We start from the raw sequence: 142,270 nt of genomic DNA, 5'->3' as shown, positions 1-142,270 counted from the left end.
ACCTTAAGTTATGGCACTTCAAGTGGCTCTCTCCGGCCCTTTTCTTCTTTCTTCTTGTTCTGCTCATAGGCTCAATCCTCTTCTCTTCTCCCAACGGCGTCGTTGCATTCCTTTCTCCCACTGGCGTTTCACTCGTATCAAATCCCGATGTTTCGCTGGTAAGTTTCATGACTCCGTTTCCTAGAAAAGAAATGCCGTTTATTTGGCGTGCTACGTTATCTAGTATCTAAAACGTAAAATTCTCAGCAACCAAACAGTGACTTAAACTCAACGCGAATTTTCTGTTTGTCTAGTTTCTTTTCCGTTGTTTGATTAATGATTGTTAAGGAAACAGAGAGAGAATTTGAGACAAGCAGAATCTTTTTTCGTTTTCTCTAAATTGTTTTATGTTTATACTGCAAAAATGTAAGAAGCCCAGCATTTATATGAGTTCATTTGATGAGGTACCAATTTTAATTTCCTTGATTTTGTTAGTCTTTTGTTTATTTATTTTTTGAATTAAGCAGCTAACCTGTTTACTTTTTAGAGTGAACTGGATTCGTTGGAGCTATAATTTGGTTCTATGATTTAAGATTGTGTATGGTAGCATTTTTAGCGTTTCCTTTTGCAATTCCAGTTGCTGCATCAGAGAATGGTGTATTTACATCTCCAGAGGTTGCAAAGTCGTTCGATTTTTCTTCAGAGGAACGGATATACAATTGGTACTCTGTTTTATGATCATACCAGTTCAATAATTTTTCCTGTCCCCCTATTTTTATATTTGTTGTGCAACTTTTGTTCTTACATTATCTTGAAGTTGTCTGTAAAATAAAGAACAATAAGAATGAAGAGAAAAGATGCTGTGAAACTGGGTGTGTGTTAAGAATAATGAATTGATAGAACTAATGAATATAGTAGATATCTAGTAGTCTTTTTATCCATCAGTCTGCAGGAATGCATTATGATTAAGCAATATGTTCAACAAAAAGTTTGTGTGCCATGCATATATTCATTTGGATCTCTTTATGGCCCCAAAGATAATGCATTTCTAAATGTTGAATATCAAATTGCTCCATTCATGTTTTCTCTAAGTATGTATTTGTTTCTGTTAAGTATGTATTTGTTTCTGTTTCCATATCTAATGGCATGCTTTCTGGTTCTGGTGTTGCTTCTTAATCTATGTTCTATAATATGATATTTTCATGTGATTTGTGGATGTTAGGTGGGAGTCCCAAGGGTATTTTAAGCCAAATTTTGAGCGGGGAAGTGATCCTTTTGTGATATCCATGCCACCTCCTAATGTTACTGGTTCACTGCATATGGGGCATGCCATGTTTGTAACTCTTGAGGTTGTGGAAATGAATTTAAGACACTAGATTCATTACTTGATTTTCATTTTATTTTTCCTGTGCCTTCTCTCTAGGCCACTTTTGTTAATGGTATACACATTGTACTGCACTAGATGTGTCATGATCACACCCTTGCCGGCACATCTTCTGTTGATTTATTAATCAAAGGTTAAGTGAGTCTGGTACTGCTATTTGCTCTTAGCACTTCTTCTCATTTTTGCCAACTTCTATTACTCCAAATAAAATATGAATGATCCTTCTTATTCTTGTTTAATTTTAATTATCTCTTCCTTCTACTTCATTTCCTTCTTTTCAGAAGAGATTTGAGCATGCAATGATACATCATCACAAAGGTTTTAGTAAATTCTTATAATGAATATGGCAGGTTTTGATTAATAGGGTAAATTACTTTTTAGTCCTTGTGTTCCACCATTTATTAACACTTTCGTCCCTCTGTTTTAGAAAAATACATTAAAACATACCTGAAGTTGCTGGTTTCAATGAGGGTATTTTGGTCTTTTCTTGAAGCATTACGGCTAAATGAACTAAAAATATATATAATGGCTAAAGTTTTTTTTTTTTTTTATGGAACTGAACCTTAGTTTTAATCTAGGTTCTTTGCATGTCAATTTAGCGAACTATTTTGGATGATTGTTAGATTATATTGATGGTTATATATCATGAATGCTTTATAATTTTATTGGCAGTTAGCATTGCAGTTTTCTGTTTCATGTTTTAAAGTTGTTGATTTATCTTCCTTCTAATTCCATGATCTTTTTTGTAGGATATCATGGTAAGATACAATCGAATGAAGGGAAGGCCAACACTGTGGCTTCCTGGGACTGACCATGCTGGTATTGCAACGCAGGTTTGCCTGCAGACTGAGAGGCTATATATTTGATGATGTTTATTGTTCAATGTGCCTTTTGGTCTAACATCGTTGCAAAATATCCATTTTTCACTGTGTGTCATCTTATTAATTTTCATTGACATCTCATAATATTATATATATTTAAAATTATTATTTAATTATTTCAGTTTTTTGCATTGTCTTTCTTGTAATAGACGATGTCAGACATTAGTGTATGATGAGCATTACATTGTTATTTTTTCATGCTTTTAAATCTTTATTGAATACAAGTTTCATCTGAAAAAATGCAAATAATTTCCTCATGCCTTTCTTTTCCCAGTTAGTTGTAGAAAAAATGCTTGCATCTGAAGGGATAAAAAGGACTGAACTGGGCAGAGAAGAGTTCATAAAACGAGTTTGGGAGTGGAAAGAGAAGTATGTATCCAACATTACTCACATAATTTCCTTTATGTAATCTTTTTCCCCACCTGAATGTGCATCACATTGCATTCTGCTCTTAATAATATCTGTGTTTGTGTAGGTTTGCTTCTTCTTCTTCTTCTTCTTCTTCTTCTTCTTCTTCTTCTTCTTCTTTTAACGCTTATGTTGTTTTTGTCTGTTGGCAATTAGGTGTTTATATTTTGTTTTTATTAAATTTGTATACCTGTCCATTTTGTCTATATGGTAGTTATGCTGTTAAGAATTAAAGAAACAAAACCTAGAGTTGATGATATTTAACTGATGAGCAGGACGTAGATCATCATATTTGCTTTATCATTTAATTACAGGGAAAACAGATCATTAAAATAAACTTAATTGGATAATGATGCATTCAGTATTAGGCTATCAGTTTACTAATATTCAAAGCTAAAATGTAGATGTTATTCCTAACAAACAAACAAATGAAGAATCTTGAAAGTTAACTTGCATCATGCTTTTTGGAAATCAAGATGCATTAAGACATGTAAACAGGTAAAAGATTTGAAAATGTCTTTATATGTCATTTGCTGAAGTCATGGTTGATCTCTTCTTATCATTTTTATTAGTTTTCTTTATTTCTTTCCCTCTCTGATGCAGCGAATGCCAAAAACATAGTGAACCTTAACTTCATTATCTTTGTAGAGAGAGTTTTGATAGTACAGAGTTGCAGTAAATGCTCCAAAACATGATTTCTTATAGTTGGGACTAGTATGTTGTTACTTATTTACTTCACCATTGCCTAGCTTAGTTTATTCTTGCTTCTTTATGTATTTTTTCCCATCCTTTGCTTGTTTATTTTTACTTTACTGAATATCTCCCCTTCTCTCTCCCCATTCTTAGGGTTATCTTATATAATAATGTTGATTCAATGTAAGTATGAGCTTCCATAATCAGAAAACCTCGTTTGTCAACCTGGTATTGTATTGGTCAATGTTCATTCCACTTCCCATATTTCTTGGTTTTTAGATCTTTTGTTATACATGTTTATTTGACCTTTTATTTCTTCAATTTGTCTTTTTTCTTTTTTTTTTTTCTTTCCTTTCTTTATTTCCTTTGGGAAGAAAAGGTAGAATTATAGAACTTTGAGTTGGAAGATTGTATAATTGCTCTTGCTTATGACTGATCTACTTTTGTTAGCATGTCCCATCACTACTTTTTATCCTTTTATGGTGTGTCTATGGATCTCTTACTTGGTTTGTCATTTCTTCAGATATGGTGGAACGATTACAAATCAGATTAAGAGACTTGGTGCTTCCTGTGATTGGACAAGAGAGCACTTTACCCTTGATGAGCAGCTAAGTCGTAAGGCAGTTTTCTAACTAGTAGAAATACAAGATTGACCAGTCTAGAAACTGTCTGTGACTGGGAGTCTTTATGATTCAAGCATTGAAATGCTAAGGGTGTTATCATTTTTTTTTCTTTATCCCTCTCCCTCACTATCTCTCTAACTTTTCCTTGTACTTGTGGCAGAAGGTCTTATATTAATCTTCATTGTCTTCCAAAATCATCTTATGAATTTGCCATTTATGTGATGTATTCTGAGACCATACCTTCAACCTTTTTCAGGAGCGGTAATTGAGGCCTTTATCAGGCTTCATGAGAAAGGTTTAATCTATCAAGGTACTGGTCTAAGTTACATTTGAACTTTTATGTAATTAGCTTATAAGGAACATTGTCCATAGCTTCAACCATTATTATTATTATTATTATTATTATTATTATTATTATTATTATTATTATTATTTATAAATACAATTATTCCAATCATCTAGTCTGAAAACTGTCATGACATATTTGCCTCTCTCTCTTTCTCACGTTTCTTCTTTATTACCTTTAGGTTCGGTAGGGATGTTGGTTTCATTGTTAATGCTAAGCAGTTGCATTCCTTTTCTTGTCTTCTGTTTCTAGGTTTTCCTGTCATTTTGTTTGATGATGCCATATGTATATTACTATGTAGGGCATTAAGAAGTTATTTTGTGATGATTAATGTTTTAGTAAATTATACTTTCTTTCAGGGTCTTACTTGGTTAATTGGTCCCCTAATCTGCAGACTGCAGTTTCAGACTTGGTATGCTATTTTTGGATTCATGAAGCTAGCAAGTGAATCTATTTTTATTACAAATAATGGAAATTAACATAAATATCCTTCATTATTTCTGCATAGGAAGTAGAATATTCTGAAGAACCCGGCACTCTATATTATATCAAGTACCGTGTAGCTGGAGGTTCAAGGTACTCATAGCAAAGTGACATGCCTTTTTTTTTTTTTTAATTTTCTAATATGTAATGTTTTCTTTAACATTAAGATGGTATTCTGTGGGCGGTGGCTTATACTTAACAGGAAATTGTTAATTAAGTTTTTCAATTGGTGGCCATAGTTACTAATTATTTAAAACGATTTTTTTTTTTTGCCTTCTTGCTTTTTGTTGCATAATTCTTTTTATTCTTTGCAGAACGTAATTATTGGCATACAATTCTAACTCTGAAGTCTTAACACTTAATCAGAATACTCAAAAGGGTGTTACAAATGTCAGCATCTCTAAAAGGAAATAGAAGTAGCAGACATAAATATTCTGAGCTTTTTCCTTAGATAGCTGAGGGCTTGTTTGTGCCAATCAAAAAGGTGATCATAGAATGGAGATGGATGAATCATTGAGGAACCAATGATATGCTGAGTAAAGACCAAAAGAAGTTTTTTTAATGTCTAATTTTTGAATTCTTCAATTTTCTACCTGGGATGTGTTTTTATCTTGGCTCTAGCCAAAATGCTTTGATTTTTGTTTTCTAGTTATTCAAATAAAGGATAGATTTATATCCATCCGTAGAATTATGTCCACCCTCTCTAGGATTTATGAATTTCACATAATATTAGAGTAAATGATGTGTAAGGTTATTACTAATTGAAAGTAAAATAAAATAACGAGGAGAAAGAAAGATACAGTAAATTATAACCTTTTGCACCATATCATGCTAAAATTGTGCAAGTAAAGAAGGAAGATGAGAGTGTTTACCTTAAGAGTACTGGCCCATTTTAAGAATGTTGAATGTATCTTCTCAGGTAGTGCATGATGCATAATAAATCAATTTGATTGTACTCAACTCAAGCAATGTTTAATTTCAATCTAGTTGGGATCAGCAATATCAATAATAGATCACAGTAGTGCTATACTTCTCAATATGCTTGGGTGACATATTTTTAACTATTTAATCAGATTTTTTTTTTTGAAAAATTTTAGTCAGAAATTAATCCTTACCCCTTATGTTGCACCAAGCTGCCAGGAATTACTCAAGCATGCACAATGATCTTTGATATTCTTATGTAGGAGTGACTTTTTGACAGTAGCAACAACTCGCCCTGAGACATTATTTGGTGATGTAGCCATTGCAGTTCATCCTAAGGTCGTCAACTTTTTATAGCATCAGCATAATAGTGCCTTAATACTTCCATAAATTTCAATTCTGTATCGTTTATGAAATGCTTCTGACTCATTTAGAATTCTTAGCATTTTGAATTGGCTGTGCAAAGTGTTTGTATTCTTTGTGATTTTCATTTTGAAAAACTCTATATACAATGGTTTAGGAAAGACATTCGCAATATCCCATCCAACATGGCAAAGTATTGAAATCCTTTTTCCCTTGGACTTATTGATGACTTTAAAATTTCTTTCCACTTACTGTAGTCTTCTCAATCATCTTTTGACAAGGGAAAAAAAAAACTGTAGTCTTCTCATCTGTGTTCCTTGTAGGAAATAAGGATTTTGAATCTAGTTAATTCAGGGTTATTTGGATGATTTTTTTTTTTTTTTTTATTATATATATATTTGGTGGTTGGGGGGAGATCCAAATGGAGATTTTTTCTTCTCTTCAACTGGGCCCATTTAGGTATGTTGCGTTTCATTTCTGTTGGCAATTTCAGCCTTTTGTGTCCAACACTTCCCTGTGTGCTATTGACCCTGTAGCATGCTTATCCGAAGGCTTTTGCTTCTTCTCTTCTGAAAACTGATTTTATTGAAATGAAGGTATGAAAATTTTGAAGGCATGTCTGCAGAGCCTTAATCACAATTAATCTAGCTCTTCTATTTGGAGTAAAGGATGAAAGGAATGTGCTATGTTTTCCTTCCTTATGGAAAAAGGAAAACACTGGTGCACTGTCTTTACAGTTTGGAAATTGGAAGTGGTTCAGATGTCACCAACATTGCCTGTGATTCAGTTGTTTGAGTGTGCACATATCTAATATATTATTTTATTTATAATGGTTATATGAGATCAATGGAAACTTATTTGGGATTTAAGTTTTGAAAACACAATGTTTTGGATGATATGCAGGATGATCGTTATTCTATGTATATTGGAAGGATGGCAATTGTACCTATGACATATGGTCGTCTTGTTCCTATTATATCTGACAGGGTAAAACCATCCATCTACTTTTTAACATTTGTTGCATTTAACATAATTGTTTAATATTAGTTCAGTGCCAACTTTTTTTGAACTGCATGTGTTGCATTGCATTGATACCAAAAGTAGACAATTTGACATTTGGAATAACAAAATTAAACAAGATGGTAATGAATGAAGCATGAAGCAAACGTTGAAGATGAAAATTGTAGCTAGCATGAACTCTACTCAACTCGACTAAGTCTTAATCCTAAAGTAGTTCAAGTTTTGCTATCATGAAAAGAAGGATTACTTTAGTATTCAACTTGCTCTCTTTTTTTTTTTTCAATAAATAAATAAAATTTCATTCAAAGAAAGAGAAGAACTGGTACAAGGAGGATAAAAATTCCTTCAAAAAAAAAAATGAGAAGGCAAATAAAAGCTGAATTTTTTTTGAGAACAAGGCATGCCAACTGAAAAACTTCTCGAAAAGAAATGCATACCTTGTCTTTCATTAAGCTGTTGTGTCCAATGTGCATTGTGTGTGCATGTGTCATGTTGTGTTGATGTAGTCACTTCAAGGGAAGTAGTTTCATTCATGCATTATGTGTTACATATTGCCTTAGAAAGCTTTTGCATTTATTGCATTCCTTCAAAATAACCCTAGTCAATTTTGACTTGACCATCAAACTGCAGAATGAATGTATTCTGTTGTCTATATCACTCATTAGGTACAAGAATACACTTCTACCTAAGCCTTTGAAACTCTTTAAACACATCTTTGTTAGTTTTTCTGTCTGTGTATCATTTCATTTCCCATAATCCATTTGAAATAATTTGAGGAAAAATAACCAGATGGCTGTTTTGGCAGAATGTTGATAAAGACTTTGGGACTGGTGTCTTGAAGATAAGCCCCGGACATGATCATAATGATTACTTTCTTGCTAGGAAGCTTGGTCTTCCAATACTTAATGTGATGAATAAAGATGGGACCCTTAATGAGGTTGCTGGATTGTACTGGTAAGTGTATAAAATAATATTATTAATTTGTTGAAGAATTATTGCTTAAGAGAAAATATTTATAAATGTGTAACATATGGCATCAACTCTTGGAATTTTAGTGGTCTGGATCGATTTGAGGCACGGAAGAAACTGTGGTCAGAACTTGAGGAGACAGGTTTGGCTGTGAAAAAGGAGCCTCACACTTTACGAGTTCCCAGATCACAGCGTGGTGGAGAAGTGCGTAAATGTTGCCTTTCATCTCATGTGTGCCATTCCGTAGTATTGAGTATTAAATTTTTGGGAATGAATGCCTCTTCCTTCACCAGGGATGTGATGGTTTTTCACCCTGCTTTTAGGTAATAGAACCATTGGTGAGTAAGCAGTGGTTTGTAGCCATGGAGCCTTTGGCTGAGAAGGCACTTTGTGCAGTTGAAAAAGGAGAATTAACCATTCTGCCTGACAGATTTTTGAAGGTATGTGAGATTAAAGAGAACGCTTTATTACTTTGTGCATTTGACTCCTAAGTATGCAAGTTGACTTTCTTCGCCGTGTTCTTGTTTCACTTTTTATTGACACTTCACATTTCTCTGAGCCATATATCTTTATAACTTCAAACTTGTGAGGTGGCTTCATACTTTTGAATATTGCTTCATTTTGGCCATTATTCATGCCAATGCAGATTGATTTTGAACGCCAAACAATATAACCTGAGCAACTTCATGATATTTGTTTCTGCCAACCCACCTTGATTGTTTTCTTTGGAACAAAAGATACTATTTTGTCATTCTTGGTATTAAGTGCTTTGCTTACATCTTTCTTTTGATGACAGATTTATAATCACTGGCTATCAAACATTAAGGATTGGTGTATAAGCAGACAACTATGGTGGGGACACCGCATACCTGTTTGGTACATTGAGGGAAAGAACTGTGAAGAAGATTATATAGTTGCTAGGAATGCTGATGAAGCCCTTGAGAAGGCTCATAAGAAGTATGGAAAAGATGTAGTAATATATCAAGATACAGATGTTCTTGACACATGGTTTTCAAGGTATGTTTCTCCAATCATTACCAATCATTAGCCTCTTTCCATTATGCTTTAGTTTTAGAGAAAAGATGGAAGATTTGGGCAACAACTTGTGCTCCTATGCAAATGCCTACAGGATTAGCAGCAATAATTCATGATCAGGTTCAAGATAAGTAGCTAAAAGAAAGAGGCCAATGATTGGTATCTTCTGTGTATATTCTCCTTAATCTCATAAAATTGAATGCATGTTAAGAGAGAAGTTAGAATCTTCTATCACTTTTACAGTATATAATTTTGTAGCTCATGGTTGATTCCACTAGGTAAATTGCTTAAACAATGAAATCACTACTTGGAAATGAAGTGATCTTCCCATTTTCTTAGCCTCATATTATTTAACTTCTCTGCTCAGTGCCTTGTGGCCTTTTAGTACTCTTGGGTGGCCGGATGTATCATCAGAGGATTTTAAGAAGTTTTATCCAACAACAATGCTTGAAACTGGGTATGTGCTTCCCCTGCTGGCTCCTGAGTCCTGCCACATTCAATTGTTGATTTGTTTTCTATCATATGGATATGCCATTACTGTGGAATCATTTAATGTGGAAGTGAGTCACATTTAAGATATTGTAATGGCACTGATGCCTTTTATCTCAGCTGGGTTATGGATAGTTTTAGTATAAATGATGGGTATTTGGTTTTGAGAATGTTGGACGGTGACTTCCCATCCTTTATCTTGATTATTTAAGAATTTAAATTTAAATTTACATTCAAGCAGCTGATATGATAGGCAATTTTATTTCTTTAATTGTAGAAAGTTTGCAAATCAATGTAGCAAGGGTTGTCCACGCAACATTGATCAGTTATTCTAAGGTGGCTCTCACTGTTTCGTCTTCTTTCTCTCAGCATTCTTGATCCATGTGGGGACTGAACATATAAAAAGCTATGCATCTGACTTTTTTGTTGATGGTTTGCATCTTTATATATAATAATAATTAATGGTAAATATGAGCATCTCGAGAATAAATGGTAAAAAATGGAACACAGAGGAATTTGGAAGTTGCATCATTCATTATAGGATATATTATTGTCCTCAATTTTTTTGTCTTAATCAGTGTATTGTTTGTGCCCTAAAATTATATGACTAAAGGATGTATATCAAATAGTAAAACTGCTGACCTGGCTTCTGGTCTCACTAACAAGATGACTGCCTTTTATGTACAAGACAGAATTTTCAATGCTATGAAATTCTCAAAGTTTTTATTGATGCTTAAATGTATACCTTTACTTTCCTCAGCTTCCTTTCATTTATTTTGTTATTCCATAATTACTGGCATTGATGCTTCTGTGTTTGGACAGGCATGACATTTTGTTCTTCTGGGTGGCAAGGATGGTCATGATGGGAATTGAGTTCACTGGGACTGTGCCATTTTCATATGTTTATCTTCATGGACTTATCCGGGACTCACAAGTGAGCGCTACTCTAAATTTGTCTACATGCATCTACAATCCTAAATATCCTTATAAAACTATGTACAAACAGTTCATGCACAGTGAGGGTAAATATTTATATGCAAATTTATGGCTTACAGTTATACTGAATCCTGTGTTATATCTTCAGGGACGAAAAATGTCTAAAACGCTGGGGAATGTAATAGATCCCCTTGATACAATCAGGGATTTTGGCACTGATGCTTTACGATTTACTCTTGCTTTAGGAACTGCTGGGCAGGTTTGTTTTCTTTTCTTATGAGCTAAAAACTGCTGCCTCAAGACTACATGGCAACATCTTAATGAGGGACTGAAGCTGCTAAGTGCCTTTTGCATGTAGAATTGTAGATGGTTTCTAGCTTAGAAAAGATGTATTGAGTAATGTAGATGCTCTTTTTATCCAGGACCTTAACTTGTCTACTGAGAGATTGACTGCCAACAAAGCCTTCACTAACAAACTATGGAATGCTGGCAAGTTTGTGTTGCAAAATTTCCCTAGTCAAGCTGATACATATGCTTGGGAAACTATGCTGGCTTATAAGGTTTGTTTATCAGTCCTCACCATTTAGATAGGATATGCCTGTGCTTAAGGTACATATTCCTTTGTTCCTTGAACTAAAGAAACTTATTTCCCTTTTAGTTTGACAAAGAGGAGTCCTTGCTCCAGCTACCTTTACCTGAATGCTGGGTGGTAAGAATATAGTTTCATTCATTTTCTGCATTGCCAGTTCATGATATATCCCTGTAGTTATTCAAACAACCATTCTTTACTTTTTAGGTCTCAAAACTTCATATACTTATCGACGAAGTCACTACAAGCTATGATAAGTTCTTCTTTGGAGATGTTGGAAGAGAAACCTATGATTTCTTCTGGAGTGATTTTGCCGATTGGTTTGTTATTTCTTTTTACTGCATATGAGTTCCATGTATCTTTCTGCAGATTTTAATTTTCTGATCACAAATATGATGCTTTTATTCTTACAAGGATATTACCTTCTGGATTTTCTTTTTTTTTTTTTCCGCATTTCATCCATAGAATTCCCCTTTGTGGAAAGGGAGTCTAGCAGAAGTGAACAGTTAATATATTAACGTTATGGTTGGAAGAGGAGAAAATGGAGAAAAGAAATAAGAGGGAAATTATAAGAGAATGCAACTTTTCCCTATTTGGGAAGTAGAGACAAAGTAAGGGAAAGTGAACCAAAATTCGTTCCCCCCATTTCTTTTCCCCTACCCTTTACATTTTGGTAATAACAGCAAGTGTAAGGGCATTGTCAATGAGAGCCACTTTACTGACAGGTTCTTTAACCAAAAGGCTTGAGGTTCAGTGATTAATGATAATTTTTTGAATGTGTTATGACTAAGTAGTTAGTGAATGATATAAATAGCCCTTTGCATTGTTATCAACAGGGACTCAATCCAATTTATCCACGGTGGGTACTTTCTCTTTCTCCTTTACGAATGTAATCATGAAAGATCTCAAATCCTCCCTCAATGCATTGTTATCAGCAGAAAATCAGTCCAATTTACCTTTCAGCACATTAAATCTTTCCTCTATTGAATTAAATTTCCCATCCACATTCTCCTGCATAACCCTAATTCTTTCTTCCAATTCAGCAACCCTAAACAACTCGGAACTAACCACCATAGACCCCCTAGATTAGTCTTTATTGAGATAGTAAGGCAGTAAAACCCAAGAACTTCAAGAACGGGGTTTTAGTATGATATGGAGTTTCAAGAATTTCAAGAAACAAAGAAATCAAGAAAGAACATAGATCTAATTCTCGGAAAGCAGAAATTTTAAGGAAGAAAGAAGATTTCAAGAAATTGAAGAAAATATGAATTCCCACCAAAACCCTAACTTTAGTGTTTGTACCTTAAAGAAAAGAACTGACAGGAATAATAAAGAAGGAAGAAGAAATAAAGGGAAGAAAGGGAAGAAATTTTAGGGAAGGAGGAAGAAGAAATAGAGGAAGAAGAAGGAGAAGAAGAAGAAGAAGAATAGAAAGAAGACAAAGATCTCAGAGAAGAAGAAGGAGAATTGGAGGAAAGAAGAGAGGAAGAGAGAAGAATAGAAGGAACCTGGTATTTGGGAAGAGTAATCTGCCATAAATGTTGTCCATTGATCTAACAGCTCTAATACCAGTTTGTTACATAGCAAAATCTCAGAACACCATAACACCAGAATTAGAAGAAGAAGAAGAAGAAGAAGAAGAAGAGAGAGAGAGAGAGAGAGAGAGAGAGAGAGAACAATTAGAGAGAGGAAATAACTGTTGTATTGTTGATTTGATGATGATTCCTATCAATTACAATGCAAATGGCTATTTATATCATTCACTAACTACTTAGTCATAACATTTCCATGTTAAATTCGGAGAGAGTGTCGGTCAAATTATAATTTAATTCATTTTTAATTTGAGCTTATATTAGTGATTAGATTACTTTATACATCAAAATGACTAGTCGATTTAATGTTGCAACTCAACCACTTATATATTACCCTTTTACTTCATATCTTTTTGATGTGGGATTCCTAACACTCCCCCCTCAAGTGCAATCACATAATTATTACTTGACAATTAGTTAGTATTTTAACCCAATACGGGTCCAATTATACAGCTTTATGGGCGGCTAAAACCCACAATTCAGTCCGGACTCTGACACCAGTTTGTTACATAGCAAAATCTCAAAACACCATAACACCAGAAGAAGAGAGAGAGAGAGAGGGAACAATTAGAGAGAGGAAATAACTGTTGTATTGTTGATTTGATTATGATTCCTATCAATTACAATGCAAAGGGCTATTTATATCATTCACTAACTACTTAGTCATAACAGAATGCTGGATTGTAGCCACCATCATTTGAGTTGAAATATTGCAACTTTTTCAACCAAACGTTATTAGGTGGCTGTAGTGCTAAAGAGCTGCCACTATTCTCCAGTTGCCCAACTAAACAAGCACTGCATAATATGCTTTCTGAATTGAGCTTTCCACCTGTCTTAAATGTTTTGCATTATTGGTTTAGAATCTTTTAGGTGTTACTATGGTCTCATGCTTTCAATTTTGCCAGGTACATAGAAGCCAGTAAAGCTCGACTCTACCACTCTGGACCTGGAGGTGATTTAGTTGCACCAGTGGCACAGGCAGTTCTATTATATGTTTTTGAAAATGTATTGAAGTTGCTGCATCCATTTATGCCATTTGTTACTGAAGAATTGTGGCAGGTAATTGTTTCCTACTATTTACATATTGCAAGTCCTATTGATTGTGGCCTAATCTTTTTATCAAAGTTTTCTTGGAGCATTTCTGCTCATACATTTCCTATTGCAATAAGATTGTACTCATCTTTTGGTTGCCCCAGCCCACCTTGCCATGGCTCTCTCTCTTTCTCTCTCTTGCCCTCTATGCTTTCTTAGCATAGTCATATTATAGATTTAGATTTTAGGTAACTTAATTATTGTTTTGCATTCAATTTTTTTTTTCTTTCAAGTTTTTTTATGTTAAATGGAAACTTCATTCTATGACATGATATTAAATTTGTGCAGGAAATGCTTTAATAAAAAAAAAAACTTGGTTTACATACTTCCTTGTACATATCTATAATGGGTCCGTTTTCTTCTAGATGTGTGGATAAACTGTTCTTTTTTTTTTTTTAATTGTTTTCAACTTCTTATAATTGTCTCCCCTCTGCTTACCCTTATTTGCCCTCCATCAGAACTTGTTCTCAAGTAATTGCCAGCAACTCTTCTTCCCATGTGGCCCGACCGTCCACACTTGGGCAGAATACAAAAGGGTTGCTTTCTTTAATCTATTGAATTCCTGGGATCTTCTATTATTGAATGAAGGGCTCTAGTTCAAAATTACATTGTGCTACATTGCTACTCGACAAATTTTGTACATGTCTTTTATTTGATGCAGATATATGGATTCTTAAGACTGATCAATTTATAAACAGGCACTCCCCAAAAGGAAAGAAGCTCTTATGGTATCCTCTTGGCCTAAGATATCACTTCCACAAAACGCCAACTCAATAAAAAAGTTCGAAAATTTCCAAGCATTGGTGAGTTCACAACCTTGCTTTGTTTCCTTCCTGACAGCTTTACAATCCACATGCACCCTATCATATTTTGATATTATAGTTATCATTTCTTTTTTCTTCTTTAATCAATGAATTCCTTTTCATTTGCTAATCAGACTAGAGCAATCCGGAATGCTCGAGCGGAATACTCTGTTGAGCCAGCTAAACGCATATCTGCATCTATAGTTGCAAGTGAAGATGTCATCCAGTATATATCTGTAAGTTTGTTAATTTTCATTGTGTCCCATTATGGGTGAATGCAAGTAATTCTATGCTAGCCAGAACTCTAAGCTGAATAGTATATCATAAATGTAAATACAATTGCTTGATTGGTGATGTATATTGAGCAAGTGAGGAAAATCTGTATTATTCATCATGAAGCATCAGTAGAGTGTAAACAGAACAAAAACTTTAAAGTGAGACTCCTAAACGGTGTCGATGAGTGCAGCAACAGCTGATTCTCTTTGAAACTGCTGGATGAGCACCACCGCAAGGAAGCTTGCAAATTAAGTTCCTTGACCTTCCTTTGTTTACTCACTTACCTCAAATCCTAACATTCCAATAAAGGATTTTCATAAGAAAATCTAATTCCTCCTAGTCTCTTGCCTGTTTCAGCTATATTACACATGATTTTGTAATTTAGATTAAATCAAGCTTTTATGGACTGAGCCTAACTTAGCCAAGCTCAACCAAATGTTAATTGGACCCCATTTTCTTGACAAAACTCAATCCCATCAATAGGCTCACATAAAGCTCAGCCAAAAGTTTTCAGGCTGAACAAATCAAGTTTTGGATTAGCTCAACCCTATTAACAGTCCTAAAAGAACCGACCAGGCAAGAAAACATGTATTTGATAGTACATTATGATCTTTGTGTACACCCTTTACCTTTGACCTTTCTTCATTATTGGTTATATACCTATGTTACTTCATGTTTACGCTGCTTCAAACAGATATCAAGTCAAGGTGATTGAATGGCAGACTTGTTCACTAGATAGCATCTCAATTTGTTGAACTTGTGAATGTGTACTTTAATTATGTTCGTAAGTCCAACCTTTGTTGGTGCAGAAAGAGAAGGAAGTTTTAGCTCTTCTATCCCGTCTAGATCTGCAAAATGTTCATTTCACAGATTCTCCTCCAGGTATGTTTACTTCCAAATCACTTTTGCCTCTCTTTGTTCTTTTCTTTTTTTTTTTTTTATGGTTTTTGATTTCTTTGGGAAATGCTCTAGAGACATTGACATTCTTTTGATGTTTTGGCTTGTGTTCATTGCTATTTGTCACATCTCTTATTTGTGGGCTGTCAAACTCTTTATTCTGGTGGATCTAATTGGACTCACACATCAGGGGATGCCAACCAATCAGTCCATCTTGTTGCCAGTGAGGGACTAGAGGCATATCTTCCCCTTGCTGATATGGTTGATATATCAGCTGAAGTTGACCGCCTTTCCAAGCGCCTTTCCAAGATGCAAAGAGAGTATGAAGGGCTTGTAGCTCGCCTCAATTCTCCAAAAGTAAACTTCTACTCCTACCTATACTTGAATTTTATGTTTCCATGAAAGTGTTATTTATGATCACGAATTCCAACTGTCAGCATTAGCAAGTTTTGGCAACATTATATTCTGATGTACCAAATAAACTAAAAAGGTAGGAGATTATGATTTATACAAGTCTTAAATTTTCAGAATACATAAATGTAGACCTGTCAGTTGGGCCAGTTAAGATTAGTCTGTAGGGGGTTAATTTAAATTTTTACCAACAATCGACCTGGATGTTATTGCATACATGCACCATACAGATTTCATAAAGTAGAATGAGGACCAAAATATGATGTTGCTGCACTTCTAGATTGTGGAACTTTCTAAGGAGGCTTAACATATTGTGGAACTTTCTAAGGAGGCTTAACATATTGAAGTTCTGTTGCTGGTCCTTGATTTGGATTTGTCTAGTGTTTATGTCATTATTGGAAAAGTATTAGAGAAAATGTAGGAGTGGTGCCAATTGAAGATAAGTTGAGAGAAGGGAGATTAAGGTGGTTTGGTCATGTGAAGCGTAGACATACGGAGGCTCCAGTTAGACAAGTAAAGCACATTAGGTTAGAGGATAGAAAGAAAAAAAGGGGTAGACCTAAATTGACTTGGAGGAGAGTAATACAACATGACTTAGAAGTATTACACATTTCTGAGGATTTAACCCAAAATCGTTCAGAGTGGAAAAAGCGAATTCATATAGCCGACCCTAAATTTTTGGGATAAAGGCTTAGTTGAGTTGAGTTGAGTTGAGTTTTTATGTCATTATTGGAGTCAATTTAGCAGAAGAGTTATTTGACTGAGGTTGCACTACTAAAGCCAAACAATGGATGTCTTAGCGATCCTTTTATACAATTTAAGTTTCATAATATTCACACTATCGAGTGTGTGCTAAATAAACATTGGAGATAGTGAAGATCTTGAAGCTGCATCTCTTTCTCAAAAAGAAGGGATTGCTGAGACTTATTTATATAGATTTTGTGTGGTTCAGCATTAAATTCTTCACATCTTCATTCTTGATGTTATATATAAAGTAGGAACTGGTGAATTCCCATTCTATTTTACATGTTATGGCTCTTTATGCATGCTCTTGTGCATATGTAAACGATCTGTCTCCCTCTGCAGTTTGTAGAGAAAGCTCCTGAGGATGTTGTTTGTGGGGTTCAAGAAAAAGCTGCAGAAGCAGAAGAGAAGATAAACCTCACGAAGAACCGTTTGTCTTTCCTCAAATCTTCAGTCTCGGTATCTCAATAGCATTTAATAGTGCTGGGCTGCATTTTGTTCTAAAAGTATTGAACAAATTCCTTTGAGTCTCTCATTGTGGAATCCATACATTCCACTCAATAACAATGGCGATCATTATCTTTGTGGCTACTAATGACCATTTGGAGAAAATGCAGGAGACCAGGGCATTCCTATATTAATGAAAGAGTTGCATCATAAAGAAAATTAGCATGCCTCTGATTCCTGTCATGCCATGTACAGTTTTAATCGGCAGCATTTTTCTTGTAATCTTTGTCTTCCTTTATTGTGCAACTTTGTATACCAGTTTATAATAACAGTAGTTAAGAGGCAGCCAAGTCGGATGTACATGCTAGTTGGTGGGGTCAATTCACCCCACTCATGACTCAACTTAAACAAAAAAAAAAACAAAACTCCTTAATATATATTGAATTACCCATGTTTGGCCGCAAATCCTTATTTGATAATGATGCATAGTGGTAATTCAAATAAAAGGACTTCAAGTACAATAAAAAGACTTCACATTTATGTGGGCAAATTAAGAGGGGAACAAAGATGAAAAAGAAACAACTGTACAATTCTTGAGAAGAAACATTTTTATAATCTTCACAAATTTTGGGCCTTACCACTAATGTGTTGGCAGTTAGTACCATACTTAGTAGCATATCTTTGACCCATATTTGAAAGTAGCATCTCTAAGAGATCGGGTGGATCAAGGGCGACTTGGCGAATAAAATCATATCTAATAGCATGCCTTTGACAGGTGGCAGAATCAGTGAAGAAACAAAAACAATGCAGAAAGGCAGTGAAAGGGGCAAAATGGGGAGAATAAGGGCTGAACCGCTAAAGCACTGTAAAAAAATTGGGTGCTGCTATTTTTGCACCCGACATGACGCTCATGAAGTGGTGATGAATTTCTTATTTTAAAAAATAAAGGAAGAAGACTAGGGTTAGAATGGTCAATTTATAAACATTAACAAACTCCTTGTGTCTTGGTAGAATTCATGTCCAGTTTGAAAACAAACACTCCACTAATTTGTTTCATGCAAAACCCTAACACCACTTCTACTATATAAGTCTTCATTCCATTCTATTTCACGATCTCAATATAAACACCTTCCGTATTCTGTCTCCTCTCACAAAGCAAAAAGGTACGGTTCTTCCACCACAATTTAGATGATTCATGTGGGAGCTTTATGATAATTTCTTATTAAAATTTTCATTTGGAGAAATGCATGTGCATGAGCATACCCTTGTTGGTGTTGTCGATGATGCCTATTATTATAGTCATATCCTGCTTGGATTCAATATATTTTTACATATTTGTATTCAGTTTCGATGTAATTTTCACACCACGAGAATGAAAAAATCGGTATTTAGATATATACCACCACCTAATCATATCGAAATTCCTTTTTTGGTTGTTTAATGCTTTGTTTTTTTATAGAAAAGAAATCAACGAAAATATTGTCATGGTTAGTTTTGCAGTTAAAAATGGATTCAGGAGTCAAGAATGCAACAGTGATAAAGGTGATTGGAAGGACAGGATCAAGAGGGCAGGTGACTCAGGTAAGAGTTGAATTTATGGATCAGTCTAAGCGTCAAATTACAAGAAATGTTAAGGGTCCTGTCAGAGTTGGCGATGTCCTTACCCTGCTCGAGTCTGAAAGGGAGGCTAGGAGGCTTCGCTGATAGATGTTGCTTCCTCTCCTCATTGGTCTTCTCTTCTGCCTCTTATCAATAAAATAATCTGATTTAGTTTTTGCTTATGCAAATTCTAACTTCTAAAACATATTCCTATCAGTTTTATGTGGTTGTTTTATTCTTTGCCCACTTTTTTTATCATTCAATGGAATTTTGGCTCAGAATAATACGAATTATTCTATCATTTATGATTGATGGCATAACTTAATTATTTCATGTGTTTTTATTTATTTAATATTTATTCTAAGTGTTTACTTTAGGAGTTTAGAACAATCCATACTCATATCCCAAATTGAAAGACATGACATCACAAACTATCCGTTCTAATTTAATTAGTCCATTCCACCTTCAAGGTCACAGGCTATCAACAGTTTTGAAAATAGTTTCCGTCATAGGACATTTTCTCTTCTTGTAGTTTGTTCACCAATAAATGCTATCGCTACAAGATCCTGGCTAAAATCAACAAAACATAGTGCTGGCATCAAAATCATACGAGCAGCAAGGCTTCAATTCTTTAGAAATCATCTCATTGTAAAGGTGAAAAGCTCTTGTCTTATCACCGTTCTCAAAGTGGCCAATGATCAGTGCCTCGTAGATCTCCTCATTTGGGTCTAGCCATCAAGGGAACCAACTTTCATAATTCTCAAGTACTTTTCCGCTTGATCTAGGAGCAACTCCTCTCTCCATCATCTTTTCACAGTAACTCGGTCATCTTCTCTAAATCATCTTCAAACCCATGTTTTCCATTTCCTCAAACAAATGATTTGCTTCTTCAAGTTTTTCTCCATTATAATAAGCACCTACAGATGAAGTATACACAAATGAATTTGCACTGAAACCTCGCTTAAGCATTTTCTCGTAGACCTCCATTGCTGAGTCCAAATTTCCAAGCCTCACTTCAGCATAAACAATAAAAGAGTAAGCAATGGCATCAAGAATCATATTCTTCTGTAGCATCAAATTCAATAAGGCCTTTAGCAACTTCAATTTTTTCCTTCCTCTAAAATACTAAAGACCAGACAAGCATTAACATTCACTAAAGGGGGGCATCTCTTTCCATGGACTTATCCAATATGTCCACATATGTCTGTCACTTCCCATAAAGCATTGGTCATGATTCTGATTGTAGCTTCATTTGGATAAATTATTCTCTGAATCATATGCTCATAAATCTTCCAGACCAAGGGGCTTTTTTAAGATTTTTGAACCGCATGAATCAAAACGTTTAAACTTGTTAGGCACACAGAGAGCCTATGCTCTTCCAAGTAGCAGCAAACTTCAAAGCCAACCTCAAACAGTCTTAATTTAGCAAAAGCCTGAACCAACAAGTTAAATACCAGTGGACTTGAGATGGTGATCTTATATCTACTAAGGAATCCACAACTAAAAATTTTGAAAAATCTCCTACACTTTTCTTCAAAACTGATTCAAGCAATGCTTGAGCATCCATAAACAGTTGCGCTCGAATTAATATATTACCTTGAGGCAGTAAGTTTGAACCTCATGGACAAAGTTCTTCCTCCAAGCTGACCAGTGGAAGAAACCTAGTGCCTTTTTTGCATCATTTGGTTCCTTCAATTCCAGCAATACATTTCCAACAAGCAAGCCATTAAAGCTCAACAGAATCAAAATTTTTACTCAAGTGTCCCAGCTATTGCCTCTCCTTAATGAATCACCTATGGCACTACAATTGCATTTGCATTATTAGTAAGCAATCGATTTACCAGTAACCGAGGAGTATATAGACAAGAATTGCCAGAATTCTTGACCGACCTTGAGAGCTAGATGGAACAATTTGATGCAATAAAGCCATGATCCTCGCATAGTTTGACCTATTGAATCAGAACAAAAGTTTGGATAGTGCAAGAATGAGACAAATATTAGGATAATACATCTCAGCATTATGTTGTTACAGTTGCTTAAAAATTTCGAGTACGAGCTGGTAACACTACCTTGAGAAAACATTACAAAAGCTGCAGCATTCTGTCACTGTAACTAACATATAAACAGAAACATCATAGTTCAGCATCCAGCTAGACAAAACTGCAATAGTAAGATCAAGTGCAACCCACATAGCATTTCTCTTTCCTTAACTATTATGCTACACACCAGCCTAAATAACATAACCAAACAGTTGATTTCAATATCAGTACAATATCAGTTAAATTTATAAAAGCATTCACTGGATGATAAAAGTGATCAATGGTTAGTACATCAGTAAATTGGATTATTGGGTAAACAAACATTCCCATAAGAAACCAAAATTCTATGGTTCGCAAATTTGGAGATAGGCAACAAAGTAGCCATGCTCATAACTGTACAAGCACCAAGAGAGATAAAGAGGGAGAGTACCGCGTAAGCAAGCACTGTGAATGTTTGATTTGTGCCTCATTACCCAGTTTCTAATTTGAGACTTGCTAAAACAGGATGGAGAGCATGAAAGATTGAAGGCAAATGGCATTCTTTAGTTCCTAAAACTTTTTATTTTTTAAATTGAGTTTTCATAATTTTATTAATCTTTCCTAAGTTTTTTTAAAATTTTTTTATTCAGCCTTCAGGAAAAAAATATAATTTTATGTTGAGTTGCTAGATTTTTATTATTTTTTAATAAAATTTAATGAAAAATATCTTCAACAAAATTTTAAAAAAATAATAATAATAAATAAAAATATTTTTTTCTTCGCCTTTCTTTATACGCTACAATAATTTTTCTCCATCGTCTCTCTCCTTGATCTTATAACGGCATCTTTTTTTATTAAGGATGAAAATTATTCTCGAATTTCATTCAACTCATTTCACATTTAATTAATTTTTAAAATCTCATCTTAATTTTATATTATATGAAGTGAAAATAGAGAAAAGATATCTCGCCTTAATAATAATATATTACTTTTTATTAAACAATAATTTAATTTTATATATTTAAATATTATATATATATATATGGTTTAAAATTTATATTTTTAATTTATAATTTATTTTTAATAAATAAATTTATATTATATAATAATAAATTAAAATAAAAAAAAAATTATCTATAAAACTGCTTCCTGACAAGAAAGTCCCGTTCCAACCCTAATCTCTTGTGGGACAAAAATAGATGAAGCTACCCATTCCTTTGCCATTTTTACTCTTTACAATATCAATATCTCAACATACTCTCTTACTCTGCAAACACATTATCTCTTTCCCTCAACAACATAAATAATAAACTCAAAATCGAATCTAAAAAATTTAAGATCAAATTAAAAAAAAAAAAAAAAAAACGAGGTAAATCATAAATAAACCAGCACAAATAATAAAATTAAATGGATTACCAACCCCTTTTTTTTTTAAATCTGTCAAGCCGGTCCATATTTGAACATTAAAAGTGAGAGAGAGATGGATGATGAGAATTTGTCATATGGAGGAAGGGGGAAAAAGGAGAAGACGCAATCTGTTGTCTCTATTTTAGAGGTTTATTATTATTATTATTATTAGTTCGCGCTCCCAACTTCTTTCATAAAAGAATTAAATTTAAAAGAAATAAAAATTTAAGAGTGTAATATAATAAAATAAAATAATAGAAACGTAATGAAAAAAAAAGGGGGAATTTAAAGGTGCATTTTGCCAAAAATTAAATTATATATGACATAATTAATTTTATTTAATCTATATATTAAATTTTAAAGTTATTATATTCTCTAAAATAAAGTTATTTTATGATGAATTTTTTTGTTAAGGGGTATTTAATTCTGTTATTGGATGCAACTTGTAATAATCCAAATTTTTTAAAATATAAATTTCATATTTTGATACATAATATTTTAATATTATTTCAATATTATCTAACTAAATTATAATTTTTGTAAAATTTTCATTTTATATGTTTTTAATGTTATCTTCAAACATATTTTATAACTCATTTAATAGTCCAATTTTAATTGGAAATAGTTAGTTTTATAGATTAATATTAAATCAATTATCAAAATATACATCCTTTCATTTCTTTCAATCTTGATTTTAAGGTTTGATTAAATTGTATCAATTATATTATTATTATTATTATTATTATTATTATTATTATTATTATTATTATTATTATTATTATTATTATTATTATTATTGTTTAATTATACACCCATTGGTATTTGGGATTCAATTGAAAAAGAAATTTTGGACTTAATTGAATAAACATGAAAAGTTTGAGGAGCAGAAGTGTAATTAAAAGTTAAAGAAAAAAAGAAGATAGAAAACCCAAAACACAGTGCAGGACCTCTCCCCCCCTCCCCCCCCACAACAATTCTTCTTTTCTATCCCCGACTCCATCTTTCTCCCTCCCTTTTTCCTTCATTTCCGACCACCACCCACGTTAACCATCGCTGGCCAACGTTCCAACTGCTTCCCTCAGCTGCTTCAGCACTGACCGACCATTCCCCAGCTGTTATGAACGCTGGCATAGCCTTCCATCGCCGCGGGAAAGAAGGAAGAGAGAGGTGGGCTCTTGTTTGAGGCTGCCACTTCCAAGCTCCACCTCGACGTCGTCCGGTAGTTGTTTTCGGCAAGACAGAGTTCATTCAACTCCTGGCACAGCAAGCTTCAAGACCTGACTAGCCTTGCCTCCAATGGTGGTCAGAAAGAGAAGATCCTGCGAGGGAAAGTTGAGAGAAAATCAAATGGGTTTCGCCGATTTTCGGTCACTTTTCCGGCAATCCGACCGTTGGATCGGAAATCTGAGACCACTGATGGACTCAGGGCGACGAAATCTTCAAGATGGGACTTGCCCCGTTCCGATTGGACACTGTTGGAAAAAGGCGATCATCGGACGGTCCATATCGCTTGGTGAGATTTTTAAACTTTTTTAATTGTCAAAAATAAAAAATAATTTTATAATAATTATTAATAATTTTTAGGTGTAATTTAGGTGTGATCAGATCGATGGTAGCTCACCGGCACCGGGACCGCATTTACGCCAGATCCGGCTATTCGGTGGCCCGTCTCGGAACGTGATCGATATTATAGTCAATCCTAGCATTTTTAGACATTCTGGATGCATTCCAGGTGTCAGATTTGGCATAGGTAAATCCAAACTCTAAATTATTAAATTTTTGCCTCATACTAGGTTTAGAATAAAATTCATAAAATAGTCATGGATGATCAGAAAATTATGATTCTTTTTGCAATAGCCTTATAATATTATTAAGGACTGCGGGGTAGGTTTATAAAATTTTTAAAGTTAGATTGGATAGTTCTTGAAAAATATTAGTTTTAAGCCTTATAATTGAATTGTCTGATGTTGTGATTATTGTCTGTTTAGAGGGCCCAGGAGGGGCCATATGATATTGATGAGATATAGATTGAGTTTAGAAGTGTTATTTGAACCATTTTGCCAGTTTGATAGGTCCTAGGTATAGGAAAAACTCTATGAAATTTTTAGCATGAATTAGGCCGTTTATTGTCTCTTTGGAATCTTATTTTGAATTAGTACTAATAAATTTATAATATAATTAATTAGGTGATCGAGGTCAGCTATTTTCCTCCACCTAATAGCCACAATAATCTTCGATGTACTGTGAATAGATATTGATTTTATTTATAATTTCAATATTATTATTTATTCAAGGCATGCTCATACATCACTTATACATATATGTATGTAGTTAAATGTTAGGCACACCTTTTATTGCATTTGTACTTGTTGACATTGCTGTTGTTCTTATTTTATGGCTATCTGGAATTGTATGTGTGAGTTGATGTGTATGTGAATATGGGTAGGACGGGTAGACGTGGCTGAAACTTAACTTGTTGGGACCCGATCCTTATTATGGATAAATTGGGGTGGGCACGGCTTTAAGTTGATCTCGCTGGCCCCCGTATTTAAATATTAAGAGAAAGTCCGACTTTGATCTATAACACCCCTATATGCATAGCCTGGTATATTTCACTATTCCAGTGACTGGTGTCGGTCCAGACAATTAAGAAGATTAGAATCACATCTAAGACACCTAGATAAGCCCTGAATACAAATAATTAGTAATTGCTAGATAATTAAGTGTAAATAAGAAAAATAGAACACAAAAGGTTAAATGAGCCGGGAGTCACAGTGATTGGTGACCTTCCCGGGAAGTGACTACGAGGTCAGTCTTAACCTGAATTTTGAATAGGAAAATGTGACGCCGCGGTCCTAAGAACCATTGCGAACACAGTGGAAAAGAGAAAATCACAGAAAAGAATTGTTAAGCAGGTCAAATAATTAGGTCACAGATCCGAAAGAAATATTGAATTACTTGCAAACCGGATCGAACTGACGAGGGGCAATTTAGTCAGTTTACCCCTAGAGCTGACTCCCAACCTAATTGTCCAATAAAATCGAATTAAATTAAAGAACTATGAAAAAATAAAGGAAAAAGAAAAAAGAAAAAGGAAAGGATTTATGACCTCATTGTGGTGACATCATACATGATGTCAAAAATCAATTTAATTTCTTTAATTTTTGACTAAGTCAAAAAGCTAGATTATTATGCAAAATCAAATGAAAAAAAAAAAAGAGAAAAAGTGTGTCTTCCTCACCCATTTTCCGTCCCTCATCCCTCTCTCTCATCTCTCTCATATTTTCACCATGGAAGCTTGATTTTCAAGCTCTCTAAACCTCCAAATTAGCCATAAATTCCCCAAAATCTCTACTAAAACCTTGTTATTAGAAGTAGACAAGAAGATTGAAGAAGAAAAAGAAAGGAGAAATTGAAAGAATTTGTGAATTATAAATCAAAGAATTGAGGTTAATGTTCTCTCTTCACTCTCTCTTTGAATTTATGTTAAGTAGCTAAGTTACACTTGGAATTAACAAATAATTGAAACAAATCAAGTGTGTGGGATTCTTTTGAATTTTGGCTAGCATATAGGAGGAGTGCAATTTCTTGAATTTGATGAAGTTGAAGGGTTAAGTGAGTTGAATTAAGTATATAGATTAAAAATATACACTTTGATTTCATTAAGTGAGTGAAATTAGTAAATTAGGGTTCTTGAGCTTTAGAAATTGGGAGAAAAATTTGAAAAATGGTCAATTGGTGCAAATGACCCTAATTGAAGTGAGAAATGGTCATTTGGGACCAATTGTGGTATGTTTGATTTGGTAGAAACTAAGTGAAATTCGGATTGGTTAGGGTCACTATTCTGGTAGGTTGACCGAGGTCTCTTTCAGGGACTAAAACTGAAAATTTATGTAACACCCCAAAATTTTAAACTTTATTATTTTATGAGTATTATGGATATTTTAATTTTATTAAATTTTAAGAAAACTATTTGAGATTTTTCAAATTTTATAAATCGGGTTCGATTTTCCGACAATATAAACTTTGATGATTTGTAAAAATTAATTTAAAGACCACGTGACAAAACTAAAAATATATTTGGAGTCTACGAATTTTTCTGAGTTTTCTGAAATTTTTTCGAAATTTTTGGACCTCGTTTTTGGTCCCGATGCAGAGTAAAAATTTAAAATTTTGTATTACGAATCGAACCGGCCAAATCGAACCGAACCGGATCGGACCTATCGAATCGGACCGGCTCCCTCCCCTTCTTTTTTTTCTCCCGCGCGCGTCCCCTCCTCCTTCTCTCTTTCTCCCGTTTTCTCTCTCCTCCCGCCCCAGCCCGCCGGCCAGCTACCTCCCTCGCCACCCCAGCTCACCGGCGCGCCGCCCCACCTCTTTCCCCCGGCCGGCCGCCGCTCCAAATGGCCGAAAAATGCGCGCGAACGCCCCTCCCTTGCTCGTGCGACCGTTCGTCTTCCCGGCCAAAATCTGGCCGATCTGGCCACCAATCGGACCTGGTCTTGTGTCTAAACTCATCTACTCGTCGAGAGCTTTCCATAGACACCAAGAACACCGAAATCCATCGAGTGGTTTGTCCAATTTTTGCCCGGGAAGTTTTAGCCTATTTTGACTTTTGGGCTAGATTTCTCACAAACCGTGAACCCCACGACAAAATCGAGAGTACCAGAGCGCTCCACTCGTCGAGAGCTTCGCGGGGATATAAATTTCAAAATTTTCCGACACCGTTTTTCGATGGGTCCCACGGAACTTCGCAGTGTTTTTCCGAGCATTAAATGAGCTTAGAAAATTTTGAAAAATTTATGTACTAACCCCCGTGTTGTGGGCTTCGTGTAGGTATCCTCAATTCGTAGAAATTCGCGATTGTCAGTGCTGTGAATTTTCGACTGCATGACCGCTCTGGAAAAGTCTCCGAACTGGATCGAGGTTTTGGCTACCCCCCCATTGTCAGATATCCCGAGCGCGTCCCCAGAGTCAGAATCGGCAAAGGCAAACCCGAACCTTGCTTTTTCATAATTTTCTAGTGCTTAAATAGGATTAAAAATCCATAAAATATTCGTGGTAGCTCAGAAAATTATGATTCTTTTTGCAATAGCCTAGTAATATTGCTAAGGACCGCGGGGCAAAGTTTTAGAATTTTTAGAGCTTGTTTGGGTAGTTTTTGCAAAAATGATCAATTATAAGGACTAAATTGAAATTTTATATATTGTGATGGATGACTGATTTGATGGGCCCAGGAGGGGCTGTGTGATGTGATTGAGTTGTGGATATATGGAATGTGAATATAGAAGTGTGTTTTGAGCCATTTTGCAGGTTGGGTAGGTCCTAGGTATAGGGGAGACTCTGCCGGATTTTCGGCACGACTTAGGACGTACTTGGTCTTTTCTTGATTTGTATTGAGTCATTTGTATTAAATAATTATAATGTAATTGTCAGGTGAGCCGGGACAGCCTTCTTCCTCCGCCCAGCCGCCACAGTGACCGTTGTCAAGTCTGTGAGTAAAATATTAATTTTAATTGTAATTTCACTATTATTATATGTTCAAGCATGTTCATGCATCACTTATATGTATGTATCTATGTAGATAAACTCTAGGCACGTTTTATGTTGCATTTATAACTGTTAAAGTGCCATGGATGTTGTTGTGGTAATTTGGAGCAGTGTGCGTGCGTTGGTGTGCGTGTGATGTGGTGTGGACTATGGATAGGACGGGTAGACACGGCTTGAGATCTTCGCTGGGACCCGGTCCTTCGGGGTAGTCACGGCTTGAGTTCTTCGCTGGGACCCCGATTTGGTTTATTAATTTGGTTTATTAAGCGAAAGTCCGGCTTGAGTTCTTCGCTGGCACCAGGTTGGATTTAAGAGAGCTGCATAGGGGATCAGCTCCCATATATTATGATTGATATTACTGGGTATGTGAGTGCTCCAAATTACCTTTTTGCTGTTATGATGTGAATTGTTGCTGATGTTGCATTTCACTCCACAGGGTGCATTAGTTTTAGATAGTTATAGAGATTATGGTTAAAATTGATATTTTACTCTCTGAGTCGAACGCTCACTCCTGTTTAATATTTTTCCAGGCCACAGGAGGATATTTTTGAGGTTAACCTGCTTTCTTCCTCGCAGGTCGATTATTAATGTTTGTATAAACTTGTTAAATCTCAGAATTTCCGCATGTGTTAGGAATGTTTATTTGATATGGGTCTGTAAACTAAATTATTATTTTGGACCTGTAAACTTAATATTCTATGCATGTTTGATGGATTGGATGAGGGAGCTGAGCTCCCATTTATTTTTATGCTGATGAGTATGTGGAGGGTGAGCTGAGCTCCCCAATTGAGTATTTATTGTGTTTATAGGTCGGGTGAGTCAAAAACTCCCCGTTGGTAGGTCCATTTTATGGCCGGACTCTGTCCGGTTGATTTCTTGAAATTAGGCCCAAATGGGCCTTAGAGTTGGGTTAAGTGAATAGTTAGGCTTACTACGGGCCTCGGGGGCTTTAGGCTGGCCCAGGTCCTAGTGCCGGTCCGGCCCATAGGTTGGGTCGTGACAAATTACCAACCCAATTGGTGTGAGGCCAATTGGGAATGAAAATAGACACATAATGGCACATTTTTCATTCAGGAACCATGCCCAGAAAATGACATTAGGATAGTGAACAATTAGGTCAAACCCGGGTGTAATGCACTGCCACTGTACCAAAATGACCAAATGATTTGTTCATTTGGCCATAACTTGGGCTATACAGGTCCAAATGACCTGATTTTTGTGGCATTTGAAAGGTATGACATAACACTACAATTTTCATGAGAACACCAACCCAAATTCTGCCCATAACCCAGTCATTGTGCCACCTAAATTAGAGATCCAAAACTGCCAGAACCAAAGTAGGTGCCCAGAAATCTGGGTTAATCCAATCCGGCCAGTCATGTTCATATGGCTATATCTTGGGCTACAAAACTCCAAATGGAGTGATTCAAAAATGGAATTAAAGATTCGACAATAAGGAACAACTTTTATGAAGAACACTTTATCAAATTTCCACAGCAACTTGATCAATAGGATAATGCAAAATAGGACACCAAATCTGAAAATTTAAAAATGCAATTAGGAGACCTAAAAATTGAAAGGGCAACTAAAACCAATGAATTTGGTACCCAAAATGTGGTATGTGGGTGTAATTAAATTTTCCATACCTATTAAGCATAAGAAAGTCAACATTTTGACTTAAATAGTATCATAAATAATAACCCCGAAATGAAAATTTTCAAGAGAGTTAGTTTACGCATATTAGGACTAGAATTGAGTATACATGAATTTAATTATTGGATTTATTGTGAGATAAGGTACTGAAACACTGTCAATTATGTGTTTCAGCTGAAAAAGACTCAGAAGGGACAAAGAACTGAGTCAAGACCTAGAGACGACTCATATTAGGTCTGTGCACAATAATTCTTGTTTAAATATTTTATTCTTGAAAATTTGACTTCTGTGTTAATTATGAATTGTATTGCCATTTTATGATCGCAAATATGACTTTAGGAATTGATTAGATTTCTCACAAATTACTTAAGTAAATTATTTTAAATTGATTTTGTGTTCACACTTAGCATGACAGTGCCACATAATTTCTCCTCCATTTATGGGGTTGAGATCATTTATTTTCCTCCCTCTCTGGCTTACCAATTGAGGTCGAGATCGGATGAGTACTTATTAGCTAGCTTGCTACCTCCCTCATTGATTTTGATTGGTGAGGTTGTAGATTGCTTTATCGTGGTGTGCAACACGGCATTGATCGGAAATTTTGTGTCATGGTTTAAGTTGTGTATGGATTGGCAACACTGTGTTTATTAAATTGTTTGACCAAAATTGTGCTAAAAGACGCTTTAAAAAAAATTATGGAATATGATTGTGAAATTTTTGAACTGTGAATTGTTCATAAATATTTTATATTATGCATTTACATTTTAATGTGCACCACTGAGTATTTTTATACTCAGCGATAACTTTTTTTGCTGTCGCAGATATCGGTAAGGAAAAAGCAGCAAAGTGAGCTACTGATTGTGAGGACTACCTGAAGACTTTTGTATGGGTATTTGATTATACTCTTGTAATTTCTAGATGTAAATAATTTTGTAGTCATATGTACTTTTGTAACTGAGAAGTTATACAGTCATATGTAATCATATTGTCTTTTGGCTTTTTATGTCTGTAAACTAAATTGTGAATGCAAACAAATATTTTAAATGCATGGTGTATAACTTATTTTGGAAAAATTTAGGATGACAATCTTATTTTGAATTGTGGAGATTGGATGGATTTGTGTTGATTGAGTAATTTGGTGGTTGAGATTTGATGAAGTGCTATTATTGGAAGTGTTTTTCCACAGGTAAATTTTTAGTTTTTCTCAATTACGGCCGGTACTCTGCAGAAATTTTTCTAGAATTTGCGAAAAAATAAAATTGATCAAAAATTTTACATAGCTTTTCAACTTCAATTAAATGTTTTTAGTTCCTACCAAAAATGCTCACCACTTTCAAAAAGTAAGAAAATGGTTTTAAAATCCCTTGTAGTGTACTTAATGAGTTATCGATAAGTGAAGTTCAGTAAGTCATTAGGTATACTACGGGATCATGTTATGCCTTACAGAGGGGTAAGGTGTGACATATTTTAGTGGTATCAGAGCATGGTTTTAAAATGAATTTTGATTGTGCATGTGCATATTTCCTTTGATAAGTACAACTACTCAAGTGTCCTAAATTGATACATATGACATATTTACATCATGAATATGCACTAATGTAGGTCAACCGTCTTGTGTTTGATCTCAGGAAGTAGAAATTTCTGAAAATGGAATGGAAGAGGGAGATCATTCCGTAGAGCAATCTGTTGGGGTTGAGGCCCAAGGGGAAGCCCTAGCACTCCAGAACGTGAGTGGGTCAGCCACTCCAGCTCCTCTTCAAGCACTGCAGTTTTCTATTCAGTTTGCACAGCAAATGGCTACTTTTTTTCAACAAATGGTGGGAAATGTGCCACCACAAGCTCAGATGAAAGCACCAGCGGCACAACCACAACCCCCGGCTTAGCAATATGAAAAATTAATGAAATTTGGGGCTACTGAGTTCAAGGGCACCGTGGATCCACTGGAAGCAGAACAGTAGTTAGAATGGATGGAAAGGGTATTCAGAAAGCTGCAATGTGCCGAGGAATTAAAATTTGAATACTCAGTATCTCTTCTGGAAGGGGATGTGTATGAATGGTGGAAGACTATCCCCCACAGCCTGGTTGAGCCACCTGTTCTTACATGGGCAGATTTCTTGAGGGAGTTCAGACAGAAATCGGTCCCCAATACCTATATTTACATGAAATTGCAAGAATTCTTAAAACTGAAACAAGGTGATAAGACCATAGCAGAATATGAGTGGGACTTTTCAAGACTAAGCCACTATGCTGGAAGCTTGGTCTCTACCCCCAGAGACAGATGTAAGAGTTTTGAGGCGGGTTAAGGCCTACATTGAGAATGCAAGTAGTGGGTTTTCGACACCAGAATTTTTCTAAATTGATATCACAAGCCTTGGAATGTGAGAGGATAGAAATGGAAGGGTTAGTGAAGAAGAATACCCAAGAGAAAGTGAAAACCGAGAAAGCTACTGGCCAACCTACTGAGAGCAGTTCTGGGAAGTGAAAACAATCTGGGGGATCCAACTCCCGCCGATCTGGTAGAGGCAGATTCTCTGGCCAAAGACCACCCTAGTCTGGTCGACAAACTCAGCAGGCATCTCGGGGAGCATTATCAGTCCGGCAATGTGAGACTTATGGTAGAACACACGGTGGGGTGTGTTTCAAGGTCACCGGTGCATGCTTTAACTATAGAGGGATTGGACATTTCGCTAAGGATTGTACTAGTCCACGCCGATCTGGACCTCCTGCCACATCTAAGGGATTAGCCAAAGTCTCTACTCCAAAAGGGTCACAGCCATCTGGTAGAGGTAGAGGCAAAGGTAGGGGTAGTACCCCAAGAAGTCAAAGCACTGTTAACCAGCCAGAATCCAGTGGCTCACCAGTCAGAGTGTATACAATGCGTCAGCTAGAGGAGGCTAAAACATCAGATGTAGTAGCTAGTATTTTCTCTATCCTTGACCAAGACGTATATGTGTTATTTGATCCTGGCTCCACACATTCGTATGTCAATGCTAGTGTAATTTGTTCTACTGCTATTCCGTGTGTAAGAATGGACTATGATGTGCTAGTAACTAGTCCATTAATCCAGGAGGTCAGGGTAAATAGAATATATAGGGATTGTCCTTTGGTGATTCAAGAACACACTTTTCTATTCGACCTGATTGAAATGCCCTTTAGAGATTTTGATATCATCCTAGGCATAGATTGGTTAGCCAGGCATCACGCTATGATTGATTGTAGGCTGAAGACAGTCAGTTTTGGTCTTTCCCGGTATGGTGATGTAATAATACATAGGGAGAGGCAGTTATTTCCATCAAATATCATTTCAGCTACACTGGCCAGAAAGATGATCAAAAAAGGGTGTGAAGCATACTTGGCATATGTGATGGACACCCGAGTGGAGAGTCCAGTGTTAAGGGACATCCCTACTGTATGTGATTATCCGGACGTGTTTCCTGATGAGTTGCTAGGATTACCTCCGAAGAGAGAGATGCAGTTTGAGATTGATGTTATGCCTGGTGTGGACCCAATCTCCATAACACTATATAGAATGGCACCAGCAGAACTGAAAGAATTAAAAGTACAGTTACAAGAGTTGCTAGACAAGGGCTTTATCTGCCCTAGTGTGTCACCTTGGGGAGCGCCAATGCTATTTGTTAAGAAGAAAGATGGCACTCTCCACTTATGTATTGACTACCGACAGTTGAATAAGATGACAATAAAGAATAGATATCCATTACCGCACATTGATGATTTGTTTGATCAGTTGAGGGATGCAGCTGTGTTCTCCAAAATTGACCTGAGATCGGGTTATTATCAGCTGAAGGTGCAAGAACAGAGTATCCCTAAAACTGCTTTTAGAACCCACTACGGCCATTATGAGTTCCTGGTCATGCCATTCTGGTTAACTAATGCTCCAGCTGTTTTATGGATTTGATGAACACTATCTTCAAACCATACCTCGACCAGTTTGTAGTGGTATTCATAGATGATATATTGGTCTACTTGAGGAGTGCAGAGGAGCATGATAGACATTTGTGGATTGTACTGCAGACTTTAAGGGAGAAACAGCTATATGCAAAACTATCAAAATGTGAATTTTGACTGAAAGAAATATCCTTCTTGGGGCATATAGTATCTACTAAGGCCATTAAGGTAGATCCAAGTAAGATAGAAGCTGTCCTTAATTGGAAGCCACCCAGAAATGTCACAGAGATTTGCAGTTTTTTGGGTTTAGCTGGATACTATCACCGATTTGTGAAGGGTTTCTCTATGTTAGCTTCTCTACTGACCAAGTTGCTTCGAAAAGATGTGAAATTTCAGTGGATGGACAAATGCTAGCGGAGCTTTGATGAGTTAAAGAGGTGTTTGACTGAAGCTCCAATTCTTACTTTACCTACCCCGGGTAAAGAATACATAGTTTACAGTGATGCTTCTCACAATGGGTTAGGCTGTGTACTTATGCAAGATCGAAATTTTATTGCATATGCATCACGATAGCTAAAACCGCATGAGAGGAACTATCCGACACATGACTTGGAGCTAGCAGCTATTATTTTTGCCCTTAAGATCTGGAGACACTATTTGTATGGGGAGAAGTGTTACATTTACACAGATCATAAGAGTTTGGAGTATTTGGGTACTCAGAAAGAGTTGAATTTGAGACAAAAGAGATGGTTAGAGTTGATAAAAGACTATGATTGTCTGATAGACTATCAGCTAGGGAAAGCTAATGTGGTGGCTGATGCCTTAAGTCGTAAGACTATGAAAAGTCTGAGAGTTTCTCCTTTGTCTATGGTACATGAGTTGAGAGCATTGCATGCCAGCTTAAAGATTAATGATGAGACACAGACAGTAGTTGCATGGCATGTAAAGCCAGTGTTGATTGATCATATCAGAATGACTACATAGAATGATGAGAAATATTAGAAGAATTCCAGCAGGGTAAGAAACTAGAATTCTCAGTGAGAGATGACAGCTTACTGCTACACCAGGGTAGGATGTGCATTCCTAATGATGTTGATTTGAGGCAGATCATTATGAAGGAAGCACATGAGTCTCCTTTTACTATGCACCCTGGTGGCACTAAAATGTACAGAGGACTGAAAGAGCACTACTGGTGAATAGGTATGAAAAGAGATGTAGTTGAATTTGTATTCAAATGCCTAACTTGTCAACAAGTGAAGGTAGAGCATCAAGTACCAACTGGTTTGTTACATCCACTACCAGTACCGGAGTGGAAATGAGAGAGAATAACTATGGATTTTGTGATGGGACTTCCGTAGACACAAAAGAGTCATGATGTAATGTGGGTCATTGTTGACAGACTAACCAAGTCTGCTCACTTTCTGCCTGTCCGAACAGACTATAGTTTGGAAAGATTGGCCAAGTTGTACATAGATGAGATTGTGATACTGCATGGAGTGCCAGTATCCATTTTATCAGACAGAGATCCTAGGTTTACTTCTAGATTCTAGGGTAGTCTTCAGAGAGCCCTAGGAACTAGATTGAACTTCAGTACGGCATTCCACCCACAGACAAATGGGCAGTCTGAGAGGGTAATTCAGATCTTGGAGAACATGCTACGGGCTTGTGTGATTGAGTTTGAGGGCAGTTGGGACACACACTTGCCTCTGATTGAGTTTGCTTATAACAACAACTACCAATCAAGCATTGGGATGCCTCCATATGAAGCTTTGTATGGCAGGAAGTGCAGAACTCCCATGTGTTGGGATGAAGTGGGTGAAAGAAAGATGATTGGGCCCGAAATTGTTCAACAGACTGAGAAAAAAATCAGATTGATTAGAGATTGACTCAGAGCTACAACAGACTATCAGAAGTCCTATATTGATCTGAAGAGAAGGGATATTGAGTATACAGTGGGTGAGAAAGTATTCCTCAAGGTTTTCCCTTGGAAAAAAATTATGAGATTTGGCAAATAGGGGAAACTGAGTCCTCGTTTCATCGGGCCATATGAGGTTTTGGAAAGAGCGGGTCTTTTGGCATACCGTTTAGCATTACCTCCAGAGTTAGAAAAGATACATAACATCTTTCATGTGTCTATGTTGAGGAGGTACAGATCTAACCCATCTCATTTGTTACCAGTGGAAGAAATTGAAGTAAATCCAAACCTCACATATGAAGAAGAACCCATGGAGATTCTGGCTTATGAGGTGAAACAGCTACGGAACAAGCAAATACCATTGGTAAAAGTGCTGTGGAACCATCATTCGGACCAAGAAGCTACTTGGGAACGTGAGGAGGACATAAGGAGGCAGCACCCACAGATGTTCAGAGACTAATACCAGGTAAAAATTTCGAGACGAAATTTATTTTAAGGGGGGGAGAATTGTAATACCCTTATATGCATAGCCTGGTATATTTCACTGTTCTGGTGACTGGTGTCGGTCCGGACAATTAAGGAGATTAGAATCACATCTAAGACACGTAGATAAGTCCTGAATACAAATAATTAGTAATTGCTAGATAATTAAGTATAAATAAGAAAAACAGAACACAAAAGGTTAAATGAGCTGGGAGTCACAGCGATGGGTGACCTTCTCGGGAAGTGACTACGAGGTCAGTCTTAACCCGAATTTTGAACCAAAAAATGTGACGTTGCGGTCTTAAGAACCATTGCAAACACAGTGGAAAAGAGAAAATCACAGAAAAGAATTGTTAAGCAGGTCAAATAATTAGTTCAGGAATCCGAAAGAAATATTGAATTACTTGCAAACTGGATCGAACCGGCGAAAGGCAATTTGGTTAATTTACCCCTAGAGCTGACTCCCGACCTAACTGTCCAATAAAATCGAAGAAATGAAAATTTCAAAATATAGAATTAAATTAAAAAACTATGAAAAAATAAAGGAAAAAGGAAAAAAAAAAAGAAAAGGATTTATGACCTCATTGTGGTGACATCATACATGATGTCAAAAATCAATTTAATTTCTTTAATTTTTTACTAAGTCTCAAAGCTAGATAATTATGAAAAATCAAATGAAAAAAAAAAGAGAGAAAAAGTGTGTCTTCCTCACCCATTTGCCATCCCTCATCCCTCTCTCTCATCTCTCTCATATTTTCACCATGGAAGCTTGATTTTCAAGCTCTTTAACCCCCAAATTAGCCATAAATCCCCCAAAATCTCCATTAAAACCTTGTTATTAGAAGTAGACAAGAAGATTGAAGAAGAAAAAGAAAGGAGAAATTGAAAGAATTGATGAATTATAAATCAAAGATTTGAGGTTAGTGTTCTCTCTTCACTCTCTCTTTGAATTTATGTTAAGTAGCTAAGTTACACTTGGAATTAACAAATAATTGAAACAAATCAAGTGTGTGGGATTCTTCTAAATTTTGGCCAGCATATAGGAGGAGTGAAATTTCTTGAATTTGATGAAATTGAAGGGTTAAGTGAGTTGAATTAAGTATATAGATTAAAATATACACTTTGACTTCATTAAGTGAGTGAAATTACTAAATTAGGGTTCTTGAGCTTTAGAAATTGGGAGAAAATTTTAGAAAATGGTCAATTGGTGCAAATTACCCTAATTGAAGTGAGAAATGGTCATTTGGGACCAATTGTGGTATGTTTGATTTGGTAGAAACCAAGTGCAATTCGGATTGGTTAGGGTCACTATTCTGGCAGTTTGACCTAGGTCTGTTTCAGGGATTAAAACTGAAAATTTACCAACCCAGTTGGTGTGAGGCTAATTGGGAATGAAAATAGACACATAATGGCACATTTTTCATTCAAGAACCATGCCCAGAAAATGACATTAGGATAGTGAACAATTAGGTCAATCCCGGGTGTAGTGCACTGCCACTGTACCAAAATGATCAAATGAACAATGTTTGTTCATTTGGCCATAACTTGGGCTATACAGGTCCAAATGATCTGATTTTTGTGGCATTGGAAAGGTATGACATAGCACTACAACTTTCATGAAGAACACCAACCCAAATTCTGCCCATAACCCAGTCATTGTGCCACCTAAATTTAAAGATCCAAAACTGCCAGAACCAAAGTAGGTGCCCAGAAATCTGAGTTAGACCAATCCGGCCAGCCATGTTCAAATGGCTATATCTTGGGCTACAAAACTCCAAATGGAGTGATTCAAAAAGAGAATTAAAGATAAGACAATAAAAAATAAGTTTTATGGAGAATACTTTGTCAAATTTCCACAGCAACTTGATCAATGGAATAGTGTAAAATAGGACACTAAATCTGAAAATTTGAAAATGCAATTAGGAGACTTAAAAATTGAAAGGGCAACTAAAACTAATAAATTTGGTATCCAAAATGTGGTATGTGGGTGTAATTAAATTTCCCATACCTATTAAGTATAAGAAAGTCAATATTTTGACTTAAATAGTATCATGAATAGTAATCCCGAAATGAAAATTTTTAAGAGAGTTAGTTTACACATATTAGGACTAGAATTGAGTATACATGAATTTAATTATTAGATTTATTGTGAGATAAGGTACTGAAACTCTGTCAATTGTATGTTTCAGCTGAAAAAGACTTGAAAGGGACAAAGAACTGAGTCAAGGCCTAGAGGCGACTCATATCAGGTCTGTGCATAATAATTCTTATTTAAATATTTTATTCTTGAAAATTTGTCTTCTGTGTTAATTATAAATTGTGTTGCCATTTTATGATCGCAAATATGACTTTGGGAATTGATCAGATTTCTCACAAATTATTTGAGTAAATTATTTTGAATTGATTTTGTGTTCACACTTAGCATGGTACCACATTATTTCTCCTCCATTTATGGGGTTGAGATCGTTTATTTTCCTCCCTCTCTGGCTTACCAATTGAGGTCGAGATCGGATGAGTACTCATTAGCTAGCTACCCATCTCTCTCATTGATTTCGATTGGTGAGGTTGTAAATTGCTTTGTCGTGGTGTACAACACGACATTGATCGAAAATTTTGTGTCATGGTTTAAGTTGTGTATAGATTGGCAACACTGTGTTTATTAAATTGTTTGACCAAAATTGTGCTAAAAGACGCTTTAAAAAAAATTGTGAAATATGATTGTGAAATTTTTGAACTGTGAATTGTTCATAAATATTTTATATTATGCCTTTATATTTTATTGTGCACCACTGAGTATTTTTATACTCAGTAATAGCTTCTTTTGCTGTCGCAGATAGAGGCAAGGAAAAAGTAGCAGAGTGAGCTACTGATTGTGGGGACTACCCAAAGACTTTTGTACGGGTATTTGATTATACCCTTGTAATTTCTTGATGTAAATAATTTTGTAGTCATGTAGTTTTGTAACTGAGCAGTTGTAGAGTCATATGTAATCATATTGTCTTTTGACTTTTTATGTCTGTGAACTAAATTGTGAATGTAATCAAATATTTTAAATGTGTGATGTATAACTTATTTTGGAAAAATTTGGGATGACAAATTTATTTTGAATTGTGGAGATTGGATGGATTTGTGTTGATTGAGTTATTTGGTGGTTGAGATTTGATGAAGTGCTATTATTAGAAGTATTTTTCCACAGGTAAATTTTTTGTTTTTCTCAATTACTGTCGGCACTCTGACGAAATTTTTCAGAATTTGTGGGAAAATAAAATTGGTCAAAAATTTTACATAGTTTTTTAACTTCAATTAAATGTTTTTAGTTCCTACAAAAAATACTCACCACTTTCAAAAAGTAAGAAAATGTTTTTAAAATCCCTTGTAGTGTACTTAATGGGTTATCGATAGGTGAAATTCGGTAAGTCATTAGGTATACTACAGAATCATGTTATGCCTTACAGAGGGGTAAGGTGTAACAATCTCGCTGACAGAGTTTGGAACTAAGAGAGCTGACTAGGGGGATTAGCTCCCCATATATGTATGTGTGAGTACTCCATATTGTTTTGAGTGCGATTTGACTTATTTTGCTTGGTTTGTATTAAGATGATACATTTCATTTCTAAAGACGTATTAGAATTAGATAGTTATAGAAATTGTATGTAAAATCAATATCTTACTCTATGAGTTGAACGCTCACTCCAGTTCACCCTATTTTTTCAGGCTACAAGAGGAGTCTTTTTTCAGAGTAATTTGCTTTCTTCCTCGCAATTTAACACCAATCATTTATTTGTTTTATTATTTTCTAAATTTGAAATCTAAAACTCTGCATGTATTAGTAGTAACATGGGCTTTGTTGGAAACTATGTTAATTTAAGTTTTCAATATCAACAAATGAAAATTTTTATGATATTTATATTGTTTATAATTGATATATCAGGATTGCACTAGTCTTCTCTGGCTTTAGATTTTGATAGTTATTGGGTTGAGTTGACTGGAACAAAAGTATAATATAATATTTTATTTACATGTTGGGCCTCAGTTTTTTGGCATTGGTTATAGATTTGAGAACAGTAAGAATTTCTACGGGCCTCGGAGACTTTATACTGGCCCAGGTCCTAATATCAGTCCGACTTATGAGTTCGAGTTGCGACACAATTGAAAGCGAATAGATATTCAAACAGTTAAACTACATTATTTAGCAATTCCTTGAAAAAGGCGGTTGATAGTTGATAGAACACCCATCAACTATCTTTTTTATTAGCTCTACAATATGAGTTATTTATGAACTATAATACTTTTTGATTGTTTTGACAAAAATACCTATAAACACCTTTTTTTTTTCTCGAAAACAATAATATTATAGGATCACGCTCTTTTATATATATATATATATATATATATATATATAATAGAATTCATTTTTTCTTTTTTTAATTTATCACTTTAATTTCATTTTCTTAACATTTATTTTTTTTTATCTCTTCTTAATTTAATAAACTACCCTTTTTAATTATTTTTTTATTTATTTATTTTAATAATAAAATAAATAACATAGTATAATAAATTAATAATTATATATTTATTTTAATAAAAAAATTATAAAATATTCCCTTATCAATCATTTTACATACCAACATTAATATCCACCATATATAGTTTACCAAACATTTACATTTAATACAAATCAATTACATTCAACTATCAATTATAACAATTATCAATTATTAATAACATCTAACAGTTAAATCAAACAGTTCCAATAGATTTTTTCTTTAAAAAAATAATAAAAAAAAAATTAGACTTCTAGAATTTTACACAAACCATGATGGGAAAATTTTCCGTTATATTTAACTTTATTTTAGCAGCTAAATCCATTAATCATAACATAAGAATTAAGTTATTAATTTTGGGTCTTTTCCAATAAAAAAAAAGAGTTATTAATTTAAAAAAAAAGAAATAAAAATATAAATTGAATCAAATTTCATGAATTGTTGAACAATGAATATCTAAAAAATTATCTTCAAAGTTTTACATCCTGATTTCTACTAATATTAGAGTGGAGAATCATAAAAGAGTACAATACTATACGTCTTAGTGATGAAGGTTATTTATAAAGTGATGAATGCCGTGCATCTCTCCAGTTTGATTTAAGAAAAAGAAACTATACAACAAAGAAATATTTTCTTTTCTTTCCCCTGTTATCAATTGTTTGTCCCTGAAAATACAAGGATGTTTACAACTGTGTAAATATGTAACATGTTAGATACCATACCAATTGTGCTGACGAGGTGATGGGGAATAAAAAACATCAAAGCATCAATAACAGGAGGCCAATCCCATTACAAGGCCAAGAGCAAGACAAACAAAAACATCAGACCTGGAATAACTGGGAACAGCAGCCATTTACAGCTTTACAGTTAAAACTAACCAATATATATAGGGGAGAAAAGGGAAAGATATGCATAAAGCAAGAAACCCAGAATAAAAAAATCCAACTCCTGAATCTTCATCAAGCATCAAGTCGTCTTTCTGCATCTCAGTAAAGCTGAAATGCCTTTGAAGTTGAGGAAATCTGCAGCAAATAAGCAACTTGCATATTCTAGTAACTAAATGTAGCTCATGTATCATTGCTTTGCACCTTTTCGCATTGAACTAGACATTTTGTGAATTCTACACCACTTACTATTTTATGCTGCACTGATATGAAAAGGTACAGAGCCAAGGAATTTGCTTCCAGACGGCAGCAAAATTTAATTCAGGAAAACACATCCTCATATCCGAAATTTAGAGACATGGCATCATAAACCATCCTGCGCTAATTTAATTAGTCCATTCTAGCTCCAAAGACCTTCCCCAGCCTTGAACTAACAGTTTCAGAGCCAGTGGCAGTCTTCAAGCTTCCATTATCAGACATGTAGAAATAGTTGTAATTAATTCTAGTCACCAGATCAGCCAAATGAGGGAATTGCCCCACATTGAGTTTGAAAGACAAGACCTGCATGGTCAGGACAAGACAATTATTTCCCTATAACAATTATGTATTGTATGTGAAGACGCACACCTACTGGTTCATAAGCTTGAGTACATCATACTTGTACTCATACCTAACTAAGCTTATCAATTGATCATGCAAAGAAAAAATCCAATATTGAGAAGCACAGAATGATGACTAAAAATGTGTGTGTGTGTGTGTGTGTGAGAGAGAGAGAGAGAGAGAAGAGGAGGGGAAGGAGAAGAAGAAGAAGAAGTGGAATACTCTGAGAAGAAAGGCAATGCAATCATCAAAACGTTTCTCGATTCTATCCACTTCCATTTCACATCTGGCCTTCATTGCAGAAGTTGCACTGCCACTACTTAATGTCTGTTGAATGGAGTAGAAGTCCAAAGCTAATCCAAGGATCATGTTGATTCGACTTGCAATCAAGGCCCACTGATTCAATAAAAATAAATAAATAAATAAGCAACACAGTTCCTCTACAAAATGACAACAGGCTGAAAAGACTATTCAACCACTTGAAAAGACTGCTAATTTCAAAAGAGAGGCAATTTAATCACCAGCTTATCTGGAACCACAAAGCATTGCCGCTGAATTGATAATAAGTAGGCCTCATGTACTTCAATGACTTCATCCAGAGATCCAGCTGTTGCCATACCTTCAAAAAGTTCATGCCATGCACTGTGATATACCTGCTCACAAAATGTGCCACAAAGAACCCATCACTGAAATGCATCATATAAATCTTTCCATCTTAACATTAAGTTATAATCATGTATAAAGAGTAGGACAAAAGCACTCTGGAGATCTGAAATAAACAGAGAATGCAGGTTTTTTGAGAGTTACAAGTTCCAACTCATACAAACTTGAACCTAGTAAATAATGTTTTTTTCTTATTCCCCCTATGTCCAGGTGTTTTTCTAGATTAAATTCAGTGGAAGAAGAAAAATTCTGGAACCATTCTCATTTAATCAATACCAAAAAGGCCAATTTCAGCTCAACTATGGACTTTAGGCATCTGTGCAGAATGAACAAAAATATAAAGAGTCAAATGCATTAAGCAAAAGATAAAGACCTACATATGTATGTAATTATAGCCATGAATAAATACTAGGACAAGATAATAGAGACAACAATGCAATTTTTATCCCAAAAATAGAAAGAAAGAAATGAAAATAGAGGCATGTCTTGAAAATATGCTCATCACTAAAGATGGTTCACAAAACCACCAAATTGCAGGCAGAAAATTTTCAAAACAGAAGGACCAGTGCCAGTTGTTGCCCCAGCATGGTGAATCCCAAAAAAGAAACTCTGGAGGCAGTTTATACCCTTATCAAATTTGTACGACATCACATAGCTGCCTTCATGCTTCAAATCTAATACCTTGTGAGTAGTTTTTACAGATGCACTAGCCAATGGTCCTCGTGTAGAAAATTTCCAGATATAACAAAAGATATGAGAAAACCATTAAATAAATTCAATAATGTTTCTATGTTTGGAGTTAATAATGTGGTCTTAATATCTGTATCTGTGTCGTCATTGTGACCAGTTTGTCCATGAAAGTAATTTTCACCATATTCTTACCCTATCCATTACATACTGGTGGAAGGCATCCACAAAATGAAGGAGTTTCTGCTCCACTAACCAGTGATGCTTGTGGCTGTTTGTCCCAGCGCCTCTGCCCTGAAAGGGATAATAACAGATATCAAGTTAGAGAAACAATACCATTGTAAAGAGTGGCCCTAAAATAACATATTTCTTTTTCCTTCCAGTGATATGCAACATATTTCCTTCTGTCAAAACACCAGATATATGCTCTAATCAACTAAATAAAAAGCTAAACTAGATTAGCATCACAAGAAGAAAATAAAAAGAACCTTCCACATCCACCTCCGAACTTTGTCAAGTGCATATTTGGCACGCTTGACCTTCAACAAAAACCTCATCACCTACAGCAGAGTACCGACATAGAACAGTCAAAGAACAAGAAAAACTCTATGACAACACCTTCAACACAAAACAAGATACCTGGTTATACTTGTTAATTGCCTCTGCATTAGCAATAAGTTCAAGTGGCCAGGAGACCTGTCACATTTGGAAATGCTTAAGTGAAGACGTGGGTTTTAAAACAAATTCAAGCCTCCTGGACCATATAACAGACCTTGTATGTGAATTTCAAAGAGTCAAGACCATCTATTCCAAAGCTGTGCGTACGACTCTTATGAGTTGTTGAGGCAAGGGTTGGTGAAATAGGTAGCTCATCACCATCAAAACCATGATTCTTGATGATGGACACAAACAATGAATCTGGAGCACTTAGCAGCATGCTATCAGCAGAATTCCTAATGGATTCCTGTTGTACAGGGGGAGACACCACATCATGACATTTTAGGCAACAAATTTTTCTTATTATATTATCTTTTACTTTTAAGTAAATGGACACTAACAGATGGTTCTATGCACTCAGCATGGCAGTCCAACCCTCCTCAAGTAGAATACAATTATAAACTTTCCCAGTGTGAAATAACTTTAGTTTATTCTTCTACTGGGTCAAGGGAGTAGAATTGAGAAGAAAAATTAATTTAGCCATGTGCAAGGCATGATGCTTGAATTAGTTCACTAAATGCACCTGTAGAATCAAGTTTAACTCAAAATTATCATCCCATGTTTCCCCCCTGTCCAGCTTACTGAAAATCACTGTCAAAAAGTGCTGCAGTAGATCACCTGAAGATAGCATTTAATCAACATACATATCAGTGAAAACTTCAGATTAATGACTGACACAGAGCAGAGATCAGATATTCTACATACAAGAATATACCTGAACCTAACAGGTATATGGCACGTAAAACACCAAGCTCATCCGTTAATCTCCAATCCTTCATCAACTTTGACAACATAAGGTGGCCAATATAATCCACCTGTGATGTAAAAGAAGTGAAGAATCTGGACACGTAAACAGCATATTTACCACCACAAAAGAAAATGAAAGCAGCTTTCTTCTATGAAGCACTAATTCCTAGCCTAGGTTGGAGAATTGGCTCTCAATCCATTCAGGTATGGGTGGGACGACAAGTGGAAAAAGTGAAGTTTCATTTAATAGATTTAAGCAATTACCTGCTTCTTAATATAGACAGTTAGGCATTCTTGCATAATAACCAGTGGAAGTGGCATTGTTCTAGGTTCAGTGCCTTGAATCCAGCTGAGAACTCTTGATGCAAGGGTGCTATTCTTCTGGAAAGGCAAGAGCCCTGACATACAGATATCATCCTGTTTCCAAATGACAAGAATTATTCAAAAAAAGTCATCAGAAACCTTTAAGAGCTAGAGATTTATCAAATCTGGTAATACCTGGAAAGAAGGAAGAAGAGTGGGAAAAGGGAACAAGACTTCTAGCAGCTTAATGTCCTCTTGTGAACGAAGATACTCAGATTTACCAAACTGGAAACCAAAAGCATAATTAGTTCCTTCAACTGCAGAAAGCAGCCCACTCTCACGACCAAATACAGACTCCCGTAAGACCTCATCATTTAAAGGGGGTAGATGAAAATTTTTTGGTAAGTTCAATATTTTCCAGAAATCTTTATGCTTATCAAGTAATCTTTGACACACAGTGATAACTGGATTTTCTGGACAGAATGAACTTTGGAGGGGCAACTCATCCACCACACCTGCAGTTATACACCCTTCTTCAGTGTCAGAAAAGCCAATCTCATCCTTATTTTTAGATTCCACATCAAGCACATTTTCATGTGACACTGCCTTGCCGAAGACCTTGCAACAAATATTCTCTGAGCATTTTAAAGTTGGCCAGCTTTCACAATTCCCATTCCCAACCATTTCCCTGGTCATTTCAGAAACCAAAGAATGGACAATCTCATATTTGCATGGGTCATCTTGTAAAAGGTATCTTGAGATGTGATCACCATGGCCTATGAGGCCTGCTACTGAAATACTGAAAATCTCTGGCAAGGCTAACCCTGCTATGCTTTGTTGCTGACTATTTATATCTTTATCATCCTCAGAACCTCCAAAGCCATCAATTTCATTGTCAACACTTTTGCCAGATACCACCGAGTAAAACATAGGAACATGGCGTATCAGCTGCAATGACTTTCCAGCAGAGACAATGGACTTTGCAAGGTTCTTAATAAATAAAGGGCATAACTGAAGTTCCTTCTTGTTCTGTTCCTTGCCCTTCACAGAAATAGACATAGAAACAGAATCTTTTTCACCCATTTCCTTCTTGTTATTTGATAAGGAGTTGGCAGAAGTTAGGGCAGAAAGCCCAACATCAAACTTCTGACCTTGTACTTGTCTCAGTTGATAGCTCTTCTCCCAGAACTCAGACTCATCAACTGAGATTCCTCTGTTATCATAAAAGAACATCTATAGAGAGAAGAAAGATGAAAAGCACCGTGTCAATTTTTATAGACTGTTTAGTTTTCTTATCATTTTAATGAAATTAAACAAGAGATACATAATATTTCATCAAGAGAAAATGCAATGACCTAAAGACGACATAACTACTAAGAATTTCCTAAAATGATTGGAAGTTAAAAAAAAAATGGCAGAAACACAAGAAAGCCAAATTAGTTTGGTAAGCAAAAACTCATTTTATAATCTGAGAATTCTAGAGCATGGGATATGGATACCAACAAGAAAAAACCATTTTTAGAGTTCAGAAACATGAAAGATTAAGACTTAGATTACCTCCTCGAAAGGATCATCAAGTGTTCCTTTGAAAATCCATGAATCAAGTCCCTCAATATATGGTAATAAACTTCCAACAAGAATATGAAGCACCATAAGATATGCTTCCTCCTGAAATTAGCATGAGTTATACTCTTGAATGGTGTAAACCAGAAGAGCCCACAAGAATTGCAAAACAATACTGATGCCAAGGAAATGGTCACAACCTCACCACCTTGCACAAGACACACTTCATCCAATTTCTTGTAAAGGTAGTCTAGGATATGAACAGCCATTTCAGATGCTGGAATAGAAGAATTAGGCTGAAAGTACGCTTGTGGAATAGCTCCATGCACTATTTGCAATAAACATTCAGCACCTGAGCAAAGACTAACATCAATAAAACTTATCAGCAACTTCCATTAAATGAAGAAACAACCATAAATGCAATGGCCGTAACACCAAATAAAAAATAAGAAAAATGTTGTTTAAAAATATGGAATGATGCGTGTCGACAAATGGACACAAAACGGTGAACAACAGGATCGAAGTTCAAGATGCAAAATTATTGCCAATAAACTTCAAGTTGAACTCTAATGCACACAGACCTGGATAAGGAACTTGACAATCCCAAAACGGTGGGAGTGATTCCTATATTAGAGTTGCACATCTTAATTTCTTCCTTTAAAGCAATATCTCTCAACCTCTGCAAAAGTATATTATTAAAAAAAAAAAAACAGAAAAAAAGCAAAACTAATCGACCAAACTAAACACTTCATTAGTAGCATCACATAGTGACAGACCTTAAGCCATTGAGTAACAGCAGATGCAAAAGCCCTTAGAGTAGGCATTCGAGTCTCTAACTCCAATCTATTGACATTAACTTGAACAAGTTGTAAACAAGTAGCAGAATACAGGAACTGATTGAGAAGGTTCTGAAGGCTTGTAAGGGAAAGGTGAGTCACATATATCCCACTTCTGGCAACACAAAAACTCTGCTTAATTTGGTCCCAATAGAAAAGGGAACTCGACAGGCCCTGCATCATTCGCAGGACACCTCGCACCACCTCTACTTCACTTGTCCTCGTCGACGATATTATTGGTGTCGCATAATGTATTCCATCGCCAAGGAATAAAGCACTTTGTGCTTGGGCGGACATGGATGGCTGCAAGAAAGAGCAATCAAAATAACGAAGAAAAGGGCAGGTCCCAAATCAATCAAACATGAGATTACAAACTTACAGTGATAAATCTAGTGAGCAATTTCACAAACAATTCACAAAAATGTCATCTTTGCACTAGATTTGAACTGTGTTCAATTTCATTTCGTGCATTCCATTTCGGCTTTTGCTTTTTGAAATTTGTGTGAACTGTGAAGAGAGTGCGTTAAAAAGGAGGACCCTCCACGGCCGGGCTGGGTATTGCATTTCCCTTCGTCTCCAGGGCTGTTTCTTTGAAGGACCAGGTAAAAGCCCACGGAAGCAATGATTTTTTTCTTTAAATATTAATTTATTTAATTTCTCTATGAGCAAGGTTCCATTTCATCCTCATGTCTCAAGCTTTGACTACTAATCAACTCGATTTTCATAGTAAAAATATTTAAATTTAAATTTTAATATTATTTAAAAAATTTTCTTGACTGTATCTAAATTCTATTGAGTATTTTGATAAAAAATTAATATAAACATATCTAAATAAATTAAATATAATATAAAAATATTTTTCTCCATCACGTAAAAAGAATAATCTCTCTAATATCTTTAATTTCATTTAATTTTTTTTATTTTTAAACATATCAAAGTTTAAATTGTATGTAATCTATGAAATCTAATTAGAGAGACATTGAATATTTTAAATTAAAATTTAAATATTTTTATAATATAAAATAAAGTTGAAGGATTATGATAAAATAATCCTTAAAATAAAAAAAATGGTAAATAAAATAAAATCTACTATTTAATAAAGACATTAAAAAAAAACTCAACATTTAAAAGGATAAAAGATAAATGATTCTAATTAAAATTTAAAAACAATTCAATAATTTTAAATTATAAGTATTTTCAATATTTGAATGACATTATTTTAGTATGATTTTATAATTCTTAATATTTTATTATTATTATTATTATTGTTAAGAATATAGCATGTTTGATGGTTGTGATGTTGTGGATAGCTGTGGTAACGATGACAGTGGCAGTGCTAATTGAGCAGGTAAGTGGTGTCCGTAAGCATACCGGCCAAACCGAATTTCTAACTTATAAAGTAATTGAACTGAACTGATTAAGAAGTGAACCAAACCAAACCAAAAAATTATGGTTCAGTTCAATTCGTTTTAATTTGTCAGTTTGGGCTGCTTTACTGGGCCTTTCCAAATGTATAAATTCCCCTAATTCGAACCTGCTGCCTGCTACTTAAAATAGGAATTGAGTTGTTGAAGCAAGAGCCATGAAATTTCACAGAAGTCCATAGAAGTCCTGTAAAGCAAGTACACGAATCCTGGTCAAATTTTTTTTTTTTTTTTTTTTTTTGAGCAGCAAAAATCAAGTTGCATTACATATGTATATATATTTGGGTAACTAAGTTTCCCCTCTATATATATATATATATATATATATATATATTTCTGAATTTATATGTTTGGCTGTGAATCAACAATAGTCCTCTTCCAAAATATTAAAATTCAAGAGTTAAAATTCATGGAGATGAAAACAGGGACAAATTAATATCTTTTTTTCGTTGGCACTCATCGTGTTGTAAAAAGGTAAGAAGTCTAGCTATTGTATGACAAAACCTCTCACTTGCACAGATACAAATGCAATCATCAGTTGTGTGTGAACTTTAGAAGCCCCTTGTGTTCCCTGTCCCCAAGCTTTAGATTCTTTAAGAACCAACCGCAACCAGGCTGACTTCCTTTTAAGTCTGCAACCTTATCTGCTATCTATTGTCACAAGCACTCTCACGTACAAACAACCCTCCCTAGATTTACCTTCTTCCCCCATAAATAAATATATAATTTTTTATACCCTCCCTAGATTTACCTTCTTCCCCCATAAATAAATATATAATTTTTTATTAATTAAATTTGAGCTGGAGTTTCAACTTGTAACTATTGTCTTGAGTGCACATATAGACATCTAGTTAAATCGTAGCGTAGGGGCGAGGGTTTCAGGGAAATAATTCTCTGTGAGTCCGATATTGGGTTCAGAATAGTATTAAAATATTTTCCTAAAAAATAAATTAATGTTTATTTTTATAACCGTTAGATGGACGTGGATGATGGTAGGGTTTATTTTGTAGGGTGATTGGGAGAGATATTATTCTTTGATGGTCAACACTATAGTGGATACGGATGCGTGTTGTTGGTTAGTGAGATGATGGAAGAAGGTTTAATTTGCCCTATATTAGCTCAATTAGTAAAAATATATAATTATTTAATTATTTTTTAAAATATTAAAATATTATTTTTATATTGTATAATTAATTAATAAAAATAAAAATATTATTTTTATTATTTAATATTATTAATTAAAATAGTAATAATTTATTATATGAAAATATAAAAATATTTTTTTATATTTCCAGTTTAATTAATAATATTAAATAATAAAAATAATTTTTTATTTAATTAATTATATAATATAAAAAATAATATTTTAATATTAAAAAATAATTAAATATTAAATAATTTATTTAAATAAATTATTTAATATATAAACAAATTAATTAATTATATAATATAAAAAATAATATTTTAATATTAAAAAATAATTAAATATTAAATAATTTATTTAAATAAATTATTTAATATATAAAACAAATTAATTAATTAATTATATAATATAAAAAATAATATTTTAATATTAAAAAATAATTAAATATTAAATAATTTATTTAAATAAATTATTTAATATATAAACAAATTAATTAATTAATTATAAAATATAAAAATAATATTTTAATATTAATAAAAGCCATTTTTTAATACTATTTAAATAAAATAATTAAATATTTTATAAATGATATTAAAATATTATTTTTATACTATATAATTTATATAATTAAAATATTAAATAAATTATTTTTATATTATATTTTAATATTAAAAAATAATATTTTTATTAATTAAATTAATTTAAATATAAATTAAAATTTATAAATTAAATTAAATTAAAAATTAAAAATAAACTAAATTAAACTTTTTAATAAGTAAAAAAACAAATTGAACCTTATTTTGTGAGATAATCAAAGAGGATAATGGCGACTATAACTGCTGATTAGTGACTTATGATGACCTCACCTAAAACTGTGTGCTGTGGTGGTCCCACATTTAACAGAAACGAAAAATACTATAAAATATATTTACTTAAAAAAGTTAAATTTTAAATTTATGTATCGAGTATAATTAATTTATAAAATAATAATAATAAAAATAAAGAAAATCCTCGATCTTATTAATTCAAATCGCCTTTATCTACACCCCTCCATGATTGAGAAACGATTTTAATTGATTTTCCAATCAATTAATACATCTTAATGCACTATCTTTCAGTAATTTTTTTCTATGTGCAGATAATTCGATTTGCAGAGTGGAATTAAGTTGTAATTAATGATAATGGCATTTCTGTTATTATACTATTAAACAAGGTGAAAAGCAGAAACAAAATATCCACGTGGAATTTTGACAAAGAGTCCCTTTCTTAGTTTCCTGTACCATGCTCTTCTCACCTCACGCTTTTAAAACCAGACCCACCCTCTTCTCCTGTATTTTTCTCTCTCGCTTGTCGACGTGTAAACATATTACAGTTTCTCTCTGTCGTTTTTGGAGAAAAACTGCCGTTTCTACGAGTCATGGATGAGAACGCAGCTCATGCGGATCGTTTTCTCACAGAAGAAGAACAAATGTACATCCATGATGACTATACAAAGCAAAACGACGGCGAATGGCAAACGGTATCCTATCACAAGCGAAGCAGGAAGCATTCGAAACTCCCACCGCCGGAGAATTCCTCCGGCTTTCATTGCAATGGTATCACCGCCACTAGTCCGGATGTGTTCCGCTCCATTGAGCAATATTCTGAGGATCGCCGACAGAAAATACTCGAGGCGCAGCGAGCCTCCGCCGCTGTCGGTGAATATTCCGTCTCAGGGAACGGATCGAAGGAGCATTCCAATGACGACAGAGACAGCGATGCCGAAGCTCCTGGCGGAGGTGCCAACGGGGAGACTAAGAAGGTGAAGGCAAAGAAACCAAAGAAGCCAAAGGTGACGGTGGCGGAGGCGGCTGCGATGATCGATGCTGGTGAACTTGGCGCGTTTCTTGTTGATATAACCGTAAGAGTTAATAATTTGTGCTGTTGTTTGTGATTTTGAGGAGTTCTCTGTCTTGAGTTTTGTCTGTTGTTAACTATGTGATTTTAAATTTCGGACATGATGTGCTAAAGACAATTTCTACTTCTTCCTGAATAACTTTGTGTTTTGATGACTGTTGCTTTTATAGTCATCATATGAGACGCAGCAGGATATACAGCTAATCCGATTTGCGGATTACTTTGGAAGGGCGTTTGCATCAGTAAGCTCGGCGCAATTCCCTTGGTTGAAGACCTTCAGAGAGGCCTCAGTGTCTAAGTTCGTTGATGTGAGTTTTTAGCTTAAATCTCGCTACTTTTTATTTTTTTTTCTCACTGGCTTTCTCCTGTTTTGAATATTTTGCTGTAAAAAAGCGGATAATTCTTGGGTTCTTTTAGCATCTCAATGTTGGACTCTTTTTTAAATGAAGAAAAAGATGAATCGAGGCAAAAGTTGGTATCTTATGTGCTATATGTCTGTTCTCTCGGGCTCGAATTAAAAAAGGGTGACGGAGTCTGTTCTGATTTTTATATTTTCATAGCAAAATTTTAAGCATTTCCTTTCTGTGGTTAGAGATCACATATCTACTTGTTTGGTTTGCCCCTTTGATCTGAGTGATTTTCCACTTATCATTTAGATGTGTCCTTTATGTTTTTCTATAATTGGTTTACTGGATTTACTGAATTTTATTTTTAATTTTGTTTCCGGTCAGATTCCTCTTTCTCATATATCTGAAGATGTTTACAAGATAGCTGTGGATTGGCTTGGCCAGCGATCTCATGAAGCACTTGGGTCCTTTGTGCTGTGGTCATTGGATAGCATTTTTGAGGACCTTGCTAGTCATCAAGCAGCTGCCAAGGGATCCAAAAAAGTGTCGCAGCAATTACCATCAAAGTCTCAGGTAAATATCGATTTTCATGCAGTTGCATCTATTTGAAGTTTGCTGCATACCTAGTTTCCACTAAATTATAGGAGAAATAATATCTTAAAAGTTTAGGAAAGTTAGATTTGTGAAAAGAGAACATTATTTAACATTCACTTAGATGAAAAAGTGAATTCTGGTGTCGGATTTGACATACATGAGGCATACGACTAGCTGATCCGAGGTTATTATCTGTTGGTTATGTCAATGAATTATAATCATTTACTGCCAATATATGGTGTTTTCTTTTTCCAGAAACAAGGAAATTTCTATAACCATGTGTATTAGTATTGTAAATAGATGAGCATTCTTATTTTCTCTTTTGTTTACTGGTCCCAGAAATAAGGTTTACGCCGGAAAATCTAGATATAGGAGCATCAAGTACAGGAAGGTGTGGGATATTATCATATGATGGATAACTTGGAGAGACACGAACTTGTGGGATTTGGAGAATATATTGGATGACAGGAAATCTCATTCTAGATCTTTTTGATTTTCTAAATTTTGCGAATGGTCTGTTTTGTAGAGATCCTCATTGAGTTTACTTATATTGGCTCAACTTATGGTTTGAAAGATTCTGAGTTGTCAGCAGCTAGGTTATCTTTGCAATATAATTGATAATTTGCAATCACATGTAGATGTACTAATGCTTAAATTTGATCTAATTTGCCCTTGATATATCTAAAGACTTGCTACTGGTTTTTCAAAGGAAAAAACAGAACTAAGACATTCAATATCAGAGTGTAACTAACATCCAATGCTTTTTTTTTTTTTTTATGTCACCGCTTCAAAGATGATTTTAGATTTGAATATTAGGTTTTTTTGGCTTTTAAAGAGCTTGTATATATGTATTTTATATGATTCGCAATCCTCTTTCATGTTGGAAACATTGCAGGAAACTTTGCTTACAATTGAAATTTGTTTATGATTAGCACATCATATTGCCACTACAGGTTTTCACTGGTACACAGTTTTACAAGTTTTCAAGCTGCGGATGATAAGAAATATAGTGCTGATTATGGATTTTGCTTTTCAGCAAACTAATCATTTTCTATCTATACTATGGGAACCTAGGTAGCTATATTTGTTATTTTAGCAATGGCATTACGAAGAAAGCCTGATGTATTGATCAATTTATTACCAATAATAAGAGAAAATCCAAAATATCAAGGACAAGACAAGCTTCCAGTCACAGTGTGGATGATTGCTCAGGTAACTGGACAATTTAATGTTCCCAAATATATGAATTAGTCTCCTTGGGGCATGAATTTTAAATATATGAATGTGGATATTGATATGAAATTGGTCTTAAAATTAACTTAATAGCAAAAAATGATCCATATAATCGACATCAACTGGTTTGGGATTAAAGCTTAATTGTTGGTGGTGGTGTTGTTGTAGGCATCCCTAGGAGATTTGGTAGTGGGGTTGTACATGTGGACGCATGTTCTCTTGCCTATACTGAGTGGTAAATCAAGCAGTAATCCGCAATATAGGGACTTGATCTTGCAGTTGGTTGAGAGGTTAGACACCCTTGAGATTAATGCTTATGTCTTTTGAATCTATGGCATTACTGCATTGTTAAGTATTCCTTGGAGTCCACGTTCCCATTTTTAATTTGATTTTTATGTTCTCTTTTGGTTTATGATTAGAATTTTGTCCTTCCCAAAGGCACGACCAATTTTACTAAATGGTGCCATTAAAAAGGGTGAACGCATAGTGCCCCCATCAGCTTTTGAACTTCTGATGAGAGTGACATTCCCAGCTCCATCAGGTCGAGTTAAGGTGGGTATTTTAATGCAGCATGTGTAAATGGATAAGAGAAACTTGAGATCAGAGGCAATTTTTCATGCTTGTTTTACTATAGGCAACTGAGAGGTTTGAAGCTGTTTATCCAATCTTAAAAGAAATTGCTCTTGCTGGTTCCTCTGGAAGCAAAGCAATGAATCAAGTTACACAGCAGATATTGAACTCTGCATTCAAAGCTGCTGGAGAAGGTGGTGGTAACCTAAATGCATTGCTTGTCAACAGTCGATTCTTTCTGTCTATGACTATGTATCAGCGTTTAATTGGTGATGATGTTTATAGGTGTCCCTGACCTATCAAGAGAAGCTAGTGATGTTTTTATTTGGTGTTTGGCACAAAACTCTGAATTTTACAAGCAATGGGTAAGCATTTGGTGTTATCTATGACCTCCTCTCTCTCTCTGTATTTTATTTAGAACTTGGACTTGTCTATTGACATACGCACAATTGACTTTTGTTGTTTGTATGTGATACTGTTTGGAAATAGGACCTGTTATATCTGGGTAATCTTGAAGCAAGTGTAATTGTTCTGAGAAAGCTGTCTGATGAATGGAACGAGTACTCTGTTAAACATCCTAATCTCGACTCATTGAGGGAAACTTTAAAGAGTTTCATGCAGAAGGTAACATATTTTTCTTAGTCTAGACAGAATATGAGATGTTAGATTAGTGCTGGATGAACACAAACTCAACATTGTTTTTCTTTAACACAGAATATTTCATTTTTGGTGCACTGTAAATAAGTATTTATCACCTGTCAGTGCCAATATTTTCTTAAGCAACCTGGGGATGGCACGTACCTGATATAATCCCTATATGGGAGAAGACATAAGCCCTGTTTGGCATTGAGTTTCAGATGCTAAAACTACTTTTCTAAATAAAAATACCATTTTAGATGCTGTTGAGAAAAACATTTTTAAAAAAGCTGTTTTGTTATTTTAGTATTTTTATGACTAAAACTGATCAAATTTAATTTTTAATTATTTTTTAAAACTCTTTAACTAGTTTATTTTAAAAAGTGATTTTCTCAACAGCAATGTCAAACAAGCCCATAGTTGGCGATGGGGGAAATGGGCTTGGAAGGCAAAAGAACTTCATATACAACGTTGTTGACATTACTATTTGTTGAGTTGGGCATTCCAAAATTTATTTTGATCAATACCATATTCCTTGTCAAAATGATTCCCCACATTTAACTATTTTGATGGTGCACCTGATCTGATTGACATTTTCACCTAGTGCTGTTGATCGTGCGTAGCTGGATGTTGTTAATTTCACAACTGTAGCTAACTTTTTTAATTTTTATGTTTCTGAAGAATGAGAAAGCATTGGCAGAGGTAGAAGATGCTGGCCACCAAGCATCATTAAGAGAAGCTGACAAGTATTGCAAGGTGATTTTGGGACGGCTATCAAAAGGCCATGGCTGCATTAGGACCATGTTATTTTTGTCTATTGCATTGGCTGTGGGTGCTGCTATCGTGTCCCAACGTGCAATCTTGGGATTTGTAGAAATTTTGTTTGCAGTATTCAACGTACCAACTTTATAAGCCCATTCTGGAGATTGGAGAGGATCATCAGCAGCCAATGGCTCTCACGAGTGCCGTTTATCAAAGTATAGCCGGGTTAGTTCAGTTCCTCGAGTAGCTTATTGTGAAGTGGGCAGAGGTGAGGATTATAACCCATAAGAAATCTAAGGAGTAGGAGGAGGAGCAGAAGCAACAATAGTAGCGGCCGAATGGAGCTTCCTAGTGGCGGTAACAGTAGTGGTAGCAGCCCAAGTTAATTGGCTTACGTATTACAGAGTGTTGTGTGTTGTTTAGGGCTTCTAGCTGGGTTAACCTGTTTATCCTCTATGAGTAATTTATAGTGGTTTGTGCGTGTTAAAGTTTTGAACATGAAAACGATTTTTTTTTTTTTTAATGAAATTCGCTGTTATTGCTTTTCTTCACTTCCTTAGGGCTATCCATTAGTCGCTTATCTATCATTTGTCCGTGGGTTTGACATAGTTTTCTAGGAGAGAAATTAAATCAAGCCACGTCAAATTAACTTCATAGTTTGATTTGGCTTATGAGAATATTTGATTTGAACATAATTTATTTTTTTACTTGAAAATTATTGAACCGGATTCACATTGAGACTGCCTATTTACAGTCCTAACAATATCAATTAGGTTAAAACTCCTGCAGTAAAAGAGAATTACGAAAATCTTTACTAGTAGTTTACTGGTCCGTTAATAATAGTCGTAGTCGTTGTCGTAGATAATACCTCTAGTAGCTTCGGCTTTCCTAAAGTAAGGAAATTTCCGATGTTGCCCTTAGGAGATCTTAGATGGCAGATTCGCTTCCCAATTATCGTCAAATTAGCCAAAATAATGAAATTTGAGTAATAATTAATTAATTAAATTGGTACATGAAAAAGTTGGCGATTCAATCAAAATTAATTAATACACCATGTTCTCTCACTTGCCCTGCCCTCAATTACAACAGTACACTCATTCTTTTCTCCATTTTTAACCCAAAAGTGCAACTCTCTTTAAATATTATCCAACAACCACAAGCCACATGGATGGTAAGGATGTAACCGTATAACCACCTCATCCAGAGTAGGGAGAATGAGCTTTCCAAACTAAAATTGACCTATGATTAGTGGAGATAGTGGCAATTAGACATGATAAGTACCAATTCGAAATGAAAAATGAATCGAAACTAATTTAAATTTCTACTGCATGTACATCTAGAAATCCAGTTTTAACTAACTTGAAGACGAAGGTTTTCTTGATCAATTACTTCATCTTCCTGTAGATTTTAAAGGACACAGCTCAATCTAGATTGAAAAGTGCTGCTGATAAGCATTGAAGTGATAAAGCCTTAGAGGTCAGGTACACGACTCCGTTCTATTTCCGTTGTATTTCAGCATTGCTTCTTTTATTGAATGTGATATTGGAGGGAAATGCTGTATATGGAAAGAAAGCAAAAGTGTTAAAACTATTTTGTTCTGTCTCTGCATGTTATGCTGCTTGCGTTTGAGGCTATTCTTCAGGTTTCTTCTACTAGAAATTTAGTTGTTCAAAAGCTCAATCTTAAGATTGAATAAACGATACACATGGATTGGAAGGAGGAAGAATAGCTGTAAAAAAGATTGAATAAACGATATAAAATTCGGTATGGATTAACCACCAGACCTTCGATCATTTTATGGGCCTACTTGATCATAATCACATGTTAACTTTCGGACCTCATCTTCTGGGCCCTGCAAAATGGTGGGTTCCATATTATTTAGTTAGAACATGGAGATAAGGTAAGGGTCCAAGGGTCCAACAAATTCCTTCAATCCCTTAAAAAAAGAGAAGAGCCTAGGGGTAGCCATTTCATTGCAAATTGCTCAGCTGCTCTATGCGCATCAACTTTTGGACTTTTGGTCTGGTATGGTAACCCTTTTCTAAATTTTAATTCGTATAATTAAATGTGAATAATTAATATCATTAACTTCAGTTATCCTTCATTAACATTCTGCGTGTTTCTCCAACCCTGGGATGAACTTTTCAAAAATAAAAAGAAAAAGCAAAGGCATGGATAGGGACCATGATCAGACCACTTTAATTACAGTGGGGCTCCTAGGTCACTGTCAAAGTTCCCCTAATTTGTTCCTCTTTCTTTCTTTTGGATAACTTTTTCCTTCTTTCTTCATCATTCCTCGAGCCTAACTTTGATTTTTTCAAAATAGAATCCCAAGTGTCCCCCTTCTTTATTATTATTATTTTTTTTAGTGCATGAACTTGAATGAATATAATTGATTATGATGATACAACCACAAAATTGTGCATTTGACATCATACCAAAAATTCCCTCATAGCTCCATATTGGTAAGATAGGATAAAAGAAGATGCTAAATTTTTATTAATTTTAATAGTAGATTAAGAGACAAGCAAACCTAGGGTTTTGGGTTGAATTATTCATTTCAATTTATACTGTAATTGGTGCCCAATTTCTGAGTTGCAGACTTGCAGAGGCTAATAGCAAAAATTAAAAACTAATCAAGAAAGATGGGAGCGTCCGTCTGTCTTAACGGTGGTATTGCTGGTGGGCCCTTCCATATTCTATGCAAAGCCTGGCCCACCAATCCACTCCTGAGTCTTGTTCCTGTCCGGGGTGGTGGGCCATCTCCTGGTGCGGCCCCAAATCAATTCAAGTGGGACCCGAAAAGTGTTTGGTGGCAATGATAACCTTATTCTAGTATTCCTCATAAAAATATAACCTTATTCTAGTAGATATTTTGGACTCTAATTCCAAATTCTTATTTTTCAAGTCAAATTAAAAAAAATTCTGCATCTTTCAGTTTAGATCATTCTTTTTGGTCATTCCCACTCTATTAATGTGATGTGTCTATTTGAAAATTATAAAATATTTTCACGTATCAATTTTGTCTATGTTAAATTATCAAATGTATAATTATGGGATAATTATAATCGAGATAAATGCTTAAGAATTGAGAATATAATTAATATTTAAAATTTGGAATTAAAAATGAGCACCTTTCGTTGAGTAACTCATTAATTTTTGCTCAATTTATTAAGCCTTTATAATATAATATAGAAACACCATAAAATTGATAAAAAAATTCAACATTTTAAAGTGGGAATAGAAATTAATATCCACAAAGTTTTGGAAGTTTTAGTTAATGTAAGTATATAACAATAAAAGAATTCTCAGATAAACCAAAATCTCAATCTCAGGTGAAGCATAAACCTGAAGAGTGTTACCTAAATGACACAACTCACAATATAAAATGCGTTTATATAAAATGTGTTTAACATACTGTTTAATGTAAATGAAATAGCAACATTCTGAGGAGAGGCATCTCTGGCTCTTCTTACAACAACAGAAACATTATTCGTTGCTTCTTAACATCTATCTCCCTCTCTTGGTAAATAACAAAAGAAAACCATAGCAGCTAGCAACCATGACTGCCAACAAGTTTGCAACCATGCTTCACAGGAACACCCACAAACTCACTGTAATTCTAGTCTATGCAGTCCTTGAATGGATCTTGATCATTCTCCTTCTCCTCAACTCTTTCTTCACTTACCTTATAACCAAATTTGCCGACTACTTTGGACTTAAACCACCTTGCCTGTGGTGTTCCAGGGTTGATCATGTGTTGGAGAGTGGAAATGATACCAACTCTTATAGAGATCTTGTATGTGAGGCTCATGCCACTGAGATTTCCAAGCTTGGCTACTGCTCAAATCATCGACGGCTGGCTGAAACACAGAATATGTGCATGGACTGCTTGGCCTCTCGGCCAAATCATAATGATGAGTCAATAGGAATCACAAGAAGGATTGCTTTCATTTCTTGGGTGAGCAGGCATTCACTTGAAAATGGTGACAAGATTCTCAGATGTTCTTGCTGCAATGAAAATTTGAACAATCTCTACTCTCCTTCTTTGTTGTTTAAGCCTTCTTGGAAGGCCTTGAGGTGTACCCAGAAAGGAAATTTCATTATAGAAGCAATAGATGATGATGATAATGGAAATGAGTGCAAACTACTAAGAAAACCAGATAGTTTTGCACATTACACAGAATATAGCAATGAGATTGAGAGAAATGATGGAGAAGGACATCAAATGCTTTCCGATGTTGGAAGCTTGGGTGTAAAAGATTCTGCAGAGGAAGAGTGTTCAGGGTCTGAATCAAGCTTAAAATATGATGAAAATGAAGCAAATGAAGATCAGAAAGCACATATTCCTTGCATTAAAGAACAAGAATCCTATGGTATGAATTTTGTTCATCGATCTTTTGACGACAAGATCACCCAGCGCTGTCTTGGAGAAGACTGTTCGCTTGAAATCATCGACCTGCATTTTGACAGAAATCTTGAGTGTGGATTTAATCGCTTAATCCCTATTGAATTGATTGATTCATCGACTTCTGAAAATCATGGATCTTTCATTTTAAAGGAAGAAGATATGGAAAAGCATGATGATGATCAAAATGAAACTTTTGATTATTCTTTACAGAATGAAACTCAAGTCAAGGTACAAGAGAACAAAGAGAAGCCAACTTCTGCAGACGTTGTAAGTGTGGTGATAAATATGGATGATGGACAGAAATCTTCGGTTTTAGAAGAAATCCAAAATGATTTGGCTGGTGAGGCATGTGAACAAATTATAGCCATGCAAGCTGCTCAAACTTTATCCATCAGTAGCAGCATTGTAGAAGTAGCAGACTCGAAAGATCCTAATGACCTTCCAGGTGAAAGAATTATTCATCTATAAAAGTTCATAGTGTTTAATAAATTTTTTTCCCTAGTTTGTCTTCTCTACATTTACTTCATGAACATTTTTTTAATTATCTAACCAACATTGTCCAAATATTTAACTAAAAAGCAGCTCAGGAAGAAAACATGGATGACTTCATCTCGGTTGATCACACCAAATCTAAGTCCATAGAACTGTCTGATCATGCAACCGATCAGCCCCAAGCACAAGAATCAACTCCATTGCCCTGCCTGCAGGAAGATGTCTCTTCCACAAATAGCAATGGTTCAGAAATTCCTAATGCTTCTGAATCATGCATGCACAATGAATTTGGTAAACTTCATTCCACATCTATATCTATTCTGATAATCAATCCCTCAATTTGACACACAACATACAGCAAAGTAAAATAAAAATGGAAATATAACGCAAGTTTGCTTTACTAGGTCCAAGAAACAGAGGAAAGACTTCCATAGAAGAAAAAATGATTTCAGATGACAAGAACCAGGAAGCAATAAGCCAACCTTCATCTATGCGTTCAGAATCTATTGAAGCGGAAGAAGAAAAATTCCCTGAGACACCAACTTCTGTTGACAGTTTTCACTACTTGCACAAGAAACTACTCCTGTTCGAGAAAAGAGAATCAGTAACAGAAGAGTCCTTAGATGGAAGTGTCACAAGTGAGATGGAAGCTGGAGATCCACTTCAAACTGTTGAAAAGCTGAAAACAGCTCTTAAAGCTGAACAAAAGGCTCTGAATTCTTTATATGCAGAACTGGAGGAAGAGAGGAGTGCTTCTGCAATTGCAGCAAACCAGACAATGGCTATGATAAACAGACTACAAGAAGAGAAGGCAGCAATGCAAATGGAAGCACTGCAATACCAGAGGATGATGGAAGAACAATCTGAATATGACCAAGAAGCTTTACAACTTTTTAATGAGCTCATGATCGAGAGAGAAAGAGAGAAGCAAGAACTTGAGAAAGAGTTGGAAGTATATTGTAAGAAGGTTTCGGATTATGAGGCCAAAGAGAAAATAAGAATGATAAGAAGAAGCAGAGATGGAAGTGTGAGGAGTATAAACTCTTGTGCTACTTGTAGCAATGCAGAGGATATTGATGTGCTATCTATTGATCTTAATCGTGAAGCAAGGGATGAAGATGGTAGCTTATATGGAAACCAAGACAGCAGTAACAATAATACTCATGGTGATGAAGTAATAAATTTGGAGGAAATAGCACTAGATTGTGTGCAGCAAATAAGTGCCCTTGATGATTCACTGGCAGAATTTGAGGAAGAGAGGCTATCCATTCTAGATCAGCTCAAGGCATTAGAGGAGAAGATACTTGCTTTGCAGGAAAATGAACACAGTGAGGATGGAAGCTCAATGGAGCATTCCTTAAGGTATAGTGCAAAAGGATATGATGAAAATTATGAATCGAGCACTCCAGAAGAAAATGAGATTTCACATGAGTTATCAAAGGATAAACATTATACTGAGACGAAAACAATGGGTTTCATGGCAAAGAGCCTCCTTCCTCTTTTGGACGCTGCTGATAATGAAACTGAAGAAGGTTTTATATTTCAAGAAAATTTGGCTCCTGAAATTGCTGAAATGGAAAATTATTCAGTTTCCAAATTTGAATTAGAAAACAAGAAACTAGCCCTTGAAGAGGAGGTGGATCATGTTTATGAAAGGCTGCAAGCTCTTGAAGCAGACAGGGAATTTCTAAAGCATTGTATGAGTTCAATAAAGAAGGGAGATAAAGGAATGGATCTTCTCCAAGAGATCTTGCAACATCTGCGTGATCTTCGGGCAGTGGAACTCCGGGTGGGGAACATGGCTGATGATCTTCAGGAGTGAAATTGCACTTGAGAACTAAGATGAAGATAAGGTAACATTTTGTTTCTTCAGTCTTTACCATGTTACTCATCCCAAGCTGAATAAAAAATAGTTTCAAATACTGATATAATTAGTTTGTTTTGAGGATGCAGATCCCTTTCTCATGGGTTAGCAGGGACCTCAAACTAAAATGGAGGAAGTTCGAGGAACTTTTTCTGCAGAAATCCAGGAAAACTCTTGATGGAATGGGGAATTCCTGGGCTGTTTTGTTTGAATTGGTGGATAAAATTCAGGCTATAATACTGAAGTCTGCCCAAGTTCTAAATGATCTCTTTTGGGTTTACTACAAGAAAAGAGTCAAGCCCAAATTTTGCAGTATCTCCTCCAGGGTGCCTTTTTCCAGGCAAAGGACAGAGGAGTGCTATCTACCTGGTTTGAGTGTGTAGGTTTGATCACTTGTAACTAAATAGTTTTCCACATTTTCTTCTTATTCATTTGTTCTTCAGAAGGGAAAGATTTCAAGGCGGAAGGGGAAAGGGAAGAAGGGTAAACTCTTACTTCTCCTAGTTTTTGGGTCATTTATATCATGTGTTGTAGTAATGTATCAATATTTGTGGGTATTAAAGTTTATGTTTGCTCTTACACTTTGCAAAGAAATTGTGAATTCAATAACTTTCCACACTAAATAGCAGAAATTGCAAACATGTGAATTTTGCATTGGACAGTGAAAATTTCTTGATTAACAAACTCCTAGAATCATTTTATTTCTACACATCAGCTTCAAATGATGGAATGTTTCCGTGCCGGGTAAGGGAGTATACGTGATGTACGAAAATCCGCAAGTATACGGGTCGTCTCAAGTAATAAAGTGATGAATCAAGTATCGTTCCCACGAGGATTTGCTGTTTGATTACTAAACTATGAATGAAGCGATTATTTGGGCTAATGATTAATGAATAAATGGTAAATGTAAATGAGCAAGGTAAATTGATTAATCTAATTGAAATGGGTAAAGAGCAAACAAATAAATTCTAATTCTAGTTCGCAATTAAACTAAAATTAACAATGAGTAATTTAAACGAAAGTCTAATTATGGTAAAAGTGATTCCAGAGTTGGAGGTTTATGCATAAATTAATTGGGATTTGTTTTGGGCATTCCAATTTTTAGGGAAAAATAGAATTTGAAGGAAATTGATTCTAAATCCCTTTGATATCTTTTTCAAGCAAATCAAAGTGTATTCTAAAATAACCAAACCTACTTTCGTATGTATTTGATTACTTTAAAACCCATTAAGTTTTGTAACCAATAATTAATTCCTCTTAAAGTCCTAGTTTATTTCTAAATCTAGGTGATTTTAAGTTCCCATCCATGATTACCCATCAATGACTTTCACCTTTCGGTCCTTCAATCAAAGATTAACACAATACCCAATGGGTACCACCATTAGGCAAGTAAATCAAGCACACAAGGAAGGAATCAAAACTCATATTCATATAAAATAAGGAAATACCCAGTCCAAATCCACAAATTAATCTAAAACAGATTTCCCAACTCTGAAATCTAAAGAAATTACTCACTCATGATGGTATTTACAAGAAATATTGATGGAAGAATAAAGAAAAACATGACAAAAGGACTGAAATAGGAAAACCCAGGTGAAAGAACCAAGGTCTCTGGTTTCTGGAGCTCCAAACTCGTGCAGCAGCTCCTCTTCCTAGAGAGAATGGCGTCTTCTCTCCCTCTTTCTATATATTTTCTTTTCTTTTTGTTTTTCCTTCCCTTCCTCTTATGGCAAAAAATAAGGAAATGATGAATTTATATGGTCCCTAAAAGTTGCCCTAAAAGTAAATAAAAGACAAGGAGTGAATAGGAAATGAGGTGTAAAATTATCCAAGTTAGCAGCACTATTCACGTTCTGGGCATTCTGCTTAGGGTTCGGCTTAACCCTAAGCAGCTTCTTAGCAAATTTTAGCCTCTGGTCGCACTGTCTGCTTAAGGTTAAGCAGACCTTCAACAAATCTCGACAGACTTAGAGTAAAATGGATTTTTCTGCTCATGCTTGACTTGTGCTGCACCTTAAGCATTGCCGCTTTACCCTAAGCATGACCTTAAGCAAAGTCTCAAGCAAATTTCGGCTAGTTTGCTCTTTCAAGGCTTGATTTCTTCAACTTTCCTCCATGCTTAAAGAACTTCAAATCTCTTCAAATTATTTCCTATTGCACTCATTGATCTTCGATTTGCCACAAAATCCTATCAAAACAACAAAAATTACGAAAATCAAATATAAAGTATCTAAAATTAACAAATAAGATAAAATAAAGCTAAAAACATAAAATATACTAAAATATGAGGGCAAAATGGATGCAAAACTATCCTAAAATGCCTATATGAAATGAGTGTAACAAATTCCCCCAAACTCAAACCTTTGCTTGTCCTCAAGCAAATTAAAACAATTAATACAATTTGGGGTACCTTACCTTAAATTTATGAAAATTACTTATCCAAACCCTCAAGCTTACCTTTAGCCACCAACAAACCATATACCCACTTTCAAGATGCAAAGAATTCAATCCTTACCAAAATTATCACCGCTTAGCCTTGGGTCAATTATCCATATCATTAAACCCAAACCAATCAATCACAAAGAATAATCATGCCTAAATAGACTATAGGGTAATCCATAAACTAAAGTGTTCCAAATAATGATGGAAGTAAATGAATGTATTAGTGATATCACAATCCCATAGGCAATTCTCCTATTCCAATCTCCACTAATGTAGCAAAACACTATCAAAAGATCAAAAGGACTTTCAAGGGTTGTAATGGGGCTAAGGGGGTGATAATGTGGCTAACAAGAAAAGGATAAAAGTAACAAAATATGAGAATAATCAAATTATTAAAAGATCAAGATACAAAAAATTTTTTATTTTTTATTTTTTTATTTTATTATTATTATTTTTTTTTTTTTTGAATCAAATGGGGGAAGGAACTTTACAACTATTCACCAATGCTAGCATATAATTTTGAAGCTTTTGGAGGGACTACATAGATAACATTGACTTTGAATTATCCCTTTCAATTCACCCCCAAACTCATTTCTTTGTGTACTTGGGTAGTGAATTACTTTACATACCATAATTGAATTTGCTAGCCTCTTTTTTTTTTTACTTTGAATCACTTCTCCCAACTAATTATTATTATTATTATTATTATTATTATTATTATTATTATTATTATTATTATTATTATTATTATTTTAAGTGTATCTATCACTCAAAGAATTATTCTCATGGAGGGTAGGTAAGTGTTTGGGTTTATGGCTAGGCATTGATGTGGGTTCCAAAGGAGTAAGAGAGATAAATGTAGGCTCAAATTGGTTTCAAAGGGAAATTTTGAAGTGAGGTTGGCTAAGGCTAAAATATGGGTTTAAAATTCAAAGAATGCCTATATCATTTCTTTTTCAAGTGTATGCTATAATTTCGCCTTGAAAGGTTTAGAAAGATTGTTCTAGGATTGGTGAGACATCAATTAGCTACTTCTCACCTTAAAGTTTTCTCTAGGCACTCAAAGTCAATGCAATTGATTGGGTGGCCCTTGGCTAAGAAGATATAAACTAAGGCAAGAATCTAATAACTTTGCACCTATCTAGAACTTTCAATCCATCAAACCCTTCTAAAAGTAAGCTCAATTGCTCTTCAAAGCAATTCTCAATCCTCTAAGGAGAAGGTAAAAAATTATTTTTATGATATGCATGATCCTAAAGTGAATGCATAAATTAAATTAAAACTAAGTGTAATCTATATGAAAACTATATGCAAATGTATGTGTATGAGTATAAACATGTGCGTGGTATATGTATAAGTATATGGATTATCTATATATGGATGAATGAAATGCAATAAATGAATGAAAGAAAATTTTAAAAATTTTGCAAAAATTTTGCCCTTACCCCCAAACTCAAATGAAACATTGTCCTCAATGTTTAAAATGAATGCAAAGATGGGCAAAATTGTGTAAACTAATCAATTAATGGAATTTATACAATTGGGGATTAAATCAATATAAGGTCAAGAATTCCAAAATTAGCTCAAAGTGATATTAACAATGAAGCTTTAGAGAGAAAAATGTGAAAAGGTATCCCAAATGTATGAATTGACACCGCTTAAGATGTTGCTTAACCTGCTGCGTAGGGTAAAGCGGAAGCATAAGCATTGGTAACATACCATAAGCTTAAATGGTGTAAGGGAAGCTGTTACCTGCAGCTGATGTGGAACAGGTGTGGCTCAAAGAAAATTTGTGCAACTCATCAATGTTAGCAAAATTAGGATTGAAGAAAAGATAAAGTGCAAAAATAATGTGCAAGAAGATGAAAAAGTATAAAGAAATAAGATCTAACAATTAAATCAAAAATTAAACCAAAAAGCATTCACAGAGTAACTATGTCCATAGCAGAAAATAAAATAAAATAAAGTAAACTAAAGTAAACTAAAGGAAAGAAGTGCAAGTATAATCATAAAAACTAATTACCAAAGTATTACAACTAGTACCAAAGTTCGAAAACTAAAATAAACAGATTACAAAATAAACTTAAAACAGAAATTAAAACTGCTGCTACTGATCAAGCTCTGCTATCAAGTCTTTGTTCTTTGCATCGAGTCCGCCTGAGTTCTGCAGAGGTTCATTGTGATCCAAGCTTGAAGGTTCAAATTTTACGTGAGGTCTTTCTTTTCTTGAAAGATGGCTTGGCCCCAATGATTTACGTTGTTGTAGTTTTGGGCCTGTTTGTTGTAAAGCACCAACATTTGAATTTGGTGTTGCTTCTGTTTCTTTTTAAGAGATAAAAATCTCTTTTTAAGTTTCTTTTCTAGCTTCTTCTTTTGGTTAACCTGCTGCTGACCCATGGTTTCAATTTTGATTTCTAAGTTTTTCAAGGTAGCAAGAATTTACGTGTTGTCGGTGAAGGAGCAGATGGTTGGATGAGTGAAACTTGTTAATTTGGATTCCAAGGATCTTAAAAGGGATAAAATGTCTGCTGAAAACTGTGGGGTAGTGGTTGGTTGTGGTTCTGCTGGTGTAAAGGTAGTGGGGTCTGTAGTACCAGTGGTATCGAGGATCTTTCTTTGTAGCAGTATAGGTATGGCCTATTTTCTCACAAACATCCATATGCGACAACATTGTCTTTGTCTATATATGATTCCCAGTAGCGGCAAGAATTTATATAGACTAGCATCAAAGCTAAATGAGTTTGCTATAGTAGTTATATACCCCCCAAAAACTATACTACCTTTAGTATGCTTTGTGACAATTTGGTGCCAATGAGTGGCTATGAAATGGGCTGTGCTTACTTGTTTTCTCTCCTTCATGCACCACAAGAGAAACAAGTCACCAAAGACCCACAATCATCATATCGTGTCCCCTCCCTAAAACAGTGTAAGAAATGAACCTATGGAGGTATTTCAATACATGGTCAACTATCCTAGAGGCTTTTGCAGTCCTCTGTCTATAATAACCCCCAAAAGGTGCAATATCCTTCCAGAATTGAACAGGGTCATAAACAGTTTGCTGCCACTCAATGTTTTTATATCCTGAATCCTGAAAACCAAAAATTGCATTCATAGCAGCCATGTCTAACTCCCTATCAATTCCAGCACATCGAAAATATATCATATCTTTATGTTCAGGCACTGTTGGTTTGAAACTCAGCCTTAGGGAACTCAAAAATTCCAGGGTTAGATCCTTGTACACTGGTTCCCTAATTTTAGCAAAATCAGTCCAGCTAACAGCATTCAAATAGGCAAATACAGAGTCATAAATGCCTAATTCTTTCAAAATCTGCTCATCCATATACTTGTTTGCCAAAATAGTTTTAGAAACTAATTTCTCATAGGCCTTTTTCATATCCATATCCCTAAAAGCCAAGGTAATGGAGAAATTACCTCCTCGATATTATCTGCAGATGATGCAGGTGCTGGAGAGTGTAAGGGAGACTGAGGTACTAGTGTTTGGACCGCTGGTGCTGTGGTTTGCGAGGAAGACCTGGTCCTTTTGCTAACTGGTTCAGAGGACGGCTGAGGTGGAGAGTTTAGGTCGAAAGGAACAAAGGGTACTCGTTTCCTTTTTCCGACAAGGGTTTCTTTGGGTCTACCTGCGGCCCTTTTTGTTTTGCCTTTTATTTTTGCTTGAGTAGGCGCAGGTTCTGGGGAATGGGTGTCGAGAATTGGTGTTTCATTTTGCGGCTCGGATTGCGGCGAGAGGGGAGTCGGCGGAATGAGAGGTGGTATTTGGCTTGGGGGTAGTGGCAGTGACTGAGGTGGTGGCGATTGTGGTAATGGTAGCGTTTGTGGTGGCGGTGACTGAGGTAATGGCGGACTGGGGCTGGGGTTAGGGTTTGTGGGCAATGAGGATGGAGTACCCATTTTAGGTCGAAATTTGCTGAGTTTGGGTTTGTGGGAAGACCACATTTTAGTTCTTACCATTTTAATGAAAGGAAAGAAACCGTTCGGCTTCCTGTAAAGATTGCCGGAAGAAATGGCGTGGGAAAAGAAGTCGACGAGGTTTATCGGGAGTGTTGGCGAGGCTTTTAGAAAATTTGGCGGACATCTTAGGCTATTTTAAATTGTGGGGCAGACTTGTTGTAAGATGGGCCATGCTTGGGGTTAAGCATAAGGTTCAGCAGAATTTGCTTAAGACTCTGCTTGACAAGCAATGTCATCAGCAAGTTTCAGCAGGTTTTGGGAAAAATTGTGGTTTTGCTTGCCAAAAACAGTCCACAAGCTATGGAATTCTATCATGACCCCCAGCAATTTCCAAATACATACAAACACCATAAAAATTGAGGGATTTAAGTTCATCATCTCTTAGCACTCATCAAACACAATATATTCATTTAGCTTATGCAAGCATTTTTCAATTTAGGCACCAATTGTGACTACCTTTTTGCACATTCAATGAAATGGTCTCCTTTCTAAACTTATACCAAAAACATATTTTCAGCAGCATTTGAGACAAGTTCCAAACATTCAAGAATTGCAGAAAAAACATAGAAATTGACCTTTTTAGCAGCATGAACAGTAGCATGAACAGTAGCAAAAATCTACAGATTGCAAAAAATTAGCAGCAATTCAAACAAAAACATGTAAATTCCTAACAGACTACAAAATTATATATACACTAAAAGGTAAAACCTAACAAACACTATTTTTGCACTTCAATAAAGCTCTCATCAGTCCTAAATATCAAAATTGATCCTCATCCAAGTTGTATATCACAGAATTTACACAAGATACAAAATCAAGCATGTGCTATCAAGTGGATTGCAATATCAGTAATTTAGCATAAGTTTAAAGGTGTTACTGTTCACAAGCACTGGATAAAGTACAGAATGTTGCTTATACTTGCTTCCCTTCAATTCTTTGTTTTTGCCACAAGTGTAAACTTGCCCAATCTTCATGAATGGCCTATAAAAGATAAACAAATGTCACTTTTGAGATTAATGAGGGTGAAAACTGAAAGTGAAATGAAATGGAAAATTAATGAACTATAAAAGGATACGCTTGGGTTGCCTCCCAAGAAGCGCTTGTTTAGGGTCTTAAGCTTGACCTTCCACTCCAATTCTAAGCATCCTTGATTGGGGAACTAAGCCATGAAACCTCTACAACCCTTTGCGTGGGTTCTCCAACAATATAATGCTTTAATCTCTGCCCATTAACTTTGAAAGTCCCTGAGGTTTCATTGCCTATCTCAACAGCTCCATAGGGGTATACCTTTATAACAGTGTAGGGTCCTGACCATCTTGACTTTAATTTTCTCGGAAATAACCTTAACCTAGAGTTGTATAGAAGAACAACATCACCTTCCTGAAATTCTTTCCTCCTAATATGCTTATCATGCCATCTCTTAGTTCTTTCCTTGTAAAGCTTGGCATTTTCATAAGCATCCAGTCTAAGTTCCTCAAGTTCATTTAGTTGCAGCATTCTTTTTTCTCCTGCAGTTTTTAAGTCAAAGTTCAGTGTTCTTATGGCCCAATATGCTCTATGTTCCAACTCCAAAGGTAAATGACAAGCCTTCCCATAAACCAATCTAAATGGGGTAGTTCCAATAGGAGTTTTAAAAGCTGTTCTATAGGCCCAAAGAGCATCATCTAACTTTAGTGACCAATCTTTTCTTGAACTATTCCTTTGTTTTTCAAGAATTCTTTTCAGCTCTCTATTGGAGATCTCCACTTGACCACTAGTTTGTGGATGGTAGGGTGTTGCAATCTTATGCTTCACTCCATATTTTTGCAATAATCTTTCAAATTGATGGTTGCAAAAATGAGAACCTCCATCACTTATAATGGCACGTGGAGTTCCAAATCTTGTAAAAATGAACTTTTTAAGGAATTTAATCACAACTCTTACATCATTAGTTGGAGATGGTATAGCTTCAACCCATTTGCTCACATAATCTACTCCAACTAAAATGTATTTGTGTCCTAAGGACGATGGAAAAGGTCCCATGAAATCAATGCCCCACACATCAAATAATTCCACTTCTAGTATATTTTGGAGGGGCATTTCATCTCTCTTTGAGATATTACCCATCCTTTGACACCTATCACATGCATTTACAAACTTCCTCACATCCTTAAACATGTGTGGCCAAAAGAACCCTGCTTGAAGAACTTTTTCTGCAGTCTTTGTCGCACTCATGTGACCCCCATAAAGTGAAGAATGGCAATCTTTGATAACATTCCCTATCTCCTCATCAGCTAAACATCTTCTAATCAGCCCATCTCCACATTTCTTGAACAAAAATGGCTCCTCCCAATCATAATCCTTCACATCAAAAAGAAATTTCTTCTTTTGCTGCCATGTTAGATCAGGTGGAAGGATTCCACACACTAGATAGTTCACAAAATCTGCATACCAAGGGGTTTTTGCATTCATGATTACTAACAGTTGCTCATCAGGAAAATAATCATCTATTGGGGGTTCTTTTCCCATATTGTCTCCTTGTTCTTGCCTCAATCTAGATAGATGATCCGCTACCACATTTTCTACTCCTTTCTTATCTTTAATTTCCAAGTCAAACTCTTGAAGGAGTAACACCCACCTTATCAATCTAGGTTTAGCCTCTTTTTTCTGAAGGAAATACTTGATAGCTGCATGATCCGTGTATACTATGACCTTAGACCCCACAAGATAGGACCTGAATTTATCTACTGCAAATACTACTGCCAAAAACTCTTTCTCTGTAGTAGAGTAATTTATTTGAGCATCATCTAAGGTCCTACTTGCATAATATATTGCATACACCTTCTTATCTTTCCTTTGTCCCAAAACAGCCCCAATGGCATAATCACTAGCATCGCACATTAACTCAAAAGGTAATGACCAATCGGGTGGCTGCATAATAGGAGCAGATATCAAAGCTTCCTTTATCCTGAGATTTGTTGGAAGAGGTTTCAACTCTACCTTAGGTGCTTCACCTTTTTCAAACTTTGATGATGAAGTCGTTTCTTGCTTCAAGTTCCCAATCTTTTCAATATCAGCCATAGGCAATGGTGGATTTCCTTCCAAAATTGTAGCATATTCTGCAGCTTCCTCAATCTCATCCCCTTTTTTGATGTTATGAACCAAACAAGCTTCTAAGGGATCTTTAGGATGTTGCTTTTTAAGCATTATCTAACCTCTTCATCTATCACATCAACTCTCAAGCATGAGTTTGAATCATCTTTCTTTTTCATTGCTTGAAACAAATTGAATTCTACTTTCTCTTCCCCAACTTCTAATGTAAGCCTCCCATTTTTTACATAAATCACAGCTCCAGCAGTAGCAAGGAAAGGTCTACCAAGAATAATAGGAATGTGTACATCCTCCTCCATCTCCAATACCACAAAATCCACTGGTATGAAAAATTTTCCAACTTTCAGAGGAACATTCTCAACTACCCCAATTGGAAATTTAATAGACCTATCTGCTAACTGTAGTGATATGGTAGTAGGCTTCATTTCTCCAATCTTCATTTTCTCATAGATAGATAATGGCATCAGACTAACACTGGCTCCAAGATCGCATAAAGCCTTATCTATACTGATATCCCCAATGTGACATGGTATGGAGAAACTCCCAGGATCTTTCAGTTTGGGTGGAAGCTTATTTTGCAAAATAGCACTGCTTTCTTCCGTGAGAGCTACAGTCTCAAATTCCTCCAATTTCTTCTTGTTAGATAAAATCTCCTTCAAAAATTTGGCATATGAAGGCATTTGTGCTAAGGCATCAGTGAAAGGAATAGTCACATGCAAAGACTTCAATACCTCCAAAAACTTCCCAAATTGTTTATCCAATTTTGCTTTCTGAAACCTTTGTGAGAATGGTAAAGGTGGCATGTAGGCTTTAGGTGCAACATATTTAGGTTCTTCCTCTTTGCTCTCCCTCTCCTTACTTCCTTTTTCTTCCACTGAATTTTCTTTCTCAGCTTTAATTCTAACTTCAACTTCAGTTTGTTCATCTCCTTCTCTGCTTTTCTTTTCTTCAACTTCCTCTTCAATCTTTTTATCTCCATTCTCCAATATTTTTCCACTTTTCAATGCAATAGCCTTGCAATGCTCCCTTGAATTTTCTGGTTGGCTAGGAAGCTTCCCAAATGCTTTGTTACTTGAAGAGCTAGCTTGTTGAGCTATTTGATTCTCTAACATCTTGTTGTGTGTTGCCATTTGATCCACTTTAGATGCTAATTGAGAAATCATTTCTTGTTGACTTTGATGGCTCACAAGTAGAGTTTCAATCATAGATTCCAATCTAGCTGTCTTGTCTAGTTGTGCTTGTTGTGGTAGAGGTGGAGCAGGTACATTTTGAGGTTTAGAAATTCCAGGAGGGGGACCTCTATTCTGCTGAAAATTCTGATTTTGCCCTTGTCTACCTCCCCATGAGAAATTGGGGTGGCTTCTCCATGCTGGATCATAAGTTGCAGAAAATGGGTTACCACCTGGTCTTTGATTGTAGTTCCCCACATAATCCACTTGCTCACTTGAAAAATCTTGATTTAGTGCAGAAAAATCTGTGCACAATTGACATTTGCAGCTCAACTTCTCTTGAATTACTAGAACCTCCTTTGAAGAATCTACTTTCATGCTTAGCTTGTCCATTTTCCTTGTCAAAGCATCAAACTTAGCATTAATCATATTCATGGCATCAAGCTCAAACATACCAGCTGGTTTCTTGATCTCATTCCTCTCACAACTCCATTGGTAGTTGTTATAAGCAATTTTATCAAGAGCAGAAAAAGCTTCATCTTTAGATTTCTCCATAAGGTCACCTCCAGAAGATGCATCAATCGTACTTCTAATGGCTGGTGAAACTCCATTGTAAAAGTGTTGAACAAGCATCCACTTAGGAATCCCATGATGTGGACATCTCCTTTGCAAATCCTTGTACCTTTCCCATGCTTCATACAAGCTCTCATCATCTCTAGGTTTAAAAGAAGTCAGCTCATTTCTCAGCTTAGCTGTCTTGCTTGGTGGAAAATATTGAGCTAAAAATGCTTGAAAAAGTTCATCCCATGTTGTGATAGAACCCGGTGGCAAAGAATGTAACCACTCTCTAGCTCGGTCCTTCAGAGAAAAAGGAAATAATCTGAGTCGAATTGCATCATCAGAAACTCCATTTATCTTCAACATATCGCTGATCTCAAGAAAGTGTGCTAGATGCACATGTGGACTTTCACTTGGATTTCCTCCAAATTGTGCTTATTGTACCATTTGACAGAGTGCAGGCTTCAGTTCAAAATTATTAGCTTCTACTCTTGGTCTTGTAATACTTGGCATGAAATCTCCAATGTTAGGATAGGCATGATCTTTCACAGAGCGGTTGTTATTGTTGTTGTTGGCCATTTCTTTTTGTAATTGCTCTTGCTCTTGTGCTCTTTCTTGTTGTTGTTGAGTTTTAATTTCAGCTTTTCTCCTCTTAGATTCTGCTCTTAAAGCCTTTGCTGTCTTCTCTATTTCTGGGTCAAAGAATAAATTGATTTCTTCACTTTTTGTCCTTCTCATAAAATAAAGCACCTGAAAAACAAAAATAAACAAATTCTCAAAGTAAAATGGTAAAAAGAAAATAAAATAAAATGCCCAAATTAACCAAACAAAGAATTATTCAATATCAAACAAAAAAAAATCAAATCCCCAGCAACGGCGTCAAAAACTTGATGTACGAAAATCCGCAAGTATACGGGTCGTCTCAAGTAATAAAGTGATGAATCAAGTATCGTTCCCACGAGGATTTGCTGTTTGATTACTAAACTATGAATGAAGCGATTATTTGGGCTAATGATTAATGAATAAATGGTAAATGTAAATGAGCAAGGTAAATTGATTAATCTAATTAAAATGGGTAAAGAGCAAACAAATAAATTCTAATTCTAGTTCGCAATTAAACTAAAATTAACAATGGGTAATTTAAACGAAAGTCTAATTATGGTAAAAGTGATTCTAGAGTTGGGGTTTATGCATAAATTAATTGAGATTTGTCTTGGGCATTCCAATTTTTAGGGAAAAATAGAGTTTGAAGGAAATTGATTCTAAATCCCTTTGATATCTTTTTCAAGCAAATCAAAGTGTATTCTAAAATAACCAAACCTACTTTCGTATGTATTTGATTACTTTAAAACCCATTAAGTTTTGTAACCAATAATTAATTCCTCTTAAAGTCCTAGTTTATTTCTAAATCTATGTGATTTTAAGTTCCCATCCATGATTACCCATCAATGACTTTCACCTTTCGGTCCTTCAATCAAAGATTAACACAATACCCAATGGGTACCAACATTAGGCAAGTAAATCAAGCACACAAGGAAGGAATCAAAACTCATATTCATATAAAATAAGAAAATACCCAGTCCAAATCCACAAATTAATCTAAAACATATTTCCCAACTCTGAAATCTAAAGAAATTACTCACTCATGATGGTATTTACAAGAAATATTGATGGAAGAATAAAGAAAAACATGACAAAAGGACTGAAATAGGAAAACCCAGGTGGAAGAACCAAGGTCTCTGGTTTCTGGAGCTCCAAACTCGTGCAGCAGCTCCTCTTCCTAGAGAGAATGGCGTCTTCTCTCCCTCTTTCTATATATTTTCTTTTCTTTTTGTTTTTCCTTCCCTTCCTCTTATGGCAAAAAATAAGGAAATGATGAATCTATATGGTCCCTAAAAGTTGCCCTAAAAGTAAATAAAAGACAAGGAGTGGATAGGAAATGAGGTGTAAAATTATCCAAGTCAGCAGCACTATTCACGTTCTAGGCATTCTGCTTAGGGTTCGGCTTAACCCTAAGCAGCTTCTTAGCAAATTTTAGCCTCTGATCGCACTGTCTGCTTAAGGTTAAGCAGACCTTCAGCAAATCTCGGCAGACTTAGAGTAAAATGGACTTTTCTGCTCATGCTTGACTTGTGCTGCACCTTAAGCATTGCCGCTTTACCCTAAGCATGACCTTAAGCAAAGTCTCAAGCAAATTTCGGCTAGTTTGCTCTTTCAAGGCTTGATTTCTTTAACTTTCCTCCATGCTTAAAGAACTTCAAATCTCTTCAAATTATTTCCTATTGCACTCATTGATCTTCGATTTGCCACAAAATCCTATCAAAACAACAAAAATTATGAAAATCAAATATAAAGTATCTAAAATTAACAAATAAGATAAAATAAAGCTAAAAACATAAAATATACTAAAATATGAGGACAAAATGGATGTAAAACTATCCTAAAATGCCTATATGAAATGAGTGTAACAATACGCCCAAGCTGGAGCAAGAAAATGTTAGTATAAGACTCAGATGGCAAACTACAAAATCTTCCAATGATGACAAGGCTAAAACATAGAACTATAGCTGCGGAAAGATGTTACAAATTATGATAACTCTTGTTTGGCGTAACTATAATGTTCACAGTAGTAATACACACTAATTAAAAGTTTTTTGTTTGAGAGAGACAATATATGGAATACACAGAAGTGCACTCCACAAATCTCGAGATCCAATTATCCACTAATAAATTGTTGTTTAGAATTCTCTCATATAATCCAACTTAAAATAAAAAAAAGAAAAAAAGAAACTATGGCGACCAAAAAGAAAGCCTCCAGCTCCCAAACCACAAGAAATTAAATCAAATAAAGCCAAAATTACCTCTTTAATTCTAAGTGACGGGATAAAAAATCTGCTTAACTGAAAACTCAAATAGCATTGTGTGTTTGTAGTTTTTTCTCCAGAATGAACAACAATAGAAGGAAAGTTTAGCTGGTTAATGGCATCTGGAAAGCCCTGAGTCTCAAAACATGGACAACCCCACCTTTTCCAGAGACATTATTCAGATAATTCGCAGTGTAGAAATGCACGCCAGGTGCATCTGTCCATGAGTTCAACACTCTATGGCTAGAGGGTCTTTCACTGTAGCTGCATGTTTTAAGCCTGTTTTGTCTTCTCTACAATCAGGGACATTGTTATGGTTATACCCTAAACACTGAACTTCACTGATTGACCTTCCAACTTTCTTCTCTGAAGTGAAGTCAAAAGCTGTGCCTTTAACCGGCAAGAATTCACCAGTTGGAATTGAGTTCTGATCCACAGGCGTTATTTGGGATCCCTATATCTGAACCAAATGCTCCAGCACATTCCCAGAGTTGACCTGCTAAATTCCAATAGGTGTGCTAGGCTAAGTTGATTGGAGTAGACTAACTTTTGGGCACCGCTTCCATATCCAACCGCAATGAATTACTCGAAATTAGTGTACAAGTAGCAGTTACAGTAACTCCTCCAGGATATCCTGGTTTCAGGAACAATTGCATAATTAGTTGCTCTGTGATAAAAATGCAAGTAAAAGCAAGACAATGAATAACACCTTCCTCCCCATCATGACTTTCATACTTGAAGGTAATATATGGTTGTTCTCCACATTTTCTTCCCCAACATCTCACACAACTTTTGTCAAATCCCTTATTACCACCTGAAGAGCAATCCTGAGAAGTTATTAATCATATTGAATTGCTTAAAAAATCAAGGCCTAGACCACCTAAGGACTGAACTATCTTAGTTGCAGAACCTACGAAGCTGCCGGATCCAATTTCTTGTATTCACCAAACCCTCACAGGCAATAGTTTAAAATTCAATAAAGCTACAAATCTTAAATCTTAATGAAGAGAAAAAGTGATTGACACGCACAAACATTTGGTTGATCTATAGATTTATGAAATGAGTGAGAATTTTAACTTTACCATACATGGAGATTGTTTGGCCCATTGTTTACAGCCAAAGAGTAATCGATCCCATTGAGGGTGAATTTCCCCTCCTTGATTCTGTTTGCAACCCGACCCAAAATGCAACCAAAATAAGGTGGATTTCCTTTCTGATAAAAAAAAATTCAATTGATCAAAACAATTACGGTTAGAAATCTTCAATTTTGACAAGATAAATGAAATTTCAGCTGTATCTTTGAAATTCCCAAAAACATAAATCACCACAATATATGTCATTAGAGAACAGGAAACCCGGTTCTCTCAAAAACCAAACAGAACAGGTTTTTGCTTGACTAAAAACTGACCATATTTGCTTCCAGAGTCAAACCCAAGAAAAATATCATCAAGATTGCCTACAGAATAATCCATAAACCGGGAAAAAACAAATTATCTTTTCCTCCAACAAATCACAACAAAATTTAGGGAAAAAAAAAATAGCTTGCTAGACATAAAGATACTGAGAGACAAGAAAGAACCTTGTTTGTCAGGAACGAAGAGGGAAGTAATGGTGGCGCCATAGTTAGTGAGGTGAACAAGAATGGTTCCATTGTTTAGTTCAAAGAGTTGGGTTTTGAGGTGGTTGGTCAGTCATGGTTTTCCTAGTTATGAAAGAAGCGCATCTTAGTATAAATCGTTTCTGCACATACAAAGGGAGATGATGTCTATGAGTCGCGTGGACTGCGAAGTTCTAAGAGGTTTTTTCGGATTTTTGAAAGATTACATAGTAATTAATATCAATAAAAATATAAAAAATTAAAATTAATCTATTTAATCATCCCAGAAAAACTTTTTTTTATCCGTACAAAAGATTTTTATGATAATTAAAGAATTAATTAAAATTAATATATTGAATAACAGTATTCAATTGCTTTAAATGTGGAATTAATTTTGTGTTATGTGTGATGTGTGCGTGTGTTTGTTTTTTCAATAGCTGTAGATTATTGGGTTTTTCCATTTGAGTGGGACTAATGTTTTTGACTTTGGGGAATAGATGCGGCTTAAATCCCAATAGCTAGAGTTGGTCCCCCAACTTTCACTTTTGATTTTTATGCTTTTCTTTTTCTTTTCCTTATCTTACGCTGTTATGCTTTTCTTTTCTTTTTTTTGTCGCAAAAAAAAACACATATACATATAAAAGTACAAGAATTTTTATATTAATAATCATATTTAGATAATTATTAATTGAATAAAATTTTAAAATATGTCTATAAATTTATATACACACATATTCACAATTAATGTAAAAGCTCAAAGACTTATTATTATTATGAATGGACCGATAAAATATAATTGATGTCTCATGTGGGGTGTACCTAAAACTACGCTATTATCCTTTATTTGCTATTAAAACATACTTTCTCATTTTATAAAGTATACTTAATTTCTTTTTTCTATTTGTTATAAAATACTAATAATTTTCTTTTTTTTTTAAATAATATTTTATTATTAATTTATTATTATATCCTTATTTAATATATATTGAAAAATAACATGAATTATTTAATTTTGAGAAATGCTTGTTATCATCACCATTAACAATTAACATCATTTATCTTTTTTTAGTGGCAAGTGGCTAATAATATATTAGTGTTAAAAGAGACTGTTATTAGAGATAGTGGCCAGGGGCTAATATTTATCTTTAATTTTTAATGAATTAATGTTAGTTGAGAATATATTAGAAAAAGAATAAAAGAAATCTATTATTTTAATTATATTAATTATATGCTTTTTAATTTATTTAAAAATATATGTAAACTTATTTTTGTGGGATAGAGAGAGTAAAAAATAATGAATGATTTTTAGCAAGTTATTTATAATTAATGTATAAATAATATCAGTTATATTTGTTCATTATTATTCAGAAAACATTATCAAATAATATACTCTTTAAAAAAATTGACTTTTAACATAAATTTAAATTTTTTTTACATAATATAAGAAAACTTCATTGTTTTAAATTCCTTATATATTATTTTAATTTGGGTTACATAATAAAAGAATTTTTTTTTTATAGTAAACATTAAAATTATTAATAAAAATTAAATTAAAATAGAATGATTTTGTGTTTGCCCTATTCGTTATTGTCCCAAGAAAGCGCCAAGCCAAGACTGATGATAACAAAAACCCACCAAAAACAATGGATAATCTTGTAATTTTGACAAATTTATTTTACTATTCAACGCCTGCCACGTCATTGATCTCAGTGACACCATCGTGACGCAACCTCAGTCATTGGATCATCATCCCTTAAATCATTCCCAGCCGTCCATTTTCTTCCCAAAAGTAAAATATTAAAAAATAAAAAACCATTTCTGCCCATATCCTTTTGTGCAAAATAGATCAAATAAACAGTTCCTTTGCAGAATTTTGAAAGAAAGAAAAGAAATTGGTGTTGGTGTTGTTGGGAGCTGCCCTTGTGGCTGTGGGGACTCACCGAGTTTGGACTTTGAAGAAGTTTATCACTTTCCCTCTCTATCTCTTTCTCTCTCTTGGGAAAATTAATGGCTGCTGAAGAGATTGATAAGCCTTTATCACTCCCTCCTTACCCTGAGGTACGTACACATCACTATTTATTTCCACTCCCTCCAAAAAGAAAATAAAAGAAATTAAAAAACTTGTCCGTTATATTTCTTAATTGGGTTTTTGTTCTAATCGATGTATTCTTGTTCATCCACCATTGATTTTCTTGCTTTTATCATTCCTTCTTTTGTTAAAAGAAAAAGATTTTTGGAGATATTTTCTTGGGTTTCTGGGGAATTACCCAATTTGAGTTTCCAATATTTTGTTGCTACTACACTTAAACTTTCTCAGATTAAGATGGAAAGGATTTGGCATTCTTTTTGAACGTATTTCCGTTCAATCACTCATTATACTATAAATAAAAACCAATTCGTTATTATTATTATTATTATTATTTTTTACTTTTTATTTGGCTTTGGTTTTTGTTGCCTTAGTTTGTGCTACTGCTGTTCAATTTGTGGTGCTCAAATGGAAAATTAGAGTTTTTACTTTTATTTTTTGTAATCCTTAAAAATCTATGTTCTTCCAGAACTTCTCGTCACGGGTGGATCATAAATTTTTTTTTTTCCTGCACAGGCGCAAATTTGCAAATTTTTTTTGTGTTTGGGTGTTATGGACATGATTTTGACGTCTATTTATTAGTGTTAAGTCTGTTGTATATGGGCTTAATTTTTTTGATTATATAAGAAAATAAATAAATTTTGGGAAATATAAGAAAAACTCATTTTCCTGTAATTCTTATTTTGCATTCTCGTTATTATAGGTTGCTTCAATCCATTTAAATTTCTTTAGCTTTAGCTGCTTGTGCTCAGAATCAGAATTAGTATTTTCTTAGCACTAGTAGAAAAGGGTTTGTGTATTACAAAATTTTCTGGCTTGGTTTATGACCAGCCCAAGAAAAAAGGGGTTTGGGAATCTTAATGCAACCTAGTTACCTTCATGCTCTTTTTGCAACTGTTTCCATTAAATAGTCGTCAATGTAGAGTTAATGCAAGCTCTTGATTTTTTCTGATAAGGATATGTCCTACTTTCTGTAAGAGTTACACTGTTGTATTTAGATGATTTTGGCAGCAGTTGAAGCTTTGAATGAGAAAAACGGCTCCAATAAGACATCCATTTCAAAGTATATTGAATCAAAATATGGGGAATTGCCAGCCGCCCACACAACGCTACTCTCACACCACCTCAACAGAATGAAGGATACTGGGGAGTTGGTCTTTTGGAAAAACAACTACATGAAAGCAGAGCCCAATGCACCTCCGAGGCGTGGCCGTGGGAGGCCCCCCAAAGCCAAGGTTCCATTACCACCGGGTTCAGTTGTGGCCCGTGCCAGACCCAGGGGCCGTCCACCAAAGGACCCAAATGCACCCCCAACCCCAAAGCCAGTGAAGCCAAAGGTTGCAGCTACAGGTAGTGGAAAGCCAAGAGGGAGGCCACGCAAGATGGCACGGCCTACAGGAGGAATGAGTGGAACTACTACAACCACAGCTGTGGCAATGGCAACGGGGACTGGGAGGCCAAGGGGTCGGCCCCCAAAGGTGAAGCCTGGTTCTGCGACGGAAGTGAGTGTTCAAAATTAGGCCACCTTCTTCCAGTAGTGATAGTAGTAGTTGGAGTTTGTTGTTTTTATGTGTATGTAGAATTGGGTGGTGTGCGTGTGTTTATCTTTACTTTTTAGTTTGTTAATTTGTCTATGCACATGTATAATTGCTGTAGAATTGGATGATTGTAGTTGATGTTGTTAAGGCGTTGTTGGTTTACTCTAGAGAATAATTTTGTAGTAGTGACGATTTGGGGTTCATTTACCTGTTGTGTTCTATGATTCTGTATGTGTTTCTGTTATGTAGCTTTCCCTTTAACCGGAAAAACCATAATTCTATATTTTTGGAATTTTTATATACTTTTTTCTTTGGGTATTGACTTTTAGATGCTCATTTAGCTGCTCAATTGGTGGAAACCATTTTTCTTGTTATTGTTGTTTCCAAAATTGTTTATTATTGACCAAAACTATTACTCTAATTAGACTGATTAAGCCTCATGGATCATACTGCATTTTACTTGTATTTTATTTGAGAAGCCATATATATCAAAAAAGGTTATCAGAGAGGGACAGGTTGCACTACTCTAGCGGTGGTATTGGACCCAGCATAACTTGCTTCATAAGCTGGAGCCTACTGCTCTTTGAAAACTGGAAGTTCACTTATTACTGCAACTATGCATTTTTCATTTTTAATATTTTTCTGGTTTTGAAAGCAACAGAGCTGGGATATATGGTCTGATCTTTCAGAGTTTCCTTATGATTGATGAGTGATGAGTGAGTGTAATTTCACAAACGGGAATGGAAAGACCCTTCTCGTGCAGGGTCATGTTGATGGACAAGACTTTGACCTTGTTCCGTATGAAAGTAATGGTCTTTTGTTTCATGTTATCTGATCTCATGGTTTGTTTTTGTTCTTGTCCTTGTCCACTTCTGTACATTGATGGCTTTGGTTGGTGTCTTCATGTGGGGTCACTCTTGGTACCATTGGAGGGGGGAGAGAGAGAGAGAGAGAGAGAGAGAGGAGGAGGATCTTGATCGGGTCTAAAAGGATAGGGATGGTTTTGCCAATGTTGGGAGATTTAGCTAAGTCAGGACTCAGGGGTTGAAATTCCATGGTGAAACTGCCACTGCAGCAGCAGAAGCAAGATTTTTGAAACAAGATCTTGTTTTTTAGTTCCCTTATAATTTGCTAAATACATTTATCTGATATTTGAGAGTAAAAAATAGCTAGCAATTACCTAAAAAAATTGATTAACTTGTCTTCAATCTATTATTTGGAAATGGAGTTCTTAGTCCCTCAAATAGTGATATAGCAATACTATAGTGTTCTTAAGTTATAACTAATGAGATTGATTACAATTTGCATGGGAAAGATACATATTATTTACACTTGCTTATTAAACAAAAGTCAAGGATCAATTATAGATGATAATTGCCTTCAAATAACTCTTGGAGAAATGTTTTTGTAATTATTATTAATTTTCATATTTTTTGACATTGACATCAATATAGTTACAAATACTGATATTTGAAACAATATCCTTATAAATTAGAAAATTGAATAAAGTTAAATTTGACCTTTTAAATTGATAACAAGATATAATTAAATATAAAAATTGATTAATTATATTATGAAATTGAGAAATTTGTTCAATTTGGCTTGATTTTTTTACTATCTGATACATGTGCATGTATAAAAGGTTAAATAAAAATTCTGGAATTTATAATTTGGTCCTCAAAATTTATAATGTTGCAATTTGGTCACTCTCTTACCCTCCGCGTCTTTATACTTTGTCTTTTAAAAAATCACGACAATTTAGAGTCTAATAGGATAGGGCCATTGATGGTATGGAGTTGGAAGGACCCTACATGCTTCTCAAAATATATTTGAAAAAACATTTTTTAATTGGGTATATTCTCAACAATGTTGAGGATAGACGAGGGACCATATTTTTCTTTATCTATTTTCTTAAGATATTTTCATAATTTATAAGAACACCAACCAATTCTTTTGCTTTATTCAACAATTAACTTTAAATTAAATTTATATTGAAAATAATCTCCCATCCCCATTGTCGAAATCCCTAATCACCGCCATTGTTAGATTATTGTAAACCAGGAGATAAACAATTTTCAAGGCCATTGTTATTGATGCAATGAGATGCATCATCACCAATCTTGTCAGGAGTAGGCACTGGTGCTGGCAGTTCAGGAGTCCGAGATTCTCATAGCAAAAAAAGGTAGGGAGAGAGTAATTTTGAGGAATGATTTGAATAGTTTAGCATATGCCACGTCATCGATCTGAGATTGAACCATGTTGACAGAAGCTGGGCCGTCAGATGATCAACGACTACAAAGTTATTGGCCGTCCAATTTGATTACCATTTTAAGAATGGAAGACGCTGTTGCCCAAATCAACAGATCGACAACAGTTCCTTAATCCGTTGCTTTTAGTTTTTGTAAGAATTGATTTGGTTTCACTCTCTCTCTCTCTCTCTCTCTCTCTCTCTGCAAATCTTATGGCAGCTGAAGAGCTTAATAAGCTTCTATCACTCCCTCCTTACCCAGAGGTACATTCCCATCATCACCCACGGAAACTCTCTTCTCAGCTTTAGTTTCGCTGTTTCAGAAAAAAATGGGTGATTTTTTTTTTCCCTTTCTATCTGATTATATTTTATTTTATGTTTCTTTTTACCTTTCTTTGGAACCCATTTCCCTTGCAGCCCTTCTCTAATAATTTGTTATACACTTCAATCAAAACGGAATCTTCAATTGATTTGTTCACTTTTTTTCTTCCCTGCTGAGTTTTGGTGTTAAGGTCATTTTCATGGCTATTGAAGCAGTAAGTCTCTGTTGTTTTTTTTCTTTTCAAGAGAAAAAAGATAGAAAAAGATGTTTTCGTGAAATTTGAGAGAAACTTCTTCTCATTTTGCATGTTCATTATGGCTAATTAGCTATTCTCCAATCCATTTAGATTTTACCTGGCAGTGCCCAATATCTGCGTTGTTTTTCAGCAACATAAAAGGTTCGACGTTGGAATGCCTTATATAACTAATTAAATTTCAACTTAAAATGGATTATTTTGCATATTTAGCCTATTCGTGTTTTGAAAAATCCAACTGAAACCCATTTGAATTCAAAATCTCAAAATGAGTCTAATTTTATTTTGAATTGTGGTGTTTTTGTGTAGACGATTTGGCAGCAATCGCAGCACTGGATGAGAGGAATGGCTCCAACAAGACACCTATATCAAAGTACATTGAATCAAAATATAGGGACTTGCCAGCAGGCCACACAACTCTTCTCTCCCACCACCTCAACAGAATGAAGAGTACAGGAGAGCTAGTCTGCTAACAGCTACATGAAAGCAGATCCAAATGCACCTCCAAAGCGTGGCCGAGGCAGGCCTCCTAAGCCTAAGGTTCCATTGCCACCAGGCACTGTTGTTTCCCCTGCCAGAACCAGGGGCCGTCCACCAAAGGACCCAAATGCACCCCCAAAGCCAGTGAAGCCAAAGCCTGCACCTACTGGAAGTGGAAAGCCTAGAGGGAGGCCGGGCTAGACGGCCCAGTCCATGGAGGAAATGAATGGGACTGCCACTACCACTGTACCACAATAGGGGCACAGCAGGGACTGGGAGACCAAGGGGTAGGCGTCCAAAGGTGAAGCCTGCTTCTGTGACTAAAGTGAGTGTTCAAAATGAGGCGACCTTCTTACAGTCGAGATAGTAGTAGTTGCTGGACTGACCTTGTCTTCTAGAATTTCGTGTGTTGTGTTTCATGTGTGAGCGTGCACGGCCTGTAATTTCCTGTGGAATTAGATGATTGTAATAGTTGAGTTGAGGCTAGCTCTGAGTTTATTTTGTAGATAACAATCTTATAGCAGCAATAGTTTCGCGTTTGTTTAGTAAGTTTGCTCTGTTCAATATAATTGTGTAGGTTTCTTTTAAGTTTCTTTACTAATTTTAATGCCATACTGTGGTGGGAATTGCCCTGTTCTATATGATCCATGTTTTTACAGTTGCAGGATAAGAAACTATAGTTCACATTCACATTTTTTGAGGTATTTTCAGTTTCATTAAGTTCAATTGTTATATGGTTTCAAAACATTAGGATTTCTAAAAGTTGATAGAAAAATCTTCATGTATTGCAAAATTACAAAACACAGACATAAAAGGGTAACTGAGTTTGGAATTTGCCTCTTCCATTTTTCCGATCAGGTTTCGATTTCGAACATTGAAAATAAGGAGAGAGGGACAGTCTTTTAAATCGAAAAGTAAAAAAAAATAATAACCATCATTTAATCAAAAGGCATTCACAAGTGGTGCTTCACTCTAGTACGCTGTTGATTTAGAAGACTATATCATGGTGTTGTCTCAATATTTTAGTTTTTAAAAATGCCAAAGATCTACGTTGGTAATAATTGCTTTTTACAATCAAAATTCCATTCCGCTACCAGGCATCATTCATTATTTCTGACAACTTATTTATCTGCAAATTGAACAAATAATCATTATAATTTCCACCAATTCTCTTAAGTGGTTAGATTTATCAACGTGAATGAAACTTAAGAATGAATTTGAAATACCCAAGAAAGTATAGTTTCATTTATACATTATCTGATATTTTGGTTAAAGAATTTCTTTTCTCCATGTCTAAAAGTTCAATTTATTTATATGATTTGAGCTAGGAGGTTGGTTGGAACAAATGAATTCCATAAGAAAGAAAAACCAACCTGAATAAGAGGATCATCACAAGCACCGTCAATTGTTCTGCCCCTAGCAAGTAGACAAAGTAAGTGAACCTTATGCACAAGCTCTGCTAATTCCTGCAGGAGAAGGGAGCGTTAGTGAGAGGAGGAAAAATATAAGCTTTTTATTCCTTCAGAGAAATGCATTTCACCTGTTCTTCAGGGGTAGCTCGATGAACACGTTGTAACTATGCAGCTAAAGATGCTTTACATTATCTTTACGTAAACATATATACACAGGTTGATAGAGTTTGGCTTACAATAGGACTTATCAAACTATTCAATCAATCTAGATAAACTTTATCACCCTCCCTCAATTCTGATCAGGGACTGGTAGAATTGAAAGTTTGGAACCAAGAGCTCATGTCTGTGTAGAAGATACTAAAGTTTTTTGGTTGTAAATTATTTAGCTCAGTTTGCCGTACAGTTAGTTTGTTGAAAATGTTTGCTATAAGTTGCTGACTTGGACCACTAGTTAGCTAGCTGCTGCTGTATACAAACTTTCTTCTTGTATTCATTCATGTGTGGTGAAATTGAGATTCATTTTTCATTTTTCATCTACAATTTTATCATGGTATCAGAGCAGGAAGAGATCTAGGATTTGAAGTGACGGTTACCAAGAAATCACAATCGAAGAATTAGGGAAAAATTAGGGAAAACTTTCTAAGGATGGAAGAAAATCGAGTCCGTGAAATTGCTACGAGAGAAGATGCGAGAGGTCAGGTCAATGGAGTTCAAACTACTGGAGATCCTTTGTATTTGCAAAACTCGAATCATCCAGGTATGGTTCAAGTCTCTACTCCTCTGAATGGAAGAAATTTTTGCTCTTGGAATAGAGCAATGAGAATAGCCCTAGGGGCGAAGCAGAAATTAGGATTTGTTAATGGATCAATTTCAATGCTGCAAGAAGGAACTGAAGGATTTGAGCAGTGGAAACGTTGTGATTATATGGTTACATCATGGATTCTTAATGCCATAACAAAAGATTTGGTTGATGCATTTATCTATACAACTTCAGCAAAAGAATTATGATAGGAAATCTTTGAGAGGTATGATAGGAGTAATAGTGCCTTGATCTATCAATTGCACAGGCAGATATCTTCTATTTTACAGGAGAATGCTACAGTTACTGCGTATTTTACAAAACTTAAAAGGTTGTGGGATGAGTTAGGATCTGTTAAGTGTTGCCTTCGTGCACTTGTGGTGTAGCAAAAGAAATAGCATATCTGATTGACAGAAATAGGTTGATGCAATTTCTGACGGAACTTAATGAAAGCTTTGATTCTGTTAGAAATCAAGTATTGTTAACGGATCCCCTACCATCCATCAATAAAGCGTATTCCACAGTGTTGAAATTTGAGACACAAAAGCAAGTATTGAGTAATTTTCTAAGATGAATGAATCAGTCTCTTTATTCAAAGTCACAAGGTCAGTCTCAAGGATATAAGAAGGAACAAAATAAGTATGACCCTAAAAAAGGCCATTGTAGCTATTGTGACATGGATGGGCACATTAGAAAAAATTGTTTCAAGCTGATTGGATGTCTTGACTGGTTTAAAACTAGAAATAAAGGGCAACAGAATAGTTTTAAGCAGTATAAACAAAATGCTGGACAAGGAAATAAGGTGGCTGCCATAGCAGAAGGCACTTTTGTTTCTGATACTCCGATTGAGATAAATGGAGAAAGTTCAAAAATTGAAGAGTTGAGCAGTATGCTTGGTTCTCTACAGTAGGAAATTCAAAAACTGGTTAAAGGAAAGGGTTTGTCTTCAACCAATACTCCGAATGCTACAAGTGGACAGTATTGCAGTTCCACTTGTTAGAATGCAACGAATTTTGCTGGTAAAATTAACTCTGTTAGTGTCAGTTGTGTAAGAGAATGTGATGATAGTGTTTGGGTCATAGACACAGGAGCCACTGACCACATGACCCTAGTTAAAAAACTTTTCACTTCCTTCCATAACCTTCAAATGCCTGTTACGGTTTCTCTACCAAATGGTACTCTTAATCAAGTCACCAAAGCTGGAACCATTACTTTACATTCAACCATAGTTCTTAAAGACACATTCTATTTGCCATATTTCAAATACAACCTTTTATCAGTAAGTAAGTTGACAAAATCCACAAACACCAAATTAACCTTTTATCCTTCTTGTTGTGTAATACAGGACCTGCAGACCGAGGAAGTACTAGCTGTGGGAAGAGAAGCAGCAGGCCTTTACAAATTAGACAAATTGAGTTTTTCTCCTGGTATCATTCAAAAATGTTTAACACATCTTCATAATTCCTTGTCTTCTTTCTCCTATGTAAATACCATTATCTCTAAAGCTTGTTCTCTCAAAATTGATATTAATAAAGAGAGTGTTTTGTGTTCTACTTCCTCTTCTACCATTGATGTTACTCTCATACATAACAGGCTAGGTCATGCATCTGTAGGAAAATTAAAGCATTTACCTGGTTTCACTATCACAAATGACTTAACCAATTGTCTTATTTGTCCTTTAGTTAAGCAACATAGAGTTCCTTTCAAAACCAGTGAGTCTCTTTCTGCAAACAAGTTTGATCTCATTCACGTTGATTTGTGGGGCACATAAAAATTTGGGTCTATCACAGGGGTAAGATATTTTCTTACAATAGCGAATTATTGTACTAGATGTACATGGACCTTTTTGTTACAGCAAAAATCTCAGTGTGTTCATGATTTGTCTAAATATGTTCTTACGGTAAAAAATCAATTTGGGGTTTCAGTAAAGGAGGTAAGGACAGACAATGGGGCAGAATTTTTAAGTGCTACCTGTAGAAAGTTGTTTGTTGACCATTGTATTATTCATCAACAAACCTGTCCCTATACCCCACAACAAAATGGAATTATTAAGAGGAAACATAGACACTTGCTTGATCTAGCTAGAGCCTTGAGGTTGCAAGCCCATTTACCTAAACAATTTTTGTCTGAGTGTATTTTAGCAGCAACTTACTTGGTTAATAGGTTGCCTGTTAAGAAATTAGCATGGCTAACACCTTATGAAAACTTTATAATCAGGCACCAAATTACAGTCATATGAAAGTTATTGGTTGTTTGTCTTTTGCTACTAATGTCTATTCTCACAAGGATAAATTTTCTAATAGATCTATTCCTGCTGTTTTCCTTGGTTACTCCAGTAATAACAAAGGATACAGATTATACAATTTAAATACTGGAGAAGTGTTTGTGAATAGAGATGTCTTGTTTTATGAAGATAAGTTCCCTTTCAAAGATGATCCTCAGTTTCATAATTCTTTTTCTTCTGATTCTTTAGTTCTTCCTCTACCTATTTCTTTTGTTGACTTTAGTCCTTCCTTTTCACAACTCCAATCCCCCACTTCTGAGTCAGCTTCTTCGTCTTGTCCTGTCCCAAATCCAGATACTTCACCTCAACCTTCTTTAGTTCCTTCTAGAAGGTCTACTAGAAATGTTGTTAAACCAAGTTCGTTAAGAGATTTTGTGGGTATGGCTATTGCTACTTCTTAGAACATAGCTGTTACAAATGCATGTAATTTCCCTCCTCAAATCTTGTTAAGTCCATCTCATTTATCTTACCTAAACTCTGTGTTTGTGATTAAAGAACCTGTCACATATGCTCAAGCTTCAACAGACCCTAACTGGGTTAAGGCTATGCAGCAAATGATACTTGGATTTTGACAACTCTTCCTAAGGGTAAAAAAGCTATAGGGTCAAAATGGGTGTATAAGGTCAAATATAGACCTAATGGAGAGGTAGAAAGGTTTAAGGCTTGTTTAGTAACCAAAGGATATAATCAGATAGAAGGATTGGTTTTAAAGAGAGGTTCTTCCCTATACCTAAGCTGGTTACTGTTAGGTTGTTCATAGCCTTAGCCACAGCTAGGAAATGGCCTATCTACCAGCTGGATATAAACAATGCTTTTTTACATGGTTACTTGGATGAGGAATTCTACATGTTACCACTTCAAGGTTATTTTAAAGCTAAGCCTAATGAAGTTTGTCTTTTGAAAAGGTCCTTGTATGGGCTTAAACAGGCCAGTAGGCAATGGAATGTGGAGTTTACTTCCTTTCTCAAATCATTGGGCTTTGTTCAGTCACAAAATGATTATTGTTTGTTTACACAGTCCACTAGTACTTATTTCTTGGTTCTCTTGATCTATTTGGATGATGTAATCATATCTGGTACTGATGTGAATGCAATTCAAGATGTTAAGACAACCCTGAATGAGAAGTTTACTATCAAAGACCTTGGGTACATGAAATATTTTCTTGGGCTGGAGGTTACCAGGTCTGAACATGGTGCTATTCTTAGTCAAAAGAAGTTTATTAAGGATGTGTTAAACGATTGTGGTATGTCGTCTTGTATACCTGCCACCTTCCCATTACCTAAAGGTCTGCAACTTTCAACAGATACAGGGGAGTTATTGGATTCTCCAGATGCTTATAGAAGATAGGGAGACTTTTATATATCAATTTAACCAGGCCTGACATTAGCCATGCTGTGCAACATTTAAGCCAATTTATGGTAGCACCTAGACAACCCCATTGGAATGTAGCTATGCATGTCTTAAGGTACTTAAAATCTACATCTGCTCATGGGTTGTATTTCCAGTAGCTAATGATTTTCAGTTGACAGCATACTGCGATGCTGATTGGGCTTCATGTAATTTCTCAAGATAGTCTCTCACAGGCTTTAATATATTTCTTGGTAATTCTTTAGTGTCATGGAAGACTAAAAAACAGTCCACTGTCTCTAAATCTTCTGTTGAAGCAGAGTATAGACCCATGGCTTCAACAGTGTGTGAATTGCTTTGGATTTCCTATATTCTTAAGGATTTACAGTTTCCTATTCATTTGCCTATTCATTTAAAGTGTGACAACAAGGTTGCTCTTCATATTGCAGCTAACCTTGTTTTTCATGAGAGAACTAAGCACATTGACATTGATTGTCACATTGTGAGGGACCAATTGCAAAAAAGTTTCATTGCTCCAGTTCATGTTTCTTCTAATTTGCAACTTGCAGATGTCTTTACGAAACCTTTATCTGTAGATCAACACCAATTCTTTGCTTCCAAGTTGAATCTTGTGTCTTTGCCACCCAATCCAACTTGAGGGGGGATGTAGAAGACGCTAAAATTTTTTGGTTGTAAATTATTTAGCTCAGTTTGTCGTACAGTTAGTTTGTTGGAAATGTTTGTTATAAGTTGCTGACTTGGACCACTAGTTAGCTAGCTGCTACTGTATATAAACTTTCTCTTGTATTCATTCATGTGTGGTGAAATAGAGATTCATTTTTCATTTTTCATCTACAATTTTATCAGTCTGCACCTTGACAATGACTTTGTGAGAACGTACCGTACCCGTAGTTCATGTTTTGCAAATTTATCTCTCACAAAATAAAAATCAACCTCAACATCTTTCATTCGTGAATGAAAGATGGGATTAGTTGTGAGATATGCTGCGCCCGCATTATCACACTTTAATGTTGGAGTTTAGCTGGTTGTAGGCCAATGTCATGCCACAGAAACTGAATCTACGTTAATTCAGGTGTGGCAACAGCTATAGCACGATATTCATCCTCAGTAGAGGATTTGGCCACTGTCGATTGCTTCTTAGACAGCCATGAGAAGAGATTAGAATCCATAAATATTGCATAGCCAGTTATCGATTTTCAATCATCAAGATTCGAAGCCTAGTCAGCATCAGTGTAGGCATGAAGCTCAAAATGGGATGCTCTAGAGATGAATAAACCAAATAGTTGCGTAGCTTGTAGGTACCTCAACAGAATTGGTACCTGTGGCCAACCTTTTGAGCTGTTCACGAAGCTGCAAAATTTGGGTGCGACTTCCAGTAGCTAAAAATGACAGCAAGCTTATTCCAAACTTCTTTTACTGTTATCAATCCAATAACCTGAGGGATAATAGTGTTGGATAGTGAGGAGAAGATTAGATAGTGAGCAGAAGATGCCGCTGAGAACTAGCTGATCCTGGCGCTACTAAATCTGATAAGCAGGATTCAGGGTGGTGTTGTGATTAAGTGCTGGAGACGAAGGAACGGTAGTGGTGGAGATGTGTTAGGACAAATTATACCCGTTGAGAAGAGGCAACAATTGTGTCTTCCAAAGGAGATAATTAGAAGAATTAAGTTTGACAGATATGTATTGAGAAGGATTCGACGAGGAAGACGATGGTGGAAATGCAGATATTGGAATAGGTACGATAATGAATTTGCAATGGCATTGGCTCTGATACCATGTAACTTTACAGCTAAAATGCATTGCATTATATATATATATGTACAGGTTGATAGAGTTTGGCTTATAACTTATCAAACTGTTGCAACAATTGACAATGGTTAAAGATTAATGATTACAACAAACTATTCAATCAATCTAAATCACAGGTTTCTGCTTAGTAAGATCAAGAGACTCACTCAATTCAATAGTCACCCTCCTAGTGCCATCATCACCTAGATGATGATTGCTTGCAGATTTCAGAATCGAAGTAGAACCATCTCCCAAATCTATATCATTTGTGTTGGGATCTTTCTAATAATACTTTCTGACACCATTGGTTAAAATTGGAGGATGAAAATGGACTTATATGAAAGAAATTTTTTATTAGTAGAGACTAAACGGTAAGTTTACAACTCAAAAGAAACTCCCGGCACACGTTTATTTTTTCTCTCTCTCATGCCAACACTAGCACACACAAGACTTTCCCTCACTCACCTCACTTGTTCACACGGCACACACACTTGATTGCAAGCTCTCATGTTTACTTTTTCTTACACTCTTGCATTCAACGCCTGCGCGCACAAACACATATTTATAATAGTTCAATGGCGGTGACTAAAGCAATACGGCCCACATGTTAAAAAGGTGATGAAGATTATTGACGCTTCTTTAATGGCGTGTCCTCTCCAAGGTTGATGGTACCAGAATTTAATGGATTCTAGAGTAGATAAAGAAGTCTAGAAAAAGCAATTCTAGAATATGAAAGGCGGTGTTGAATTCTTCAACAATTTGTTGCCTCATCTTTGTTCCTCAGAGAATACTTGAAATATCCCCCATCAATTCACTCCATGCGACCCTCGTATCCACGACTACTTGTTTCCATTTCCTTTTGTCCATGATGATCCACGCCCATTGACACGTCTTACAACTTTGTCTAATGATTCCCTGGAAAAATCAGCGGAACTTCTCTCCACCCATTGTAATTTCCATCCCTGATTTTGCTTTTTCCGCTGCTAATTCCCAGCAATCAAACAGAAAATATAATCGCAATAGCAGTATATAAACAGGAAGAGGGAAAAAAGAAAAAGCTGAAGGTGGAAACATGGAAGGAAAAGAGTGGAAAGGAAGGACCTTCAGATTGTTTATGGGTTCTGCTACACTTTTTCGCAGAGAAAGAAGATGCGCGCGTAAAGCTGTTAGGGGCTGTGTATATAGCAGCGGTGCTACTGTGGGTGCCGCTGCATCACAGCATATTAATTGCTGACGTGTTTAACGTATTATATATAAAAAAAATCATTCCACAAAAAGGTCATTTGTCTTTTTCTCCCCCAAAAATAAAAAATAAAAATTCTAATGGATAACGTTTTTGGGTTGCGAAGAACTGGAAGAGAATTTGCCAGTTTCAGTTTCCAGAACGTGAAGTCTCACCTCAGACATCCCAACTACTAAGCCAACGGTAATTTTTTGCCTCTCTCTGTGTGCTGTGTTTGACGTATGGATTTTTTTTGTTTCCTCTTGGAGCCTTATCTTAATCTTTAGGTGTTGATCTTAAAACTTACAAGATTTATGTTTTATTTGGAGTAAGCAAATTTGCTCGAAGAAACCCAAAAATTAATTTATTATTATTATTATTATTTTGCAGTTAATATTCTATTGGAGCATAAGTAGTGAGATTGTGTTAAAGAGTTGATAAAGAAAGATGGCATTAAGGCCATTAATCTCAAGACAAAATCTACCAACCTTCGTCTGCTACCTAAAATCCTCTTTTCAAGCTAAGGAGAAGCCATTCCCTCCTCAAAAGATCCTCCAAACCAGAATCAGTAGAAGAATAGGATCAATAGCAGCAATGGCTTCAATTCTCTTGGCAAGGGAAGCAGAAATTGCATTTGCGGCAGACTGGAGAATTCTAGCTTCTGAACAAACAATTGAAGAGGCAGAGAGAGAGATCAGAAGTCATGCACAGTCTTTGCTAGATATTAAAGCGTTTTTGGAGTCTGAGTCTTGGCAAGAAGCTCAGAAGGCGCTGCGAAAGAGCTCTTCAAACTTGAAACATGACTTCTATACCATAATCCAAAGCAAACCAGGAAGTGAGAGGCCTTACCTCAGGAAGCTTTATTCTGATCTCTTCAATAATGTTACCAAAGTAAGTAATTGCTAAAACATCATCTTCTATACGGTTATTAGAATGATTCTTGTTCTCTTATAAGTTCACCTCTTAACTCGAAGTAGATTTTTGGCTCCTCAAATTCAGTGATGTTACCAAGTAATGCCAGAACAAAATCATTTGTAGAATGTGGTTGGAAACCTCAAAAGTGCGAGAATTCAATTTATTTTGGATATTTTATCATAAAATAATTTCAATTTTGACACAATTCTAAATGATATGCTAAAGATATGATAATAAACCCTTTTCTTGAACTGTGAAGAACGCGTTTGGCAGCATAGTACCCCAAGAACGAAAACGGAGCTTAACTGAGAAAGCAGCAGGAGAGAAAATCCTCAAAACAATTGTATTTTGTTTCTTAGAGGGTTGTGCACAGCAGCACAAACCCGAGCACCAAACTTCCTTGAAGAAAAAAAAAATAATTAAAATGACAGTAATTTCCAGGTTCACGGTTTTATTAATGCCTTCGACCAAAAAAATAAAAGGAACAAAAGTTTCATTAATGCAAATCTCCTTGCATGTCTGTTTTCCATTGATTATAGTTTTGGATTACTAATCAAATATTAAAGACATAATATCCTATTTTAATGGATTTTGCAGCTAGATTATGCAGCGAGGGACCAAAATGCCTCTCTTGTTTGGCAGTGCTACGGAAATATTGTGGTGGCCCTTGATGACATTTTGGGCAGAATATAAGTTACATCACACTTCCATTCTGGTAAAAACAGTATACTTGTAGTTTTTTGGCCTGTAATGTAATGTTTGACAATTGAAATGATACTAATATCGCCTACATACTTTCAGTAAACTGAGCACTGTTCAAATTGGTTTTTGATAAGAGTAAAATAAGTAAAGAGTCTTTGGGGGGGGGGGGGGGGGGGGTGGGTGGGTGGGTGGGTGGGTGGGGGAACACACACACACACAAACGATCTAAAAATCAAGATATACTCATTTAGAGGGGAGAGAGATATTCTAGCTTAAAACAAATGCTAATGATAAGTAACTTTACAAGAACATCCCAAAGGCCTTGTACAAATTTAAACTGAAACTATGCCCTATTTGCACAAAAAGTCAAAGGGAAAGGAGGGGCAATATCCAAAAATTTTGGAACCATTTTCATATGAGAAGTGAACAATCCAGCAGGCTCTATTGCCATTTGCTCACCAGCTGCAAACCCATCAGCATATTTATCCTCAAGAACAGCAATTCTGCACAAGTGATGAGACTAAGAACCTGTCACCCCTGGGAAGAGTTCTGATATTTTGTTGAAGACATCCATAACCTAAAATGAAAATAGAGCGTCAAATACACATTTTCAGGTGCTTAATGACCTAGTACATTTATGGAAGTTACAATATTAGGCCAAATGGTTACTGGAAACAGAAAACTAAAGATACAAGTCAAAGAACGCAAGAATGCCATCATTCAAGGGGGCAGGAAAAACTCATATAACTTAAAATTTCCAAGTAAATTTTGATCGCCAGCAATCTCTTGAAAATTCATCTCAAGTGTTTCAAATAAATTAAAACCCCGAAAGCATCTATTGAGTAGACTTGAAGAAAATTTTGAAAGTTAGGTACTCGATGGAAAATATAAAATTAATCCAGGGACAATGAACTCTTTGGGAGGGGGGAAAAAAAGATACAGGTAAAAAAAGATTAAATAATAATTATTATGGAAAGTCAATCACTATATTATTTCTCTGTATATTCTGCATTCTGTATTCCTATTTAGGATTTCTTATTTAGGATTTCTTCCTAATTAGTAGAAAACAATTATAGGAATCAATTGTATATATATACCCATGTACATATTAATTGAAATTAAGGAGAATCATCTCTTTCTACACGGTATCAGAGCAGGTCATCTATCTAGAGTGACTATTTGTTCTCAACACCCAGCTCAAGAGAGACCTTAGCTACCGACCGGCCGTTTCGACTCCGATCAACATCGCCGGCGTCGCCTCAACCCCCTCATTCCACCACTGTGCTGTTACCTACCTGATCCAGTACACCATTAAAGGACTTCTTAGGTTTGGCTCTCAGATCCTATTTCGGTATTTGCTTGATTTGTGATTTTGGGTTATTTTGCTGCTGTAAACACTTTGGATTAGCGTTTCGGTTAGTTTTCTTTGTCTCAACAAATGACAGACAATAAGAATATTATTTCTAATATGATTCCGGTGATGACTAAGATCAAGGAACACAAACTTAGTGGTTCGAATTATCTGGAGTGGAGTAAGACTGTTAGGGTCTATTTGCGTAGCACTGATAAGGATGATCACCTTACTAAAGATACCTATTGATGATACACGACAAACTTGGCTAAGGGAGGATGTTCGGTTGTTTTTGCAGCTTCGGAACTCGATTCACAGTGAGGTAATTAGTTTAGTTAATCACTGTGAATTTGTTAAGGAATTGATGGATTACATAGATTTTTTGTATTCTGGTAAAGGGAATATCTCCCGTATTTATAATGTTTGTAAGGCATTCTACCGTACTGAGAAAGAGGATAAGTCTCTCACGGCTTATTTTATGGATTTTAAACGGGTATATGAGGAACTTAATGTATTGTTGCCTTTTAGTCCTTATGTAAAAGTTCAGCGAGCCCAACGGGAGCAACTGGCTGTTATGAGTTTTCTTGCAGGCCTTCCTTCACAGTATGAGACTGCTAAATCTCATATTCTCTCCAGTTCTGAGATTTCCTTTTTGCATGAAACGTTCACATGGGTCCTTCGTACAGAAAGTACCCAATCTTCACAGCCTGCCAGTAGTGCTCTTATTAGCCGTAATCCAAATAGATAACAGGGTAATAGAAGAGGAAGTAGAGGAAGAATTACAGACAACAGAAGTAATCAGCGTAATAGAGAGGCTAGTTCTAATCAGGACTCAAGAGGAGTCATTTGTTATTATTGCCATGAGCCTGGCCATACAAAATATAATTGTCCGCAACTTTAGAGAAAAAATCAACTATCACAGATGGCAAATATGGCAGCAGAGGATTCTACAGTATCTTCCTCTGAGAAAACTATTTTGGTATCTGCAGAGGATTTTGCACAGTTTTCCCAGTATCAGGCATCTCTAAAGCCTACTAGTTCCCCTGTCACTGCGATCGCTGAGTCAGATAAATCAACTACATCCCTTGTGTCTTCCTCATCCAAATGGGTTATTGATTCAAGTGCGACAGATCACATGACAGGTAATTCTAGTCTTTTATCTGCTTTTCAGTCTAATCTCACTTCCTCTACAATTACTTTAGCTGATGGTTCTACTTCTTGTGTCATAGGTTATGGAACTGCGAACCCGACTTCGTCAATTTCTTTGTCATCTGTTTTGTGTCTACCAAAATTCTCTTTTAATCTAATTTCTGTTAGTAAACTTACTCGTACCTTAAATTGTTTTGTTTCCTTTTTTCCTGACCAGTGTTTGTTTAAAGATCTTACGACGAAGCAGATTATTGGTAGAGGACGTGAGTCAGGTGGTCTCTATATTCTGGAAAATCATGTACCGCGGTCGCTTGTTTGCTCCAGTATCTTAACACCTCTTGAAGCTTATTGTAGATTGGGTCATCCTTCTGTCTACCATGAAGAAGCTGTGTCCTCAGTTTCAATCTTTATCAGTACTTGAATGTGAGTCGTGTCAGTTTGCAAAACATCATCGTTTGCCTTCTATGTCTAGAGTCAATAAACGGGCTTCATTCCCTTTTGAGTTAGTTCATTCTGATATTTGGGGTCCTTGTTCTGTTCCTTCTAAAACTGAATTTCGTTATTTTGTTACTTTTGTTAATGATTACTCTCGTGTTACCTGGTTATATTTAATGAAGAATCGTTCTGAATTGTTTTCTATCTTTTGTGCCTTTTGTAATGAAATCAAAACTCAATTTAATATTTCTGTGCGCATATTAAGAAGTGACAATGCCAAAGAATACTTTTCAACACAATTTCAGTCTTATATGACACAAAATAGCATTCTTCATCAGTCTTCCTATGTGGATACCCCATCCCAAAATGGCGTGGCCAAAAGAAAAAAATCGGCACCTTCTTGAGGTAACTCATGCTCTTCTTTTTCATATGACAGTTCCTAAACACTTTTAGGCGGATGCAGTTCCTATGGCATGTTTTTTTATCAATCGTATGCCGTCTTCTGTCCTTAATGGGAATATTCCTTATACTACTTTGTTTCCTACAAAATCTTTGTTTCCTGTTGAACCCCGTATTTTTTGTTGTACCTGTTTTGTGCGTGATGTTCGTCCACAGGTTACTAAATTGGATCCAAAGTCTCTCAAATGTGTCTTCCTTGGGTACTCCCGGCTCCAAAAAGGGTACCGCTGTTTCTCTCCTACTCTTAATCGTTATCTTGTTTCTACAAATGTCACATTTTTTGAGTCCACTCCATTTTTTCCTCCATCATCTGTGTATGAGAGTCAGGGGGAGGAGAATGATCTCTTATATTATATTGTCCAACCAATGTCTAGTCCTCTCCCAAAGCCTGTTCCTTCTGTCTCTAGACCTACTCGACCTCCCGTTGTTCATGTTTATTCTAGGAGATCGGAGATTCTTAACTCAGATCCTCCACCAGCTACTTCGTTGGGAGATCCTATACCTCATACTGATCATGATTCTGATCTAGACTTACCCATTGCTCTTCGTAAAGGTAAACATTCATGTACTTACCCTATCACTTCTTTTGTTTCTTATAATCAATTGTCTTCTTGTTCTTGGTGTTTTGTTACTTCTTTAGACTCTGTTCCTATCTCTAATAATGTTGGTGAGGCAATGTCTCATCATGGCTGGTGTGCTGCTATGAAAGAGAAAATGGAGACTTTAGATGCTAATGGTATATGGGAACTGTTACCTTTGCCCATTGGTAAGAAAGCTATTGGTTGCAAACGGGTATTTACAATAAAGGTAAATCCTGATGGTTCAGTGGCTAGGTTAAAAGCACGCCTTGTAGCAAAAGGATATGCTCAGACATATGGGGTTGACTAATCTGACACTTTTTCTCCTGTAGCTAAACTTACTTCTGTTTGCTTGTTTATCTCTTTAGCAGCTACATATAATTGGCCCCTGCACCAATTAGATATCATGAATACTTTCCTTCATGGTGATCTTCAGGAGGAGGTGTATATGTAGCAACCACCTGAGTTTATTACTCAGGGGGAGTTAGTTAAAGTTTGTAGGCTTCGAAAGTCTCTTTATGGCTTGAAACAAAGTCCTAGGGCCTGGTTTGGGAAATTCAGTGAAGCAATACAGGAATTTGGTATGCAAAAGAGTAAGTGTAATCACTCAGTATTTTATAGGCAATTTGAGGCTGGTCTAATTCTCCTGGTAGTCTATATGGATGATATTGTCATCACTGGGAGTGACTCTGCAGGTATTTCATCTCTTAAAACCTTCCTCCAAACCCAGTTTCAGACCAAAGACTTGGAATTGTTAAAGTATTTCTTGGGTATTGAAGTTATGAGAAGTAAGAAGGATATTTTCTTGTCTCAAAGAAAATATGTCCTCGATTTATTAACAGAGACAGGAAAATTAGGTGCTAAGCCTTGTAGTGCACCGATGACTCCAAATTTACAACTGTTAGCAGGGGATAGTGAGTAGTTTGAAGATCCAGAAAGATACAGGAAATTGGTAGGAAAATTGAACTACCTCACTCGTCCTGACATTGCTTATGCCGTTAGTGTGGTAAGTCAGTTTATGTCTTCCCCAACTGTTACTCATTGGGAAGCCTTGGGACAAATCTTGTGTTATCTGAAGGGCGCTCCAAGAAGAGATTTATTATATGGTAATCATGGGCATTTGACTGTTGAATGTTTTTCAGATGCCGACTGAGCTGGATCTAAGGTTGACAGGAGGTCAACTACTGGATATTGCATTTTTGTTGGAGGAAATTTGGTGTCTTGGAGAAGCAAGAAGCAGAGTGTAGTTTCTCAATCTAGTGCTGAATCCGAATACAGAGCCATGGCACAATCAGTATGTGAAGTAATGTGGATACTTCAATTACCAGATGAGACAGGTTTTAAGACCTCCCTGCTTGCGAAATTGTGGTGTGATAATCAATCTGCTCTCCATATTGCTTCTAATCCGGTGTTTCATGAACGGACCAAACATATTGAGATTGATTGTCACTTTATTCATGAAAAGATTCAACAACAGATCATCTCAACAGGACACATCAAAACTGGAGAGCAATTAGGAGATATTTTCACAAAAGCTCTGAATAGAGCTAGGATTGACTACATTTGTAACAAGTTGGGCATGATTAACATCTATGCTCCAACTTAAGGGGGAGTGTTATGGAAAGTCAATCACTATATTATTTCTCTGTATATTCTGTATTCTGTATTCTTATTTAGAATTTCTTATTTAGAATTCCTTCCTAATTAGTAAAACACAATTATAGGAATCAATTGCATATATATACCCATGTACATATTAATTGAAATTAAGGAAAATCACCTCTTTCTATAATAATAATAATAATAATAATAATAATAATAATAATAATAATTTTGAATGATACAGTATGTCTTAGAATAGAAGAGTTTGGCTATACCTCCTTGTCATTCTGATATTTGGCTATGCTAAGCGGGTTCTGTGAACACTGCAAAACTAACAAACGTTAACAAAGTCATTTTTAAGGTTAACCTCATTTATAATTGATCTAGGACATACATCCATAATGGCTTGTTGAACTCTAGGATTTTGAAATGCCAAGGCAACATCGGGGTTAGCCATGATTTTTGAGATTACTTCTTCAGGGGTAAGGCCAATTTGATCTGCAAAATGTAAATGCAAAGGAAAAAAAAAAATAGTGAAATACACATCAAAACTAAATTAACATAGGTTCCATTTGAATACAGAATTTGAAATCCAAATATTTGAATCCAGGCTTTTAGTTAAAATTAATAATAAAGACTTCAATTTATAAAGTGGGGAAATATCTATAACTAATGCTCAGCAAGTGTATATGAAACTGTCATCTTAGTAGGTATTTTAATTTCATGCTTCAACAAGTTTTTATCACCGTTCATGAATAGATCTCCATTTGATAAGTCTAATCAGCATTAAAAGGAAAAAGGAACCAAGTCATAGGAAAATGCTGACAGAGGAGAGAAAATTAGTAATAGAATTCGTAGGAAAAAGCCAACAACAACATTAATTATGTTACAGCAGAATGCTTAAAATTGAATAAATAATTCACTATAAAATGCAATGAGATCAAGTTAGCACGTTGAGCCCAAAGATTCAGGAGATTGAACTGCAAAATTTAAACTAAGTTTTATACACACTATATAAACATGAGGACATGGAGATATAGAGACGAAAAAAAAAAAAAGTGAAGATGAGAGAGAAAGGTATAAAAAAAGAAAGGAAAAAAAAAACAGCAATGTAAATATGACTGATCTGTCAAATTTCAATACTTATCATTCAGACGATAACTTAGGGGAGCCCAAAACTCACCAAATTGCTGCTTGACCTCAGGACTGCTGAGATCAAAATTTTTCAAGGATTCCATCATCCGGTTGTCCCATTCACCGCTTCCACTCATATTATTCCTGAAACAAACATGAAGAGCAAAGAACTCCATTTATCTGAATAAGAAAACATATTAGCATGATAGGAACCTGCTAGACCTAAATTTAAAAAGAAAAAAAAATTAAAGTGAACAAATCAGAAAACTGAGTGCTAAATTAATATCTCTACCATGAATTTTAAGGCCCAACACCTAACAACACCACTTGTACACCGCTTGCAACAGACATTGTAAATGAGTGACACACCCAACCCTTTAAACAGAAATAATATACACGGGAAAGGCAGGTAATGGAAGCTAAAGACCAAAACTTCATGCTCAGTATTCAGGAACCCCAAACCAAAAGACTATCTCCATGAAAATACCTCAACCTCATATCTATTCATTCCCTCTTGGACAAGTTTGTTTGTCCCACAATAGCTTACAAATGGCAGGACTCTCTCCCCAACTCCACCTCAAATCATGTTTAGTTTTTATTTGGTGACTTGTGGCCTTGCAAGAGACCTAGACATAAGCATAACTTGAAGAGACAAGGCAGAGGATTGAAATGAAAAGATGACCAAGGAACTAATTGTGTGAGGCTGGCAGACTCTTTGCACCATCACTAACTCAGATTTGGGTAGGAATGGGTTTGACCAGGGAAGGCATTGTGCTCACCTAGCAGGACAACACGACAGAACAATGCCTTCTAGTTTAATCACCAGAAACAGCATCATTGATGAAACTCATGACTTAATGGGGCAAGGCAGCATGACATTCTCATCACTGGCGATACACAACATAAAGACCTAGCTCCAACTTCAGCTCATGCTCAGTCAGGTAGCACAATGGTGGTAGGGAAGAGGAATTGCAATACCCATGCAACCGGTGTCATATCAGAGGAGATCATATTTAAAAGAACCAACTAAGGTTAGCATCAAACTTGAAAGCACTAACAGCAGAAAAAATGAAGCCTCTCCAGATAAATTATGTTTGTAAAGTCAAATATAAATGAAGCTAATGCTACACAAACAGAAAGGTGACTTATAACTTTTCACAAAAATTGTTCTCGGACTCTTAACCTGTACAACAAGAGAAACAATACAGATTACCATCTAATTCACTAGTTGACAACTTAAGAAACCAAAACAAGAGCTACTTCAAAATAGCATCAAGAAAAGCAACATAAAGAATTGTATATCTGATAATTTTCAGGGCAAACCAAATGCACACATGCTACCAAAGAAGTAAAATGAACGGCTTTCTATATTGCTATTTTTCGCAACAAAAAGAATCAGAATTTGTACATTAGAATATCAATGTTATGTATTAGACCTGCATTTAATCCACAAACAAAGAAAGGAAGCTAGAAAGAGATTGGGTTGAGAAAAGAAGTAGAAAGGGGAAAGGGGAGAAAATTTAGAGAGAACATAGAGCAGAAGACGGATAATTCTGGTATTTAATTCTTGGTAACTGTCACAGACACACTCAACTGATTACAACAGATTCCATAACAGTTTTATAACTACTTCCTCCCTTGCTGTTAATTCTCATAGTTCCCTCCAAACTTACTAACTACTCTACTTCCTTAGTCATAACAATCAAGTATCCTCAAACACAATCACAAGCACAATAGAGGGGGAAGTAGGGCTTACAGCATGTCTTCCAGTTGTTGACGGTATTGTGGATTTTGCAGCATCCCTATCAAATAACGCCATCAGAAAAAAAAAACAAAAATATAAAAAATTGTCGGCAAACATGCTAACTAGGTCCAATGTGCATTTGTATGGAGAGAACTGAACCCCAGGTGTCAGCTGAGATAAAGAATATTATGCAAAATTAACGCAACAGTTAAGTTGCACAAACATATATGATATACCCTTGTTGAAATTTGAAAAAAGTAGCTGCCCAACAGAAAACAAGAAAGAAAAGAAAAGGGGGAAAAAGCAAGACTAGGAAACATATAAATAACTGGTAAAATCATGCCTATTTGTGATTATGTACCAACCCAAAATCAAATTAAAGAAAAAAAAAGGGACATGAATTCCCAATATGTAAAACTGGCTGACTGTATTCGAACTTTCACTTAAAATTCCCACATCTGACTTCAAAAACTGTTAAAAAACCAAAAGAACTATAGTGGTCAAACTACTATTTATTAGCAATTCTTTTTATGGCTATAACCAGTTTCAGCCTTAAGAGAATACACATCAATGAAGGTTCAGCTTACATTTGAAAGTAGAAGGGTTCCTCATCTCCTCTGGTAAATATCTGAAATGATATCAACAGAATTAAACTAAATAAAACAAGAAATGAAGGTAGCCAACTTAAGAAGAATAAAACAATTTCACCTTATCAATCACACACACGCACACAAAAAAAAATAGCAACGACAAGACTACTAGCCAAACAGGTGAACAAAAGAAAAATGAAGCATCATCACAAAGGACCATCACACTAGAAAAGCACAAAAAGTTTCAAGGTAAAAAAGACGTATTACGGATAAACCATCTTCTGCACAGTCGGATCTTCCATCATTTTCTCCAGAGCCTCCACAGATAAGCGAGGACCTGCTTTACCAGTCCATGAACAAATATGAACTTATATAGGATTCTTTTAAATATCAAAAAATTCCAAATTGGAAGTAAATGCTATAAATGATAATCAAGTATCAGAGTGTCAACAAAGAAAAAGACGGAAGCTAAAGGGGGATCAAAACAAAGGTAAACTTCCACGTGAAATCAAACCAAAGCTATAACACCTCCCAACAGATATAAAAGTAAAATTGCACCATATCATTTTATGAGAACAATATAATGTCAAGAGCCAATAAATCTTGATTTAGATTGATGATTCACTAAACTGAATGGAATAGCTATCCAAAGTGCATAGAAATGAATGCACATGCACAAAAAATAATCTGACATCTGCATGCACCCAACCACCCATGTCAAGCTATGGGATTTCAAGAATAAATTTGTGATAATATTCCTGAAACGGCCACTCACTTCCTGGATGATTTTTAGTATCATTAGAAAAAAAAAAAAAAAAACAAAACAAAAACAAAAATTAAAGAAGGTGGATATCCTTTGTCCATCTTCTCCATAAAAGGATTCTTTTAAGGTGCAGATCCCTATATACTAGATAATAAGATTAGACTGATGTTTGATTTAGTAAGAAGAAAACTCACAGGGTAAGTGCAAATGGAGTGAGAGAGAGAGAGAGAGAGAGAGAGAGAGAGGAAAGCACACCATTTATGAACAACACACACACACATATAGAAAGAGAGAGTTATAGAGACACACACAGTAATTGCTTGCGTTCTAGAGAAATGCAGCTGCACAAGGACTAACGTTTGTGACAAAAATACTCTGTAACATCTATCTACCTCTTTCAAGTGAAACTTTCACACTCTCAGCCTGTAGACATAGATCAGTTGACCAGAGTGTATGCAGATTGCAACATGTAGGATTTTGTGGAGAAAGAGGCAATGCTGAAGATATCAAAATGCCCAGACATGCAAATCATATGGTGCCTGTCTAATTGATTCATACATAAGAGTAGATATTTAGGAATAATTTGTATAGCAGGAAGTTATCTTAGGAACTTGAAATTCCTAGGACGTGGGAAACTCATTGTGCCTGGTCCACTAGAATAAACATAGTCAACCCAAATTTCCCTATGACTTGTCAAGTTCCTCAAAACCACATAATTAACTTAAAAAATCAAAGAGGGAAATTAATAAGTGCAACTACCTCAGGGAACATTGAATGAGATTAAGAGATTACCTAAAATAATATCTAGATACTTTCCTAAAATAAATTTGTATTGATATATGAGGAATATAACTATATTTTCTTATACTTCCTAGAAGTTGATAAATAAAAAGAAGCAGACATGTTCAAACCAAATGAGGCCTTACTATCATATTATGGCTTCTGTCTATTAATAGATCTGGTGCATATTCAAGTCACTACCAATTATTTATATCTTAACAAGCTTCACTAATTCCTTCAATGAAGGATATTAGGGTTTTCCATTGCACTAGCGCTTCCCTCTACGTCCTCTTGTTAGTCCTCCAAACTACAGCACCCCTCTATTGGTCAATGCCTCTCTCCGCCTTTAACAGTCATGATTCATAAAAAAATAAATAAATAAATAAAAAGTCTCAATCTTAGAACCAAATTAATCTAGATATTGCATATTACTAATTTCACAGTCGAGGAAGTCCTGAATTGATAAATTTCTTCATTAACATATAGTACCAAAAAGCATGAAATCCAATGAGAAGGGCTCAATGGCAGAGAAGTTGCAACTGAAATTTTCCTTACGAGTAGATTGAGAACCATAAGAAGCACTGGAATCCTGGTTAGAAGCAGCGCCATTTTGAGAAACCTTCACTCAAAGCTCAAATGATTAATTCCAAACATCATGAATTCAGACTTAGTGTAGTGCTAAAACTAGTAAAAAATGAGAGAGAGAGAGAGAGAGAGAGAGAGAGAGAGAGAGAGAGAGAGAGAGATACTTCTTTGGCAAACTGAGCATCTTTGGATGAGCTTGTGCCTGAAATGTCTTCATCGCTTATAAAAGGACTCTTTGGAAAAGTTTCTTCAGGAGAGACATCTACAAAAGCTGCAAATATATTTTGCATTAGACTTCCTCACATAAAACATCTCCTTAAATTCTAAAAACAATATACTATAAGTCCCAATCAAAGAAACAAAGAGAATGGAGAATGTCACAATCTCCTATATGTAAGGTAGCATAGGCTTGAGTTACTGTCATGCACATAGGGCACTATAAAACCTTTTTGCAGCACGACAACCATCAATGTTGTTCCCCGCAACAGAATATCCAAATGATAGCCATTTACATTAGAATTTTTCCCTTGAATTCATCAAAGGATGGCACTAGCCTCCTAGAGAACAGTGCAGCTATAAGAGGACTCCCTTCTCAGTTCCTTCAGCAAGTCACCCTATCTCAACAACCATGTTCTTAAATCATCAATAATAGTTTTTATCCTATCCATTACATTTTGCACATTCAGACATCAATTTTTCAAGGATCAATTGTTTTTGAGAGTACTAGAATTTGTTTTTAGTTTAGGAAGGGGAAAGCAAAAAGAAAAAGACACCTCCAAAATGAAATAGGCTTTCTTCCCTTCCCACAACCACCAACCCAACCCCACCCTAAAATAATAACTAGATATTTGTCATTTACTTATAAGCACACCCACATTGCAGATACCATAAAGTAAAACTCAGTTGTGCATCACTAAAGGTTCCATGGCAGTGGCAATCAGAGACAATTACAAAGGTCTATGGCACTGGCAAGTAGACATCGTAAAGTAAAACTCAATTGTACGTAATTAAAATTCCATGGCAGTGGCAACCAGTGATGCTTATAAAAGTCTATGGCACTGGCAAGCAGCGATCTATACCATATTTCTTAGGTTCCTTCTTTATCTCTGATTCATCTTTGGCATCGGTGACTGGAGTTGCTTCTACTTTTGTTTCAGGAACATCTACAGTGATTGTAGATTGAGATGCAACTGGAGGTGGTGATGATGTTGGATATGAAGGGGAGGTAGCAGCCCCAGATGCTGATGGTGTTTGATATGAAGGTGAGCTAGTAGGTCCTGATGCAGGAGGTATTGGAAATGGAAAGGGTGAACCAGGAGAAACAGCAGGATTGGTGAATTGGTTATTTTGTGTATTCATCTGGTTCATCATAGTTTTGAAAGCTTGTTGCATGGCATATTTCTGAAAGAAAACATCAACATTTCAAAAATTCAAAATTAATTCAGTCTTATAACATAGGTATTTTGCAATATAAAAAGACAGAAATGAACCAGGATTACAATAGTAATAAAAGAAAAAGCTATCATTATATTATATCCAAAGTTCTTGGATGAATAAAACAGAGCATGTATTGTCTGACATTATTGATATTGATATACAAGTATATAACAAGCCAAAACATCACATATTTGACAGGGCAAGAATAATTAGTCACAGATAAGTCAACAATATAATTAAGGAACAAAGTACAAGGGAAGAAAAAAGCATACAACTATTTCTACTGGAAATGAACACATCATGTTGAGAGATCTGTTAATTGTTGGAAAGTTGATTATAAAAGGTACATTTATGAACTTTCCCTGAGGAACTAAATTGAATGAATTTGACACCAGCTCACAGGAAAACCTAACTTGCCAGAAGCTTCACTTAATCATGAAACATAATGGTATCTGGTATAAAAACTTCAAATATTTGAAAAGAAAATGTAAGATCAAAACAATGGATAAAGAAGTAAAAAAATTTACAGTAACAATGTTCAAATAAATTTGCATCCCTAAAAGAAGGCATGCAACAGGTATTTCAAGATTGCAAAATCATGATATTGGATGCCAAAAGAGTGACAGTCACAAAATTAAAATAAAAGGAAAAAAAAACTTGATGAGGATAGGAAAAGAACAAGAAGAACAGAAGATCTCAATCCCTGAACTATCCTATTTTATGATAACAAAAGTCAACACATGTTTTTACCAAATGAAACTAGTATTCCCACAAATGAAACTGTAATATATTCACAAACCAATGATCCAAACTCAAATATGCATGAGTTGCAAAATTGAGGCAATGAAATCAATAAGCATCAAATGAAATGGATCAAACCTAGCAACCCAATGGCCAAAAGTAAAAAAAAAAAAAAAGGAAAGCATGACATGGATTAAACCTAAAAGGTAACAAAATGTAAGATAATGAGCCTTTTCCCATGGTAGAAAAAGGGAATAATTCTGTTAACAAATTGAATAGAGAAATAAGGTAAAATCAAATAATGAAGAACTAGACAGAGAAACATAATTTGTTTAAACATAAAGTTCCCATGAAGCCAGGATTAGACCAACTATATTCTATTGAAGAAAAATGTTCCAAGAATAACCATTTGTGAAAACTGAAAACAAGGATGTTAAGATGAATGCCAAGAAATACATAGTAGAACAAATAAGAAACAAGTGAGCCCATAGAGATATGGGAGAGGCAGCCATTTCGAACAAGTTGGTCAACTTAAAGGGTTTTCAGACAACAAAAACATGACTCAGTCAGAAGTGGTAAACCCATAAAAGAAATCATTTATATAATGCAACAACTAATAACAAGCTTGAACATAAACAGAGATTAATGAGGGGAAAAGATCCATGTACAAAACCTAAGCTAGTTTGGGATTAAAACTTATTTTGTTGGATTTTAGTCACAAGGTAATAAGACTAAAAATTCAACAAAACCCAAAGGTCTCCCGAGTAAACCACATCAACGTTAAGAGTATATTAAAAAATTATAGGATCTTTCAATGCATATTTTATATTTCACACAACAATCACGCTGTTGTCATATATAATTTCCTTTCATCAATTAATTGCTTCATCAATCATAAGTAATCCCAGTAATACTGGAGTTAAACTAAATAAAAAGAGCAGATATCTGTACCTCGCAAGAGTAACACTCACCTTTAAATTCGTAGCCACCTGCAATTTGATCAAAATATACTGATGTAATGAAGCAGGAAGAAAAAACAACAAATGAAAGAACAGATAAAACGCATAAAATAGTGAATGCAGCAAATAGTTCTTGTTCTCACCCATGAAAAAAGTGCGGACAGTCCAACACCAACTCCAATCCAAAACAAAGGTGACCCGCTACAAACACAATTGGAAAGGGTATAAACCAATGGAGGATATCATCATCCAAGATTAAAAGCAAAACCCAGTAAAATTCAAAAAACTGCTATCCAGAACATCCGCCCCTTCTCCTCCCCAAAGAAAAAAAAAATGTAAAATAATTACAATTGTGAAGACGGAGGTGGCAGTGGCTGTGGGTTAACCCCAACAGAAGACGTTTGCTGACCGGTCGATGAAGAAATGCTCGCGAAGTATTCAGCACCTAATCTCCCTATTCAAATCACAAATAAAAAGATTAAAATAGAACTCAAATCATACATGCAATCAAGGCATAAAAGAAGCAGCTTAAATGAGTTCGTTCAAGGAGAGAGCAGAGAGTGATTAAAATTTACTATCTTTGTAAACTCTGGAAGGGTCGGTGGAGGCGCGAGGGTGAGACATAGCAGAGATGGAAATTCTGGAGCTGTGAGGCACAATCCTGTAATTCCTAAGAGTGAAGGGAAGGGCTCTGGTTCTAGAGAATTGAAGGGTAGCAGTAGGGTTTTTGAGGTAAGTAGAATAACCCAAAACCAATTTTGGAGAAGAATAATAAGAAGAAGAAGAGGAAGAGGAGAGTAGCGCCATATTCAGGTTCTCCATTTTCCTTAGAAAGAATCAAGTAGACAAGGGAAAATGGTAAAGAGAAAGTTTTCTTCACTGGTCTTTGCGGTTTCAATGAAGAAGAAGCGCACTAGGCTGCTTAGGCTGAGATGATGACGAGAGAGGGAAGACGGGAAAATGATCAATTAGACTGACCCACCCGACCTGGCATAAGCGGACCAGATCGATCCGATATCAATAACGACGTAGTTCTAGATCCGGATTAGGACCATAGCCCACGGAATAAAAAATAAATAAATACAAGTCGATTAAATTTTGAATTTTGTATAATTATTAATCACACCCTAAAATTGATATAATTACTAATTAATTTTTTTATTTAATTGATATTTAAATTTTTTTTATTGTTAGTAATCCATTAGTATACTTAAACACCTAGAAATTACAAATTAAATTTTATTTTATAGATATCATTACTTTATCTCATTATAATTCATATGTATATTAAAGTCAAAATTAACAAAATCTGTTCACTTTACTGTATATTTGCAAAACAATATAACACAACTCTATAAACATAACAAAGTAAAATAAAATCAAATTCTTCCTTCCCTGTATAGTCAAATTTTTCTCCAAACAAACTATTTCATTTCTTTTTTTTTTCTTTAAACACTTTAATTTTACTTTGCAAACCATTAATCATTATATCATTTTGATTATAAAGCTGCATTCATTATTCATTGATTTTATTATTAATTTACTCTATCTCTAAAAACTCTTTTTTCAAGAGTATTTTTTTACCAAAATAAATTTATTAGTAACTATTTCTTTTAGCTATTATAAAATGAATCAAATCACTATAACAAATAACAATTATTCCCTTGAATCAATTACTTTTATTAACATATAAGAATTAACTTTTAATAAATATGATGCTGAATAAGTATAATGATTAAATCATTTTTAGAAGATAATTACTCTGTCTTATTTTAAGTAATATTTAAAACTTTTTTATTTTAATTTATTTACTTTTTTAAAAAATATCAAATAAGCATTATTTATCATTTTCTAACTTTATTATTATTTATCGTTATCTTTAATACATTTATCTCTTTTATTATATTTCTTTATCTTAAGCAAAAAAAAAAAGACACTTTAATTAATTATTAATTCTTTTAATAAAAATGAGTTCATCTAATTATTTTCTTAATTTCCGTATAGAAATCTTATAAAATACTTACAATAGGACAAAGGTAGAGAGAATAATAATAAAAACAAATAGAATAAATATAAAAAGGAAAAAACATAAAAAAATATATTGTAATTTTACATTTTTTTAACATATGAAAGTATTAAATTGATAAATATATAATACTGATATAGTGATACATAAGTGTCATGTAAATACCATATTTATCATGTTATCAATGTATTAACGTAATTTAATAATAACTAGTAGTTTGAACCATATTTATTAGTAAAAAAATATATTATCAAATTTATAAAATTTAAATTACGGTCTCTCATATACTAAAATGTAAAATTATATAGTGTTTTTTTATTTATTTTTTATTATTTAATTATTAATGTTTTAATTAATGTCAAAAACTAATTGCTATTGCTGAATAAATAGTCTCTTAATGTCATTATTGAATTATTAATGAAATTTTTTTAGATTATTGATATATTATTTTAATTGATTAATAATGGATGATATATCATTTGACAAGGCTAAATTCAATCATCAATAATTCAATAATAATATAAAACCATATATAACGTTTATGTCTGGATTAGATATGATCGGTAAATTAGATTTTTTTTCTAATCAAAATAACTCTAAATAGAATGGTGAAAACTGAAAAATTCTAAATTTAATCGGACTCAGGAAAAAAATGAACATGGGTGATTTACTAGATTAGTATAAAATATATTAAGACAAACCTAATGAATCTACGTGTAACGATGTGATTGGGCAGGACAGAACATCGCCCGTGTATTGCGAAGATGGACGCGAAGAAAGCCCTAACGCCAGAATTCGCTATAAGGTGCACTGCGCGTTTTAGAATTCAGTAGGAAATCCACAATCGCCTTCTCAGAAAATAAAAGCCCTAGGCAAAAAAACCCCACAAATTCCTCTTTTACTTCCTTTAAAAATCGTCTCTCTTTTGGGTCTCTCAAATCTCCTGTAGCAAATAATATTTATATTTATCTCTCCATACTCCAATTCTCTCCCTGCCTCTCTCCCTCTAAATTTTGGCTTTGGATCGCTTTCTTCTATCTCCTTCTAGCACAGATCTTTTGATTCTCTTCCACTTCAGGTATATCCCGCCTTTTTTTTCGAAAAGGTATCTACGTTTTGATTTGTTTTGTGTTTGATTGTGGGAGATTTTGCGATAGAAGGTTAGGATTTGGGATTGCGGTGTCGATAGAGCTCTATTTTTTTTCTTAGTGAGTCAATTTTTAGGGTCTATGGTTATGGAATTTCAATTTATTTTAAAAAAATTGTTTTTTTTATAAAAAAAATTGTTTTCGTTATTTGATTACATAAGCCCTTTTCTGTAGCTAGTGTAATATTAAATGGATGTCTACGCATCTTCGTGTCTGGATGTAGACAAAACTGCTGCAGTGGACGAAGTTTTCTATATTGTGTGTATTTGTTACTATCGTTTTATTAACTTTTTTTAGGGTCTGTTTGGATGAGGTTGGAGGAGGTGTAAACAAAGGGAAGGAGGGTAAGCGATTTATGTACCTTTAAAAAAGGTTGAATTAGTGGATTAGTGGAGGGTAAGTCTAAGTGCAAGTCCTCAAATCTCCATTTGTCATACACGTGTATAGGGAGCCAAACAATTTTATTTCTTTCACCTCTCAAATTTATCCTTCCTACACCTCTTCCCAAACACCTAATTTATTATAAACCTCCTTACCCTTCCATTAGTAACCCTAAGACCCTTTCCTTAGTTGTAATTTCTGTTATTTTTTTTGTGGGCTTAATGGTTCAGAAGTAAATTTACGAGTCTATGCCTTTGCGAGATCATTAGTGTACTGGGGTGAATAACTGATGTAGCTTCTTATTGTTTTATGATGTTTGGATGATAAGAAGCGTAGAAAAGTTTTTTTACCAGTAAAATAAATAGTTTTTGTGGAATTAATTATCTTCACTTGTTAATGGACCCGTAGATGGTGCGTCTATTTCTGTTATGACCCTTTATAATGAGATCCATGTACTTATAAGTTGAATTTTCTAGGACCAATGGAGCTTATATGCGCTGTGCGCATTATATATATATATTTTTTTATACTGATGTTAATAATTTGCATTGCATCTTTTTTTGCATCTAATTGCAGGTCTACTCACTAATTTTCTCCAAAGAAGATTGTGCTTTTGCTACATATTCAATGGCTACTTCTGTGGATATGTCTCTTGATGACATTATAAAGAAGAACCGAGAGAGAGGTAGAGGACGTGGTAGGCCTCGTCGCGGCCGTGGCCCAGGTGGGCCTTTCAATGGTGGAAGAATGGCTGGAGCAGTTCGTAAAGGTCCTCTTTCAGTGAATGCTCGGCCATCACGATATGCAATTGCCAAGGCAAGCTCAAAACTGTGGATGGTATATGCTTATGATTGAGTACCTGATATGCTTAAGAAATCCAACTGCAAGAGGATCTCTAATTATGATTTAAAAACTCAAAATACAGTGGATCTGTTATGTAATTTTGTTATCGACTCATCGTGCATGGAGAAGCTCATTTTGGCCTCAGCCAACAAAGCATTGTGGCCGTTACAATTTTATCATTATCCTCAGGGATTTTCTAGAACTTGGGAATTATTTGGACTATAAATTGGGGATTAGCCACAGACCTGATCTCATAAAGTATATATGAGGAAGCTTTTCTGGGGTCTTCATTAAGTTGTTATTGCTAATTATTAGCATTTAATGCCAAAGGGGCTTTGTTAGTTGAGTATTCTGGAATGGATCTCTCACCAGTTGCATAACATCAGTTCACTATTAGACTCACATATAATCCGTCTTGTATAGTTGTAGTGTTGGATGTACTGCTTATTTAGACGGGGGAGTTTGTGACGAATCCTCTTGCCCTCTTGCTATGCGAAATTTCTTCGATGCCAGATCCCAGTTTCTCTCCTAGTTCATGGTGTTTTTGCTAAGGAGCTTCCTTCGCTTAACTTCAGAACTGGAGTTTTCACATATACAATAGCACCAGTTTACATATGCAGTGGGTTGAATTCTTTACTTCCATCTATCATCAGTTAGCTCAATTTCCCGAAGTTTGGCTACATGGTTGCTTGAGATTTTTTCTAATCTGCAGTTTCTTTAATCTTATCGGAATTTTTCTGAGATTGATATTGAAGAATGGTGATCTTGTTATATTGGTCATAAGCTGACGCATTCTATTTGCTTTCATCAGCCTCCTCGCAGAATCAGGAGTTTGCCTTGGCAGCATGATTTGCTTGAAGATAGCATAAGAGCTGCAGGGATAACTGGAGTAGAAGTTGGTACCAAGTTATATGTTTCAAACTTGGATTATGGAGTATCCAATGAAGATATAAGGGTACAACTTAAAGCTAAATGTTTTCATCTTAGATGCTATGTGCAATGGATTTCTAAAACACATTTTCCTCAAATTCAGGAGCTCTTCTCTGAGATTGGGGATCTGAAACGATATGCTGTTCATTATGACAAGAATGGTCGCCCTAGTGTAAGTTCTATGTACTCTAACTTCATAACATTACCCTAAAATGCTAGATGTTCTAGTTAAGCAAATTTTTTTTTTTTTTGGAAAAGGAATTTTACGTTTGAAGATTGTTTTCAGGGTTCAGCTGAAGTATTGTATACAAGGAGAAGTGATGCCTTTTCAGCTCTTAAGAAGTATAACAATGTACTTTTAGATGGAAAGCCCATGAAGATTGAAATCGTGGGTGCCAGTGCAGAAATACCTATCTCAGCTAGAGTCAATGTGACTGGAGTAGATGGAAGGAGGAAGAGGACAGTTGTTATGACGTAAGTAATTTGTTTTATATCTTTTTCCATTTATATTTTAATTGACACAAATGATTGAAATGATAAGGCAAATTTAATGCTGTTGCTTCTTGTTGGGAATTCTACTGGCCAACTGTCAAATGTTGTATTCACTTTTGTAGGTGGCTATGAAATATGATGCAACTTAACGGGAATTAAGCTGGCCTCTATTTCTGTGTAAAATTCATTTAAATTAACTCATATGATATGATTTTAATCAGTATCGCTTGTAGTGCATTTGGTTGCTATGTTTTATGCTTGAGTCACAGTTCTAATAATGCGAATAACTGTGGGAAGTGTATCCTTGTCAAAACATTGAAAGCTTATAACTGAAATATGTTCAATGGATTCATTTAGGGAAATTCCATTGACACTTTGCAATATTATTATGCAGGCCTGGACCAGGTCGAGTGAGAGGCGCTGCTCCTCCAAGTAACCGTGGTTCTGGGTAAGGCTTAGATGTGTTTATGATCAATGATTGAAGTGTCATGTTTTATTAGCCTTGTTGAATGCTTTGCACTAGCTGGTATGAAATATTTGACTGATAATATTGCATAGTTGTGATCTTGATTATGTGCTGCTGGATCTATGTGCAGTCAGAACCGTCGTGGGGGTTTGAGAAATGGTCGAGGTCGTGCTCGTGGGCGGGGCCGTGGCCGTGGCCGTGGGAAGAAGCAACCTTTTGATAAGTCAGCAGATGACCTCGACAAGGAATTGGAGAGCTATCATGCTGAAGCCATGCAAACTTAGTGGACTCTGAAGCTGTGCGAAGCAAAAATACTTTAGTATCAGTCATATTTGTAGTATTTTCTGACGGTGATAGCTTGTCTCTGGTTTGCTTAGTGCTTTTAACTTTACAACTTCAATCTGCATGCTTTATTGTAAATGAAGATGATTGGTGGTTTTCAGATCGGGGTTTTATCATCTCTATTAATTTTGCTTTTTTTCATGCTTGTTTGTGGTCGATCCATATAGGCTAGTAAACCTGTGCTCTGCAATAGTAGCTGATATAATCATGTCTCTCTGATTAGTATCACGATTTTGACTTAATGTGCGAATTATAAGATAAGCGAATTATAAGATAAAATAGTCTTGCTATGTAGAAGGAATAAAAAGAAGGATTTTCATAATGGATCGTTCTTCGAAATTTCGTTGGTGGATGCTTTGATGTGCAAGATGCATTTATTTGTGGGGTTATTTTTTGGTTTTTTCCGGGTTTCTTCAATGTAGGAGCATCATTAATTCATACACTCATCCTGGGATTGTCCGTGTGAAAAGTTGTATAGATAATCACGGATTGTTCAGAAGAAATTTTTTTTATTATTATTAAAGGTAAATACTCACACATTGAAAAAAAAATATTTGAATTCATCGTTGTGAGTGTTCTGAAGTGAAATCTAACTGTGTTTCCAAATTCTTTCTTTCAAGGTGACGAATTTTACAATCCTTTATTAGTGGATCTGCTCTTAAATTTCGAGAATTTTGAATTGTTGGAAATTATTATTGATTAATGATTAATGATTCATTATCATACAAAAAAGAACTCATTTCTTATCAATCATGATTTAATTCAGCAATTTCTATTAATTTTGCTGAAAGCACTATAGTTTCAATAATCCTAGCCACAATATACAGAGTTTTTAACAATCCTAAACACACCAGAGAGACGATGGAGAGTGGATCCTTAACCTCCACAGGGAAGACATAAGGGCACGTGACGAAGCAACTGTTCAAAGGCTTTAAAAATTAGTGATGTTGCACTTTTTGTATCTGTATCATTTACTAGAATTTTTGCAATTTCTTTTATACAAGAAGATATACAAACTTGGACATTCAGAAAGGTGGGTACAAAAATGAATAAAGGAGCAAAACACCTATCTTTCAATGTATACACCCTGACAATAAGCAATAGTTATTTGGGGGCATTTGCATCTTTCTTTGCAGCCAGCTCATCCAACTCATCCTTCTCTAACACTTTATTAAGCAGTTCATCCCATTTTGTCCTTGAGAAGCTGGACTGTGATTTAGTTTCTGAAGCATGTTCACCTTCGTGCTCACCATGGGAAGACTCTGCCTCTTTGCCCTCTTGAGGTTCTGCCTCTGTGATGCTCTCATTATGTGGTATATTCAAACTGACAGCTCTTTCTATTGCATCTTGGTGTTCTTTTTCAAGTGTCTGTAACCTATCCAGTTTCTGTACTTTTGGAGGAGTTGTTGTAGTCTCAGAACTGCTTTCCATCATTGTCTGCAAATGGTCAATGAATTGAAAATGTCAACTGTCTTTAAATATTCAACAGAAAAATGCCAACCCCTAAAACTATAAGGCCATGTTTAGTAGACGGTAATCAAAGTTGTAATATAATCGCAATTACATTGTATATTTGATTACGTTATTTGATAATACAAAAAAAACTTGACGTAATGGAATAATAATTACGTAACGTAATTAATTATACTTAAAGTAACGTAATGTTTATTAAATGCAAAAATATATGTAATCATGATTATTTAGTTTGATTTTTTTTATTTATTGTCAATATTATTAACACCACCACTACTCGGCCACCACCGCTACTACCACCACTACTTTGTCACCGCTACCACCATCACCACCACCACCACCACCACCATCCTGTTACTACCATCGCTATTACCATCATTTGACTAGATTACCTCCACCACCATCGTCTAACTACCGCTGTCGCTACCACCACTTAGCCACTACTATCACTCGACTACTAATTATTGCAACCATTATCACTTATTATTAACATTATAAATAAATTAAATATTAAAATAAAAATTATCATTACATTCTACTGCTTATATTTTTATTTTGCAATCAAACAGGTGAATGTGATAACAATTACATCACATTACAATATAATTTGATTGCATTAGATAATTGATTATATTGCATTACATTACGCTCTACCAAATGTAACTTTAATGCTTTGTTTATTTTGAGGGAAGTGGATGGAAAAGAGAAGCAAAGAAACATCATTTTTCTATTTTCTTTTGTTTGGACATCAATTAGAGAGAGGAAAAGAGTGGAAAACAATAGAAATTAGATTTTCTGATTTCCCTCCAAACCTCAAAAAATTTCCAATAAATTTGGATTGAAAGGAGGAAAATGAGAAAGTAAAAAAATTTTAGAGGTCAAAGTTACGAATATACCCTTACACCATATAAATAGTAAAAGGCTACATGATAAGGGTACAACAGTAAAATAAACTTTATAAACTTACTTCTTTTCTTTTCTACCCACTTCCTCACATTAGGTAACCAAACATTATAATGGAAAACTTATTTCTTTTCTTTTCCTCTGTTTAATTTCTTTTCATTCCCATTGCACAGTATATAGACAACTACATAAACAATAAAATTAATATCTAGAAGCACCTTTGGGCGCCTTGCACCTGTTAATTTCATGGCCTGGGGTTTTTAGCACTACAGGTTCGACAAAATTCTAGGCTAAGGCAATAGACTCATGAAATGTATAGCTGATGGTGGTAAATGCCCAAGTGGCATAACCTAGGCATTATAAATGGGAAGACCAGGATCAAGCACAGATTAAAGGGTGGGAGCTGCTCCCTTCCTTGGGAGGAAAACCACAACCACACTCCCCTCTTCCTCCCCCCTCCCCCCACAACCCCCCACAAAAAAAAAAAAAAAAAAAAATACCCACACTCAAAGGAGAGAGTTTACCAATGAATAGAAAAAATGGTGAGTGCAGGGAGAAGTAAAATTTCTCTAACAATTCATAGAAAATTTCTCTAACAACTCAAGTCTATGAAAAAGCCAACTACAAATTGACTCGCTGGTATATCATCATAGTGAGAAGCAGGTTCTCAAGGTTAGCCTGATAGTCCTTAGGTGGCTGAATACTAAATTCCTATTGTTCAACAAAGAATGATTTGCATACACATATCTAATTGAATAGCTAAAGATAAAAGGCTTTTGCAATGAGTTAATAAGTGTAAATATAACTTTATTTCAGAAAAAACAACCCCAGCTACAGAGAACTCAACCCCAGCTTTACTTCAAAGAGAAAAGGTTACCTGCAAGGCCTTCTCTGACTCCCTTTTTATCCAAATAATTCCATGATCCGATGTAGCATTACTTGATAAGACAATGTGTTCAAATCTTCCATCTACAGGAATGGCAGTTCTGACCTCTGGAGGAAACCTCCCACACCTGCAACAACGAGAATAAGGAACAGAGTTTCAGGACAGAAATCAACTCTCAACTAGTTGGTGTCAGTTGTATTGTTTTCTTCCATTTCACCTAGTTTATGGTTACATTTGCAAAAAGGTCTACTTCAACATCCGTCATCCTAGGTCTAGATTTTCAAGAAAAGCATGACCATATATACATATATATATATATATATACACCATTATGCAAATAATGTTCTCCAGTGGCAAATAGTGTCAGGGAGACTAAGTATTGCAAAAGATCCCATGGAAAAGCCTCCAAAAAATTTATCACATTTTAATAAATAAATAAATTGCAGCTCATAAAATTGATAGATCAATTCTCAAATTGCATTATATAATGAGGAACAAATTAAGAAAGAATCAATAGCTTTCACATGCTCAGAAAATCAGATCATTTGTTCAAGAAAGTATAGATGTCATTGTCAATATGACACCAGAAGTGGGTGATTTGAGTGAGTGGGGTTGAGAGGTAACATGAAGGAAAAGAAAAGGGAATATTTAAAGGAGTAGTTTCTGAATAGCATGAGAAGCTATGTGAGAACAATAGGGTGGTGCCAAATATTTAAACCAACCAACGCCAGCATCAACACCAAAAGACATTAACAAGTAAACCAATCAACCCCATGAAACATATTATGACCTAATCAACGTAGGAAATGTATTGACATTATAACAAGTATGAACTTGAGAATACGACCATGCAAAAGGGCAGAAGTATGTACTTTCAGCTCAACTTAATGGTTATGTTAATTAACAGCTCTATAAGCACATAAAAAAGGCATATGTTACAAAATAGTTGTCTGATCAAGCTTAAGGCATCTGCTTGGCATAGTCTATTCATTAAACATTTTACCTGCAAAACTTTCTCTCTACAATATGATAGATTCGCCCAGGTGCATAAAGTCTTCTTGGATCTCTAAGCTTTCTTCCTTCTGGTATGAAGGTATCCCTCAAGCAAACCAAAAATAGCAAGCAAGGCAAGCTGTACAAAGCAAGAACACTTGTTTTAAGGGATAATAATGATAGTTCACTCCACTAAGTTCTCAAGAGAGAGAATTTGTATAGTAGAATGAAAGACAGAAGTAGACTGCATTAAGTTATTGATAAAAGAAAACAAACCAGAAGATTGATTTAAAAATATCCTCCAGTGGAGTAGGTGTTCTTGGTAAGAAATCATCCTGGACAAGAATAACAAGATCATGTCAATGTAGCGCTATGAAAATACTAAAACAGAGTTCAATGTATATATAATCAAAAAGTTAAGTATCAGAATCTAAATTACTTTTGAGTCTTTGACACAAAAATATAGCTCAGAAAAGAAATGTTAACAGACACATGAATAGAAGAATAGGCTTGCAACAAAGCCTAAGTGGATAAAAGACTATAAAATAATTACAACTTTGAAAACATAGATATTGCATACTCAAAGTCCTCATTCTACTTCATTTTCTTTGGCTAGGAGACCAAAATATACAAACATCTAGCTATATCTAAGCTTGATCCTCAATCTCCGAGATCAACTACGAATTGATATCTTGTGACCACCAAACTTAAAAGCTTGATACACTTGTAACCTATGAGAGGATTGTCCTAGATGCTTTGGTAATTTACAGAGAACAGTAAAGGAAAAAAAAAAAAATCCTATACTCATTGATTGTTGGTAGCATGAAGCCAAGATGGTCACATAAGATTTGAATTCAGATACTAAACCCAAAAACTTATCAGTAAAATTCAGCAAACCATCAAAAAGCTCATATTCAACAGCTTCAAATGAATCATCAGCTAAAAGAAAGACCAAAGATTAAAGACAGGTAACAAAAATATAACCAAATAATAACCTGCAGCACAATGGAGTTAATCACATCTGCGTACTTAACCGCCAAGTTAAGTGACACACATCGAGCTGGAGCCACAGCATAACACCTGATTTTGTTCCTGGGAATTCCTCCTAATTGATCTCGATGATTAACAGCAATAATCGTCAACAAGGCAGCCACTCCTGACCCCAAAGAATGTCCTGCAAACACCATAGTGCATTCCTTCCCATTTTTCTGCCAGATATCCTTCAATGTCTCTCTCTCTTCATTCAACAACCATAATGCAGACTTCAACAACCCATGATGCACATAACCCCCATCAAACATTTGCATCCCCAGTCGATTGTCCAATAGCAATTTGTAGTCGCTTTCCTTGATCAAATTTAACCCACGAATTGCAAGCACGATTTCTTTGTGTTCATGATCGAGGTAGATGATATAAGGAGGAGCACGGCCGTGGGTCTGCTCGTAGGTGACTCTCTTGATTAGACACTTGGCGTCGAGCGGCGATGAGAACTGGGGATGTTCGGTGTCGGTCTCGTAGACAGAGAGGATTAGGCTGCAGATGCGAGGAACTGGTTCGAATTCGTCCTTAGTGGCCAAAGTCCAGGAAGCACTATCGTCGGAACCCACATAGGTGCAGCGCTTCCAGGCCCATCGCATGCAGCCTAAAACGACAACGCATTCTACGCCACAGGTAACTGACATTTGGACTGAAAACAGAAAGGAGTGGTTTGGGATCTTGAAGTGTTAAAGGAAGCTGGAGGGTGCTATTCTTGAAATTCAGAGTAACAAAAAGGTGGGTTCTTGTCCACTGTAAGTAAGGTAATTGAATGACGGAAGAAGCTTGATACCAAAGGATAATGGAATAAGCTTTAATGGCAGTTCACATGTAAGGTGAGCTGGTCCAGGTTGGGAAGAGAGAGAAAATGAAGGTTGATGAATAATGAGAGGAATTGTAAATTTTTTATACAATCTGGAGATTCTGGATGCTTGTCTTCAGCCTTTGGACATAACACAGATGTCGTAATTTAGTCATGGATTGTTGCACAATCGTAGAATAAGATTCTTCTTGTTTGTTTGTTTTTATTTTGAACTGACTGTTTGTTTCTGTTTCTGTGCATTTTTCTTTTAATTATTGTGTATGAAAACAAAAGAAAAGGGATTTTAATTTGGTTGATGGAGAGTTCTCAATTTTGACAGATGAATTTTCAACTTCCAATTTTATGGAATTTTTTAGGAGAAAATGGTAAAATAAAAGGTATAGTTTCTTTATTATTTATGAAAATATATTCAAATATTTTAGAAAATAGATGACTTAGTTTATATTAGTACTTATGTTTATATTTTAACATTTTCACATTTAAAAAAAAAAATGAAAAGATAACTTCATACTCATTTTCTCTATTTAAACTCAGCCAACAGGCGTTTTAGTTTGTTGGCTCTAGTTAACAGTTTAGAACCTTGAACCAAGTTTGAATCGAGATTAGAGAGGCATTCCCTAGAACTGAGTTTGAAATCGACCGGTTCCAAACCAAAACAGCTTCAATTCCAAAACTTATTTCTTTTTTTTTTTTAATTTATTTGAGTTTATATTTAGGTTTTCTTTTTAAAAAAAAAATTTTGCACAATAGAAACTGAATTTTTACCTTATAAATGGTGTCTAAAAATTTATTATAATTTAATAATATAAGAGCCATCGAAATTATTTTGAATAAATATTATTTTAAATCAAAATTCTTTTTAAATCGGAATTGAACCAAATTATGAAGTCAATCGAAATGGCTGATCTGATTCGAAATCAAACGGAAATCGGTCTGTCCCTATTGTGTCTGTCTCTTTCAAACCTAATCCCAGCTACTAAAAGTTGATGCTTTTTCTTGTTTCCGTTGTCTTTCTCCCCTGCCACACCTACATTTTCTCTATCCACTTATCCACCCTTTTTTTTTTTTTTTTTTGTTGCAGGCGGTGGTGCTCCGATGTTATTAGTATATAGGAGGTCACAATGGCTGATATTTAACCAGCATAAAATAGAATATTCAAGTTGACAGCCGTTACTTTTTAAGGTGGTGCATGCTAAAGATAAATGGATTTGAAGAGATTTTCGTAGTGAGCAAAGGATGTGAAATGAGAAACGCACAGAGGGATTCTGGGTGTAACTTTTACTAAAAGTTGTATTTGTTGCCAGCCATTTGGTGGCCTGATAGTCAGCTTTGCCATAAGCATGGCGTCCACTGCTGCATGTCCAAAACCCAAACCGCAAAGGGCTTATCTTTCATGACCTTCTCTAATGGCTATGATGGTAGGTTGCAATTCAGGGATGATTCTGGATGCTATTTCTCTGAGTTTAGGCGTCGTCTACCTAAGACTTTCCCTGACACAGTTGCAAAATGCCTAAGACTTGCCATTTACGAAAATCATTTTGGAGCTCATTTGATATTACTGATAAAATTCTCATTAATAAATTACTTTTTTAAATACATTAATTAAAGATGATCAAAAAATAATTTAAAATTAAATTTAATAAATTTTAATTATAAAAATATTAAAATAATTAAATAATTTTTTTAAATTATTTTTTTAATTATATCTAAAATAATATTTTTAATCAGATAAACAGTCTTAAACCTTTAAATACAATGCCAAACAAATATTTAAAATGCTTGAGAGAACCCGAACTGATGCCTCAATGTTGCTTCACCGTGTGAGCCCTCCAAATGGTGTTTTGCAATCTGTCAATTGAATCTTGTATTCTATCAGCATTTTGCAATTTGTTGATTGAAATTATGCAATTTATTGAATTCTACCAAATTTTTCATTGAAATTCTCGTCTCTCTTTCTCATTTGCACCGGCTTCACAATAATGTGCAACATAATTTTAGGAGAATGCTTAAAAAGTCGCACTATGTGATGCATCCTCTTTCTTTTATATTTATTTTTATATTTTTATATAAAAATTAGCTTCTCATATTAAATATTAAATTTTATTTAAATATTTTTAAATTTTAATTTTTAAAATTTTATCTAAAAAATAATATTTAAATTTCTTTTTATTATCTCTTTTAAGAATTTTAAAATTCTTTTAAGTATTACAACACTATATTGATATTATATATCTTTAAAATCAATTTTTAATTAAATTTTCTGTTAAATTAGATAAAAGGCAATTTGTTTTTTAAAAATTGTATTATATATATACACACACATAATAAAAAGTTAGTTATAAAATTTAAACATTTCCGTATTTAAAACATCCATCAATCACATAATAATCTTTCATTTTTAAGAAGAAATAATTTAGCCATCAAAGTTTGATTATGTGAAAAAAATAATTTTTTATCTAAAATTTGTTAATTATTAATTAAATATCCACAGTAATTTTATCTTATTCTCAAATTAAAATAATTATTTTTATTATTTTAAAGTTTATGAATTTTAATAATAATAATATTTTAAAAATTGCTACATAGCATGTCTTTTTTTTTTCTAACTTTATTTATGATTTTATTGATATATTTAAAATAATAAAAAATAATTTATTAATAAATTTATAATTTATTAATAAATTTATAATTTATTAATAAATTTATAATTTATTTATAAACATTTAAAATCAATTGTAATCAATTAAGAATTTTATCATTAACAAAATATTATAATATGGTTATAAAAATTTTAAAAAAATACATATTCAATTATATTATTAAAATAAAATAATAAATAATTTATGTAGTTTACGAGAAAAATATTGTATATACACATTAAAATTTAACTTTCTAAGAGTGTGTCATATAATTTTATAGGAGTGCTTCACCACGTGACATATCTTCTCTATCTTTTTTAAATCTTTATTTTATACTTTTTTATATATAAAAAACTTATCATATTAAATATTAACTTTAACCCGAGCGTTTTTTAATTATAATTATTAAAATCCTATCTCATATAAAAAAAAAGTTATCTATAATTCTTTCAGGCATTATACAACTGTATTCATATTTTATATATATATATAAATCAATCTTTTTAATTGATATATGCCAAATAATTTAAAAATAATAATAAAAAATTATTAATAGCTTATTTATTTATTAACACTTAAAGTAAAATTATAGTTAATTAAGAAATTTATCATTAACAAAATTTTATAATACAGTTATAAAAATATAAAATATAAAAAAATATCTACTAAATTATATTATTAAATAAAATAATAAATAATCTACACAGCATGAGCAAAATCGCTAGTTATTAAATTTTAATTATAGAAAGAGAGAGAGAGAGATTATAAGGAGAGAAATGTAGAGAGAGGGAGGGAGAAAAAGAGAGATGGAGAAAAAAACGTATGAATCATAATATTTTCTCTCTCGTTATACCAAAACAAAGAGTTTTGATTAACATAATATTTCATATAAGTTAGATAAAATAAATTAATTATCGATGAAAATAAATTATAGGGATTAAAATATTTATTTTTAAAATATAATAATAATAATAATAAACACATAAATTATATAGCAAATTACCAAGAAGAATTGAAAAGGATGCAGTTGAAATTTTGAATTTGGGAAATCTAGTTTGAGTTTCAATTTTAACCCAATGTAATATTTGTGAGGCTGGAGATGTAATTATCTCGATTGTTACTAAAAATTTAGGTAAAGCTATTTGCTATTATAAAGTTAAAGCTTGAATGAATGAGCTAGTGCTATCATATCTCTCTATTTGTTCAGAGATTCCATCATCACTGCTCCTATGACATTTTTAGATTTCAAACCCATATGATATGATAAACATTCCTTTAATAATTATATTAAACTGTAGTAATTGAATGAACACCTCAATCGATCCATCTCTTAAAAAAAAAAAAAAACTCTTAATCATAGAAACTAATATCTGATTAAAATTAAAAATTACTAATGATAAGTATTATAACTTTCAAACACTCACGCATTATTTGAATTTAAATTCAATTTATTTAAAATTAAGTTAAATTTAAATATACTTAATCTGATTTGATTTAATAATTAAAGGATGACATATTTAGATTTTAAGTTCTCACTTCTCATTTTCCCAACACAAAAAAAAAAAGAAGGGTTAAATTTTAATATTCTAATTCTTATTGTTAACAAGAAGGAAATAAAATATTTTGAGAGGTTTGAATTTTAGATATTTTATTTATTAAATTAAATTTTTATTATTTCATATTAAGCTTTTGAATTTTAAATATTAATGTTTTTATTAAAATGACTCACATGAATTTGCATTCAGTTAATTTTACAGAGTAATTAAAATTATCTCAAAATCCTTAAATTTTGGATTATTATTAATGAAAGCCCTTTTTTAATCTTAAATTTTATGTTAAGCTTAGGGCCTACAAAAAATTTCCTTTCAAATTAGGAGGATGATTAGTTTGAAACAATTAAAAAAAAAAAAAAAAAAAAAAAAAAAAAAAAAAAAACCTTTACAGTATGACCCAAAAAGTAGATAAGATGATGAAAAGGACAGATATGCCATTTCTTGAAGTATTCCTCCTTTTCTGGTTCTGGAATTCAGAGGAACTCTCTTGTGCTTGATGGGATCATCTCAAATGCCTATATCATATTTAAGGAAACTTACTATTTAATCATTTCATTTTCAAAAATTAATTATTTAATTTTTTTAAAAAAATATTAATAAGTATTTAAATTTTTATTTTATTTATTTTTAGTCTGTCTACTGAGTTAAATTAAATTTTTAGTTAATTAATGCATTAAAAATAAAATAAAAATTTAAAATAAAATAATTAAATAATATATTTTATTAAAATAAAAGAATTAAATAACAATTTTCCTTATATTTATTGGCACACATACATACATTACAAGCAAACAAAAATCAGAATTTTTTTTTTTTTTCATTTTTCCTATTGGTTCGACTACTCCACATAATAAGAATGATTTAACTATTAAGGAGAAAACATTATAACTACATACATTTTATATTAAAATTTATATAGTAGAAACGTATATATATAAATTTTAATGAACTTATTTATTTCAGCTTTTTAGAGAAAATAAATTTCTAATATATCAAATTCTAAATGAAAGTAATAATAACATTTTAAATTTTCACCTTTTAATATTTTAAGGATTAAGAAGTTGTTAGATTATAAAATTATATTAAGTAAATTCTTAGATATTGTTATATATAATATTTAATATAGCAAATTGAAGTGGAAAAAAAAAACTGATCAGCATTTAATTTATTTTTGAAATTAAAAATTAAAATATAAATTTTACAAAATTGATCAGCATTTAATTTATTTTTCTTTTCAATTAAACATTTTTTTACACCAACAATAGGAGAAACCCGATAATAATGTTTAGTTATTGTTATAATTTTAGATTTGTCCAATTGTTTTTTCAGAGGAAAGAGATAATTTTGACTTAAAAATAATTATATGATATCTACAATAAAATTCATCTCTTAAATCTAATAATATTAAGACTCTATTTATTTTATGAAAATTTTTTCATGAAAAATATAAAATTATGTTATATTATTTGATTGTAATATTAAACTAATGGTATATGTTTATATAATGTATATATAAATATTTTAATATTTTAACAAGGTTATCAAAATTTAAAAAATAAAAAAAATTCTTTTAAAAAGAAAAAATTATTTTTTTTAATAACTTAATTTTTTCTTTGACTAAAAAATATTTTTTATTAATTAATTTTTTAAGTGCTCTAAATATTAAAAGATATTAAAATATTTTTTTAATAAATGTTTTTTTATAGAATAAATGAACCTAAAATAAAATAATTTATCATGTTACTAATAATTACAAATTGCTTTGACATTTTTTTAACTAAAAAAAAAATGGTTTGACCTCGAAATAATGACATTTATTGTCGACATGAAAATACTTCGATGATATTATTTATTTTAGTTGATATTGTATCTTTCTATTAGTCGGAAATTCCTACCATTATCAATGCTATAACGTTTGAGAGTTCAAATTTATGTGATATAATATATCTATCATAAAAAAATTATATTCAGTTGCAATATTTTAATAAATATTATCATTAATTCACCTCTCAAGTTAAAAATCTTACGATATATTAGCAGAAAAAAATATAATTGATGATGGAAAAGATTGTGTATATGTATGTTGTCTTATTTACAGAGATACTACATCTATTTATGCATGAGAATATGAGCTCATTTTGACAATAATAATAATTGATGTAATTATGCTAAACTAATCTCCTATAATCAAGCTAATTGCTGTAATTATGCTAAACAAATCTTCTATAATCATGCAAAGACAGATTTTTCTATAATCATGCTAACACTCTCCCTCAAACTCAAGGTGGTAGCATGGGTGCCAACTTACCACCTTGAGTTTGCTTAAGAGATCCTGAAAGCGAGCGAGATGATGCGTTTTGATGAATATATCAGTAGTTTGGCTGACAGAGGAGACAGGAATCAAACATATGGTGCCATGAGCAACATGATGATGTACAAAATGACAATCAATTTCAATGTGTTTGGTACGCTCATGAAATGCATCATTATGAGAAATCTGTATTGCACTTCTATTATCGCAATGAAGTATTATGGCAGAAGAATGAATGACACCCAAATCAGTTAATAAAACAATAACCAGTTGTAGAGCAACGGTTTGTCAGATCACCAGCCCAATCAGCATTAGAGTAGCCAAATAATACTAGGGAGGAGGTACAAGAAAAGTGCAAACCATGAAAAAGAGTGCCTTTGATATAACAAAAGATTCGAAGTACTGCAGAGAAATGAGTTGAGCGAGGAGCAGACATAAACTGGCTGACCAGATGAACAGCATATAAAATATTAGGTCGAGTAATTGTGAGATAAACAAGACTCCCAACAAGCTGTCGATATAAAGTAGGATCATCAAGAGGAGTGTCATCAAGAGGTGTAAGTTTGCAATTGAGCTCCATCGGGGTTGATACTGTTTTGCTATCAGTGATGCCTGCTGGAGAAAGTAAGTCGGATGCATACTTGGTTTGAGAGAGATAATAGCCATCAAAATTTTGAGAAACTTCAAGACCCAAAAAATAGCTGAGAGAACCCAGGTCTTTCATTTCAAAATGTTGATTGAGATAATGTAACACTCTCATTGTAGCAATTACGTACATTCTACTGTTCCGGTGACCGGTGTCGGTCCGGACAGCTAGAACATTCGGAAAAATATTTAAACTGAAGTCAGGAACCATAATTAACTCAAATATTAATAAGAAAAATTTAGAAAAAATTTTTGAAATAAAATACAACCAAGTTAAACGAGCTGGTGCCCAAGCGATGGGTAACCAGAGTGAAGTTGCGTTTCTCGCAACGAGGAGCCCTAGACCCGGGGAAAAATTCATAAAATAATTTTTGGGACTCCAGAGAAGGGTCATTGAGGTTCCTATGGCATTAGAATGCCAAGAAAATATTTAGAAAAATTTTTCAATCGGTACAGACAATTTTGACCCGTTAAGCCAAACGGAGGGCATTTTGGTCATTTCGCCTTCAGAGGTGATTTTTGGCCGACTTGTCCAGTTAAGTAAATAATTATTATAATAAAAAATATGAATAAATATTGCTAAAAATTGAATTGAAAATGAGTAGAAAAGAAAAGAAAAGAAAAATAAAAGAAATTGAGAATAATGACATCACATGATGTCATTGCAATGCCCTCCACCAATCAAATTTCAACAAGCACTTTAAAAGGAGATAATTGAGACAAAAATTGAAAACAAAATCTGCATCTTCTCTCCCAAAACCAGCCAGCAGCCACCTCTCCCATTTCCACCATTGTTATCCTTCATTACACCTTGCTAACTTTGAATTTTTCACCATAAAATCCCTACCTTCCTTCATAAAAATTTAATATTACATCTTGAGTAAGTGATTGGCTGCCAAGAAAGTGAAGGAAAATTAAAGTTTGGCTAAGAGAAAATTCTGCCCTCCTAAGGTTAGTGCTAAATTCTTACTTCTTCCTCTTATAATGATGAAAATAAAATGAATTACACTAGAATTACATGATAAATGATGAAAATAAAGTGAGTTACACTAGAATTACATGATAAATGATGAATTTGATGGATATATGTTAGACTAAGAATCCAGCCAGCTTGTGTAGGAGTAGGATTTGAAGTGTTTTATTGCAAATAAAATGGATAACTTGCTTGATTATGATGAGAAGTGTGATTTGTATGTTTAATTGGTGTGTGTTATGTGAACCTTGAATTTGAGCTAGGTTTTTGGGAGAGAAACTTGGACTTTGCTTGTGAAATGGCGAGTGAACATTTTAATGGTCAATTAATGACCATTTGAGGGAAGTTGACCATAAATTGAAGTGCATTAGAGTGTTACACACTGAATTGATAGGCTGCCTAGTGACAGCAGCAGGGTGGCTATGATTCCAGCCCACTTGGACAGCCATAACTTTGGCTGTGTAGGTTCAATTTGTGTTTGGCTAATTGGACATGAAACTAGGCTTATAATGGCACATTTTTGCTGAAGAAACCATGCCCAAAAGACCAAAGCAAGTGGACCAAAAGTTGGCCCCAATCCGGATACCCTGCAACAGCACCTGCAGAAATGACCAAATGAACAGTAACTGTTCATTTGGCCATAACTCACTATAGATATGGTCAATTGACCTGAAATTTTTACTGAAACAAGTTAAGACATAGATAAACAACTTTCATGAAGAAACCTACCCCAAATTATGACCATAACCTAACCCAAATGGCAGTCACAGTCACTGTTCATGGTACTGTAGATTTGATAATTCTGCAGTTTTTCCAATCCGGCCAGCTGTGGTTTTTGGACCATATCTGGAGCTAAAAAACTCCAAATGGAGTGATTCAAAAAAATAAATTTAACTAGACAAAATAAGGAACAATTTTCATGTTTACCATTTCCTCAAATTTCCACTGTAACAGTCCCTAATAGAACAGTAAACTTATAGTACAAAAACTGAAAATTCTGCCACTTAGTGTTAGGCTTAGAAATGGTAATGGTGATCACTTCCAACAAGTTTTAAATGCAAAATGTGGTATGTTTAGAGTGTCAAAACCAATATACCTATTTTCTATCCAAAAGTCAACATTTTTGTTGACCAATAAGGTGAATAGTGACACCAAAACTTGAAATTCAAATGTGAAATTAGAAATGCATTTAGGGGACTTTAAATTGCAATTGGCAATTAATACTAGCAAATGTAAAACTCAAAATGTGGGATCTTGGTGTAATTAGAATTAATATATCCATTAAGTATAAAAAAGTCAACATTTTGGTTGACTAGTAAGGTGAATAGTAATCAAAATGATTAGTAAATTAAGATGAAGACCTAGAACCAATTCTAAGCTTAAATGCTTAGAATTGTATGACAAATGTGGACTATGCATCCTAGTCAAAATTGTTAAAAAGAAATTAAGGCCATAAATTTGAAATCCATGAAATATTTATGGATTACTTGAAACATAAAAAATAAGTCACCTAATTGATATGAATAGATAGTTAGGGCTTATATGCCCATCACAAATGGAATTCATAAAATATTAATAACTCAACTTGAAATATAAAATTTGCAATTACATAAGTAGATTCTTGAATGTATAAATGAGAAAAGAAAAAATGTTTTGAATACAATGGTACATGTGAACCATTATTTAGAATTGTGATTAATATGAATAACATAAAGAATGAATAAATGAACCATATTAATGTATGAATGAGACATTAGTTCTCATTATTGTAGAAAGGAGAAGTATTTTGAGTACAATGGTATAAAAATGATAATTGATGTGAATTGTGATCATATAAATGATCAAATGAATGTATGAATTATAATTGAAATTTATTATGAAATAATGAAGTCATAAAACACAATATATTAATGTTTAATGATATTATGTGCCCTTGTATTGTGTAGACATGTGTGTCAGATTGGATAGTTTGGCATGCCAATAGGGTATTGTTTTAGCAGTACTGCGAAAGGCTTTATGCCTGTATTCATGGCTTTATGCCCGTATTCATGGCTTTATGCCCGCATTCATGGTATTATGCCAACATTCATGGCTTCTACGCCCGATTATGTGTTATCATGGCTTTTTAGCCATACTGACTGCATACGTGGTTGACATTCTGCGTCCCATGGTATGACGGCCCGAGGCACCAAGGTGTCCAGTGCCAACGACCCGTTATCCAGTTTAGTCAGACTGTCATAATTTACTTGGGCAGTGAAATTTATTGAGATAAGTTAAGAATATTAGCAATTTAAAATATTAGAAATTAAATAAAATAAATGAGTAAGATGACCTAAAATAAATTAGAATAGTTATTTATTAGAAAGAATCGAAATGAACTGGACAGATATTAAAATTTACTTATTATGAGATAATCTGAGACAACCTAGCAAGTATTGGGAAAATGCTAAAAGATTAGCAAAGAAAATTATAAAATAAATAAATATTGCAAATGAGACTTATATAATAATATAAGTATAAATTTATTATTTTCAGATCATTTTTTTTTTCTTGTACATTATTACTGTACATTGGCGAAATAAACGCTTCCAAAGAAGACTAAATTAGGATAAAACATATTAAATTTTAGAAACCGCATGTGAAGTATAAATAGATCTTAATTATTTGAATGATGTTTTATTTCTATTTTTATTTGTATATTATTTCCTTATTATATTATTGCACTACTAAGCAGCAATGCTTAGCGCGATGGAATTGTTTCCTCGCGCAGGTACTGAAGCTAGAACCCACTGGACATTTGACTGAAAATTTTGAGAGTTCAGATCTGCAGAGTGTCAAAGGTTGTCACCTCCTCAGCAATGCATGTAGATAGGGCTCACATTAAGCATATCATGTATTTCGTGTATGTTAATTATTTCTTATATTGTAATATAAATTAGCAAATTGTAATTAATTTGTATATCATGTAAATTATGAAATTTTGTAATTATTTTGTAAATTATGTAAATTAAGGAAATTTGAAAATTTTGCTTATGTAAATTGAGAATGTTTACATATGAATTGAGTACGAATGGAAATGTATGGAAATGATTATGAAATTGAGTTATATGAATGAGATGTGAATTATGAGATGAATGATTGAGAAATGAAATTGAAAAATGTTGAGATTTGATATTGGAGTTTGAGAGTGATGAGATATAAATATTGGAAGTGTTTTTCACAGGTTCCGAAGAACTGTTTTCTCCATTTTTAACCGGTACTCCGCCGGATTTTCTTTAAAATTTTCGGAACCTCAAATAAATAATAATTTTGATAAATGGCTTAAATAAATTATATTCCATAAACTATATTCAAAACTATGACAAAAAAATTAATTAAGGAAAAAAATAGAGTGTGCCGGTACACCGTGTGACATATCTTACCCGGATATACTGTAGACGGGTAAGGGGTGTCACAGATAATGTTGTAACTCTTAAATACTAGACGAATCATCTCCTATTATTATCATATCATCAACATAAAGCACCAGAAGAACAATACCACTGTCAGTTCGGCGAGTAAATAATGCAGAATCATGTGGACTAGAGAGAAAACCAAGTTGAGTAAGAGTGGAACTAAATTTGGCAAACCAGGCCCTAGGAGCTTGTTTTAATCCATATAAGGCTTGCCAAAGTTTGCAAACCTTATGAGGAGAATGATAACCAGGAGGAGGATGCATATAAACCTCTTCTGTTAAATCACCATGAAGAAAAGCATTTTTGACATCCATCTGAAAAAGTTTCCATTTACGAATTGCAGCAATAGCTTAGAAAGACTGCGAACAGATGTTAATCGGCCACTGGAGCAAAAGCTTATTTATAGTTGATACCATACTCTTGAGTGTACCCTTTGGCTACTAAGCAAGCTTTGTAGCGTTCAATAATTCCATCAGAACGAGTCTTGATTTTTTAAATCCATTTGCAACCAATAGGGGTCTTGTTTGGTGGAAGATCAACTAAATCCCAAGTATGAGTTTTCTCTAAAGCCTGATGTTCTTCAGTCATAGCTTGCTACCAAAGAGGGTCAGAACTTGCCTCATGATAAGAACGAGACTCATGAAGGGTTGCAATAATAGAGTAACAGTGAAAATCAAAAAGATAATGAGGAGTTTCTCTTACACAGGTAGAACGAGGAAGAGTACTGTTAGGAGGAAAGCGAGCCGCAGTCTTGGATCAACAAGCTGGTGTAGGTCTTTGGATCAACAATCCAGTGCAGTTCAACAGGGGCAGGTGGAGTTGGGCTAGTATTAAGTACATCAAAATCACCTGGATCAAGACTTGGAAATAGCTCTTTAGAGGAGTCAGTGAAAAATAGAGAGTCAGTATTGACAGAGTGATGAACTTTGAAAAGAGAAGGGAACATAGTATTGTCCCAAAAGGTAACATGACGAGAGATGCGTAACTCATTAGAAATAGGATCCCAACAATAATACCCTTTGTGTTCAATTCCATAACCAAGAAAACAACATAGACGAGCACGGGATTCTAATTTGGTATGTTCATGAGGTTGTAAAAAAACAAAAGAAACACATCTCAAAGGTTTAAGGATGGAATAGTCAGGATATGTCCAAACAACTTTTCAAAAGGAGATAAATTATGAAGAATCAAGGTAGGAAGACGGTTAATAATATAAACAGCATGAAGAGCTGCTTCTCCCTAAAATTTTTCTGGACATGAGGCAGAAAGAAGAAGAGTACAGACAGAATCAAGAATATGGTGATGCTTGCATTCAGCTCGCCCATTCTGTTGAGAGGTGTGAAGATAAGAACGTTGAATAACGGTGCCTTGTTGACTAAGAAACTTGTAACGCCCTCACTTTAGGTAGTCCATACATTCTACTATTCTGATGACTAACGTCTGTCCGGACAGTCAGGATGTCTGGAACTACACTCAAACTAGAGTAAGGAGGCATAAATTGACTGAATAAAGACCAAGAAAAATTAAGAAAAAAATAAAAGAAATGAATTACAAATGAGTTAAATGAGCCGGGGTCACAGCGATGGGTGACTGTACGGGTAAGTGACTGTGAAGTCAGTTGCTGAACCTAGACCCACGAGGAACCATAGGAAAATAATTTTTGGGACTCCAATGAATAGTTATTGACGTCTAAATGACATTAGAAATGTTAAAAAAAAATTAAGAAAAAGTTATTTATCGGTACAAACCAAAAATAACCCGGTGAGCCTAATGAAGAGCATTTTGGTCATTTCGCCTTCAGAGGCGATTTTTAACCTACTTGTCCATTTAAGTAAATAAATTATATGGCTTAAAATATGAATTAATGTTGAGGAAACTTAAATTAAAAATAAGTAGAGAAAGAAAAGAAATGAAAGAAAAGAAAATTAATTTATGACATAAGCATATATGATGTCATAATGACATCATTTAAAAATTTAACAACCTATGGGAAATTTACAAGTTTTATTAAGGGATAAGAAGACTTAAAAGAAGACAAAATTTCATTAAAAACAATTCACTTTCTTCTTCTTCCTCCTCATAGCCGATCCACCATGGAAGCTCTCCTCCAAAAATTTTCAAGCTTTTAAGCTTGAATTTCCCACCCTTTTTCACCCCAAAACCCTAAATCACCTTCACCAAAATTAATCCCCACATCAAGAGGAAGATTTTGGCTATCAAAAAGTGAAGAAATTCCAAGGTTTATACAAGCCAAGAAAGAGATAATATAGGTTAGTGCACTATTATGCTTCCCTCTTTCTTTAAAGTATGATAAATATGCTAAGTCAAGTTGAAATTGCATGACAATAAAAGAACATTAACAAGTGAGAACCCTAATTTTTGGCAGCCCTAAATTGAGTATGTTTTTTATGATTTTTGATGAATTAAATTGGTTTGTTAGTGTTATTGAGGTGGTTGTTTATGATAGACATCAAATTAGATAGAGATTCCATGAGTTGTGAAATTTTGAGTTAGGGTTTTGAATTAATTTTAGTACTTTGGTGTTATGGCTTGAGATTGATCTTGTTGAGACTGTTTTTTAATCATTTGAAGTGCTATAAATGACAAATTGTAGTTTGGGAGTAAGGAGAAATGAATATAGGGAGTGCATGTTCTTTGCAGGAAATTCGGACCTATGAGTCTAGTATACTATTTGAGCTATAACTGAAGTTGTGTAGCTCCAATTGATATGAGGCCAATTGGAGGTGAAACTAGATTCAAAATACCCCATTTTTCATGAAGGAAACCTGCCTAAATTCTGTCCATAAGTTAACCAATTTACTGTCCCAATCTGGATATCCAAACATTGAACCTAAAAAAATAACTAAATGAACATTACATGTTTATTTGGCCATAACTCCCTCTAGACATGTCCAAATGACCTGAATTTTATACTATTGAAAAGATTAGACATAGGACTATAACTCTTATTAAGAACACCAAGCCCAGAAATGCCTCTAACCAAATGAAATTGCTGGCTCAAGTGAGGTTAACAAACTGACAAGAATCCATTCTGCCCAGAATTTTCTGGACATAAGCCTACCCGATCAGTTTTGGCAAAATGGCCATAACTTGGCCTATAAAAACCCAAATCCAATGAAACCAATGGCAAAATTTCCACAAGACATAGATCTACAACATTGATGATTTGACCAAAACCAAGGAAACTGGGCAAATTTACTAGGTTAATTCAGTATATGAATTCTGGAAATTACCTAAGTGATCATTTGACCCCATAACACTCATTTAGTCATTTCTACCACTAGAAATCTCCAATTAGGATGAGCCATACTGATCTGGAACCCTAAGAAACTAGGCTCCAACTTTGTTTTAGACATGGTTCTCAAATTATGAACATAAGAACCCTAAAATGGAGGTCAAAGCTACTGACCTGAACCTGGACCCTGAAGACACAGGGTACCTAAGTCCAGGCCAGTGATTTGGCCATAACTAATTATACAAAATTTGCAAAATTGTAATTAAAATTTTTGAGTGATCATAAGATATAGGGTAATAACTTTTATGAAGAATATAGGCTTAAAAATGACTATAACAGGTCCAATTAATTAGACCAAGACAGACTCCAGAATTTGTCTAATTCTGGATCCAGAAAGAGATAGTGAACCAGTTATGCTTATTGGACCATAACTTGAGTTCTAAAACTTCAAATGACATGATTCAAAAAGAAAAAAAAAGATAAGACATAAAAGAACAATTTCCATGAAGAAAGTGGAGCCAAATAAGGGCTACATCTTGGCCAATTTGCTAGGTGAATCTAAGATACTAAGCCTATACCTTGAGAAAGGTTCCTAATATAATTTGGCATATGAGATGAAATAAATTACAATAACTTGATAAGCATGAAAATGATATGAATCAATGAAACTGTGAGTATTGAATAACATTATTTTGCCCATAGTACACATAGACTCATTTATATAGCTTGGATCGATTGGTATACCAATTAGGGACTACATATTGCAGTACTGCCCATAGGGATAATCATTGACAGATAATATATGTCTAAGATGATTGTTCTACTGGCTTTATGCCTGCCCGTTGGCCTTGTGCCTGATATGACCATTGTATATTGGGTAAACATACGGATGTCTAACTAGTATACTCCCGTGTGTTCAGTCTTTACAGTCTGTCATAAGTTACTTTGGCACAGTTATGAGAAATAAAATTTTAAATTCAGACAAGTACATGAGAGAACCATTAATATAAATTATATAAGACCGAATATAATATATATAACTAAAAAGATCCCGATTAACTTAATTGCTTCCAAAAGACTGTAAATTCATATAATTGTATATTTCTTTATAATGTTATATGCAGGATAATTATTTCAATTATTTTGATATGTTTATTTCAATTTATACACCACTAAGCAATATGCCCAGCGCTTTGGTTCTTACCATGCGTAGGTCTTTGGAGAACAGTGATGTGATAGTGCTTAGACCGGACTTGGACCAAATGCACTCTGATGTGGGTTGTCACCTCATCAGTTGTTTTGGTAGAGCTCATGTACATATTAGATTTTTCATTTTGGTATTGTATGTAATTAAATGATGTAAATAATTTGGATTGTATATGAATTGTAAATATTGTACTTGACTTTATATGAATGAAATACAGTATTTTATTTTCTTGAAAATTTATATGAGCATGAGGAATAATATGATAAATGAATAGATGTAAAGGATATGAATTGTTTTAACAGGTAACATGAAACCCACCATGCACTAATGGAACAGAGGGGACTCTGTCTGAGTTTCAATAAAAATGAAATGGAATAAAAAAAAATTATACAAGTGAGATAATAAAATTAAATGGACATTAAATTAATATTGTAAACGATAAGACAGGATAGAGTGCTCCGACACCGAATGTAACACGCCTTATGAAGGAGCAGAAGTATGAAAAACACAAGTTTGTATCATTGAATTCAAAAATTTTTTCACCTACGATCACATGTATCATGCAAGATTCATTTTTATCTATTTGATTTCAATGATAAACAGCATATTAAAACTCTTTTAATATGTTTTGGATCTAGATTTGCCATTTAAGATTTTAGAATTAATCAGATTAATTCATTAGAACCCTAGATTAGATCAAGAACAAGTGCACTAACCTTTTAATGCACTGCAGTGTGTTTGGCACTTTTGGGATGCGCCTTAGGACACCAAGTGTTGTCCCTCTAGCTTGTCCACACCAAGATCACCAATGGCAGCCCTTGAACAGCTTCTAAAGCTTTCCAAACAATTAGAAAATCGAATTTTGCCTTTTGAGAGATTACAGATGTAAACAGGACACTAGAAACGATTTCTAGTATTTTTAATTCAAGAGATTGTTGTCTAATCTATTTGAAATGATGAGGGATGAAGAAGAAGAGAGGATGAGGCACTCAAAAGTGGCAGCACCAAAGAAGAACAGCAGCTTATAATTTTTGTTCTTTCATCCTTACACTTATATAGCTAGGTCATCACTTAAAATCCTTGCCACATGTTACCTTCTGATTGGCTCTAGGTTTAATTGACCCAATCACATTGTGCCAAGTGTCAAACCTATATTTAATCTTGACTTTGATCATCTTATATGATTAAAAGACATATGGCAAGCTTATGTGTAGTGCCATGTGTCACCATTTCATGGTGCCAAATGTCACCATGTGAAATGATCAAAATACCCGTGTCTTAATTTTGAGTTCTCAACCCAAAATAATTATTTCTCTTCTTCTAATCAATTTATATAAAATATAAATTAATTAATTAATCTTTATTAATTAATTTCTGATTAATTAAATTCATATTCAAATACTTTAAATATAAATTTAACTTATACTATACATCCAATAATCTAGATTTGGTTTCAAGCCATGCTAGGGACTTTGCAATTTAATTGCAAACCAAACCTATTTAATTAATCAATTAAACTCCTTAATTAATTAATTAAATCATATTTAATTTGTTGATTACTTGTGTATGTGTGTGACTTACTAGACTCATCACTAATTGGCAATGAGACATGATATCAATTCTTAATATCATCAGAACTCTTTCTTACCATAAATGATTTCTCTAAATCATTTTATGCACCTCATAGACCATGGTTAACACCTAGCATAGCATGCCATGGCCACCCAATCAGTAAGAAGGTTTACCTTAAATGAACCTATAATCATATGTAACCATGCACTATAATCTCTCTGTTACAAAATCCCAATTCGAGCTGGAGTCATGGTTTATGTCAAACCCCATTTGCTATGAATATTATGTTGTCTTTTAATTTCAGTTCTTTATTAAAAGAATTTTCTCATCAGAAATTCTTTTCTGATTAAATCTATCTGTCCTGGCTAGGAACTTGAAACATCAAGAACAATTAAATGAATATCCCTATTTACTTAGAGGAACAGATTCCATCTTGATCAACACCTGCTTCCATATATAACTAATAGGAGCCAACACATGCCCATATACCCATATACAGTACAAGTATGAAAGCAGTATCAAACTCAAACCACCTATATATAAGATAACTGTGCTATCTCAGTTCTAAAGATTATATGCACTGATATGATTTATGACAATACATTGACAAGAGTAAACTCCATGTGCTTGTCATAAGTGTCACTGGTTCGGCCTACTTATCATGTATAAGTGCCTATCATATTTGTTATATGGCATGAGACTCACAATTCCATCTTATTTACATCTCATATAAATAACTTGGGAACAAACATGATTACAATCTTTCTGGATAAGTCATATCCTTATTGTGAAGTATCCTCGATTGTGAACCTATTTATGATACTTTATACTATAAATACTGTCACTCATATTCTTAACAACTTAAGAATAGAATTTCTAACAAAATATCAATGGACCTTTTCTATTACATATAAATATATTATGTAAGCGGAAAAGTGAAAATGCCTTTTATTAATAAAAGATGTACAAGATACGTACTAAATGATATGCTCTAAGGCATACTACTAATACCTTACTCGGTTACACTGTAGACGGAAGAGGGATGTTACAAAACTGAAGTAAAGAAGAATCCCGATATTCCATGGCATTATCTGTTCAGAGAAGTTTAATGTCATAAGAGAACTGAGTTTTAATCATTTATGCAAATATGATGTAAATTTATGATAACTCAGATCAATGTTTTGAAAAATATATCTAAGTAAACCGAGAATAATCATCAATAAATATCACAAAATAATGAAAACCATTTATTGAAGAAATAGGAGAAGGACCCCAGATATCAGAATGAATTAAGCCAAAATGAGTGTCTGAAGTAGCATTATTATGAGAAAAGACAATACAGGTTATTTTGCAAGCTGACAATTTAAACAATTAAATGACTCAAACTTAGTAGATCATAATATTATCATTAATTCACCTCTCAAGGTTAAAAACTCTTATGAGAAGAAGGAAAAAAAATCTTAAATAAAGAGAAAAAAATTTATTAAAAGATGACAAAAATTAAATAAATATAAAATGAAAAATAAAAATTTCCACGTCTCAAAATTTAAAATGCCAATGTCAATGGATCAAATTAAAGTAAGGAGAGAGAGTTCATATTTCAATATGAGAAAAATAAGAGATTTTCCCATTGAAAAAAAAAAAGCGAAAATTTAACAAAAAAATTACACT

At 34.4% G+C, this 142,270-nt stretch overlaps 12 protein-coding genes, 1 long non-coding RNA gene, 1 other non-coding gene and 2 pseudogenes across 21 annotated transcripts in view; 10 read left to right on the top strand and 6 right to left on the bottom strand.

The window, feature by feature from the left end:
* LOC110635602 (valine--tRNA ligase, chloroplastic/mitochondrial 2) overlaps window positions 1-17,832 on the top strand; it is an 18,005-nt gene extending 173 nt beyond the window's left edge. The window contains exons 1-27 of one of the 2 annotated variants that reach the window (XM_021785001.2): window positions 1-158; window positions 617-701; window positions 1,202-1,328; window positions 2,113-2,196; window positions 2,519-2,613; window positions 3,869-3,960; window positions 4,225-4,278; window positions 4,674-4,726; window positions 4,823-4,890; window positions 5,982-6,057; window positions 6,985-7,068; window positions 7,907-8,055; window positions 8,157-8,274; window positions 8,394-8,510; window positions 8,867-9,087; window positions 9,473-9,562; window positions 10,417-10,528; window positions 10,679-10,789; window positions 10,953-11,090; window positions 11,189-11,239; window positions 11,327-11,439; window positions 13,617-13,770; window positions 14,502-14,606; window positions 14,741-14,842; window positions 15,692-15,764; window positions 15,970-16,136; window positions 17,277-17,832. The exon at window positions 1-158 is cut by the window's left edge and continues 173 nt beyond it. In XM_021785001.2, coding sequence (XP_021640693.2) covers window positions 11-158; window positions 617-701; window positions 1,202-1,328; window positions 2,113-2,196; window positions 2,519-2,613; window positions 3,869-3,960; window positions 4,225-4,278; window positions 4,674-4,726; window positions 4,823-4,890; window positions 5,982-6,057; window positions 6,985-7,068; window positions 7,907-8,055; window positions 8,157-8,274; window positions 8,394-8,510; window positions 8,867-9,087; window positions 9,473-9,562; window positions 10,417-10,528; window positions 10,679-10,789; window positions 10,953-11,090; window positions 11,189-11,239; window positions 11,327-11,439; window positions 13,617-13,770; window positions 14,502-14,606; window positions 14,741-14,842; window positions 15,692-15,764; window positions 15,970-16,136; window positions 17,277-17,405 — 2,916 coding nt within the window. In that variant the 5' untranslated portion in view covers window positions 1-10 and the 3' untranslated portion in view covers window positions 17,406-17,832. Of the gene's footprint in view, window positions 159-616; window positions 702-1,201; window positions 1,329-2,112; window positions 2,197-2,518; window positions 2,614-3,868; window positions 3,961-4,224; window positions 4,279-4,673; window positions 4,727-4,822; window positions 4,891-5,981; window positions 6,058-6,984; window positions 7,069-7,906; window positions 8,056-8,156; window positions 8,275-8,393; window positions 8,511-8,866; window positions 9,088-9,472; window positions 9,563-10,416; window positions 10,529-10,678; window positions 10,790-10,952; window positions 11,091-11,188; window positions 11,240-11,326; window positions 11,440-13,616; window positions 13,771-14,501; window positions 14,607-14,740; window positions 14,843-15,691; window positions 15,765-15,969; window positions 16,137-17,276 lie in introns of those variants that run through there. The other variant, XM_021785004.2, reaches the window with a different exon arrangement.
* Window positions 17,833-18,054: 222 nt separating this feature from the next.
* On the top strand, window positions 18,055-19,285 carry LOC110635603 (40S ribosomal protein S28-1). Of its 2 annotated transcripts, none has more exons than XM_021785006.2 (2): window positions 18,055-18,544; window positions 18,882-19,285. In XM_021785006.2, exon 2 carries the CDS (start codon window positions 18,888-18,890, stop codon window positions 19,083-19,085), a length of 198 nt encoding a protein of 65 aa, XP_021640698.1. In that variant the 5' UTR covers window positions 18,055-18,544; window positions 18,882-18,887; the 3' UTR covers window positions 19,086-19,285. The 2 variants fall into 2 exon arrangements, with proteins under 2 accessions (XP_021640698.1, XP_021640697.1); XM_021785005.2 differs by having other exon boundaries at window positions 18,056-18,544; window positions 18,874-19,285.
* Window positions 19,286-19,532: 247 nt separating this feature from the next.
* LOC110635626 (pentatricopeptide repeat-containing protein At1g66345, mitochondrial-like) lies at window positions 19,533-20,910 on the bottom strand (annotated as a pseudogene).
* A 20,160-nt stretch (window positions 20,911-41,070) lies between these two features.
* Window positions 41,071-47,993, bottom strand: LOC110635596 (uncharacterized). Of its 3 annotated transcripts, XR_009144730.1 has the most exons (17): window positions 47,836-47,993; window positions 47,397-47,759; window positions 47,202-47,299; window positions 46,821-46,983; window positions 46,615-46,725; window positions 45,253-46,290; window positions 45,019-45,171; window positions 44,723-44,822; window positions 44,531-44,625; window positions 44,063-44,254; window positions 43,930-43,986; window positions 43,779-43,850; window positions 43,486-43,584; window positions 42,462-42,593; window positions 42,163-42,336; window positions 41,590-41,901; window positions 41,071-41,478 (listed from the first exon to the last, which is right to left on the bottom strand). XR_009144730.1 is itself a non-coding variant. In XM_058137671.1 (16 exons), exons 2-16 carry the CDS (start codon window positions 47,751-47,753, stop codon window positions 41,731-41,733), a joined length of 3,012 nt encoding a protein of 1,003 aa, XP_057993654.1. In that variant the 5' UTR covers window positions 47,754-47,759; window positions 47,836-47,993; the 3' UTR covers window positions 41,071-41,730. The 3 variants fall into 3 exon arrangements, 2 of the variants coding, with proteins under 2 accessions (XP_057993654.1, XP_057993655.1); XM_058137671.1 differs by having other exon boundaries at window positions 41,071-41,901; XM_058137672.1 differs by lacking the exons at window positions 47,397-47,759; window positions 47,836-47,993 and having other exon boundaries at window positions 41,071-41,901; window positions 46,821-46,972; window positions 47,202-47,298.
* A 3,328-nt stretch (window positions 47,994-51,321) lies between these two features.
* On the top strand, window positions 51,322-56,613 carry LOC110635618 (uncharacterized). Its single transcript, XM_021785036.2, has 10 exons — window positions 51,322-51,924; window positions 52,091-52,228; window positions 52,652-52,840; window positions 53,936-54,073; window positions 54,263-54,384; window positions 54,514-54,646; window positions 54,729-54,858; window positions 54,950-55,029; window positions 55,154-55,288; window positions 55,982-56,613. The coding sequence occupies exons 1-10, from the start codon at window positions 51,442-51,444 to the stop codon at window positions 56,210-56,212; spliced, it is 1,779 nt and encodes a 592-aa protein (XP_021640728.2). The 5' UTR covers window positions 51,322-51,441; the 3' UTR covers window positions 56,213-56,613.
* A 2,806-nt stretch (window positions 56,614-59,419) lies between these two features.
* Window positions 59,420-63,408, top strand: LOC110635612 (myosin-binding protein 3). Its single transcript, XM_021785025.2, has 4 exons — window positions 59,420-60,918; window positions 61,056-61,256; window positions 61,370-62,818; window positions 62,919-63,408. Exons 1-3 carry the CDS (start codon window positions 59,625-59,627, stop codon window positions 62,785-62,787), a joined length of 2,913 nt encoding a protein of 970 aa, XP_021640717.2. The 5' UTR covers window positions 59,420-59,624; the 3' UTR covers window positions 62,788-62,818; window positions 62,919-63,408.
* Window positions 63,409-68,534: 5,126 nt separating this feature from the next.
* Window positions 68,535-69,183, bottom strand: LOC131174683 (extensin-like). Its single transcript, XM_058138453.1, has 2 exons — window positions 68,704-69,183; window positions 68,535-68,543 (listed from the first exon to the last, which is right to left on the bottom strand). Exons 1-2 carry the CDS (start codon window positions 69,181-69,183, stop codon window positions 68,535-68,537), a joined length of 489 nt encoding a protein of 162 aa, XP_057994436.1.
* A 4,962-nt stretch (window positions 69,184-74,145) lies between these two features.
* On the top strand, window positions 74,146-74,252 carry LOC131175051 (small nucleolar RNA R71). Its single transcript, XR_009145211.1, has one exon. It is a non-coding gene; the product is annotated as a small nucleolar RNA R71 (small nucleolar RNA).
* Window positions 74,253-76,750: 2,498 nt separating this feature from the next.
* LOC110635613 (uncharacterized) lies at window positions 76,751-78,612 on the bottom strand (the record flags this gene model as incomplete). The annotated part of the gene is given in 9 exon segments (XM_058138452.1): window positions 76,751-76,991; window positions 76,994-77,073; window positions 77,076-77,171; window positions 77,174-77,418; window positions 77,420-77,558; window positions 77,634-77,751; window positions 78,012-78,137; window positions 78,322-78,380; window positions 78,504-78,612. Coding segments are annotated over 9 exon segments (1,032 nt in total), but the record flags the coding sequence as incomplete, so codon positions are not given.
* Window positions 78,613-80,346: 1,734 nt separating this feature from the next.
* LOC110635629 (HMG-Y-related protein A) lies at window positions 80,347-82,369 on the top strand. The gene is made up of 2 exons (XM_021785045.2): window positions 80,347-80,579; window positions 81,606-82,369. Exons 1-2 carry the CDS (start codon window positions 80,529-80,531, stop codon window positions 82,125-82,127), a joined length of 573 nt encoding a protein of 190 aa, XP_021640737.2. The 5' UTR covers window positions 80,347-80,528; the 3' UTR covers window positions 82,128-82,369.
* Window positions 82,370-83,923: 1,554 nt separating this feature from the next.
* Window positions 83,924-86,085, top strand: LOC110635587 (HMG-Y-related protein B-like; annotated as a pseudogene).
* Window positions 86,086-86,983: 898 nt separating this feature from the next.
* Window positions 86,984-89,212, top strand: LOC110635584 (uncharacterized). The gene is made up of 2 exons (XR_002491176.2): window positions 86,984-88,678; window positions 89,005-89,212. It is a non-coding gene; the product is annotated as an uncharacterized LOC110635584 (long non-coding RNA).
* A 4,003-nt stretch (window positions 89,213-93,215) lies between these two features.
* Window positions 93,216-96,043, top strand: LOC110635590 (psbQ-like protein 3, chloroplastic). Its single transcript, XM_021784982.2, has 3 exons — window positions 93,216-94,527; window positions 94,714-95,214; window positions 95,836-96,043. Exons 2-3 carry the CDS (start codon window positions 94,771-94,773, stop codon window positions 95,929-95,931), a joined length of 540 nt encoding a protein of 179 aa, XP_021640674.1. The 5' UTR covers window positions 93,216-94,527; window positions 94,714-94,770; the 3' UTR covers window positions 95,932-96,043.
* A 123-nt stretch (window positions 96,044-96,166) lies between these two features.
* LOC110635589 (protein TIC 40, chloroplastic) lies at window positions 96,167-111,239 on the bottom strand. Of its 2 annotated transcripts, none has more exons than XM_021784981.2 (14): window positions 110,823-111,239; window positions 110,596-110,701; window positions 110,391-110,448; window positions 110,260-110,277; window positions 108,190-108,511; window positions 107,275-107,381; window positions 107,081-107,144; window positions 105,250-105,319; window positions 104,980-105,020; window positions 104,405-104,450; window positions 102,698-102,792; window positions 101,909-102,012; window positions 101,790-101,837; window positions 96,167-96,517 (listed from the first exon to the last, which is right to left on the bottom strand). In XM_021784981.2, exons 1-14 carry the CDS (start codon window positions 111,067-111,069, stop codon window positions 96,461-96,463), a joined length of 1,383 nt encoding a protein of 460 aa, XP_021640673.2. In that variant the 5' UTR covers window positions 111,070-111,239; the 3' UTR covers window positions 96,167-96,460. The 2 variants fall into 2 exon arrangements, with proteins under 2 accessions (XP_021640673.2, XP_057994639.1); XM_058138656.1 differs by having other exon boundaries at window positions 107,015-107,144; window positions 110,823-111,236.
* A 1,721-nt stretch (window positions 111,240-112,960) lies between these two features.
* Window positions 112,961-116,975, top strand: LOC110635592 (THO complex subunit 4D). Of its 3 annotated transcripts, none has more exons than XM_021784985.2 (7): window positions 112,961-113,351; window positions 114,379-114,618; window positions 115,457-115,600; window positions 115,679-115,747; window positions 115,862-116,049; window positions 116,462-116,515; window positions 116,664-116,975. In XM_021784985.2, the coding sequence occupies exons 2-7, from the start codon at window positions 114,430-114,432 to the stop codon at window positions 116,815-116,817; spliced, it is 798 nt and encodes a 265-aa protein (XP_021640677.1). In that variant the 5' UTR covers window positions 112,961-113,351; window positions 114,379-114,429; the 3' UTR covers window positions 116,818-116,975. The 3 variants fall into 3 exon arrangements, with proteins under 3 accessions (XP_021640677.1, XP_021640678.1, XP_021640676.1); XM_021784984.2 differs by having other exon boundaries at window positions 113,073-113,351; window positions 114,379-114,639; XM_021784986.2 differs by lacking the exon at window positions 116,462-116,515 and having other exon boundaries at window positions 113,064-113,351; window positions 114,379-114,639.
* An 807-nt stretch (window positions 116,976-117,782) lies between these two features.
* Window positions 117,783-123,300, bottom strand: LOC110635591 (uncharacterized). Its single transcript, XM_021784983.2, has 5 exons — window positions 122,126-123,300; window positions 121,407-121,465; window positions 121,141-121,269; window positions 120,129-120,264; window positions 117,783-118,312 (listed from the first exon to the last, which is right to left on the bottom strand). Exons 1-5 carry the CDS (start codon window positions 122,810-122,812, stop codon window positions 117,980-117,982), a joined length of 1,344 nt encoding a protein of 447 aa, XP_021640675.1. The 5' UTR covers window positions 122,813-123,300; the 3' UTR covers window positions 117,783-117,979.
* Between the last annotated feature and the right edge of the window lie 18,970 nt (window positions 123,301-142,270).

The sequence above is a fragment of the Hevea brasiliensis genome, chromosome 16 (genome assembly GCF_030052815.1).
Source record: "Hevea brasiliensis isolate MT/VB/25A 57/8 chromosome 16, ASM3005281v1, whole genome shotgun sequence".
Taxonomy (NCBI): domain Eukaryota; kingdom Viridiplantae; phylum Streptophyta; class Magnoliopsida; order Malpighiales; family Euphorbiaceae; genus Hevea; species Hevea brasiliensis.
Note: the sequence above shows the minus strand (reverse complement) of the source record. Positions and strands in the feature narration are given on the sequence as shown.

Coding starts and splice junctions, on each gene's coding strand:
- LOC110635603 (XM_021785006.2), top strand. CDS start 18,888: ATGGATTCAGGAGTCAAGAATGCAACAGTGATAAAGGTGATTGGAAGG.
- LOC110635596 (XM_058137671.1), bottom strand. CDS start 47,753: ATGTCCGCCCAAGCACAAAGTGCTTTATTCCTTGGCGATGGAATACAT. Junction 46,291..46,614: donor TTGATGATCCTTTCGAGGAG/GTAATCTAAGTC, acceptor TTCTCTCTATAG/ATGTTCTTTTATGATAACAG. Junction 44,626..44,722: donor CATATACCTGTTAGGTTCAG/GTATATTCTTGT, acceptor TGCTATCTTCAG/GTGATCTACTGCAGCACTTT.
- LOC110635618 (XM_021785036.2), top strand. CDS start 51,442: ATGGATGAGAACGCAGCTCATGCGGATCGTTTTCTCACAGAAGAAGAA. Junction 52,841..53,935: donor AATTACCATCAAAGTCTCAG/GTAAATATCGAT, acceptor ATGGGAACCTAG/GTAGCTATATTTGTTATTTT. Junction 55,030..55,153: donor CTGAATTTTACAAGCAATGG/GTAAGCATTTGG, acceptor GTTTGGAAATAG/GACCTGTTATATCTGGGTAA.
- LOC110635612 (XM_021785025.2), top strand. CDS start 59,625: ATGACTGCCAACAAGTTTGCAACCATGCTTCACAGGAACACCCACAAA. Junction 60,919..61,055: donor AGATCCTAATGACCTTCCAG/GTGAAAGAATTA, acceptor ACTAAAAAGCAG/CTCAGGAAGAAAACATGGAT. Junction 61,257..61,369: donor ATGCATGCACAATGAATTTG/GTAAACTTCATT, acceptor TTGCTTTACTAG/GTCCAAGAAACAGAGGAAAG.
- LOC131174683 (XM_058138453.1), bottom strand. CDS start 69,183: ATGGGTACTCCATCCTCATTGCCCACAAACCCTAACCCCAGCCCCAGT.
- LOC110635629 (XM_021785045.2), top strand. CDS start 80,529: ATGGCTGCTGAAGAGATTGATAAGCCTTTATCACTCCCTCCTTACCCT. Junction 80,580..81,605: donor CACTCCCTCCTTACCCTGAG/GTACGTACACAT, acceptor TGTTGTATTTAG/ATGATTTTGGCAGCAGTTGA.
- LOC110635590 (XM_021784982.2), top strand. CDS start 94,771: ATGGCATTAAGGCCATTAATCTCAAGACAAAATCTACCAACCTTCGTC. Junction 95,215..95,835: donor TCTTCAATAATGTTACCAAA/GTAAGTAATTGC, acceptor TGGATTTTGCAG/CTAGATTATGCAGCGAGGGA.
- LOC110635589 (XM_058138656.1), bottom strand. CDS start 111,069: ATGGAGAACCTGAATATGGCGCTACTCTCCTCTTCCTCTTCTTCTTCT. Junction 110,702..110,822: donor TTCCAGAGTTTACAAAGATA/GTAAATTTTAAT, acceptor TGATTTGAATAG/GGAGATTAGGTGCTGAATAC. Junction 96,518..101,789: donor AATATCAGAATGACAAGGAG/GTATAGCCAAAC, acceptor TTTTCATTTTAG/GTTATGGATGTCTTCAACAA.
- LOC110635592 (XM_021784984.2), top strand. CDS start 114,430: ATGGCTACTTCTGTGGATATGTCTCTTGATGACATTATAAAGAAGAAC. Junction 114,640..115,456: donor CAAGCTCAAAACTGTGGATG/GTATATGCTTAT, acceptor TGCTTTCATCAG/CCTCCTCGCAGAATCAGGAG. Junction 116,516..116,663: donor CCAAGTAACCGTGGTTCTGG/GTAAGGCTTAGA, acceptor ATCTATGTGCAG/TCAGAACCGTCGTGGGGGTT.
- LOC110635591 (XM_021784983.2), bottom strand. CDS start 122,812: ATGTCAGTTACCTGTGGCGTAGAATGCGTTGTCGTTTTAGGCTGCATG. Junction 121,270..121,406: donor ATTTTTAAATCAATCTTCTG/GTTTGTTTTCTT, acceptor TGCTTTGTACAG/CTTGCCTTGCTTGCTATTTT. Junction 118,313..120,128: donor AGTCAGAGAAGGCCTTGCAG/GTAACCTTTTCT, acceptor GACCATTTGCAG/ACAATGATGGAAAGCAGTTC.